The sequence below is a fragment of the Callorhinchus milii genome, unplaced genomic scaffold, assembly GCF_018977255.1.
Source record: "Callorhinchus milii isolate IMCB2004 unplaced genomic scaffold, IMCB_Cmil_1.0 Scaffold12, whole genome shotgun sequence".
NCBI lineage: Eukaryota > Metazoa > Chordata > Chondrichthyes > Chimaeriformes > Callorhinchidae > Callorhinchus > Callorhinchus milii.
In genome coordinates, this window is record NW_024704753.1 from 1,062,848 (window position 1) to 1,185,619 (window position 122,772).

At 48.8% G+C, this 122,772-nt stretch overlaps 1 protein-coding gene across 1 annotated transcript; it reads right to left on the bottom strand.

The window, feature by feature from the left end:
- Nucleotides 1-75,824: 75,824 nt before the first annotated feature.
- Nucleotides 75,825-121,618, bottom strand: nup210 (nucleoporin 210). The gene is made up of 41 exons (XM_007903395.2): nucleotides 121,504-121,618; nucleotides 116,962-116,980; nucleotides 116,135-116,271; nucleotides 112,682-112,813; nucleotides 111,378-111,474; nucleotides 110,657-110,807; nucleotides 110,231-110,363; nucleotides 108,719-108,877; nucleotides 107,812-107,880; nucleotides 105,649-105,755; nucleotides 105,069-105,209; nucleotides 103,786-103,923; nucleotides 101,826-101,981; nucleotides 98,942-99,140; nucleotides 97,458-97,603; nucleotides 97,150-97,371; nucleotides 96,396-96,569; nucleotides 95,626-95,818; nucleotides 95,384-95,490; nucleotides 94,481-94,585; nucleotides 94,260-94,361; nucleotides 93,688-93,816; nucleotides 92,865-92,992; nucleotides 92,482-92,617; nucleotides 91,877-91,939; nucleotides 91,056-91,235; nucleotides 90,532-90,612; nucleotides 90,182-90,313; nucleotides 89,675-89,833; nucleotides 89,396-89,487; nucleotides 85,981-86,155; nucleotides 85,146-85,321; nucleotides 84,651-84,871; nucleotides 83,912-84,048; nucleotides 83,292-83,418; nucleotides 81,061-81,207; nucleotides 80,311-80,561; nucleotides 79,560-79,776; nucleotides 78,932-79,051; nucleotides 78,686-78,760; nucleotides 75,825-77,990 (listed from the first exon to the last, which is right to left on the bottom strand). Exons 1-41 carry the CDS (start codon nucleotides 121,616-121,618, stop codon nucleotides 77,875-77,877), a joined length of 5,664 nt encoding a protein of 1,887 aa, XP_007901586.2. The 3' UTR covers nucleotides 75,825-77,874.
- Nucleotides 121,619-122,772: the final 1,154 nt, after the last annotated feature.

The window sequence follows — 122,772 nt, forward strand, 5'->3', positions numbered from 1 at the left end:
AAGCGATCCATCAATCGTGTGTGTGCGTGTGTGGAGTAAGGAAACTTGCCTAAGGTTTCAGCCTGTCCGGGCAACAAACCCAGGTCCTCTCGCTTGCGAGGCGAGTGAACCACTGTGCTACAGGACGCATTGTTTAGCCACAGTCTAGATCAAAAGTCTGATAAGAATTCTGTTATCCAGGTGGTGCAGAGGTTAGGGGGTGGGGGTGGCATGAAAATCTCTCGCCGCTACACTGGACATCAATCACCCTCCCTGGAAACTTCTCTTCCAGCTGTGACGTTATGGGGTGAGATCTGCCTCGTTTCTTAAACCTATCTGACCTGCTTGTTAACATGATGACATGGACGGTTAGGCAAAACTACAAAACTACAACCCTCCATGATGGGTTAATCCAGGGAATGGGTTAAGTAACATTGTAAGTTTCCTTCTCACTCCCCCTAACCCCCGTCCTGCTCCCCCCATCCCAATCAGCCCCCCACACCCCCACCGACCACTGTTCCCTCCATCTCCCTCACTTCCCAACTCGTATCCCAATGACAACAGCAAATTCCCGTTTATCTGGGGGCCTGTGGTGGGCAATGCGTCACAGAGCTGCATCAGACCCATGTTTATTGTAGTATTTTGTGCACAATGGCAGAGCTGAGCCAAGGCTCATTTCCTAGTGATCTCAGACACTGGGGAACGACAGCCTGGCCTGGGCTTCAGAGAGAGAGAGCGAGAGAGAGTCCTGCACAGCTGCTATCCCTATAAACCATCTCATTGCGAGTCGGTCATTCACATCTAGTCTGACATAATCCGCACCCTGACGTCTCTTTCCCCCCCCACCATCGCGCCCATTCCTATTTGGAAGGTTAATGACCTCCTGCTCAAATCAGGGTCATCAGCTCAATACGCAACGTAAATATTGCTCTAAAACCCCCTCCCTCCCCTGTCAGCAGTGTTTAGGCAGTGTTTAACACAGTGTAGTAATTGACTTTATTATACAATCTCTTTCTTCCTCTAACACCTGAGCTCTCCTGTCTCCCTCCTCCCCCCTCCTCCCGGCCTTTGCTCCGAGCAGCCCCCAGAGACCGCTCTTAAAAGCGTGCCAATCTGCTCCCATAGATAAACTGAGTTTGGGGTTAAAGCAGCTCGCCCTGTGGGAAGGGAAGGAGGGGATGAGTGAGGGGGCGGGGGGGGGGGGGAGTTATCAATCGTTTGCGATACAGCCACCACGTTCGAGACACTGGGCTTGTCGGCAGTGAGTGTGAAGCACGATGACACTGGGGTCTTGATTTGGCTGTCGCCTTTCGCCCACAAAATATACAGTCACTACACTTTACAGTATATCCTGAGAAGCGCTCTGTCACGTCTCAAAGACGTCCGATGCCCTCAGGTTACCGACTCACCGACCAGTGGAAATAATGTCTCCCTCTAATGACTGTCTCGAAACCCCCTCGTAATTTTAAAGACCTTGATCAGGTCACCCCTCGACCTGATCTGTTGCAATGGAAAAAAAGGTCCCAGTACCTCTGGTCTCCGCTCATAGGGCAAAACCCTCCTCCCCGGTATCAATCTCCTCTCTCGCCCTGACGCCCACACAAACATAAACACACGTTATTGTTGGTGCAGAGGACGACTCAGTGACTGAGTGCGAGGCAGACAATGACCCTCAGTTGTCGCATCACTCGGTGTCAATTCCGGACGTCTCCAACCAGAGACCACAACAACAACAACGACAACAGCAACAGCTTGCATTTACACAGCGCCAGCCCCTCGCACAGGGCAGCGTCCCAGAGACAAGGTCATCGCCGATCCCCGCAACGAGTTGTGTTTCAATAGGTACGTCCCCAGGTAAGAGCAAGGCTCCCAAACTGTCACTATCACCATCACCATCAACCCCCGGCACAGCTTCAGGGAATGGGCGACACTGACCATGGCTCTGTGTGTGTGTGTGTGTGTGTGTGTGAGTGTGTCAGTGAGTGCGCTTGCAAGCATGCATGTGTGTGCGTGGGTGTATGTATGCGTGCGTGTGTGTCACCGAGTGTGTGTGACTTGTGTGTGTATGTGTGTGTCAGTGAATCTGTCTGCCTGTGTGTTTGTGTGTGTCTGTGCGAGTGAGTGTGTGTGTGTGAAAGTGTGTGAGCGCGTGTGTGTGTGTATGTACGTGTATGCGAGCGTGTCAGTGAGTGTGTGAGTGTGCTTGCACGCCTGTATGTGTGAGTGTGTGCACCGATGTGAGCTTGTGTGTTGCGCGCAGATGTGAGTGTACAAGTGTGTGTGTGTGTGTGTGTGAGTACACTGATGCTCACCAGACAATGTGAGGCCCTATCCTCACTGTCTCGGGTTCCGGTGTTAGAAAGCCGGGGGTGGAGAATCTCGGTTAGCGGACAGTGACGGTTTCCTCTCTCGCCAGCCAACTCCAACAATTTCAATGACACAATCCGCACGATTTTTCCCTGGAAAAAGCAGGAGCGAAAAGCCCCATCTAGTGGCCACACAGCGAGAGTTCCAACACGTCCTGGGGACAAACCGTGTTAACTCTCCGCTGACGACGTTTGGGGGGAAATTGGGAATGATCCGGCTCGGTGCTCCGACCCACACCGCGGTGCGAAGAGGCTGAGACGTCGGTACAGAAAGAGAAAATCATCCGTTCACTCATATGGCTCTCAGTGGGACATTACTCTCCGTAAACGGGTTTGTAGGGACGCTGCTGTGCTCAACTGGCTGCCAATTTCTCCCACAAAATATACAGTCACTACACTTTACAGTGTATCCCAGTGCTTTGAGACGTCTCGAAGACGTGATGAGGCGCTGTATCAAATACCAGGATTATCATTATTAATATTAATACTCACAGAACACTTCCATAGCCTATCCGAGAAGTTACTGGCGATGCCAGGATTGCCAGCAAGCCGTATGGAGTCTTACCTGACGGAGACGGTGAGGCGGAGGGTGTGAATAAGGAACGCGGCTGATTGCTTGACCTGCTCTGAGGAGGAGAGGTGTGTGTGCCGGGTAGGAAGGTAGACACAGAGAGAGCGAGAGAGAGAGAGAGAGAGGCAGGTAGACTGACCCCACATGAAATATTTAAGGTGCTGGGTCGGTTGTCCAGGTAAATATTTCAGGAGTAATCTGATTCACAAAACACACTCCTGATCAGGTTTCAGCATCAACCTGTGTAACAGCATCTCAGCTCTGCATCGCTGTGGGAGGAGGGATGGGGGTGGGGTGGGAGAGACATGTCGCTTTGAGGGAGTATTTGCTTTAGTAATAATAATAATAATCCTCGCATTTCATACAGCGCATCATCAGCTTGTTGAGACGTCTCAAAGCGCTTCGCAGAATTTACTGTAAGGCGGAAAGGCGGAGTGACCGTGCGTTTTGTGGATTTGTGCGTAACCGGAATCATGTCAAACCTCAATTGGCTGCCGAGCATGGATTTGAGGGCGACTGATTGCGTTTGCATGTGGGCACTCGCACGTGGTTAGCCCAACTCGCAAATGAAACCCCGGTGCAAACCGAGATTCCCAGGGCAGGGGAAAAGGTTATTGAACGAGCGGTTTTAGCTGCTCGCGGCCTTTAATGATTTTCGCCCGTTGCTCGGCTCCCGTCAGGGTTAGTCACCCATTAAAGTCCACTCCCTCTGCGCTTCACAAATCACCCGCCTTATTAATCTTCGAAGAGCTTCGTTCTGTAACTCGATGCATCGGAGAAGCAAAGAGCAGAGAAGTCGCAGCACAATGAGCTGAAGGACGTTTCAGTCAATCGCAATGTCACTGGACATCAAGCCCTCCCCTCACCCCCCCTATCCCCCCAAAAGAACTAGGGGGGAAGGGGGGGGAGTTGGGAAGGGGGAGTGGGGGAAGATGGGGGCAGAGGGGGAGGAGACGGGGGGGAGAGGGAGTGGGGGAAGGGGTGGTAGAGTGGGGGTAGGAGATGTGAGATCAGCATTGGCATTTGAGAGTCAGGGAAGGGGTGGTGGGAGAGGAGATCCCAGCTGAGAAGTGACTTGGGCTCGTTGTTGGGACTGGAGAAGCTTCACCACCGCTGGGCTCAGAAGCTGAGGCAGGAACACGTACAAGAGGAGAAACATTTGAATGAGCTGACGTCAGCGCAGTGTGAGGAAACAGCAGGGGAAGGGGATTGGAGGGGAAGCAGAGACAGTCACAGCGACGTGGTGTGGGCTGTGATTCTGTGACTCCCGATGCTGGGAGCTGGTTTACGGCTGCAGTGGATGGGGTGGGGGTGGGGAGACCGATGCTGTATTTTACACATTTGCCTTGAGTGGAGTCCGCAGCCAGTGCTGGGGGTGGGACGGGGTTTGCTGTTTGTACACGTGCTCCCGAGCATTGATGAGAAGTTGGGGGATTGGGGGTGTTGATGATATAACACCATCACTGTTTGCAGTTACCAGGAGATCAGAAGCACTGGAGTGCGTTTTGACTGACTGGAAGTCTCCCCCCCTCTCTTGGCTGTATTGGAGCATCATTTTGAGACGAGGTGCTTCCAAGTCCCAACGTGGGGCTTGAACCCACAAGCTTCTGACTCAGAGGGGGAGAGAGAGAAAGAGAGAGAGAGAGCGCCACCACTGAGCCAGGCTGACACATCAAAATACAGTATCATTTGGTCGCTCAATCCACCACTGTTTGTGGGGACGCTGCTGGGCGCAATTGGCCGCCGGAATTCACTCACAAAACGCACAGTCACTCCACTTTACAGTGTATCCTGCGAAGCGCTTTGAGACATCTCAAATGCAAGGATTACTATGATAATAATGAAGTCCATTGTGTCTATGCCGTGCCCCTTAGGAGCAATCCTTTCGGTCCCATTTACCTGCCCTTTTCCCACCCCCCGAAACAGTCACAGTCACTACACTCGCCAGCAACGACAGGGCGGTCCTGTGAGACAGTGACACGACGAGGCTCTATGTAAAATGCAGTGTTTCGCCGGCTGCCAATTCAATCATTACAATGGCGCTGTGCGTACAGAGCTTAAAACAAAAGACATCTGCTGCAAACCCTGACACTACTGATCCGGTCAGATGAAAGCAATTTGGATTAGGAACAAGGCTTATCCATATTAAATATATTGTCAAGATAAAGAGCTGCGCACAGACAGCAACAACATGAATAATCACAACCTCACTGATTGCCACTAACAGCAGCGCCTTACAGACACCAACTGCCTAGAACACACGGCAAACGGAAATGATCCCGGTTGTTAACAACAAATTGTTTTAAATATCCACACATTATTCTGCACAGCCGGTTTTGTCTGTTGGCAATTGCTCACAGTTAATTAAAATACAATTCAAGGCAAGATAATTTTTTACCAGATGTGGCTTAACCCAACGTACTTAAAATGGAACATGGAGCATTTTTGTGAAATGGTCTACATTTACTGCTCCCCCCTCTCCCCCACTGGAGCTCTCTACTCTAACCCCATTTCATACTCTTTCCCCATACGCTTCAATATTACCTCCCCATATTTGTTTTCGCCCGGCCGGGTGTCTGACACGCACGGAAAGCCATCACCGTTGCTTCAGAGTCTCCAAACCAAGCTGAGAAGTCCATGCCCCCCACCCACACATGGAAGTTCCAGAGATATTTGTTGGGAGTGGATTGTGGACTCTCTCTCTCCCCCCGGAGGGACGCACTCTCTCAGCCCAGAGAGTATAAGGCGCAGGTTGGCAAGAGCCAAGGCTTGGAGACCCCGGAGTGTGCACTGTTAGGGCTTTGGCTGCAGGGTTAACAGGAGCTGAGTGGGAGGATTCCTTGCCCCCAGCGACTGGTCGGCCCTTCCAGGTCCTGCTGATGAGCCGGGCTGTTATCAGCAGTGCCCTGGAATACTGCAGACCCACCTGGCTCAGCAACTGGACAACTGAGACAACAACAGAGGGTGGGCTCCATTCTGACGTCCTGTTGCCAAACGTGTCACCTTGGAGCCAGTTCAGCTCCAAGAAGACCCGGCCTCCGTTAAACGTTGTTCCAGTGAAAACGATCCCTATTTTCCCCAAGTCTTAAAGGACCAGCCAATTCCACCTCCGAGACCGGAGGCAAAGTGATCAGCGGGGCAGTCAGCCCGCATACATGGAGACAGCGGGGGCTAGAGGAGAGGGGAGAGTGGGAGGGGGGAATGGCACTCATAGTTTTCATAGTGGCTCTGAGACGCTGCCCTGCGTGAGGGGGCGCTGTGTAAATGCAAGTTGCTGTTGTTGTTAGTCACCGGGTTGCCCGAGCTGGTAAATAATTCAGAGAGGGTTTGAGAGAGAACCAGCGGAGGAGAGAGAGAGAGAGAGAGAGAGAGAGAGAGAAAGAGGCCGTTTCCGGGAAAATTATGTCAAGTTAAGATGAGGGCACATCGCATCCCGTGCCCTCTGGCTCCAGAGCAGCGGAGATAGTTGGGAATTTTGATGCGAAACTCATCAAAAAATACCGCAAAATAGTACCGGTCGTAATTATGACAATCCTTGCATTTGAGACAGCGCCTTATCACGGCATTGAGACGTCACGAAGCGCTTCGCAGGACACACTGCCTGGGAACCGAACACAGGTCCTCTCGCTTGCGAGGTGAGTGCACTAACCACTTCGCTACAGGACTCCACAAAATAAGCCCCCAGCCCACGCCCCCCTCACCTGTCCTCTCCCTAAGTGTCGGACGTGACTGTGTCTCAGAGACAACGTGTGTGTTTGGGGGGGGGGTGGGCACTTGCTTCGTCAGAACCATCTGTGTGAGATTCCACGTCAGCAAAGATGGTGCCGAAAATTTGCCTTGTTGACATTCAGTCGGCATGATCGGAAATGCGATCTGTTCCTCCCCAAGACACAGACGGTGTGATCTGCGGGGGGTGGGGAGGGGCGGCGAGTGGGGGGGGGAGCTCAGCGGGTTTCTGAACACAATGTGTGTGTGTGTGGGGGGCGAGGGCATCGCCGCGGTGGAAAAACAGACGTCTTAACACAAAACCAGGTTTAAATCCCTCTTTTCCCTCCGGCCCCCTCCCCCGCCCCCCCCCCACTCCTCCCCCCACTCTCAAATTCCCAAACACACACACATCCTCTCCTCTCTAACGCACGGATGCTTTATCGTCGCATCCACAGACATCGAGCCACGGCTTTCTCTGCTGGAAATTCTCCCAAACAAACCGGGATTATTTCAAAGCCTTCTGGTTTGTCAGCGAAATGTCTCAGAGAGAAACTCGGAAGAAAAATTATTTCCAGAAATCCAAGGGCCCCTCCCTCCCTCCCTCACCCCCCCGCCCGCTCTCCCTGCCTCCCTCCCCCCCCAAAAAAATCTCCGTACCATCAAATCACATGCACTGAAGCAAACCTCGAGACAGAATGGACAAGTGCTCATTACCCCAGTTCCCACAGCCGAGCTAACAACACCTCAAACCGTGGCAATTTCTCTCCCCCCCCCCCCCCCAGCCCCCCCACTCCAACACACGCAAATGCTTAATATCAGCCAGAGGCAAGAACCTTGCACCCCCCCTCCCCCCCCTTTTTGCGGTAAGAGATTTGAGACCATTTTGAACGACTAAACAAGAACGAATGAGTGGGAGGGAGGGAGGAGAAAAACACACACATATACACAAAATACCGTGTCTCCCCCCCAAAAAAAAACACCCCACATGAATTAATAAATTTAAAAAAAGGGGAGAGGGTGGGGTGGGGTGGGGGGTGGGGGGGGAGTGTAAGTGTGCAGAAAGAGATCAGAACTAAGCTTTTAATGTGTGATCACTCTATTTTTTTAACAGGGCAACACCCCCCACCACCTCCAATACACCCCCCCTGAATACACACACCCCAATACACCACCCCCCCAATACACACACCCCAATACACCCCCCCCAATACACCCCCCCTGAATACACACACCCCAATACACCACCCCCCCCAATACACCCCCCCAATACACCACCACCCCAATACCCCACCCCCAATACACCCCCCCTGAATACACACACCCCAATACACCCCCCCTGAATACACACACCCCAATACACCCCCCCTGAATACACACACCCCAATACACCACCCCTCCCCCAATACACACACCCCAATACACCACCCCTCCCCCAATACACCCCCCCCAATACACACACCCCAATACACCCCCCCCCCCCAATACACACCCCCCCAATACACAATGCACACACACACACCAAACATAACCTGTTATGTAAAACAAGGTGTTGAGAGACAGACAGAGAGACAGAGAGGGAGAGAGGAGATAACTACTCACAAATAGCAATGTGGACAGGCCATTTCCCAGCTTGGTGTTGACAGGCGTCTTGAGTAACACAAAACGAGTGAAGGAAGATAGAGGGATAGAGAGAGAGAGAGAGAGAGACTGATAGAGAGATAAAGAGAGAGATGGAGAGAGAGAGGGAAAGAGAGGAGAGACAGAAATATTTTGCAGGATGGATGGATGGATGGATGGATGGACCCAGATTATTTCATTTGCTAATAAAGGGAAAAATAAAAGGGGAGGGAGGGAGGGTAGGAGGCAATAAAAAAAAGGAGAGAGAGGGAGAGAGGGAAGGGGGGGGGGGGAGTGGGAGAGAGAGATTTGCCAAAACAAATGCAATGGGAAAGCACAGTGACAACCTGTGCGGAAAGGGAGAGAGTGTGTGAGAGCGGATCAGAGGCACCGCATCAGCTGATAGAGAGATACAGAGAGAGAGAGGGATAGAGGGATAGAGAGGGATAGAGAGGGGGAGATACAGAGAGAGAGACAGGGAGATACAGAGAGAGAGAGAGAGGGATAGAGAGGGGGAGATACAGACAGAGAGAGAGAGAGAGAGAGAGATACAGAGAGAGAGAGAGAGGGGATAGAGAGAGGGGGATAGAGAGGGGGAGATACAGAGAGAGAGAGAGAGGGATAGAGAGAGGGGGATAGAGAGGGGGAGATACAGAGAGAGAGAGAGAGAGGGATAGAGAGAGAGAGAGATACAGAGAGACGACACAGACAGACAGAGGCACTAACTGTGTCACAGCCAAAGGAAGCGACGCAGTTGCATAAGGAAGAGAGACGCCGCTCACATCGCACCCCCTCCTCCCACTGCCCTCCCCGCCCAACTCCCGGGGGGGGGCTCTGGCCTGGGGGGGGGCTCTGGCCGGGGGGGGGGGGGGGGGGGCTCTGGCCTGGGGGGGGGCTCTGGCCTGGGGGGGGCTCTGGCCTGGGGGGGGGGCTCTGGTCTGGGGGGGGGGTCTGGCTGGGGGGGCTCTGGTCTGGGGGGGGGGCTCTGGCCTGGGGGGGGGGCTCTGGCCGGGGGGGGGGGGGGGGAGGGGGCTCTGGCCTGGGGGGGGGCTCTGGCCTGGGGGGGGGGCTCTGGCCTGGGGGGGGGCTCTGGCCGGGGAGGGGAGGGGCTCTGGCCTGGGGGAGGGGAGGGGCTCTGGCCTGGGGGAGGGGGCTCTGGCCGGGGAGGGGGCTCTGGCCGGGGAGGGGAGGGAGCTCTGGCCGGGGAGGGGAGGGAGCTCTGGCCGGGGAGGGGAGGGAGCTCTGGCCGGGGAGGGGAGGGGGCTCTGGCCGGGGCGGGGAGGGGGCTCTGGCCAGGGAGGGGAGGGGGCTCTGGCCGGGACGGAGAGGGGGCTCTGGCCGGGGCGGAGAGGGGGCTCTGGCCAGGGAGGGGAGGGGCTCTGGCCGGGGCGGAGAGGGGGCTCTGGCCAGGGAGGGGAGGGGGCTCTGGCCGGGGGGGGGGGGGGGCTCTGGCCGGGGAGGGGAGGGGGCTCTGGCCGGGGAGGGGAGGGGCTCTGGCCGGGGCGGAGAGGGGGCTCTGGCCGGGGCGGAGAGGGGGCTCTGGCCGGGGCGGAGAGGGGGCTCTGGCCAGGGAGGGAGGGGCTCTGGCCGGGGAGGGGAGGGGCGGAGAGGGGGCTCTGGCCAGGGAGGGAGGGGCTCTGGCCCGGAGAGGGGGCTCTGGCCGGGAGGGGAGGGGCTCTGGCCAGGGAGGGGAGGGGGCTCAGGCCAGGGGGGGAGGAGGCTCTGGCCGGGGCGGAGAGGGGGCTCTGGCCGGGGGGGGGAGGGGGCTCTGGCCGGGGAGGGGAGGGGGCTCTGGCCGGGGAGGGGAGGGGGCTCTGGCCAGGTGGGGGGAGGGGGCTCAGGCCAGGTGGGGGGAGGGGGCTCAGGCCGGGGGAGGAGGGGGCTCTGGCCGGGGGGGGGGAGGGGGCTCTGGCCGGGGCGGAATCGAATGAATTCGAATGAATGAATCCCTCTCCCCCTCTGCCCACGTATCAATGTGGTGGAGTCCAAAATAATAACACCATCTACACAGGGACTGGTCCATCATCTCCCCCCCTCCCCCCCCCCCCCCCCCACACACACACATACACACATGTCCACATATATACACACACATGTACACACGTACGCACACACACAAACACACACGTACATATATATACACACACATACACACACGTACATATGTATACACACACATATACACAGACACACATACACACATGTACATACATAAACACACATATACACATACATACACAAGTACATACATATATACACACACATATACACGTACATACATATAATCCTTGCATTTGATATAGCGCTTTTCACGTCGGGAGGTGTATGTGTATACACACACATACACACATATACACACACACGCGCGTACATACACACACACACACGCACATACATACACATCCATACATACACACACACACGTTCATACATATAAACGTACATACACACATTACATACACAATCACATGTACATACACACACACACACACACTGTATCCACGGAACGTGTGGGTGAAATCTGCCTCTGAAACATTTAAAAATATATGTTTATAAATTTATGAGAAAATCATCGATATTTGTGCAATCGGTCGTTGTGAAAAGAAAATCTGATCATTTGAAAAAAAATGGATCAAAGCGTCAATTTCCACCCGGAGTTTGTTTATTTATTTATTATTATTGTTATTATTATGAGAATAAATATATAATATTATGATAATAATCTCTGCATTTGACACAGTGTCTTACGGTCAGTTCAGACGTTCCGAAGCGCTTCACAGCGCTGTTTACCGCACAGTGTATCCAACTTTAGTTGGTGTTTATTGATAATAAACCCCTCTGTTTTGTAAATGCGGACACATCTACAATACACGCGCACGCAAACACACGCGCGCATACACGCACGCACAACCATGCACACACGTACACGCGCACACACACACGCACACGTAAACATGCACACACACACACACACACGCACACACACGTAAACATGCAACACACGCGACACACATACACAATACACGCGCACACAGAATACACGTATGCACAAGCACTCGCGCACTTACACAGACTCCGAGGCTGAAGCCTGACAAATGACCGACATTGCACGTGTAGTATCTGACCCGACCAGCACTCCTACACGCGGTGCAGCTCTGTGCCCTTCACCGCAACAACAATATTAATAAGTAATAGTCTGTACACACTTGGCGCAGCGCCCTTCATGTCGGGACGACGTCTCAAAGTGCCTCACGGGATTTACTGTGAAAGTGTAGTGACTGTGTTTGGTTTGTAGTCGAAGCCGGCAACCGATTTGCACGCAACAACAACAACTTGTATTTACATCTGCGCACAGCTGGTGTCCCACAAACGGGTGGAGTGAAGTGACCGACTTACTATGATTTAATTATTTGGAGGGATTATTAGCCCTGGAAAGCAATCCGCCAATCGACCAACAACTGGGTTCCTACTCGCTGCCAAGGAAACACGAGGCCGGGCATCAAACCCGGGTCACCTCGCTCGCTCGCTGGCGAGGCGCGGGCTCCAGCCACTGCGCTCGGGTCACCCCACGGGAACTCCACTCCCCCTCCCCTCTCAACACCAGTTTTGATTCCGTTCTCAAATGGGACACTTTGTAGGAATGACTTCCACGATCCCAGCAACTCTCTGAGTGAAGAAATTACTCCCCCGTTCCCCCCCACCCCGCCCCGCTCCACCCACACCCCGCCCCGCTCCACCCACACCCCGCCCCGCCCCGCCCCACCCACACCCCCACCAAACATTCCTTCACTATCCGCACAGCCCAGTCTGTGGGAGGGATGCGGGATGTGTGTGTGCAGGGAAATCTTCCCCAGTTCGGAGCCAGTCACCTGATCTAATTCCTGCTAATCCATCTGAATGTGACCTGAAGGTGTTATAATAGGGGCAGTAATCACCGACCGCTCAGGGTGTGTGTGTGTGTGAGAGAGAGAGAATGTGTTTGTGTGTGTGGTCCATTAATCCAGCTATAAATCTCAGGGCTAAGGCCTCGGTGTAGCCCTCAGCCGCCTACAGAAGAGACACCAGCCTTGTCAGAGGCAGGAGAGTGTTAGCACATCACACTGACCCACGAAACACCCCCTGCGGAAGCCAAGGTTCCTCCCCTCCCCACCGTGGGGCTAAACAGCTCACAGACTGTACACACAGACTCCCTGCTCGTGACACGGAGTTGTGATATTGAGGAATTTTATTACAATCGCTTTATAACAATAATCCCGACATTTGACCCGGCGATTCACCGCGCCCTCGAGACGTCTCAAAGCGCTTCACGAGACACACTGTAAAGTGGGGTGTCTGTGTGTTTTGTGGGCAAAACAACGGCAGCCAATCGTGCCCAGCGACGTCCCCACAAATGTGGATCACATTACTATTTTTTTTTGGAGGGATTACCCGGAAAGCGATCTGTCAATCGACGAACAACAATAACAACAACTTGCAGGTATATGGCGCCCTGCATGCAGGGTAGCGTCTCAGAGCGACTAACAAGTGGGTTCCTACTTACTGCTCGGCAAACAGAGGCGCGTGGAGTAAGGAAACTTGCTTAACATCCACAAAGAGAACGAGAAAGGCCATGGCTGGAGCAGGTCCAGAGGGCAGATCGATCTTGCTCCCCAGTGGGGCTTCACGAGGTGAGCAACAACTCATAATTAATCACCATAAATCACATTCCAGTCATTCATCAACTGAGATCGAGTTGAACCCGTCACAGTGATCACCGTCCTGTGGGAGAGGAGCTGCAAAGGGCCTTTAACAGCCCGTGTGACAGATAGGTCTGTTTGGGGAAGATGTCAGCTTTCAATCTGCAAACACGGAATAGAAACATGGAGCTTCAGAGGCTCCCTGGTCAGTGAGCCCACACTGATATAATAATAATAATAATATTAATAATCCTTGCATTTGATACAGCGCCTTATCACGTCGTCGGGACGTCTCAAAGCGTTTCACGAAATATACTGTATTGTCTGTGTATTTTGTGGGCGAAACCCGGCAGACAATTGCGCACAGCAGCGTCCCCGCACATAGTTGTGGACTGAGCGTCCCAGAAAGCAATTACTGCCCCCAAACAACTGGGTTCCTACTGACTGTGTGTATCTCCCAGCTGCAACCAGGTGGCAAGTTACCAGCAACCAGAGAGTCCAAACCCAGGCATTTGATCTGCCTTCAACCTGTGCAAATCCCGCATTTACACAGCGGGGCAATGTCTCAAAGCAATTAGCAGTGGAATACACAGTCACTACACTAGATCCCAAGTCCCTGTGGAATGTTCCGAGACACTCTGGTGTCACAGGACGTCAGATCGAATACGAGGATTAATGCGGAGCTACACTGCTTCACAGGAACCAAAGACCTGCTTTTAATTTGAGTCTTTGTACCAGTCATAGACTTGGTCACATTGTACACTTAGCGTCCGACTTACGATGGTTACGGGATGTCATCCGTCACCCTCACCCCGAGGGAACAGAGACCCCCAAATAACGACTGAGCGGTTTCAATTGCTGAAGGGAACTGACGAGCCGATGGCCAGCGGGTCACTCTGCCGCCTGGTGGAGGAAGGTAAAATCCACGGGGGCGTAAAGCTTAAACCTTGAGCTGAACAGATCGGGACTCGGATCCGGAAATACTTCCTCGCGCCGAGGTTTGTGTGATGTGCAATGCACTGCACCTCGACCTCGCAGAGGCAGAATCCATCATGAAGTCCTGTAGCTTGGTGGTTAGAGCGCTCGCCTCGCAAGCGAGAGGACCCGGGTTCAATTCCCGGGCAGGGCGAAGCGTTGAGCAAGTTTCCTTACTCCACACACACGCCTCTGTTTACCTTGCTAACTCGGTTGTTAGTCAATTGTCGGATCGCTTTCCAGGGGTAATAATCTCTCCAAAAAACAATAATAATTTGATTGGCTGTTTTGTCCACAATATACAGTCAATTCACTTTACATTAGATTGTGCGGAGGGAGGGTTTTGAGACGTCTCAAATACGTGATAAGGCGCGATATCAATAATAATAATAATCCTGGCATTTGATACAGCGCCTTACCACGCCTTCGCGACGTCTCAAAGCGCTTCACGGGATACACTGTAAAGTGACTTGACTGTATATTTTGTGGGCGAAACGCGGCAGCCGACTGCGCACAGCGGCGTCCCCACACACAGCCGTGGATTGAGTGACCACGTTTACCATTGTGCCTTTTCTCGAGGGATTATTATCCCCGGAAAAGCGATCCGCCGATCGACAACCAACCGGGTTCCTACTTACTGCTGGAAAACAGAGGCGTGCGGGTGTGGAGTGAGGAAACTATTATTATTATTAATTATTATTATTTTGATGCCATGAAACTAATTGTTTTTATTGGTGAGGGAAGCGCTGCTGCGGGTCCAGCAGGTGGCGCTGATGTCATCTGCATTCAATGTCCCTGAAGGATTGGCAGAGCTGCAGTCCATGTGGCTCTCGGATTATTTTGTATATATATCATTCAGAGCAACCAATAGGGCTGGAGAAACCCTGGATAGGATCAGGCTGGATGGAATAGACACCTGCATCTTCCGCAGCGAAGCTCCCCACCCCCCCACCACCCCCCGCCCCCACCCCGGAACATCTCAGCTCAGGGATTACTTAGGTTTTTTGGGAGCAGCCGAGTGTCTGACGCAGGCGGAAACCCATCACCGTGCTCAAGAGTCTCCAAACCCAACTGAGAATTCCCTGCCCCCCCACCTACACATGGAAATCCCAGAGATAGACTGTTGGGATGGAATGCGCTTTCTCTCTCTCTCTCTCTCTCTCTCTCCCCCCCTGGAGGGATGAACACTGCTTACCTAATTCCGGAGAGTATTAGGCGCAAGTTGGCAAGAGCCAAGGCTTTGGTGGGGGAGCCCAGAGTGTGCGTTGGGGTAACTGCTGGAGTCTAACCAGCTAAAACTGCACGTCACATTGGTATCACTGTCTGGCCAAGCGTTCCTGCTGCTTGTCCAGCCAGGACCACCTTACCTGTTAGGACTTTGGCTTGAAGGGTTAACAGGAGCTGAGTGGGAGGATTCCCTGTCCTCTGGCTTTAAGATGACTTCAAGTCAGAGGGAAAGTCTCGCTCAGAAACCCGGCTGGCTCACGCTGTGCGTGTCCTGATTGCTCTGCTAATCTTCCCATTAGTATTTGTGGCAAAGTCAAATATCAGGTCAGATGCAAAGATCACAAGGTCCTGCAAACAGCTGTGCAGCAAATGGCCGGTTTATCTCTGGGGACAATGAGGCAAACACGTCTTTGCTTTTCCAACGGATTCACATCAACGAGATCTCGGTTTAATAACAATTTAGATTTACACCGCGCCCTTCAGGTGGGGACAGGGTCTCGGAGCTCTCGACAGTCCCATTCACTTCACCGTGTATCCCGCGAAGCGCCTTGAGACGTCTCACAGGACGCGATGAGGCGCTGAGGATTATTATTGTACTGTACAGTGGTGCAACTACAGCACAGCACTCTCTGCAAAAACACGCCCCAGGCTCGGTCGCACGCAGCTCTCGCCTCTCGCCAGGAGAGGGCGGAAGAGCATCCGAGTCTTCGGTGGGGGGGGGGGGTGGGGGGGTGGGGGGGGGGAGCGGTCAGTGGGAAGCACTGTGTGTGCATGGAGACGCAGAGGGACACGATGGGATCAGCGTCAGGCGGACCCCGGCGCGGCCGATCCGATATTAATAATAATAATAATAATCCTGGTATTTGACCCAACGCCTCATCACCTCGTTCAGACGTCTCAAAGCGCTTCACTGTGAAGTGGAGTGACTGTATTTTTTTGCGGGCGATGTGCGGAAGCCCAGTTTGGTGGTGGGTGTCGGGGGGGGGGGGGGGGGGGCTGTCTGTGGGGTAAAGATAGAAATCGGGCGGTTTGTTTCCTTGTGGAAAGGAATGTGACGTCGGGGACTAAACACTGACCGTTCCAGAGCCCGACCCGGGCTGGGATCAGGGGATGTGGAGGGAAATAATAAGACCCCATAACGTCCCCCATCTCTCCCCCACCCCAACACACGCACACACACTCCCTCACCCCCCCCCCACCGCCCAAACTCAAACACGCACACACACACACTCGATGTTCAACCAAACATCGTTCCCCCAAAACAGCCCGTGTGGCTGAGGAGAGTTACGCAGAACACCACGAGGAATGTAATTTTGTTCTGTTCCCAGCGCTGTCCTGCCCCACCCCGGACCCCTGACTCCACTCGCTCGCAACACGGCCTCACACCGCAGCAACACGTGACGACTAAGAGAGAAATTGGACTGAAATGGAGTGGTCAACAGAGCCTTCCTTCCCTCAACCGTCCCCATTTAGTCACAGTCTCTCGGCCGTCTCCACGGTCCACTACGCGGCTTCTGCACAGCCCAGTGAGCGAGGAACACACACACATACATACACACACACACACACACACACACACAACAACAACAACCACAGCACCAACAGCAACCACCACCACCACCACGGCAACACAGCAACCAAAACACACATTACTTTTGTATAGTTGCCTTTCATGTTGGGAGGACGTCTCCCAAAGCGCTTTTGATGAAACAGCAGCTACACACCAACACAAATGAACAACAACAACAACTTGGATGTATACAGCGCCCTCCACGCCGGGCGGCGTCTCAGAGCGCTTCACAGTAACGGATCCCGGGGCTGAACCAGGGCGGGGGGGGGGGGGGGGGGCGGGGGTGTGGGGGTGACCAAAGGTGCGGTCGAAAAGAAAACAGCTACACACCAGCACTACTAAACAACAACAACAGCTACACACCAACACAACAGAACTCCAACCTCAACAATAACACCAACTGAACAACATCCAACTACACACGAACAGTTGCTGCGTTTCGCCCGCAAAATCTACAGCCACCGCACTTCACGGTGTATCCCGTGAAACGCCTTGAGACGCTGTGTCAGAAGGAGGATTCTTCTTATATTATTATTATAATAATTATTATTGTTGAAACCCGCAGTGAGTGTGGAAAGAGATAGAACAGTGGAGGCGGGAATGGCCCTCTGACCGCTCGCACGGATCTCGGCAAGTCCGCGGTCAATCAATAGTTTGTTTCCAGTTTTTTTTCCTCGATTGAATATCTCATATTGGCCCAACAAAACAGTTTGTTTTGCTGGCCGACCCGAGCATTAAGGGTTGGCCACCGCCGAGATTGAGGGATGATTCCCGATGTCCCATCATCATGGCAGCAAAGCTTTACCCCGTAAAGCGATTATTTGTTGAACGTTTTACTCTCTATTTCCACAAACCTCGGGCACTTCCCATCGAACACTTGCCGCAGTCGTTCCACACACTGTCCGGCTTCCTCCCCCCCACCGCCCCCCCCTTTATTGACCGGCCTAGCCGGGCGATAAATTCCAAATTGATGGAGTGTTTAACTTTACTCTGCGTCAAGGCTCAATATCGAAAGTTCCCCAGTGTTGCACTGTCTGCCAACCATTGTCTCTGTCTGTGTCTCTGTCTATTGCTATGACTGTCTCTGTGTCTGTCTCTATGTGTGTCTCTGTGATTGTCTCGCTGTCTCTTTCTCTCCCTCTCTCTGTCTCTCTTTACGAGTCTCTCATTAGCATTCAAACAGATACAGCGGTGAATAAGCCGTTTTATTGAACACTAAAGTACGTGCGAGTATGTGCGTGCGAGTGTGTGTGTGTGAGAGTATGCGTGAGCGTGTGAGAGTGTGAGTGTGTGTGAGTGTGGTTGCGAAATTCACAAGGAATATTTTCAGGAATTTTATTCCCTATAAAACCCGAACCATCTGTCCATGGCTCTGGGACAGAGACGTGTCAAGGGCTACAAAGAGAGACAGAGATAAAGACGGCGGGAGGGAGGGAGAGAGAGAGAGAGAGAGAGAGAAAGGGAAGGAGATGGAGAACGACAGAGTTAAATGGAGGGAAAGAAAGAGACAAAACAGAGGGGAGGAGAGAGATGGAGAGAGACAGAGATGGGAGTGAGAGAGGAAGGAATGATCTCACTGTAAGCCATGTTACTCTCAAAGTGCTTCACAGAATATACTGTGAAGTGTAGTGACCGTACATTGTGTGGGCGAAACGCGGCAGCCAATGGCACACAGCAGTGTCCCACCAACAGTCATGGACTGAGTGACCAAATTATTATTTTTGTTTTGGAGGGAAAAGTGATCCGTCAATCAAGTAACAACCGGGTTCCAACTTACTGCTACGTCAACAGAGGTGTGTGTGTGTGTGGTGTGTGTGTGTGTGTGTTGTGCTGGTGTGTATGTGTGTGCTGGTGTGTGTGTGTGTGTGTGTGCTGGTGTGTATGTGTGTGCTGGTGTGTATGTGTGTGCTGGTGTGTATGTGTGTGCTGGTGTGTATGTGTGTGCTGGTGTGTGTGTGTGTGTGTGCTGGTGTGTGTGTGCGCTTGTGGAGTAAGTAAACTTGCGTAAGGTTTCGCCCGGCCTGTGCCGACCGGGAATCGAACCCGGGTCCTCTCGCTTGCGCGGCGAGGGCTCGGCTCCACAACGGCAAAGCTATCAGCCGCAGAGTTTCTCACAGTAACAGCTGCTGACTGCGCTTTTCCCTGTTCTGTGCGTCTCCCCATCTCACACCTCAGCAATACTGAATGTCAACAGCCATCTGCTCCCACTAAACAGGCATCCAGAGAGCTGCAGTTACACTGGGCGCGGGATAAGGGCAATCACCCGGCAGGGTGGGTAATAGAGAAAAAACGCCCTCCCCGCCCCACCCGTCATCAGCTTCTCGTGGCCGTATTTCTGGCTGAGATGGATTTAAAGCTACTTAGAATTGTCCCCACTAACTGGGGTCTACCTCCCGGGAGCTTTGAATAGACTCTTTAAGTCCTCTTTTAAGAACCACAGCGTTCTACATATAGCCAGGCCACTGAAAATACCAGGTCCAACTAAGTCTTTAATTGCCATGGTCTGTTATGCAGACATAGAGGCAGAGACAGACACACACACACGCACACGCACAGACCTTGCTGGATTAGGGAGATAGGGTACTTCACTCTGAGGAGAGATCCCATCCCAAATCCCAACACAAGGGAAAATGTTTATATGAGATGTTGGCACTGTAAGGAGATGCTCTTCATCATGTTGACCAGCCCCCCCCCAACTTTGTGAATCAAACACCCCACATTACTATTACTGTTTCTGGCTGAGGAAAATGACACACCCGTTGTTTTATTACAAACAGAGAAGGGAGTTTGTCTATGTGTCCTGGTCAACAACTTCACCGACCTTCCCACCCCCACCTCCTCCATGCAGATAAAATTGGTCATTATTCTCACGACTGTGTGTACAAATCAGCTGCTGCGATCACCCACAAAATACAAGTCACTGCACTTTCCAGAGTGTCTCTGGATCACTCTGTAAATTGGCTGCTGCGTATCGCCCACAAACATACGGCCAATTCACTTTACAGCATAATCTGTGAAGCGCTTTGAGGCGTCTATCAGACGTGAAAAGCGCTATATCAAATGCAAGGATTATTATTATTATTATTATTATTATAACACTCTCCCTCTATCCCTCCACCTTGTCCCTTCTCTTTCTAACCTTTTTCCCTCCCCCCACCACCCCCCACACCAAAGAAAAATAATTCTACGATCCTACATTTCGTTCACACAAACCCCAATGGGATCTCGTGGAGAGAGTGAAGTGTTTATGTGAGAGGGAAAGTCAGGCTCATTATTGATCTCAGATACAAATGTAACGCACTGGAGATTCAATTCCCCCTTAACTGCGGGAGGCGATGGAGTGAAGGAAATGACTTGCTATCTTGCTTTGCAATTTTATTTTTTTCCCCATTTAAATGCTCTAATTAAAAGACAAGGAACCCATTTCAGGAACACGGGCGAATTGGCTGCCGTGTTTAAACAGCTGTTTAATGGGCTTAAGGGGAAGGTTTTGCACACAGTGAGCTTACCTTTCCTGCCATTGCCTTGACACTCGGGCCGTTATAACACAGTTTAGCTCCAAATATTTTAATAATAATAATAATAATAACAATCCTTGCATTTGAGATAGCCCCTTATCACGTCGTCTCAAAGAGCTTCACAGGACATACTGCAAACGGGGTTGATCGTGTATTTTGTGGGCGAAACAAAGGACACAAATTTTTGCCTGTGAGTGTGCGAGTGTTCAAGGGTGTGAGTGTGCAAGGGTGCGAGGCTGCGGGTGTGCGAGGCTGCGGGTGTGCGAGGCTGCGAGTGTGTTGGAACCTGGCTTTGCCTTTGCAGCAATAGGAACTGTGCCCTTGAAGGGATAATTAAGATGCTCATTAGAGAGCGCAGCGCTCCTCAAACCCTCCCGGTGACACCGCCACTGCCAACGGGAGCTTCACTTCTATCAGCAAAACACCAGATTGTTTTAACCTTTTCAACTCCAGGCTGCTCTGCTGCCCAGTGTCGTCAACAACAACAACAACAACAGAAATATAGCCACTCAACCCACAGCTGTTTGTGGGGACGCTGCTGGACGCAATTGGCTGCCGGGGTTCGCCCACAAAATACGCAGTCACTACATTTTATAATAATGCCAGGATTATTATTGTTGTTAGGAAATGCTGTTGAATCGTACGTTTGAGATCAGGAGCAACGCTCCCCGGAAAACAGTTCTGCTCCGACTTGGAATAATCTGGATCGTCATCACCAATACTGTCCGTGTCTCCACGGGGCATCACTGTCGAGTGTAGTGACTGTGTCTGTGGGCAGAGGCAGCAAGATTCTGCACACGCATCCATGGGGTGAGACAGCAGGGGAACGGGGTTAGAGTAGAGAGCTCCAGTGGGGGAGAGAGCCCCAGCACAGACACGATGGGGAGAGAGAGAGAGCAGGGAATGGAGAGTAGAGAGCTCAGGAAAAGATGAAATGATGTAAATGTTCCAGGATGGAGGCACATACACCACGGAACGTACCAAACTGAACAATCCAGACGCCTGAACTCTAGTCATTAGCGGAGAATCATATACGAGCAAGCCACCAAAGGGTTAATATTTAAAGGCAAACCATAACTGACCCCAATTGAGGTCCATTACCTTAAAATACTGCCGTGTTTAATCCGCATCAGTAAATGGATCTGAATCGCTTCAATTAATAGATTAATACGATCCTAATCTCAATAAAAGTCCCGTGACATTCAGACAATTCCTTTTCTGGCTTTTAATGATTATACAAACAGGCAGCTGTGGCCAGAGAAAGTCACGGGGTTGGGGACAGCCAAGAGGGGAGATGAGAGCTCCACATGGCGAGCTCACACAGCGGGGTCAAACAGTCCCGATTTCCACTGCACTGTTCGCCAGTGTGGTTTTGTACTGAGCAAATTCCTCCCCCGCCCGTCACACACACACACACACACTCTCTCTCTTCCTCTGCTGGTGCTACGGTTCCATTTCATTTTAAAAGTATATCCTTTTTGTATATATATAGCACCTCGGCACGTTGCCTACAATAATAATAATCCTTGTGTTTGATCTCACGCCTTATCGCATCGTTGAGACATCTCAAAGCGCTTCACGGGATATACCGTAAAGTGTACTAAGCCAATTGCGCACAGCAGCGTCCCGCAAACAGCCGTGGATCGAGCGACCAAATATATATATAATATATCTTTTGAAGAGATTACTACTCCGCTGGAAAGAGATCCGCCAATCGACCAACAACCGCTTCCTCGTGACCGTTGGGTAAACAGCGACCTGTGTGTGCAGTAAGGAAACTTGCCTGAGCTTTCGCCCTGACCTGACCTGACCTGACCTGACCAGCCGGGAATCGAACCGCTTGCCAGGCGAACGCACTGACCACTGAGCTACGGGACTCCAATAACAAGGGAAGAGATTCCACCCTCCAGGAATTTCCATCCCCACCCGCCCCCAACTCCCCCTTAAATTACAGGTAGCCGTGCTCTGCCCTGACCACCCCACACCACACCCCCCTCCCCCCCCACCCGCTTTATTACAGGACATCAATCTCCCTGACCGGTGCAATGTTCGCTCACCAAAGCCATTTATGAAATGAAAAAGGAACAGGAAGAGCTTTGGAAGCAGAAAGCCTCGCTCATTAATCCAACCACTTTCCCCGACAACAACGAACACAGAATAATTAAATCACTTCCTCTCTCTCTCTCTCTCTCTCTCTCTCTCTCGCTCCTTGCCCACCCCTCCCCCCCACACGTCCCAACATATATATATTTAAGTGGCTCTTTACCCCCAAGAGGCGCGAGATTGTCACCGCTGACTGGGCAGGACGCCGGCCGGCCGGTCCGCGCAGGAAGTGACATCAGCAGCGACCTGATGACACAAAAGCAAGACCGCCGGCCATTTTACCATGGAGGCGGAGTCTACGAGCTTTGGACGCAAAACACTGCATCGTAATGGCTATTGGGGGAGCGGGGGAGGTCACTGTATAATATTCGTACTGATATAAGACACACACACACCACATATGTATATAATATATAACTGAACGCCAGGACCGAGGCCAAGTCCGAGACCGAATTACACCCAACGCTGGATATAGACCAGAAGATGTCAACAGCAAATCACACGGTCTCTACACGGTTAGCACGATTCCGCAGCAGAGGACGTCCGCGGTCAGTCCATCTCCTGACGAGGCACGAATCGCAGGGCGCGGTCGGTCTCATCCCGACGGGAATAGCGGGAGACGGACGGGAGAACACAAACCTGGTACTTCTGGAGCTTTCCCCTTCGAACCTGCGTGAGAGACGGTGGGGTGTGTGGGGGGGGGGGGGGGGAGGGGGGAAGAAGAGAGAGAGAGAGAGAGAGGAAGAGTGATTAGCGCGGAAAGCAATCACACAGCGACAGTCACAAAGATTCCAACCACCCGGAATAATAATAATATTAATCATTAATAATATTAATAATTATATTAATATTAAATTAATAAAAATTAATAATTATAATAAGACTAAAAATAATGTGATCTGACAATCGGGTTCCTGTAGAAAGGCTGAGGGTTGAGTTTACACCCCACCCCCCCACCCCCCGGCCCCCCACACACTCCACCGGCAGAATGTAAAGGTGCAGCAAAGAGAGTCATTTCACAGCTCTCCATAACAGCAAAACGTCTTGAGGTGCATTACAGTAATTGCCTCCCGAGTCACATCACAGCTCTCGCTCGACTCGACAGCAAATGCGTCAACACGATTGCACAGAGAGAGAGAGAGAGAGAGGGAGACGTCCCTTCAATTAATCTGGGGGGAATGGCAGCCGGCCAGCTGGGGAAGAAGCCCACACGCTCACACTCTTTCCTAAAACCCTCGCTCGACCCTGAACGAGGCACAGGTGGGACCTCGGGTTTAACGTCTCAGCTGAAGGACAGGGACTCCCACGCAGCACCCACCCCACACCAACAACACAGTGCTGTCCCCCAACCCAGTGTCAGCCCCCACTGTCAGCTCCGAGCCCCGAGGTGGAGCTTGAGCCCACAACCTGCCGACATTCACTGGAGAACTGAGTCACTCCGGCCGTGCTGTTATTCTTACAAGTCATGACACTTGACGGGAGTTAATCTCAGCAAAATAATTGGGACGAAACGATTATTGGAGAGGGTGGGCGGGTGGGATAATAATAATAAGTATAATAATCTTTGCATTTGACATAAAGCCTTATCATTTCGTTGAGACGTCTCAAAGCGCTTCACAGGATACACTGCGTATACAGGGTGACCAAAAACTCCTGGTATCTGCTCTATTATCTACATTGAAAAAAAATCATCGTTTCTTTAAGACGTATCAGACATTGTGATGGTATCACGACTTTTTGGTCACCCTGTGTATATATATTTATAATAATAATAATAATAATAATCCTTGCATTTGATATAGCGCTTTTCACGTCAGGAGGACGTCCCAAAGCGCTTCACAGAACACACTGTAAAGTGAATTGACTGTATATTTGTGGGCGAACGCGGCAGCCAATTGCGCACAACAAGCAGCCGTGGTTTGAGTGACCGTGGTTTTGGAGGGATTATTACCTCCCGGAAAGCGCTCGTCCAATCGACTATTAACCGGTTTCCTAGTTACTGCGAGGCTTAAGCTTACCCCACGGGTTAAGACTGGGTGGAATTTCAGGCCCAACTAAGCTTGACTGCACCGTTCAATTTCCTCTCTGCTCGAGCCCCTAATTTCCTTCTTAAACGCAAACCCGACCCAACCGAACGGCGCGCCATCAAGATGCCACGCGACGGCGAGGCGTGAGCGCAGCCGCGACCCGTGTTCCGTTCCTCGCGGCGGGGGGGGGGGGGGGGGGGGGGGTCGAAAAGTCACAGCGTGGAATGTTTTGCTCGCGGGGGGAGGAACGGAGCGGGTTTTCTGCTGAGTGTCGTTCTGTGCAACCGCTGACTCGGCAGCTATCTCGCCAACACGAAACTGGTTCGCACAAACACAAACACAACACAGGACGTTCTTGGCAAAGATACACGCAGCGGCATTCTGTGACAATCCAGGACTTGGCACTAAATTCATCCGAACACTGTGCTCTCCCCCTCCATCCCACACACTTGCCCTGTTCACTCCCCCTCTTCCCCCCCCCCCCCCCCCCCACCTCTCCCCTCACCCACCTACTCGCTCTACACTCCTTCCTCCCTCCACGCACACAACCTCACACATACTCCCTCACACATACACACACTCCCCCTCGCACACACTCACTCTCTCGTACACACAACCTCACACACGCACACACACACTCCCTCACACACACACACTCCCTCACACACACCCTCACACACACACACACACACACACACACTCCCTCACACACACACACTCCCCCTCTCCCTCACACCAACCTACGTAGTGACACCGAGATTAAAAATCGCCGAGATAGCCAAGTACAACATCTGTACACACCCCGAGGACACGACCCTCCACTCCCCACCAGCCGCTCGCTCTCAACGTCAAACAATCCTCTGACCGGATATTACAAAACAAACCCTCTTAATCTCCATGTCCCGGTGCCTGGGAATTTTGCTGCACGGAAAATATACTTATCAGCGTCAGCTGATAAGAGCCTTTTTGACCCCCTGTGCCCTCCCTCCCGCCTGTCCGCCCGCCTGTGATTTTCTAAAAATGTGGTGCGTGTTTTTTTAAAAAACTTTTTATATTGATATCTGCCAATCCCCCGCCCCTCCCCACCCCAACACACACACACAATCAGTCACTCGCTTACTGTATGTCGCTGTGTGCAAATCAACTGCCCCCGTTTGCCCACAAAATATATACGGTCACTACACTTTGCTGTAAAATGCTGCGAAGCTCTTCCTGAGTCGTTTGGACAATGTAATCAGGTGATGTGCGAAAGGCAAAGATTATGATGACGCTGTTATAGCCCCACACCCCGGCTCGCTCTGCTCCACAAGCCTTAATTCGTTCCACTGCTCAGATGCTCTATTCCCTATTCCCTTCTGATCAATCGTATTGATCGACCGGCCTTCGTGGACTGTATTTACCAACAATGAGACGATTAACCCCCATCAGAGGTCACACTTGCCAGCCCAGGATTGGAGAGAAATTCGGCCGGGGGTCTAGCTTCACTTTATTGACGTAATATTTTACAGGCTCTGGAATCGGGCTAATTGCTGAATTCAGCCTCGACTTTGAAATCATTTTTCTGCGGTTTCTTGAAAGAAATTGTACGGAAAACCTGGTTTCAGGCGTAAAGGCAAGATTAAGAGCGTTCTGGCTATCGTGAAATACTACCTAAATATCACATGTATTACATATACCTGTCAAATATATAACTTATACAAAGCACGATTCTATAAATTATACAGTAAACTCAATATCTCGGCTGTATTTACTTATGTATTTATACATAGGCCTAACTCCTTGTCCTGATATAATAATAATCCTCGCATTTGATATAATGTCTTATCACGTCGTTGAGACACCCCAAAGTGCTTCACAAAATATGCTGTAAAGTGGAGTGACTGTGTATTTTGTGGGCGAAACACGGCAGCCAATTGCGCACAGCAGCGTCCCCACAAACAGCCGTGGACTGAGTGGCCAAATGATCTTTTCGAGGGATTATTACCCCCGGAAAACGTTCCGCCAGTTGACTAACAACCTGGTTCCTACTTACCGCTGGGTAAACAGAGGCGTGTGTGTGGAGTAAGGAAACTTGTCCAAGGTTTCGCCCTGACCTGACCCGCTGGGAAGCAAACTCAGGGATGGCTTGCGAGGGAAGAACGCTATCCACTACGTTATGGGATTCCACACGCCTCTGTGAGGTACAAGCGAGCAGCTCGGGAATCAGCAGCACTGCTCTCATTACCACCCATTGCCCTCACTCTCAGCCAGAGATCGCTGTGCCTGTTGTTGGGATCGCTGTGCCTGTTGTTGGGATCGCTGTGCCTGTTGTTGGGATCGCTGTGCCTGTTGTTGGGATCGCTGTGCCTGTTGTTGGGATCGCTGTGCCTGTTGTTGGGATCGCTGGGCCTGTTTCAGCCGCCTGTTCTCACTACTGCTGGTTGTGTAAAAACAACAACAAATGACCTTTGTTTTGTGTCTTTCACGTTGGGAGGATGTCCCAGGGAGCTGGGGGACACTGCAGTGTTTAAGGTTTCCTGTTCAGAGGATCAGAGCAAACGGAGGGAATGGGATCCCAAATCGATTTTGGAACAGATTTCAACGAATCTGTAATTTATTCACAAAGCCAGAGTCCAATGTGCAACATGTACAACTCTGTGTGCGGGTGTGTGGGTGCGTGTGTGTTTGTGTGGAGGGGTGGGGGGGGGGGGTGTTAGAAGAGATTATTGGTGCCCTTAATTCCGCAATTAACTAATGAAAGTAATTGCAGGTTAAATCACATGGCGAATGATCCAGTTTTGCCCATTGGCTCCCAGGACTTGCATCGTGTTTCACTGTTAATACACGATAGTGTCCAACATGCAGGTTGGGCAAATAGCTCGCAGCCTAACCCTGTTCAAACACATGCATCAATTATGTCACGCTGTCATCCTGTTCTTTTAGCTAATTAAATGATTAGTTGGCTTGTGGGCTAAATAACCCATTATGTACCCTCGGGCTATCAGCTCAACCCATATCTTCGACCCTAACGCCTTCCCCAATCTGCGTAATTAACATGAGGATCAGGAAAGCGGCAATTCTTTACAAGGAAAAGAGGTGGACAACAACAACAACAACAACAACACACTGCATTTGCACTGCGCCTTTCATGTGGGAAGGACATCCCAAGCCGTTGGGCAGTTAAGGGTTTGCACCTCAGCTGGGGGTTAGAATCAAGACAGGTGCAGGGTAGGGGAGGGAATGGACGAAAACACGATCAAAGAGGAAGATCTTGAGATGGGCCTTGAAGGCGAGAGAGGGAGGGGGTGAAGCAGAGTGAAGGCCTGAACGCCAACGATGGCCAATGGACAGTAAACACCGTGGATCTTTAGAGACGTACTCGCCTCTAAATTGTTCAGCTTTAGCAGAAAATTCCTGAGCCTCAGGCAATGTGAGGAAGCTGTGGGGCTCCCCTCAGGCCAGAGGGAGCGAGTGAGGCACATCCCAGCCCCAGGCACTGCTGACTGACATGATCACAAGTACTGGACCAGCACCATCAGCAACCAAGCAGCCACCCAAAGCACATCACCAGCCGGCTCCCTCACATACAGGAAAACTCCTGCAGTGAACTGGAAATTAGTGGCCGAGAGCGAGAGAGAGAGAGAGAGAGAAAGAGACAGAGACAGAAAGACTGAAAGAGAGAATGAGAAAAAAACATAGTACAGCTCTTCTGGGTATTCGCGCAATGATCTCTTGGTTTGGGCAAGTAATACGTAGAGAGCAATGAGTAGTAATTACGTGTGATAAACTGCTTCATGTCAGAACGTCGCAAAACACTTTGCAGACTTTTTACTGTAAATTGTAAATTTAAATTTAAGTGTAAATTGGCCGCTGCATTTCATCCACAAAATACACATCATCAATCCATTTTACAATATATTCTGTGAAGCGCTTTGACAATGTGCTTTATGTTTTAAATGCAAGGATTATTTATTATATATTTTTATTGAGTGTATGGGATGCAGCAGCCGTTCTGCACAGGGCCCCACACACACAGCCCCCCGCACACACACACACACACAGCCCCACACACACAAACCCACCCCTTCACACACATACACAGCCCCGCACACACACACACACACAGCCCCACACACACAAACCCACCCCTTCACACACATACACAGCCCGCACCACACACACACACAGCCTCCCGCACACGCACAGCCCCGCACACGCACAGCCCTGCACATACACACAGCCCCCCGCACACACACAGCCTCCCACACACGCACACAGTCCTCTCCCTTCTCTTTGTGGCCGTCAGTGCAAAAAGAACGAGGCCATAAAGACAGCGAGTTCATTGCCAGCGGCAGAAACAGCTCACATAGAAAATCTTGCGTTCCTAGTGGTGCACCAGGGTGCGGGCGGGTGGGCAGGCGGGGCGGGGTGGGGTGGGGGCGCGGGGAGGACATGGGAGAACCTGCGTCATGGAGAGTTTATGTGTAAGCTACTCCCTGAAATGAGTTCCATAAACATCCCTGAGTTATTGCTGACAGCCGAGCAACGACCCTGGCTTCCGCGACAATCAATCTCTCCTCTGCGTTGCCTTGCGTTTGAGGAGAAGGCGACATTTACAAATGGGGGCGATTGGAGAGTGACAGACAAGCGTAACTCACTCGCTGGTCACAGGCAAGCCAACGAGTCGCAGCACTTGCCAACGGCAGCGACGGAAAGCGGCCACTGAGTCCCGTTTGCTCTCTCAGGCCACGGGATGCGCTCTTCCTTCAGTGTAAACCTCTCTCAGCTGTTGTTGGTGGCGATACAGCCACAGACAGGCCGAGCCCGCCTGCAGCTCAGGTCAGGGAGCCTCAAGGTAAGTCGGTGCAGTCTCTGACAGCTCAGAGAAGCCGCAAAGTACTTATCCTTCAGTCACTCGGTCCATTACAGGACGTCGCTGTGCGCAACTGGCTGCCGCGTTTCGCCCACAAAAATACACAGTCACTAAACTTTACAATATATCCAGTGAAATGCTTTGAGACTCTCAAAGATGTGATGGGAGGAATTCCCTCCTCAATCCCTCCGACTCGGCCTCTCTTTAGCTATTTTTAAAATCCCTCCTGAAGACCTACCCCTAAGGAAATAAGGATTTCCCATTTCTTCTGAAATAACCCAAATGTGATTCCGTAACAACAATATATTGGGGCTGTCAGGCAGCACCAGGTCTCAGAGCTGGTAAGAGGCCCTTGGAGACTGGTTTAGGGACTGGTCTAGTCCTGTTGACACATACGCTCACCATAACAGCTCCCATCTCCCTCCCCTGCCGTCGGCAACTTCCATTTGATGTAAACCCCACAACAGCCAACAAGGCAAAAAGCATCGACTCCGAGGGTCTGACTCCCTGACACACACAGTCTGCTCCCAATTACTAATTATTTTTCTTGGGCTTTGTATGTCTCCGGTGGGGAGGGGGAGGAGGGGGCGGGGGGTCTTATACAGGTTTGCGAGATGGTAAATCTGAATGAGGAACTAAACCCACAGCAATATATTCAGATACGCCAAAGGTGGTTGTGGGGGGGATGTGGGGATGTGTTGTGAAGTGCATGTTTAGGATAGACACCAGGAAGTATTTCTTTACCCAGAGGTGGGAGTCGGGTGTGGTTTTTATCTTGTATCTCACACAGATTAAAGATCGAAGAAAACTCTCAATCTGGTCTTCATTTGGAAACCAATTTTAACAAAAAGGAGCCACAGAAAAACAGCTTCTGAACAAAGGCCGAATATAAGAGTTTTTTTCTCCCTAATTCTGTGCAATCTTACATTTTAAGCGCTCTCAGACGCTCCTCCATGTGAAGGGCGCTATAATAATAATAATAACAATCTCCGCATTTGATACAGCGTTTTTCACGTCTTCGAGACGTCTCAAAGCGACTCACAGAATATACTGTAAAATGAATTGACTGTATATTTGTGGTCAAAACGCACAGCAGCGTCCTACAAACAGTCGTCGATTGAGTGACCAAATTTATCATTAATTCTCGCTTGCGAGGCGAGTGCACTAACCACTGAGCTACAGGGCTCCACGGGACTCTAAAGTGAATTGACCGTGTATTTTGTGGGCAAAACACAAGTTGTGTTTATATCAACAAAACTTTGCTGTTTACGGCTGTTCGGTCTCGCCAGCTTAGACTGGATGGAATTCCCAAACCTCGAACTCCGAAATTAATCAAACTGTGACATTTCCAAAACCAATCGAAGGCTCGTTCCTCCATCCCGGCCGCAGAAGGCACAGGGAGTCTTTTATTAAAGCAGAAAAACCAAGGAGAGATCAAGAGCCTTTTTATGATCAATTTTCTCTCCAGCAAAAATGAAATGAACTTTACGGAATCAGATTTTGCCTCCGCAGTCACTGGGACACGGGGCTGAGGTCATTGCAATTCAATCTCCGCACAACACGGCCCGCTCTCACTTTGGCACTCGTTACTTTCAGATGTAATCTGGGTGCTGGAGACTGATTGTGAAACCGGCTGCCACGGCTTATTCAGGGGAGAGAAGTAAACAGAGAAGCACAGGAACATAGGAACAGGAGGAGGCCATTCAGCCCCTCGAGACTGTTCTGTCAGTCTATCAGACCACGGCCGATCTGTACCTCAACTGCAACTACCCACCTTTACCCCACATTCCTTGATACCCTAACAAACAACTAGTCACCTCAGTCTGGAAAATGTGAAGGGATCCAACCATAATCCTCAGCCTTTCGGGGGAGGGAGAGAGAGATATCCAGATTTCCCACGAGGCCTTTGGGTGAAAAACTGCCTCCTGAGCTTTAAACTCAACAACAACAACACTGCCGTGTGCAATTGGCTGCCGCGTTTCGCCCATAAAATACGCAGTCACTCCACTTTACAGTATATCCTGTGAAGCACTTTGAGATGTCTCAACGATGTGATAAGGTGCTATATCAACAACAACAAGATTACATTTGTATAGCGCCTTTCACGTAGGGAGGACGTCCCAAGGCACTGAGCAAATGTAAGGATTATTATTATTATTAAAACCACTACACTAAATGCAAAAATAACAAACCCTCAACTTAGGACACACCAAACTCAAATATCTTGTCTGAAGCTTGGTTGATGTGTTCTTCAGACAGGAAGCCATCCCTTTCCTGGTCTGGAGAAAATGCCCTACCCCCCCCCCCACCCCCTTGATGAAGGATCTGTGTCTGTGTCTATCAGACATCGACAGATCATAAACATTCCAGTCCTGATGATCCGTTTCCTCTGCACATCAAAAAGGAAGTCAGAAACTCACAGCCTTGGAATGTGGTGCAGGACAGGACCACTGGCTGCTGGTCTGATGCCATCTCTCCCTCCCCCAATCGTCAGGATATATTTCTTTGTTGCCCAGCCAGGGGTGTCTGACACACGGGGAAACCCATCACCGTTGCTTAAGAGTCTCTAAACCCAGCAGACAATTCTATGCATCCCACCTACACATGGAAATCCCAGAGACAGATTGTTGGAATGGAATGCGCTCTCTCTCTCCTTCCCTCCCTCTCCCTGGAGGGATGCACCCTGCTTACCTAATTCCGGAGAGTATTAGGCGCAGGTTGGCAACAGCCAGAGCGTGCGTTTGAAGTAACTGCTGGAGTCTAACACCACATAGCTTGCCATTGAGTCCGTTGTCTGGCAAACTTTCCCGCTGCTTGTCCAGCTAGGACCACCCTACCGTTAGGGCTTTGGCTTGCAGGGTGGATTCCTTGGCCCATGTATCCCTCTCCTTCTGTCCTCTCCCCCTCCCGCCCCCAGGCAAAATATAATAATAATAACGCCTTATCATATCTTTGAGGCGTCTCAAAGCGCTTCCCAGAATATATTGTAAAGTAAACTGACTGTGTAGTTTGTGGGCGAATCGCAGCAGCCAATTGCACACAGCAGTGTCCCACAAACAGCTGTGGATTGATTGACCTCATTATTATTATTGTTTCTGGGGAAGGATTAGATTAATATTCCTATTAAATCCCCAATTCCTGGTTATGATAAGCTTGGGGTTGCAGACAGGTAATCTGAAGATTCATTGGAGAAAAGTGCGTAACTCTCCAACCGTGTGATGTGATAGGTCTCTGACACACACACACACACACACACAAACATACACACGCACAAACATAGACACACACACAAACACAGAGACACACACGACATATACACACACATACATACACACACACACACAGAAACGCGTCACCATGCTCAAGATTCCACAAAGCAAACCGCTCGCTCCACTGAGAGCCCAGCAGATGTCTAGAAACTCGGTGTCCTAGATGCCGAGGCCTCCCCTGGAGCCTGGAGCTTTGCCCTGGACAGAAGGCTTGCTGCAGTTAGCTCACACTCAACCCGTAAACAGAAGCTGTGCTCCGAGATCTTTGGGAACATTGGTTGCAGATTCCCCCAAGTGTCTATCACAAAACCGGTTGGGATGAAGGCAGCTCCTGGGCACCAATCGCTTTCATTCCTCCAAATCTAATATTCCCAGCACAACTTCCAGCCCTTTTCTCAAATGATAATAGTCTCTCTCTCTCTCTCTCGCTCTCTTTCTCACTTACATTGTGGAGTCCTGTAGCTCAGTGGTTAGAGCACTCGCTTTGCAAGTGAGAGATCTGAGTTCATTTCCAGGCAGAGGGCGAAACCTTGGGCAAGTTTCCTTACTCCACACAGAGCCTAATAATAATCCTCCAAAAAACCAAAAACAATAATTAAATTGGTCATTTTCAATCTACGACTGTTTGTGGGACATTGCTGTGCGCAATTGGCTGCCGCGTTCGGCCACAAATATACAGTCAATTCACTTTACAGTGTGTTCTGTGAAGCGCTTTGGGACGTCCTCCTGACGTGAAAAGCGCTATATCAAATGCAAGGATTATTATTTATTATTATTACATTGCAGTCACTGGTGCATACACCCTCCAGACTTTCCAGCATCAGACACTCACCACTAAATCCCAAATCAATCCTGGCCTTTTCCCTCATCTAAAGTACGTGCTGGCGTCACCGGGCCCTGCATCAGACCCAGGAACCCCAGGCCACGTCGAAACAAAAAGAGGAAAAAGAACCAGAGAGGGGGAGACGAGGAGAAATGTTTTTACGCCGAGGGTTCAATGGTAACTTTCAAAAGGGAATTGGATATTTACTTGAAAAGAAAAGAAAATATTTGCAGAGCTATGGGTGTAAGAGTGGGGGAGTGGGACTAGTTGGAGAGCTCTTTCAAAGAACTGGCACAGGACACGATGGTTCAGTAGTATCTGTACCCAACCCCCCCTTCACCCCCCACGCGCCCCTCCCCCCCTGTGAGTGCAATAATTCTCAGGTTTGAAATTAACACTTCAAACGTGTTCGATTTCCTGCAATTACCACGTACTGAAATGTGTGATTGTCTCCATCTCCCTCTGAACCGAGCGCACAAGCTCCGCTGGTGTGACTGCGCAGTCAATAATCTGCACAAAGATGCCTTCCATCGAGGACTTCCAACAAGAAACCGTGATGAGAGCGACTGGTCAACAATCAATGGCCGACAGACAAATTGCATTGTCCTTCAACCTTTAGGGGTTTGTTGGCCAGGACACCGGGAGAGAGAGAGAGAAACTCCTTTCTCTTTTTGAATAGCGCCAATGGATCTTTAATGTCCACCTGAACAGACAGAAGGGGTTTAACGTCACATCCAAAGAGACGGCACCTCTGATAATGCAACACCCTGGCTCAGAGGTGATGGAGAGAGAGCGAGAGAGAGAGAGAGAGCGCGCCACCACTGAGCCGGGCCGAGACACACGAGATGTCTTCCCGTGCAAATGCCTTAAAAACACAAGAGGAACTCAACACCCAGAGAGCTCGACCTAAAGATTGATTCAGAAAGAAATGAGCAGAATACAGAAATTACTGTGGGCACCAGTTTGTGATCTAGGAGGCTTAATCTTTAAGAAAGTGAAATTGAGGAAAGATAGCTTTTAATGGTCTAATTAAAAATAATTCCCTCAAATCTTCGGCTGCCTTAAAGCTGGTGTCTTTAATGTGAGAGAGACAAGTAATACATTGATTTAAGTACAATTCACAGTGGAGCATTTGAGAATAGCAAACAGGAAATTGTACTTTGTAGATAGAATACACACAACCCTAGGGTTATGTAGAACACTTAATCTGTTGCTCAGGCAGACGGTAGAACAGGTTACAGAGAGGGTGAGGGTGGTTCAGGGCATGGGACTTTCCTAGGAAAGGACTGGATGTTTAATAGGAAGGCTGACAGGCCGGGATTCTGGGAGAAAGAGATAAAAAAAGAAAAAAGGTTTGAGGACCTTATTCACCAGAACCGCTCTTACAGTCTCTTTCAGGTTCATTTTGAGTCAACCTCAATGCCGGCGGTGGGTGGGGTGGGTGGTGGGGGGAGAAAGAGAACAGTACATGTCAAGTTGGGGAAAGGTACATAGCGTTGGGGAATTTTTTTCCAATACAAGGTCTTTTTTGTGGGTCTTATCCTTCCTCAGCACGCATCTGCCCAATGATGGTGGCGTCCGTACGTAAGTGATTAGTTGTTAACAGGACCAGTAATAAATCCTTTCCATCAGCTAATTTCATAATAACAACTCCCAGATTCCCTTTACACACGGGTTTCTACACTAAGGTACAATAGACTAAAGCCAATGAATGACACAACAGTTTCTCAAGAAAGATTAGGAGTTGTTTTGCTGAGAATATAAAGTCCCATTATCTGAGAACAATGAGTACAAATACTCCCGGACTGATAATGGGATGGAATTTCAACAGGACTATTCGTCGAGGGCACTACAATAGGCAGGCAATCCAGAGACTTTCAACGCATAAAATATTCAACGCCGCATTTTAAATGCTCCTTTATTCGAAACCCACCACCCCCCCAATTTTGAATCACTTGTCTGTCTGCAGTAGGATTCACTCTGCGCCTGGAGAACCCTCGGTAAATCCATTTTAATTATCAGATCGCTGGAATGTGAATAGCTCCGCTCGTTCATCATTACAGGTGGATACCGGTCACTTTGGAGTACCGGAGCATATTGATTACAACGCTCGCCTCGCAAGCCAGAGGATCCGGGTTCAATTCCCGGGCAGGGCCAAACCTCAGGCGAGTTTCCTGACTCCTAAACGCCTCTCCGTTTACCGAGCAGCAAGTAGGAACCCGGTTGTTAGTCGATTAGCGGAAGGCTTTCCTGCGGTAATAATCCCTTCAAAATAAAAACCACTCAGTCCACGACTGTTTGTGGGGACGCTGCTGTGCGCAATTGGCTGCCGGGTTTCGCCCGCAAAACACACAAGGAACTCACTTTACAGTGTACTCTGTGAAGCGTTTTGAGACGCCTCAACAACAAGGATTATTATTATTATTATTTTGTTGTTTTCTCGCCCGCGGCCCCCCCCCCTCCCCTGTGGCGGGCACAGAGACGAGAGTCGTCGGAAAATAAACCACAGCCTGTCATCGCACCAGGAGCTATTCCCAAATGGATTACGGGACACAGCAACGGCTTCTCGCTGGGACTCAATCGATCGGCTTTAAATTAAAAACAAACCCATTTCAAAATAAAATACAAACTAAACGGTTAGACAAACTCAAACCTGATATACTGCGACTTGTTCACTAAACACGGAGCGAGTGGGTTGGGGGCGAGTGGGGGGGGGTTTGCTTGGGGGCAAGGAGAGAGAGAGAGAGCAGGGAGGTCCCATTTGTGAAATTTACACTCGGAGTTAAATGAAATAAGACGGTGAGCGCAGCGGGAAAGCAGAAATCAATAGCCTTGCTAAGAATGGATTAGATTACCAGGCGCTGTGCACCACAGCTGAGGTGATCTACGATATCGACTGCATTTAAAATGCATTTTTTTGAGGAATTGATAGCAGTAAATTACAGGCAATCAAAACGAACGTCGCAATAAAACAAGCCGCACTTTGTGCAGCACCGCTCCCCGCAGGAGACTGTCTCGGAAGTGGCTTCGGAGGATGCCAGGGTTTGGACGCATCGTGCAAAGTAGAGTCATAATCGTCTGGTTGATTAATGTTAATAATATCCTCGCATTTGATGGCAGCGCCTTATCACGTCTCAAAGCGCTTCACAGAATACATTGCTATCCAAATGTAATGTTGTTGTTACTGTTGATTGTCTGTGTATTTTGTGGGTGAAACCCGGCAGCCAATTGCGCACAGCATCGTCCCACACACAGCCGTGGAATAAGTGACCATTTAACATTTTTTTTAAGGAATTAGTATCCGCCAATCGACTGATAACCGGGTTCCCTCAGGTATTTATCCAATTCCCTTTCAATTCCTCTGTTCCTCCCCCAAAGTCGCCAAATAAATTTCCAAGGTCTAAGTTTTAATGTCTCTGCCTTCGCTCGCAGAACTTCGAATTTGCTCGAATTATGTTTTTGAACGTAAAAGAATTAAGCTGTCTCAGCGCTGGAGGGGATGCTGAACTGAAGCAATTGGGCTGCAAATCATGACAGCTGTTCGAGATGGGAGATGAAAGTGAGTTGCGTTCTCTCTGCTAAAAACAGGAGCGAGTGAGTCTCAGCCTTGGGTTAGGTACAGACGCTTTCGCAATCTGTCATCATAAATACCGCTCTGTGCAAAGGGGAGCAAAACAGCACCGTATCGGTCTCCAGAACTGACGTTACTTCATTACTGTCCTCGTCAGCGCGGAATGGGATATGTGGGAAAAGAACCTCCTGACTGACAGGAAATGTGAATCGTGGCCTTCCTGACACTCATCCTTATCTTCTTGTTCCTGCCGTTTCGTTTCCAGCCATTTTCACGCACACTATCCCCCCAGCTAGGCTTCCCTCCATCACCCCTCTCCCCTCGCCAAACCTCCAACGACAACAACAACTTGCATTTATACAGTGCCTCTCACGAGGGTAAGGTCCCAGAGCACTTGACAGTTACACGGTTACCCCGGACCTTTCGTTCTGTAGGTTGTTTTTGTTTTTGTTCTGAGGGAGGGGGGGAAAAAAATCCATCAGAGAATATCTTTCGTCCACCGAGATTGAAACAACCACTTTGCTCAGCGAAGATTCAAATAAAAACCCCATTAAAATTGGCCCCGAATCCAGAGGTCTCGTTCACTAAAGTCTAAACTATCTAAATGTGCTTTTTCTTTCAACAAAAAATGTATCGCTCTTTAAGGAAAGCTTTTCAAACTTTTGTTCTGATTTGGAATGAAGCGGAGACTTTGACACTAATACGTTGGGTGGATTCTGATCTTGTGTAAGAGATCACATTGCCCAGGTCCGTCACACCATAAGGAACATCTAGTCCTGGGATAAACTGTCCAGCTGACCCAAAGTAAAATAAATGCAGCTCTGTCTTTCAAACCCCCCCACCCCCACCCCATCAAAGTCATTGCCAAATCACTGTTCATTCCCCTCTAAACTCCACTACACACACCACACACACACCGCACACATAAACCCCATGTGAGACTTGAACCCATCAACTATTCATCCTGTGAATGGAACATTATTCAAAGTCAAAAACACAAGTCAGGGAACATTTCAGTGTCAGAGTCACTATTTCATTTGACTTTGGAACAAAAGGCAATGATAATAATAATAATTATTATCATTGCCTTTTATTATTATTATTTATGTTTGGGTCCAGCGCCTCTCACATCAGAAACGTGACCCTAAGTCCTTCACAGGATCTACTGTAGAGTGGAGAGACTGTGTGCCTTGTGGGCGAATGGAAGTCAAGGAGTAACGATCAAATGAATACCAAGCTGGGAACAATCGGTGCCTCGGGCAGAAAGACAACACATCTCCGAGGGAATCAATAGAGGGTCACACAACTACAAGGAAGGTAATGTTTACAATTGGGATGTCAGGCATCGAACCAATAAAGAAATTAACGCTGTGCGTGTGGGACGGTGTAGTTGAAGAGAAACACTCAATCAAGACATTACTCACTTTATCAACAAGTCGCCATTGGGAGAAACGGGGACTTAAAGGTACCAGAGGGAGGTAGGGAGGGAGCGAGGCGATGTTTCTGGGGTGAAAATGCAGGAATACACATGACACGACCACCCCACCATCAGCGGTTAGGCCTACAGCCTCTCTGTCCCCACCCTCTGTAACTCCATCCCACAGTCCCTTCGCCTCTCCCCTTCCCTTGCCTCCTTCGGGGAGCATCTCAAAACCCTCCGCTTTGACCGCGCCTTCGGTCACCCTCCCACCCCCACCCTCCCTGCCCTCCACCCCCTCCTGATCCCAACCAACAGCTCGGGTCCAAATCCCTGACTGTCCAGGAACTCGGGATGTCCCCCCCCCCGACGTGAAAAGCGCTGTGTAAATGTCGTGTGTTGCTGAATGGAGTTAAGACGAGGTTTAATCTGCGCAACACGAACACGTGCACCGGGATTTCACAAGCTCCTCCATCTACCTTGTTCCTTGTTACCCTGAGAAGGGACCAGATACTGACCTCCTGTTTATGGCTATTGAGGGGACGTTGCCTAGAAACAGCGCCCCCCCCACTCTCTTTCTCTCTCCATTGATCCCTTTCATGTTTATTCCACTTGCCATTAGCAGTGAGTGAATGTTAATGGGAGCTTCGCTGTGGTACAACCTGAACCATCGGCGTGGACCGCTCGCAGTGTCCAGTGATGGTTATCAAAACAAGACCTCACTGGGCACGAGCTTCAGCTAAATCTGCGACAAATGGAACCACCCATTCAGGCAGACAGACAGACGGACAGACAGACAGACAGACAGACACACACACACTCGCGCGCACACACAGGCAGTGTTTCAACAAAAAAAGAACACTGATTAATATCAATTCAGAATCTAAGCAATCGTAAACAGGAAATAACCCTCACATTTGATGCAGCGCCTGATCACGTCACCCGACGTCTCAAAGTGCTTCACAGGATACACTGTAAAGTGCAGTGACTGTGTATTTTGTGGGCGAAACGCAGCAGCCAATTTTGAGCCCAGCAGCGTCCCCACAACCAGCCATGAAACGAGCGACCAATTTTATTTGGGGGATAATTTGGCCAGAAATTCCCTTCTCTTTTCGAATAGCGCCATCTCCTCTGCGAGACCCCCCCCCACCGAATTCCTCCCTCCCTCTCTCACCTTGTTCGAGGTCCTTCTGAAGGCCTACCTGTTTGCCCGTGCTCTTTTGGTCACCTTTCCCATTCCCCCTCCCTCGGGTTCCCAGTCAGCCGGCAAGGTTCTAAGTGCTTTGTATTTGAGACGTCCGATGGGCACTGCGTAAATGTAAACCGTGTTGTAATTGTGGGTAAAACGTGTCCCGTTTTAGATGTAACAGAGGATCAAGTCACACTGGGAAGATCGTGCGGGGAGTGGGATTGAAGTGAAGCCAATCAAAGGCATCTTTTGATTGCCTGAGATCTAAGACTGGCAAATCATTATGGTTTTAATTAGCACAGAGGTGCCCAGTGCCTGTGTTTACTCAGTGTTTCATCGCTGGGAGCTTCTGGAGAAGCACTGCATCGCACCAGTGCATTTCAGAGATCTATAAATTAACTCATCTTCAAAGAATTGGGGACCGTGATTAAAAAGATCCTTTCAGCTTATAAACAGAAATGCTTTTCAGTTTAGCAACCGAGCCAGCGAGCAAGCAACTGAGTGACTGACCAAAGCGAGTGAGGGAGAATTTTCCAACCAAAAGAAACACCATAATACAGTAACCCCACACCCCCGGTTTACTGGACTCTGGGTTTCCGGAATACAATCCCTTCTCTCTCTGAGACGGTGCTTTCCACCTGTCGATCCCAACCCTCAGCTCGGGTGCAAATCCTTAACTGTCCAGCGCCTTGGGATGTCCGCCTGACGTGAAAAGCGCCGTGTAAATGCAATTTGTTGTTGTATTTGTTTCAAGGATTCATTCTGTTGGTACACAAGGCACAGTCAGGTCCCAAAGGAATCCCTTGTGCTCCTTGTGTTTGTCTTCTCTCCAGAATCAATACGACTTCCTGGAAACTCGCAGCACACTAAGAGGAGGATTTTAGGAGCTGGCGGTTTGGCGAGGGTAGGGGGGGATGTGGGGGGGAGAGGGTCACGTGCTCAGGTTGGGTGCGTCCTCTTGGTAAAGTGAATTGACTGTATATTTTGTGGGCACAACGCAGCAGCCAATTGCGCACAGCGACGTCCCCACAAACAGTCGTGGGCTGAGTGACAAAAGTATTGTTATTTTTTTTGGAGGGATTATTACCCCCCGGAAAGCCATCCACCAATCGAGTAACAACCGGGTTCCTATTTCCCGCTGGTAAACAGAGGCGTGAGGAGTAAGGAAACTTGACTAAGGTTTCGTCCTGTCCGGGAATCGAACCCGGGTCCTCTCGCTTGCGAGGAGAGTGCGCCAACCACTGAGCTACAGGACACGAGTAAAAGGCAGCCAAACAGCACATCAGCATCATGTTAATTCGACACGGTGGGAGTCCTGCCCCCCCCTCCTCCTCCCACCCCCACACACACACACCTGTCACTGACACAACAGGCACCTTCAGACAGTTGCAGTTCAGGGAGCCAGGAAAATGCAATGCACGTTGCGAGAGGAAATGGAATAATGTTAATCTTCTCGATTGCAGCTCTTTAATCCTTACAATGCAGCTTAATCCCTCGCTGGCGGAGCCATGTAATTGGGGGGGGGGGGGGGGGTGGGTCGGCGGTGGGAGAGAGCAACTTAACATTTCACCGACTGCCAGGCAAAGAGAGCATCCAATTTCGAGCGAGCGATCAGATTAAGCCTCGGCCACCTCTGCTCGCACCTTTCCTCGCGTGCAATTTCCACCTGAAACAAAGGGTCCTCACTCTCTCCATGGGGCGGGGGGGGGGGGGGATGGTGGAAACAGAGCCAGGGGTTGGGGAGAATGGGGGACGGGGGGAATTCTTCACATCACAGCGGACACGCAAACCTCATCTATCAGCTCGAGACACATTTTGTTAGTGTGAAAGATCCGTTTTTGTTTTAATATTAAACCAGGATATTTTTTTTTCTGTTTTACGAAGAACCCCAACTGATTCCATCGAGGGATCCAAACAGAGTCCTGCACTAGAGGAGCTCCAGCTACAGAGCTAATGAACATCTGCACCCACAAGATGGATCTGCTGTCCCCCTCTCTCTGTGAACCGTGCCCTGTACTGAACACCATGAGTTATTCGGCACATTTACTGCAGGAGCTTTTTTTTAATTTAACCATAAAGATTCCCCCGCTCCCCCTTCATGGGAATTCGCTTATAATAATAATAATAATCCTCGCGTTGTTGCTTATTATTGACCCGAGGCCAGGAGGTCGTTTGAAGGAATTAAGAATGGAAATTAAAAGGCGAAGCGAGACTTTGGATGAGCGAGATGGGCCTATTGGGGAACATCACCTTCGCTGTGTGTGGTTTAATGATTTCATTCATAAAATGCCTGGTCAATTCACTTTACAGTGTATCCCCTGAAGCGCTTTGAGACGTCTCAACTAGCTGATACCAAATGCAAGGATTATTATTATTATTTGGCACCTTCAAACCAACAAGGCTGGAAGAGAAGCCGAGGCTTGCGATTAAGACGTGAAAAGCGCCATATCAAACGCAAGGATTATTATTATAATAATAAATAATGACTACATTTGATGCAACAGCTTTCACATCGGGAGGACGGCTCAAAGCCCTTCACAGCGTTTACTGTAAAAGTGTAGTGACTGTGTGTTTTGACTGCCAAATGTGATTTGACAACGTGTGCCCTGCAACGTCCCGCCAGCCCAGAATTTGCTGGCGCTCTAAGGGTTAATGACGAAAGGGAGCGGGTTATTCGATCACTGTAAGGATGCTTTACAAATGCAAAATAAACACAATGTGAATAATTAGTATAATTAAACGCTCTTCTTCCTGACAAAGATCGGTTGCGAGTCTCGGAGCGAGGCTGAGCACAGTGAACGTTTCTGGAATGTTTTTTGGGGGGGAGCGAGCGGGGGAGTGGGGGGGTCTCTAATTCAAGCACCGGACAATAAACTGCTCGTTGTGTTCAGTAACACTCTGCCGCTGATTTATAGCCCCTCCCTCCAGCAATGCACTAAGGTTCTCGGAAAGGAGAGATTATATAAAAAAAGCTATTCCGCCCATTCCGCTCAGCTGGCTCTGGCCTCCCGCTTGTCCCTTATGCCCTCTGTTCCACCATCGGTGGCCGCCCTTCCAGGCACTACGCCCCGAAACTCTGGAACGCTCTCCCTCAATCCCTGAGGGGTGCAAGTTGTTGTTGTTGGTCGAGAGTAAATGCGACTTGATTCACGGTGGGATTTAGTGTGCGATGGGAAGATGGCTGTGAGCATGTTCTTGTCTCATTGCTTCAACCACACCAGCTCTGCTCGAGTCCACAAACAGTCAGTAAAGGACGTTTCCCAATTCTAACTCCATCCATTTGATCCCCAGCCCAAAGCCAGCCATAACCTGAGATTGTCTCGCTGGGAGACACAGCAACACTAGTGTACACTCTCCTCACCCCTGACTTCTGTTTCACCTCAGAAAACTGCTCAATCAACATATTAATATGCATTTTGATTCAGCACCTTATCACGTCATTGAGACGTCTCAAAGCGCTTCCTATGATATACTGTAAAGTGTAGTGACTGTGTATTTTGTGGGTGAAACGCAGCAGCCAATTGCGCACAGCAGCGTCCCACAAACAGTCGTGGATTGAGTGACCAATTTTTAATTTGAGGGATTATTGGCCAGGACATTGGGAGAAAGAAATTCCCTTCTCTTTTTCCAACAGTGTCATGGGGAGCTTTAACAGTCACCTGAACAGGCAGATGGGGGGGACCTTTATTTGACGTCTCATCTGAAGGGCGGAACCTCTGACAATACAACACAGCCCGACCAGCGCCACATTGGAGAGTCAGCTCAGACTGTGGGGTTCCAGGTCCTCACTACCCGGGAGAAAAGGAGGGCTGGAGACGAGAACCTGCACAATAACCCAAGTGACAATAATTAAACCAATTTCCTTTCCTCAGCAATAATGGCGTTCACTCATTAGCCGTCCTTTTGTCCAGGAGGATTTTGAGCGGAAGGCAGTGATTGTAAGGAACGCACCTGTTTCACTCAGACCAACGCATGCTCCTCGGAGGATTAAACTCAGCTGCGTTACGATGGGGGAAGAAGAGAGGAAAGGGGGTGGGGGGAAGGTGTTAAATTTCCAGGAGCGTGAAGGAACTTAATCCATTACGTACAGAGTAACCGTAGACCTGCGGCAAAATGAAACGGCTCCCAATGAATTCATGAGGTCATAAAATGCTTCGCGCAGGTTATACGGAGAGTGAGCGAGCAAGAGAGGGAGAGAGACAGAACATGGAGATTAGGTTACAAATCAATAAACTGCACCTAGCCAGGCCTTATTTCACACAGCTGTCAGAAGCCAGCACTGGATCACAGCACATGACTGATGATCGCTCTTGCTCAGATGTCCTTGTGATGTTACGCCTCTGTGTTCCTGGCAGGTGCTGCCATATTGGTTGACGTGGTTTTGACGAAAGGCGCCTTTGGTTTTCGGCAGCCTGTTCTAACAGCTCGACATCACAGCAGACCCTCCTCAGGGGCGCCCACACTCTCGCTCTCTCAAGTGGCCGAACTCTCCAAATCCGGCTTTGCCCAGACACAGAGTGAGGAGCGACTTCAAGGCTCCACTCACAGAGAGAGAGAGAGGGAGAGAGAGACAAGGCAATAATTACATGGATTCGCTCTTCCAAATTGCATTTCGAGTCGAGGCATTTGGGATAGACAGACAGACAGAGAGAGCGAGAGAGAGAAAGAGAGAGAGAGAAGGGTAAAATAAAGAGAAAGCTAAAAGGAGAAAGAACTTGTATTTTTCACACGCCTTCGACGTCTAACGTCTCAACAACAGCAACAAATGACATCTATATGGTGCCTTTCACGTCGGAAGGACGTCCCAAGGCCCTTCACAATAATTGTCAAGGGTAGCGTCTCTCTCTGTGTTCAAAGGGGGATTGATTTGACTTGTGACACACATGATGAGTTTGGACTTTGTGCTTTTAGGAAGATATTTCTAACATAATACCTGCTGGACACTCAGCGTAACAGCCATCAGCTGTCAAAGAAACTAGAGGAAGAACACTCTCTTGCGATTGTTTGGGGCGGTGGGCGGGGTGGGGAGTTGGAGGTGCGGGAGAGAGAGAAAAAAACGCAGGGCACAGGGGTACGGTGGGGGGAAAGGGAAATGAGTTGTCAAGTAATTTGCTCATTGACTTCATGGCTGGTGCTGCAGGATTCGCTTTACAAAATACAGTCTCTACACCTGACAGCAATTAGCAGTGAAGCACTTTGAACCTCTGCCGCTGTAAAGGAACCTCGACCTGCCTCAAGCATCTCAAATGAGAAGGATTGTTTCACGGAAAATAAACACGCATCGCGACGTGGCTTTGCCGAGCGAACTTAAATGGTAACAAAGCGATCGTTGCAGAATAATAATAGTAATAATAATAATCCTTGCATTTGATATCACGCCTTATCACAGCGATGAGGCGTCTCAAAGTGCTTCACAGATCATACTGTAAAGTGGAGTGACTTGTGTATTGTTTGGGGAGAAATGCGGCAGCCAATTGCACACAGCAACGTCCCCACAAACAGCCGTGGATTGAGTGGCCAATTTATTATTTTTTTTTGAAGACATTACTACTCCCGGAGAGCGATCAATCTGTGCCAGTATCATCCAGTATTCAACACAGAGGAGAAGCAGATTGATTACAATAGGGAGGGAGGGGGCTATGTGTGCGTGTGTGTGTGTGTGTGTGTATGCGGGGTGGGGGGGGGGGAGCAATATAAGACAGGATAACTGGGAGAAAAACTCAAGAGATTTACCGTACTTTAATACATAATGAACTCTACCTGTTCAAGGTGGTTCAGGCTGGCAAAGCAATGAAATGCAGAACATTCCTTCTTCTCTCTCCCCCCTCCTCTCCCCCCCCCCCCCACCCCTCCCCCTCCAAAAAAAGGTCAATGTGAGGATATCGCTTACACATCATTTTATTAAGAAATGTGAGATACGCTCGATCCATTACCAGTGTCCAGGGATTTCAGGTAACAGTCAGCCCAGCCCTCCGCTCCCTTACTGCAGTGTGAGCACACTGAGCCTTGCTGTTTAACACCCCAGCGCTTCCTTCAAGGTTAACGCCAGATTTACACAGCAAAAAGTCATAAAATTGTTCTTTTTCCACTCCCCCCCACTCCCCCCTGGCTCCCCCTCTCCCCCTGGCTCCCCCTGGCTCCCCCACTCCCCCCTGGCTCCCCCTCTCCCCCTGGCTCCCACGTTCCCTCTCCCCCCTGGCTCCCCCGCTCCCCCGTTCCCTCTCCCCCTGGCTCCCCCGCTCCCCCCTGGCTCCCCCGTTCCCTCTCCCCCCTGGTTCCCCCTCTCCCCATAGCTCCCCCACTCCCCCCTGGCTCCCCCATTCCCTCTCCCCCCTGGCTCCCCCCTAGCTCCCCCGCTCCCCCGTTCCCTCTCCCCCCTGGCTCACTGTCAAGACTCAGCCACTGTGAAGCGCTCTGAGACGCTGCCCCGCCTGAAGGGCGCTATATAAGTGCCAGCTGCTGATGTCGTCTCCAGCCCTGGCCCCAAAACACTGAACAACACCCACAATCAGACTGGCGGGTGGAAGGCATTCGGGCGGCGCTGTGAATCTTCCCTCTGCGTCACTCTCGCCCGGACCGTTCACCGATAAACTGATGGAAAGCCTCAACACAGCACTCGGTAATTTAATTTCCATCTCTTAGTTTCTGGAAGAAAAGGACTCGATTCACTGTAATTGGTAAAGATAGTGCAATGGGGCCAGCGGTAAATTAAGTCGTTTTGCCTGACTGGATCCAGTGATTTGCTTCTGCGAGGCTGGTATCATTACATAGCTCGAGGGTAGCACTCCATCAGTCATCTGCACATCTCATCAAGTTCCTCTACATCTTTGAGAGCCACAATAAAGAGCAACTGTACCTAGGCTAATGTGGCCCAATGCACACTTACTCCACACGCATGCCTCTGTTTACGTAGCAGGAAGCAGGAACCTGTTTATTTTTAAATACATAATCGATTCACGGATCGCTTTCCAGGGGTAATAATCCCTCCACAAAAATAATTTGGTCACTTCAATCCACGGCTGTTTGTGGGGACGCTGCTGTGCGCGATTGGCTGCCGCGTTTCGCCCACAAAATACAACAGTCAGTTCACTTTACAGTGTATCCCGTGAAGCGCTTTGAGACGTCTCGAAGACGTGACCAGGCGCTGTATCAAATGCGAGAATTATTATTATTATTATCATTATTTTGTAGCAGCCTCACGGGATCTTTAACACCTGGGCTTCAAACAGGCACAGACAGGACCTCACGATTTAACGGCTCATTCTAATGACGGTGCCTCCAACACTTAGCGCTCCCCCCATTGGAGGGTCAGCTTAAACTGGGAGCTTTTCAACATCGTAAACCCATGAAAAAAGATGTCTGTTTTTCCACAAGTGTCACATCAAACAGTGGCATTAAATCATGAAACAACTTCATATCGAAACTCGTTAATAATGTTTTGACATGTTCTGTAATTTCACTTGAGGTTCATTTTTGCTCAGCAAGTGTAGAACAACTTTAAGAGCTTCTCTCTCTATCTCTCTCTCTCTCTCTCTCGCCCCCGCAACCAGGAACGGAAGAGGATGAAACCCATCTGCCTTCAGGGGCACGACAAATCGTGGTGGTTAGAGCTCGCCCCTCGCTAGCCAGAGGACCTGGGTTCGATTCCCGGGCAGGACAGAACCTTAGTCAAGTTTCCTTACTCCACACACACAGCAAGAAGGAACCCAGTTGGTGGATCGCTTTCCGGAGGGTAATACCCCCTCAAAAAAAAGTCACTCAATCCGCAACCGTTTGTGGGGACGCTGCTGTGCGCTGTTGACTGCCGCGTTTCACCCACAAAATACACAGTCACTACACTTTACAGTATATCATAGGAAGCGCTTTGAGACGCAGGAGGGAATGATTTCACTGCAGCTTTTCCATGTCCCTTCTCCAACCCCAAAAAATTTCAGAAGAAGATCGAAGACTTTGTAATAGAAAAGGTTAAAATGGCGGGAAGTAAATCAAATATCCGTGGTGGGTGTCACGTCAGCAAGATTAGAGGTACTTTTGCTGAATAAACTGACAGTGTGTGGTTAGCGACAGCACAGTGTTCCTCGTGATGTGCTGGGCATGTCTTGACCTGAAGGCTATGGTCTGAGATCACTGCTGCTCTCGAGATCGTGCTCAGAAATCGTAACGGCAAGTAGGGAGGCGACTAAAACAGACACACGCTGTTCACTCTCAACAAGTACCGTTTCAACAGAATGCCTCGAAGCCCCAGGGGCCTGAACATCTCCGGATCACTCGCTCCACAGCTGTTTGTGGGACGCTGCTGTGGGCAAACTGGCATTACTCCATTCCGCTCACAAAATACAATCACTAGTCTTTACAGTATATCCTGTGAAGCGCTTTGAGACGTCGCGATGACGTGAAAAGGCGCTACGCCTAATGGGTCAAATTATTATTATCTCTGGAGTGCGGGGGGGTGGGGGGTGGGGGGGGGAGAGGATGGGAACGCAGTCTGTGCAGAGCACTGGCTGAAAACCATCCTGGAGCAAGGCAGGCGATGTTAGGAATTAATGAGAATCATCAATATTTTAGGGGACAGGCGACGGCTTAGCGAGGCGAGAGAGCAGCACCAGAGAGCTTCCACAAACTCTGCACTAACTCACGTTTAACTTGGGACTTTTAGAGACTTACGAATCATCTCCAGGCAATTCACAAATACCAAGTGACTATTTTGTAGGCGAGTGTGGTGGCCATTTTGCACAAAGCAAGATCCCACAAACAGCCATGGAGTGAATACAATTTTATTTGGGGGCCTGTTAGCCAGGACACCAGGAGAAACTGTTTCCCAATAGCGTCACAGGTTCCACTTGGAACAGTTAAGCGGGACCATGGCTTGAGGTCTCATCCAAAAGCCGGCACCTGTTGACAGCCCAGCTTCCCTGAATACCGAGTCAAAGGCTCAGCCTGGACTGTGAGCTCAAAGTCCCAACACAGGGCTGTAACTCACAACCCTCTGCCCCAGAGGTGACGGAGCTAATGGGCAACCAGTTTGGCTCAATGGGTAGTTATGGGCATTAGTGTCTGTCCCAATAGTGATTTGGTCATTGGAAATGTTCCTCCCGATACCTAGCGATGAAGTAATGTGGCAGAGCTCTGGGGAGGTGAATGGTGAGCCATTAACTGAGGCTCACATATCAGCCGTTCGATGCCTTGCTCATTGACCTCTCCCATTTTTTCCATTTGTCTTTGCTCCGCTGTCCTCCCAGCAGTCAATTTTCCAGTGATAATCAGCGGTCAGGACAATGCTTTATTGAGTGTGCGATGGAGGAAGACTGGCCCTGAATTACAGTCATACAGAGAGGAGCCCGAGAGCAAACCAATCCTTAAATCTACAGTTTCATCTCAAGCTGACGTGCAGGACAATAACAGAGCTCGCTCTGCTACAAACAGCCACCAGCCATTACAATCCATTACAGCTCCCGGGGAACGTGTACAAACAAACAAGCGCCTGGTAAATGTCACGCAATTACGCTCAATTGGCTACCATGACTCGGCCCCAAAACACACAGTCAATTCACTTTACGGTATATCCTGCGAAGCTCTTTGAAACGTCTCAACCTTGGTTTGCTTACTCCACACTGTTGACTAAGCAGTAAATAGGAACCCGCTTGTTAGCCGATTGGCAGTGATGATCCCTCCAAAAAAAAAAAAAATTGTTCACTTCAATCCACGACTGTTTGTGGGGACGCTGCTGTTCGCAGTTGGCTGCCGCGTTTCGCCCACAAGATACACAGTCAATTCGTTTAACAGTATATTCTGTGAAGCGCTTTGAGGCGTCTCAAAGACGCGATAAGGCGCGGTATCAAATGCGAGGATTATTCTTATTATAATTATTATGTAAAGCTGTTTGCTGCTGTCACAGATTCTCATTTAAATAAAGTTCCAAATTTAGCTTTTTTCTTCTTGAAAATTCAAATCAGGTTTTGCTTATATAAATATAAAAATAATAATAATAGACGCCTTTGGGAGATTCAAGAGGAGACATGGAAGGTTAATTACATCGGAAAACTCTTGCAGCCAGAGAGAAGCAGATTAAAAATAGTCAGTGAATCAAATCAGGCAACAACAAAAAAAAGACTAAAACTTCAGTTGAATTGAATGACGGTAAAGAAAAAAATGTGAACTTTAAAATGTAAAGTTTTATGGGGGTGTAAAGAATTTTTATATAAAATCATGACATTAACACGAGATGTTGCGACACAAACTCCCCGGTGACGAAAAGATAGTTCAAAAGGTTCACAGGACTCTGTGTGTCGGTCTATCTGTCCGGGATTAGATTTTAACTCAGTGCTTTGATTTGAAATCAAACCCAGTTTGATTAAGTGAAAACGAAAGACGACACACGTTTAAAGAATAAATGGTCTCGGATCCCAAACGGCTCAAAAGAAAATGCAAGCGATACCCAGAGAAACAATGGGAAGAACTCTATATCCAATCATGTTCAAAGCAAAACGAAATAGAGAGAAACTTTCCTCAGTACCAGTGCGTGGCTCTCCACAAGATATCAGTGGCCTCTCCAGATACCTGACCCAAGCCAACAACAACTTGCACTTTTATCACACCCTCCATGCAGGATAGCGCCTCAGAGCGCTTAACAGTGGCGGAGCCTGAGTCCGAGTCGGGAGGGAGGTGAACGCAAGCACGATCAAAAAGGAAGGTTTTTCACCTGAATCTCTGCTCTCGAGAATCTTACAGGGGTGTTCACAAAGTCCTATTATCCCCCACACCCTCCACCGCCTGCGTTTTATTTCTTGCAATAATTTTTTTTATTTCCTGTTGCAGATGAGTCGAGTGTCAAGGTATCAATGTCTGATCCCAGGAACTCCCTCCTGTAATACCGAAGATGTCACAGAGAACATGGCGACAGATCAATATCTGCCATGAAGATGATGGTGCTCACTGATTCACTGACTCACTCACTGATCCTCTGGACATCTCAATACAGTTAAACACTTGAACTGAATACAATGAAATAACTTCTAAATACAACCATCATCGTTCTTCCACCTGTGTCTTTTGGTCTGAGACACGAGGACACCCATCACCGTTGCTTAAGGGTCTCCAAACCAAGCTGAGAATTCCGTGCATTCCCACCGCCTACACATGGAAATCCCAGAGATAGATTGTTGGAATGGAATACGCTCTCTCTCTCTCTCTCTCTCCCTCTCCCCCCCTTTCCTTGGAGGGACACTTCCTGCTTACCTAATTCCGGAGAGCTCTGCGACACACTGAAACAAATCTGTCTTTATTTTCCTCTCGGATTAAAGCCCGACATGTCAAGGCTTCCTCCAAGGCACTTAAACGTCCCAGCACGGCTTTTAAGGTTTAATGAGCTTCTGGGTATAATATGATCGCTTGCACACATCTGTCATGAGAGGGCACTTACCCTCAACTCAAAAAAAGAACAAAAACAAATCTTATGTGTTCCTTCTCTCCTCATTAGCTGTCAGTCAACTTTGAGCGATAGGCCACGATGCAGGGGTTTGTGTTTAATCAAACCGCCTAACCTTCAGCTGCTTTGCTTTGCACCTTACCAAACAGGCCAGAGAGTAATAATAGTAATAACAATAATAATCCTTGCATGTGATATAGCGCCTTATCACGTCATTGAGACGTCTCAAAGCGCTTCACAGAATGCACAACGACAAAATTATATTTGTGTAGCGCCTTTCACGTGGGGTGGATTTTATGTAAAGTGTAGTGACTATGGCTTTTTGTGGGCGAAACAGCCTGTGCTCAGCTCTCTGCAATCGTAGGAACAGGAGGAGGCCATTCAGCCCCTCGAGCCTGTTCTGCCATTCTATTAGATCAGGGCTGATCTGTACCTCAACTCCAATTACTTGCCTTTGCCCCATATCCCCCTTGATACCCTGACCTGACAAACATCGAGCCACCTCAGTCTGGACAATGTGAATGGATCCAGGCATAATCCACAGCCTCTTGGGGGAGAGAGACAGGGAGTTCCAGATCCCCACTGGCCTGTGGGTGAAAAAATGCTTCCTGATTTCACTCCTAAACGGTCTGACTCTAATTGTAAGATGATGGTCCCCCCTGTTCTGGATTCCCCACCTGAAATGTCTCAGAGCGCTTCACAGAATATAATCAGGACATATTCGGTATTCAACTAACCATCCGAGACTCGTCCAACCACCCGTGGAATACTACAAAGGGTTAAATCCTTCAAAACTTTCCAACAAAACTTTTCCCGAGACAAGTTTCCATTCCCCAGATACAGGAAAATTCCCCTCTTTATGTGAAACAAGATTTTGGTTCATTTGAGTCTTAACATATTCCACAATTTTTTTAAACAAAAATAACATGATTACAGTGTTCAAAAACATTTAGTGCCACAAATATAGTAACTGTAAACATCAAAACAAATTTTGAAATAATATTATTGAATACTTCAAAGCACAGGAAGTGTACAGTGTTGGAACTTGAAACATTAATTCATTTCAGTCAGTTTTGTTTTTCAAACAAACATCTGGAGAAGAAAAGACTCCAATGATTTTAAGTGATGATCTGTAATCATAACAACTCCAAGTCCTGAAATTCCACCCAGTCTCAGCCTGTGAAACCTTTCCAGTCTTAAAACAGCGTAGAACTGGGCAAAGTTCTTCAATTCAGTCTTTGTTTGAAAGAACTGTGGGGAAAAGGACTTCCAAGCAAAGACTGACTGAAAAATCTTCTCCAATTCTCCGCCGTCTTAATAATAACCAAAATAATCCTTGCATTTGATATAACGTCTTATCACGTTGTAGAGACGTCTCATAGCGCTTCACAGAATATACTGTGAAGTATATTTTGTTGGCAAAATACAGGAGCCAATTGCGCACAGCAGCGTCCCACAAACAGTCGTGGATTGAGTGACCAAATTATTATTATTTTATTTTGGGAGGGACTATTATCCCCAAAAAGGCTCCTAATTAATTACACACGTACCCCAGCCTGGAGCCCCTCCAATTCACTCCCTCGCTCATCTTGTTCAAGGTCCAACTCAAGAACATCCTCTTTGACCGGTTTCTGGTCGTTTTTTCCCTTTCCCACCAGCTCCCCCTCTCAGCTCCATCCCCCCTAACTCGGGGGCCAGGCCAGAACAGTATTGTTCAGTGAGTCCCAACGTGAAATGAGTTGAACAGTTGTAAATTTGTATTGTATTGTTCCACCTAATGCTAACAAGAGAGCCTGAGATTTCACACAACAGAATTAAGGGCGGCAGCAGAACAGAGACCAGGCTTTCAAGTGATTCATCTCATTTGATCAGAGTAATGGGAAAATGATCTTGTAATGATCAGTTAATTTACGGGAAGATCGCACGTGATTATAGATCTGTTGAAAGGGAGTTCTGATGAGAGGAGACACACACACACACCCTCATGCTTTCCAACATATAATTGGTTTGTAGACAACCCACATATCATGGAATCTTTCCCACTACGAGAAAAGATTTCACAAATTGAACACAAACAAAAACAACATTCCATTTCCCTGGAAAACACAGCAAGCGCCAGGTCTAACCTACCGCTCCCCTCACCCAGTGAAACAAACCATGGAATGAGAAAGCCCATCCAACTCATCAACACACGCGCGCACACATAGACACGCATGCACATTGGTCAAATTCAGGTTCAAACAAACTTTAAAATAATTTGGTAACTTATTTTCCAAAGAGATCTTCATTTGCGAGAATGAATTACCAACATCATGGTGTGTGCGTGTGGTGTGTGTCTGTCTCTGTCTCCCATCTCTTCCACCCCCGCCCCCCCCCCTCCCACCCCGCTCGCTCAAGAAATACGATCAACAGTAGAAAAGGTTTTGAACTATCGACTGGTAAATAAATGAGGAAAGCAATTTTGTTGCTTTCTTGTTAACTCGGAAATAAAATCAGATTGTGAATAAATTCAGTCTCAATCTTACACACGTTCTACAGGAACCTAAAAATCAGTTCCTATAAAATATATTTATTTTATGAATTATTACATTGACAGCTGTTGGTAAACCTAAAGGGGAAAGAACCAATAACTGGTTTTGCTAATGTGACTTAATATCAGTCACAAAGGGACAAACGATGTGGGGTGTCAGTTGGAACAGTTAAAGGGAGGTTCGAAGATTTGACGGAGTTATTAGAACGTGGAATGTTTTGTCATCAGGCGAGAGAGGCCACAACCTTCAACAACCTTTGGCAAGGAACTGGATAAATATCTGAAGAGAGAAGCAATACAGAAGGCTTGGGAGAGGAGGGCAGAGATTTGGGATTGTAGCCTAGAGTTCCAATGGAGGGGAATCTGGCACACATGTGTGTGGAATGAGCCAAATTGCCTCCTTCTGTCCTACAAGTTCTCGGACTCTGCTGTGTCCTTCCGGCCGGCTACAAGCAGCCTTTTACTTGGAACATACCACATGCCAAGGGTGGCATCCAGCAGGTGCCTGAGGTGCTAAGACCATCACATATTGATTACACAGCAAACATGACACATTAGGATTTAACAGCACACAACTGCACCGAATCCATAACCGAGTGAGCAGCAGCCAGCTGGGTTTATCAGATCAGACACTAATCCTGAACACAGACACATCTCACAATGTCCCTGCAAATCAAGATCCAGCACATATCATGGGCTTCGCTTTTAATGCAGGATCAACAGTGACAAGACCTGATAGGAAATTCTCACTGCAGAGACAGGATAGAATCTCGGAAACCTGGCTCCTATTTTGACAGAATGCCACTTCACTCTGCCTTAGGAAATGGCTTCATTTCACAGAAATGTCTTAGTGAATCATTCACCCCAGTTCATCCACCGGAGTAATCCCCCTCGATTCCCCATTTCCTGTTCCTCCCTCCCTCCCTCCATCGCCCATAAAATACAGTCACACCACTTTACGGTATTAACATACGTTTCTGTACCAGGTGGGTCTGCAGTATTCAAGGGCACAAACAGCCTGGCTCATCAGCAGGACCTGGAAGGGCTGACCAGTCCCTGTGGCAGAGAATCCTCCCACTCAGCTCTTGTTAACCCTACAAGCCAAAGCCCTAATGGGTAGGGAGGTCCTAGCTGGACAAGCAGCAGGAAACCTTGCCAGACAGCGCTCTCGGTGGCAAGCTATGTGTGGTTTTAGCTGGTTGGACTCCAGCAATTTACCCCAACGCACACTCTAGACTCCCTATGCCTTGGGTCCAGCCAACCTGCGCCTAATACTCTCTGGAATAAGGTAAGCAGGATGCATCCCTCCAGGGAGAGGGAGGCCATTCCATCCAACAATCTCTCTGTGGGATTTCCATGTTAAGGTGGGATGCGCGAACATCGCAGTTTGGTTTGGAGACTCTTAAGCAAGGTGATGGGTTCCCGCAAGCCACACACCAGACTGGGCAAACAAATTCCTGCAAAGCATTTTGAGATGGCTTATCAAAGTGATAACACAATAACAACGCAAGGATATTATTATGACTAATAACCTTTTTAATTAATAACGGCTCTAGTGTATAATTTACCCTATCCTTTTACAACCGATTTCTCCCAGCGACAGCTATGCTATTACTGAACTCCCTCAGAGCCGGAGAGAACCTGGATTACAAAGTGTTTATTTTTCCTTCAATGAACTACGCCCATTCCTATGGAAACAAGCAGATCTGTGCATAGACACAGACACTAGAGACAGTGCTCCCGTCTGCACCAAGTCACGAACACACGTTTAAATCAAAGTATTCCACGAAAAAAGGACAGCGAAACAAATGGTTTCTTTAATCCGTTTTGACAAGTCATAAACCCAGTTTAATACAGAATTACCTCATTAGGTAAGCAGGGGACGTCCCTCAGGAAAGAGAGAGAGAGAGCGCATTCCATCCCAACAACCTATCTCTGGGATTTCCATGTGTAGGTGCATGGAATTCTCAGCTTGGTTTGGAGACTCGATAAATCCGGCGATGGGTTTCCGCACGTGTCAGACACCCGGTTGACCAAACAAAATAAATTTTAAAATGACCCCACACAGATCAAGCCTTTCAGAAATAAGTGGCTTGCATATCTGCTGGAAAACCACCTCCTGGCCAGGATGTGGGAAGGACAGAAAACAAACCAATTAACTGTGTAATGGAAGGAGAGGTTAGAGATTAGAGGATTTCCCGAGCATGGAAGTTTAGCTCAAAATCATCAGTTGCCAAAGTTCGGAGGAACCTGTGTTTGTCCAGGACCTTATCACATTGAACCATCTCTAACAGGCCATTGCTATCAAGTGCAGAGAGGGAAAGAGTTTTTTTTAAGCTTAATGCAGCAGCCATTAGCACCAGCAAGATCACACACACCACCATGAGGTGAATGACCTATTGATCTGCAGTCCAGGACAATTGTGGGGAAAAGGAGGAAAGAAACGTTACTCCTTAAATAGCGTCAGGGGATCTTTAACATTCATGTGAACAGTTAGACAGGACCCCAGTTTGACATCTCACCGAAAGGACTACATATCCAAATGGCAATGTTGACACAAAAGTAGTAGTAACTGCACTTGGCAGCACTCACTGTAAAGAGCCTTGGAATAGGAGCCACCAATATAGTAAAATGTACAGATTATTCCTCTCAATCTATTCCACATGGAAATGATGGTCCCCCCGTCTCAATGTCCAGCACAGATACTTCAATAACAACAACAACTTGCATTTATAGAGCACCCCTCTCTCGCAAGGTAGCGTCTCAGAGCGCTCGAACTTTTAATGTCACACGCGGAACTCGCGTCACACTCGAAACATTCAGGTTTGTGTCTCAAGAAAGTAGCCGAAATTCTCTGAGTGGCAAAGCCACTCATTATACACCTCCTCGCCACACAAGATGTGCGCTGGGGAATATAATGCGTGACCAACAACCTGCCATCAAATCACGACGTGCAGTAATTGCGGTGAATCATTCTGTACATTACAATCAGAGCATCTTATCCTGAGAATGTTTTCCACAATCTCAGAGGGTCCAAACACTGGGTAACAGGTCCTGGAACCAGGGCTTCACTGAAGACCTGCTCTCCTCCTCCCGTGTGAATATACGATGCTAAACTGGCTACAGAAATGACACCTGGAACAATACTGTGTTACGCCACGGAAACGAGAGCATAGGGTGCAAAGGGCATGTCTAAGCCAGAGACCAGGGAATATTTCTTTACACAGCTGTTACAGGCCATCAAAGTCAGGAGAAACGATGCATTTAAAGCGCAGAGCAACTGTGTAACGGGAGGGTGTCTGTGTGGAAGAGCAAATGGGCCAAAGGGATTCTTCACCCAAACTCTTTCCAGATCTTGTAGACCTTGCTCTCTAGTGCAGGCCTGAAGTTGGCCGACAGTAACAAACATCTCCCATAGGTGGTTCCATCAGTAACCTGCAAGCTGTGTGGCAAAGCATTTAACTTGAACTTCAACAAACGGATTAACAATTCATCTGAAGGACGACACCTCCAACAATGCAGCTCTCTCTCTGTGTACATCCCCCCCCCCCCAACACCACACCACTGCACGGGGAGCATCAGCCTGGTTTGAGGTTGTGATGTAGGGCTTTGAACCCACAACTTTCAGACCCTGATCCATGGAACTTTATAATATTAATAATAATAATATCAATAATAATAATCCTAGCATTTGACATAGCGACTTATTACTGTAAAGTGAAGTGACTGTGTGTTTTGTGCGCAAAAATATAAAACGTGTGTCCCTGACTGAGTTAATCTCGTGTACACTCAGGAACACGGACACATGAGCTCAAACTCGCTGCATTGTGTTTTTTCCTAATGGTGGTTACCAAATAAAGAGTCCTCCCTCCCCTCCATACATACACACTCACACACACACTCTGCCCCACAAGGGATCTGAACTGTCACTCTAAGGTTTCCCCAACTACCCATCATCACATCACTGCTACGTGGGTCAGCCATTAGCTGATCAGGAAAAGGCCAGTACCCAACACACACACACACACACACACAGAACACCCCCCTTCCCACCCCGCCCCTGAACCCAAACCCACATCAAAAGGCTTCGTAGCACATCACGGACGCCAGAGGAGAAAGAAAGCGATCGAGATAACGGTGCAAGATTGGAAGGAAGGCAGCTTGCAGTGAGCAGCAGACTGCTGGGGTTTTTTTTTTAATCGCTTATTATTGCCGTCAGAATTTCCTTTCGATTTGAATGAAAACCACCACAGCATTAGATTTCACAGATGGAAAGCCGACGTTATTGTAATGCCCAGCCTGCAGTCCTCAACAATCGGTGGGAGCAAAGGGTCCCCTTCCCTTCAAGGAGACAGTATAATTATAATAATCCTGGCATTTGATGCAACGCCTTATCACGTCTTTGAGATGTCTCAAAGCACTTCACAGGATACACTGTGAAGTGTAGTGACTGTGTATTTTGTGGGCGAAACGCGGCAGCCGACTGCGCACAGCAGCGTCCCACAAACAGTCATGGGTTGAGTGACCAAATCATTATTTTTTTTATCTTAAATACCACTGATGGTATTTGCTCTAAAGCGCCTGTGTGGCTGTGGCTGACTGAGCGATGCTCTAGTTCTGTGCTGCTTATACACATTCCATCTGCATTAACCATCCCCACAGTTGGTTAGAGTCCCGGAGCTGCCTGGCAGAGCGAGCATTAAAATGCCAGAACGACATCTGGCCACTGAACCCTCAGTGTGTGTCTGTGTGTGTGCCTCTGTGTGTAGTGTGTGTCTGTGTGCATGGCGGGGAGGGCGGGGAAGGATAAGTTTACATTATAATAGTGTGAGAGAGAAATGTTGCTTTGCGCAGCCCTGGAAGTACAGTGCCAACAAAATACACAGTCACTGCACTTTACAATATATTCTGTGAAGTGCTTTGAGAAATCTCAATGAAGTGATGAGGCGCTGCATCAACTGCAAGGATTATTATTGCATATTATTATTATTGTAGCTTCAATTGAATCACTGGAGTTGGGTGGACGGGAATGGATTTGGAGTCAGTTTGTTGCGAGTTTCTTTTGCAAAGAAAACACACACACACACAAATTCCACGAGCAAAAGCAAATCGATTTCTCTAAACACTGTACAAAGTCGTCTGAAATGCCAAGATAGCAGCAGTAGTGATGTTTAACGGTGATCAAAAATGGTTTCAGATTTTTTTTTAAAAAAGAGACTGCAAAGCCACAATAGGGAAAGGTCTCTCGAACAATCAAATGAGGGATAGAAAGGAAGAGAGAGAGATAACTAATGAGGGAAAGAGAGAGAGGTGTGTGTGTGTGGGGGGGGGAAGAAATACACAGAAAGATGTAATGAGTGAACAACAGAGGAAAATAGAGAGAGAGATAATGAGGGAGAGAGAGGGGGGCAGAGAGAAATAAGAGAGATAATGAGTGTGAGAGAGAGGGGCTGAGAGAAATAGAGGGAGATAATGAGTGAGTGAGAGAAAGAGGGAGGGAAGAGAGAGGAGAGACAGAGACAGAGATGGACACAGAGATAAGAGTTTCCTAAAGATCTGATGTTTGCAATTGCTGTAATTTGCTGATCTTGTCGGCCTGATGTTATTCGCAGTAACTCGAATTAATCTGTTTTTATTTCTCCGCCCCAACATCACACACACAAAAATGGACAGAATCACTCACGTGAAACACAGTACAGTAGTTTACTGCGGTTAGCTACTGAACCTAAAGAAGAGCTCTGTGTGTGTGTGTCTGTGTGTGCGTGTGCATGTGTGCGTGCGTGTGCGCGTGTGCGTGTGCGCGTGATTCTCTGAATGTTCCACGGCTGTTTGTGGGACGCTGCTGTGCGCAATTGGCTGCCGTGCTTCACCCACAAGATATATTGTCAATTCACTTTACCGTCTCAATGACGCGATAAGGCGCTGCATCAAAATGCAAGGCTTATTATTATTAAAATGTTACTGGACAACATGAGACTGAACAACATCTACAATTAAATACTGATTTGAGACCGAGAGTCTGAAGCACCATATTAGAACTGAAAAATCCCCTTCAATCTCGGCCGGATTGTCCTGGGGAGAGCAGCAAATTATGAACGCGTTTATATATACCGGGTATTTAAAAAGTATTTTAAAAACTGCTGGTTATAGTCACAGGAGAACACAGACACATACACACACACACACGGCAGACTATCAGACCTCTTGTTGGGTCAGTCAGTACCCGTTAAACAGAGAAACCCACCACATTATAAACTCCTCAATGNTTTTTTTAACTCCTTCAGTTTACTTACATATAAAGCAACAGTTTCGGGGGCAAAAACAAAACAAAAAACGCAGATAAAACTGTAGCGTCACCTTTTCTCAAACCACTTAATAATATTATTATTATTTATTATTATTATTATTATAATCTCAAAACGCTCAGTCAAACGTGGCGAGAGGGAGGGAGGGAGGGAGGGAGGGAGGGAGCCCACATCCCCTTCCTTGTAACCCAGTCTGTCTCCCGGCCACAAATGAATTAAAATTCACTTAGATTTTTTTTGTTAATGAAGCAACTGGAGATGTGGAGGTGTTAAAATCCTCTAAAACACTCTCTCCCGGGGCGCATTTTGGGTTTTGTTTGTGAGCTGTACAGTAACTTACAGTAACTTGGGTTAAAGACAGTAAATTAGTAAAGACAGAATCTCCCCCCAAACCCAACCGCAACCCACCTATTAAACCCTCACTTACATTACATTAAATTTAAAAAGAATCATTTCAATCCTATATGATGGGCATCAGTCATACAGGTCAACTAAATAGCTTTATATTTAATATATATATATAAAAAACTCCCAGTCCATTAATCCTGCGCCAATTTCCCTTTATACATAAAAAATATATTTTGTAAACAAAATCGGCGCATTATAAGGGATGGATGGGGAGAGGGTGGGAATGGGAGGGAGGGAAAGGGAGAGGGTGGGAAAGGGGTGGGGAGGGGGCGGAAAGGGTGGGAATGCAAGGGAGGCAAGAGGGGAATGGGGAAGAAGGTGGCAATGGGAGGGAGATAAGAGGAAAGAGGGAGGAAACGAGGGAGGGATGGAGAGAGGGTGGGAATGGAAGGGAGGGAAGGGGAAGTGGGAATGGGGGAAGAGATGGGAGAGGTGGCAATGGGGAAAGAGGAATGGGGAAAGAGGGTGGCAAGGGGGGAGAGGGTGGCAATGGGGAAAGAGGGTGGCAATGGGGAAAGAGAGGATGGCAATGGGAGGGAGGGATGGATGGAAGAAGGGAGGGAAGAGAAGCGAGGGTGACATGGAGGGAAGTGAAGCGGGAGGGAGAAAAGGAGGGAGGGTGGCAGAGGGAGAGAGGGTGGCAGAGGGAGAGATGGAAAGGGAGAGGAGGGTGAGATGGAGAGAGGAGGGAAGGGGAGAGGAGGGGGAGATGGGGAGAGAGGGAAGGGGAGAGGAGGGGGAGATGGGGAGAGAGGGAAGGGGAGAGGATGGGGAGAGAGGGAAGGGGAGAGGAGGGGGAGATGGGGAGAGAGGGAGAGGTAGAGAGGGGAGAGATGGGGAGAGAGGGGGAGATGGAGAGGGAGGGGGAGATGGAGAGAGGAGGGGGAGATGGAGAGAGGAGGGGGAGATGGAGAGAAGAGGGGGAGATGGAGAGAGGGAAGGGGGAGAGGAGGGGGAGAGGAGGGAGGGGAGATGGAGAGAGGGGAGGGGGGAGGGGGGGAGATGGAGAGAGAGAGGGAAGGGGGAGAGGGGGGGGGGGGGGGGGGGGGGAGAGGAGGAGGGGGGGGGGGGGGGGGGGAGATGGAGAGAGAGAGGGAAGGGGGAGAGGAGGGGGAGATGGAGAGAGAGAGGGAAGGGGGAGAGGAGGAGGAGATGGAGAGAGAGGGAAGGGGGAGGGGGGGGGAGATGGAGAGAGAGAGGGAAGGGGGAGGAGGGGGGATGGAGAGAGAGGGAAGGGGGAGGGGGGGGGGAGATGGAGAGAGAGAGGGAAGGGGGAGAGGGGGGGGATGGAGAGAGAGGGAAGGGGGAGGGGGGGGGAGATGGAGAGAGAGAGGGAAGGGGGAGAGGAGGGGGGATGGAGAGGGAGAGGGGGAGAGGGTCAGTCAGTCAGCAGTGGGCAATGGCCCTGACTTACCTCTCCCGGTGGAGCTCCTCCTGGATGGCGGTCAGGGCGGCTGGGGGTTGGGGTTGGGGTTGGGGTGGGGTGGGGTTGCGGGTGGGGTGGGGGTGGGGGTCCGGACCCCGGGGGGTGACAGGCGGACAGGTGCCGGTGATATTCCTCCTTGAGGGACGTGTTCTCCCGCCACAGTTCGGCCACTCGCCCCTCGAGCTCCTCCACCCGGAGCCTCTGCCCCTCCAGCAGCGCCTGTTGGGTCTCGATGATTTTGTTCAGCTCCTTCAGGTACTCCACAGCCCGACTGGGGGTGGGGTGGGGGTGGGGGCGGGGGGGGGGGTCTGCCCCGGGGTCTCCATCTCCATCTCCATCTCCCTGTCCCTCTCTGGGTCCATGGCTCCCCACAGCCACAGCCACAGCCAAAGCCACAGCCACAGCCACCATTGGGGTCTCCCCTTCTCCTCTCTCCCTCTCTCTCTCACTGGGTGGATGGTCAACCGTTTGAGACACGAGCGGAGAGCACAGGGTGGGGAGGGGGGGGGGGGGGGGGGGGAGGTGGGGGAGGGGGGGGGTGGGGGGGTGGGGTGGGGGGGGGAGGGGGGGTGGGGGGGTGTGGGGGGGAGTGTGGGGGGAGTGTGGGGAGGGGGGTGTGTGGGGGGGGGGGTTGGGGGGGGGGGGTGTGGGGTGTGGGAGGGGGTGTGTGGGGGAAGGGAGTGTGGGGGGGAGTGTGGGGGGGAGGGTGTGGGGTGGGGTGGGGGGGGGAGGGGGTGGTGGGGTGGGGGAGGGGAGTGTGAGGGTGAGGGGGAGTGTGAGGGTGTGGGGGGGGGTGGGGAGGGGGGTGTGGGGAGTGGGGAGGGGGAGTGTGGGGGGGAGTGTGAGGGTGTGGGGGAGTGTGAGGGTGTGGGGGGAGTGTGGGGGGAGGGGGGCAATAGCCAGTAAAACAACGGGAGAAACTGGGTATCAGAAGCTCCTCTGAGGGTCGGGTCCGAGATACAGACAGAGCGCTCTGTGCCGAGAGGTCTCCGCCATTGTCTGTGTTGCACTGAGTCTCGGAGTCACTGAGAGACCCACAGAGAGAGAGAGAGAGACAGAGACCCACAGAGAGAGAGACAGAGACCCACAGAGAGAGAGAGACAGAGACCCACAGAGAGAGAGAGACAGAGACCCACAGAGAGAGAGACACAGAGACCCACAGAGAGAGAGACACAGAGACCCACAGAGAGAGAGACAGAGACCCACAGAGAGAGAGACAGAGACCCACAGAGAGAGAGACACAGAGACCCACAGAGAGAGAGACACAGAGACCCACAGAGAGACACAGAGACCCACAGAGAGAGAGAGACACAGAGTGACACAGAGACCCAGAGAGAGAGAGAGAGAGACAGAGACCCACAGAGAGAGAGGGAGAGAGAGAGACACAGAGACCCACAGAGAGAGACCCACAGAGAGACACAGAGACCACAGAGAGAGAGACACACACAGAGACCCACAGAGAGAGACACAGAGACACACACAGAGACCCACAGAGAGAGACACAGAGACCCACAGAGACACACACAGAGACCCACAGAGAGAGAGACACACACAGAGACCCACAGAGAGAGACACACACAGAGACCCACAGAGAGAGACAGAGACCCACAGAGAGAGACAGAGACCCACAGTCTGACCTCGGGCTTTGGTTGCAGTGCAGTTCAGTTCAGTCCCGGAGCTGCTGCCCCTCTCCCTCTCTATCCCTCTATCTCTCGCTCTTTCTCTCTCACTCTCCGCCTCACCATTCGCAAAGACTCACTCACTCACTCACCCCCAAGGAAACTGCACTTAAACAGGCAATACCCCCCCCCCCCCACCTCTCTCCTTCCTCTCTCTCTCTCCTTCCTCCCTCTCTCCATCTACACAGTCTCTCCGGTGATGCGCACTCACTGCTCAGGTGCACCAAGTGGGAAAGAGGGATTTTTTTTCTTTTATTTCTTCTTTTTGCGTTTATAGACCGTTTTTCCCTCCAGTTTGTGAGAGCTTTCACTGAGATGTGAGTGAGGAAGCTCGGTGGGGCCCACAGGTCCAACCCAATCGGAATTGGGCTCAGGGCGGTTGGGTTAGTAGGGATCTGGGTTGGGTTCCATGGTCGGGGCGAAACCTTAGTCAACCTTATTCCGCACACACACACACAGCCTGTGTGTATGTGGGGGTAAGTAGGAACCCGGTTGTTAGTCGGTTGGCGGATCACTTTCCGGGGGTAATAATCCCTTCAAAAAAGTCATAATAATAATAATGTGGTCACTCAACCCGCGGCTGTTTGTGGGGACTCTGCCGTGCGCAATCGGCTGCCGGGTTTCGCCCCCAAACTGCACAGTCAGTTCACTTTACGGCGTATCCTGTGAAGTGCTTTGAGACGTCTCGACGACGTGATGAGGCGCCGGGTCAAATGCCAGGATTATTATGACAACAAGTTGCATTTGCACAGTGCCCTTCAGGTCAGGAGGACATCCCGAGGGACTGGACAGTCAAGGGTTTGTACCTGAGCTGGGGGCTGGCTGCAGTCCAGAGGGAAGGAGGTGGGAGGATGACCTAAAGCGCACCAATAATCCACGTTAATCAACAACGTGGATTTTTTTTCAAATTCCTCTTGCACCCCCTCCCCCTCCTTCGAAATGAATTTGCCCACAAAATACACAGTCAATTCGCTTCACAGTCTCTCCCACGAAGCGTTTTTTGAGACGTCTCGAAGACGCTTTAAGGTCCTGTATCAAATGCGAGGATTATTATTGTTATTCGAAGGCGACACAAATCTGTGACTATTAAGAACCCAATCAGAAAAGGCTGAAATACAGCATAAAGAGATTCGGGTTAAAAAGGAGGGTTAATAAAGTCTTCGTCGCTAGAGGCGGGGATTTAAAGACAAGTCAGTGTTGAAGGAGCCACATCCAAGTGGCTAGATGTGTTTTAATGTCATTTATTGTTTGCAAGAAGGCAAACAAACAAACCCCCCCCAACCCACACACTAACAGACACACACTCACACACACTAACAACACACACACTAACAGACACACACTCACACACACCAACAGACACACACTAACAACACACACTAACGCACCGCACTCGGGCTTTAACTGTGGCCAACAGAGAAATCGAATCTGTCATTTCCGACTTGATCTTTATATCCCGGTCAGGAATTCCATTGGAATGGGATAAAAGGAGAAAAAAAGTACAGTTGTTTATTGAACAGCAGAGCGCAAGAGAGAGAGTCAGAGAGAGTCAGAGAGAGAGAGAGAGCAGGAAGTGAATGATGTATTTGTACACTGGTGCTCTGTTAGGGTGACAACAATTACGCCTATAAATCACTGTGTTTATCTGGAGTTGGCTGACTTGCTGGTAATTACCCCCCCCACCCCCCCACACACACATCTCTCCCTCCCTCCCTCAGAGGAAAAAAGCATCAGCCAAAAATAAATAAATAAATGAATAAATTATTGCGGTCACTCACTCCACGGCTGTTGGAAGGGACGCTGCTGTGCGCAATTGGCTGCCGCGTTTCGCCCCAAAATATACAGTCGCTACACTTTACAGTATATTCTGTGAAGCGCTTTGAGACGTCTCGAAGATGCGGTAAGGCGCTAATGTCAAATGCAAAGGATTATTATTATTATTTGTGTTACACCGTTGGTCTAAAATTCACGACACAAAGGATGAGGCCGGATTGACGTTACAATCCCCCAAAACAGTGTCACAAACAATACTTCTCAGGAGACAACCTTCCAGCCAGTCAACCGTCTGAATCTTTGGGTCAATTACACCAAACACAACACGACATTTACACAGTGCTGTTCATGTTGGGACGACGGCCCAAGGCTCTGGGCAGTCAGGGAATTGGACCCAAGCTGGGGATTGGGATCAGGAGGGGTGGAGGGCAGGGAGGGTAGGGGTAGGAGGGTGACCGAGTGTGTGGTCGAAGAGGAGGGTTTTGAGACGGGCCTCAAAGGGGGTAAGGGAGGGAGTGAGGCGAAGGGACTGTGGGATGGCGTTCCAGAGGGTGGTGGCAGAGAGGTTGAAGGCACACACTGCAGTTACTGATCTGGACCTAGTCCCACACATTAAACCATGCCCTGTGTGATATGACGCATAACTGCACCATGGGAGGAGGGCGTTTACATCTGTTCCTATCCATTTAATACGTGTGTGTGTGTGGGGGGGGGGGGGGGGGGGGTGGGGTGGGGGAGGGAGAGAGGAAACCAGTGTCTTGTTTACAATGGGCTTTTACTTCTGTCCAAAGAAAACATCATTAGCGGTGTTAACTTGATGGATCCCTGGCCCCCACCCAAAGGAGTGGCCCTCTCCCTCCCAATTTGCACAGATTTTGGGTGATACCTCCATCCGCTCACAATTAGAGGCGTTTTTGGCAACTGTTAACATTGGGGCGATGCAGTGAACATCTCTGATCAGCTGAGCCATTGTCATTCCAATCCAGATCTTACCCCTTCCTCCCCTCTCCCCCCCCTCCAACAGCACACGAACACACTTACACACACACACACAAAGCGATGATGAAAGGGGGGGGGGAGAGAGAGAATTGAAACAGAGATTTTCACCAGACAGAGAGAAGAAAATAATCACTAAATTCGGATCCGATAAGTTTTCTCCAGAAACAATTGCAAACCAACTGACAATGGCAATTCTCTGCTGTAACTGGAGATGGTTTGTGGCTTTGAGATGGTTCTTTTGCCCAATATACACCAGAACACTGAGGGCAAACTTCCGCGGCTGCTAAAGTCTGGAGGAACTCTCAAAGACACCGTCTGCTTTTCTCTAACTCTCTCGCTCCTTCCACCCCATCTCTTTCCCCCCCCCCCAACCCCCCACCTCTCTCTCTTTCTCCCTCCACCCCATCTCTTTCGCCACTGCCCCCCCACCCACCCCATCGCTCTCTCTCTCCACCCCATCTCTTTCGCCCCCCCCCCCACACCTCCCCCATCACTCTCTCTCCCCCTCACTCCCATCTCTCTCTTCTCACATCTCTCCCTCCCTCTCCCCAATCTCTCCCTCACCACCATCTCTCTCCCCTTCACCCCAACCTCTCTCTTTCCCCCTCCACATCTCTCTCTCTCTCTCTCTCATCCCCCCAATCTCTCTCTCTCTCTCTCCCCCAGTCACAGTAATGGGTTTTGCCTTATGTGCCGGATGCTATATTAGCTCTGGAATGTGCTGTAACAATAGACGGAAGCCAAAATTCCTGTCAGTTCAGCTGAAAGGAAAACCCAGACTATATATTTTTCCCCCCCAAAAAACGACTTAACTGGGCAGAAAATCCAATCAGTGTAAAGGGAAAGATACAGTGTTTGTTGTGAGTAACTCTTAAGTGTTGTTATTGTTAACAACAAAGTGCAATAAACACAGCTGCCTGTCTTTTACTTTCCTTCATTTGATTTTTCCTGATTTCTGGCTTAGGGACCCCTCCCCCCCCCCCCACCCCCCGCCACCCCCAGCCCTGACTCCAAGAGTTACAGATCAGCCACGATCATACAGAATGGCGGAACAGGCTCGAGGGGCTGAATGGCCTCCTCCTGTTCCTATGAATCCATGTCACCGTCTCTGAAACTTGCAACCAAACTCCTCTCACCGAGCCTGTCAGCAGCGAGCCCCAAATTCAACCTCGCCTTAGTCTGCCACACCGTTTTATCTGAAACTTAAAGATGGTAATAATAGTAATAATAACAGCAACAAACAACAATACATTAATTTTATTGCGCCTTTCTCGTTGGGAGGATATCCCAAGGTGCTGGGATATAATAATCTTTGCATTTGATAGAGTGCCTTTTTACGTCGTTGAGACATCTCAAAGCGCTTTATAGAATATACAGTAACGTTAATTGACTATATCTTGTGGACAAAACATGGCAGCCAATCGCGCACAGCAGTGTCCCCAAAATATTTGAGGGATTATTACTCCCTGGAAAGCGATCTGCCAATCGACTAACAACCGACTAACAACTAACGTACCGCTAGGTAAACAGAGGCGTGTGTAGTAAGGAAATTTGCCTAAGGTTTCGCCCCATCCGGGAATCAAACGTAGGTCTTTTCGCATGCTAGGCACTAAGCCACGGGACTCTGTGGTACAGAAAAAGTGGAGAAAAAGGTCTTAAAATTCACCTTACAACTTGGAAGTTAATTTACAGGAAAAAGTTTGATTCAAAGTTTTTTAAAAAAAATAAAGCCTTGTTATGTCTTTCTGGGCTGGTTGGTAATATGTTATTGTGGGTTTAGATGCCAGGATCTATACTTGTGACCATGAACTTTTCTTTCATCCTTGTTTTCTGTAAACAGAGGGAGAGAGAGAGAGAAAAAAAAACACACAGCCTGGATGGATATCTGTTTGAAGGACAAATAAGTTAAAAAAAAAGTCCTATAAACACGGAGCAACAGGTGCCTAGTGAGCGATAACAAATTTCTCTAGTGATTACCACGAACGCAGAACCTCTCAGATTCAGAGGGTTGGGCACATATCTCCAACTGTGGAGAATTCTAACCCAAACAGATTCCTTTAGCAGCCGCACAGAAGCCAAACCAACACACAGGCTATTTCTCTAATTTTGCCAGAATCAATGTTTCACAATAAGCTGAAAATCCACGAGAGCTTCCCCTGACTGCAATCTTTTTAGAGATCCAATAGCCCATAAATAACCAACCGGCTTCCTATGAATTAGACTAAGGAAAAGTCCTCTCATTCCTCTTTCGTCCACAAAACATACAGTGAATTCACTTTACAGTGCATCCTGTGAAGCGCTTTGAGACGTTTCAAAGACGTGATAAGATGGTGATATCAATGCAAGGATTATTATATCATTAAATCACTGTTAACTCAAAATGTTATTAGTCTCCCCCACCCCACCCACCCCCACAGACATGCACACAAGGTATTCTTTTATAAAATAGTAGCGAGGAATCTTTCCATCAGTGTTCAGGCAACCTGAGACACACACACGCACACACGAAGCAGATGAAAGATGGCGTTGCCCTTTTAAGAGGGTGTTTTAACACGTGTGTGCGAGTCTGGCTCCTCAGCGCTGCCATAAAAGAAAAATACAGCATAAAAAAGTTGTTTTCCTGTCTGCCAAAGCCATTGGAAATCCCAGGTTTATGATCCCGCTTTAGATTTCTGGCACCAACTAATCCGTCCCACTCACTCACTCACTCACTAGATGTCTTGATGGAATCCGGAGCAGATTTCCCTTGAGAGTGCCTGAAGTTCCCGCTCTCAATTTTCCCCCCTTTCCAAACAAACGACAACAACTTGCATTTAATACCGGGCCCTTTCACATTGGACAATGTGTCAGCGCCCTTCACACAGACTGGCTCGGACATCAATAATAATAATAATAATAATCCTTGCATTTGACACAGCGCCTTATCACATCGTTGAGACGTCTCAAAGCGCTTCACAGAATACACTGTAAGGTGGAGTGACTGTGTGTTTTATGGGGAAGTATTTTTTTGTCAAGCGAGGGAGACAAAGGAGGTGATCATAGGTACGGTCAAAGAGGTAGATTTTCAGGTGGCATTTCAGGTGGGGAGGGAGGTTTTTTTTTGGTGAGACATAGGATGGGACATAGGATACTTTTTGACAAACATTGTCATTAGTATTAACTGTGAGTCAATATGCAATCAGCCGATTGCACCAGAGCAGAACCTTTCTCATGTGAATTGGCCTCGTTCTGTCAGCCCCTATTCCTCGCCCACTCCGTACCCCTTTCCCCCGAATCACCAGCAGTTATTATCTAAGTGCATGTCACACAGCAAACCATCGCTATTACCACTGAGCGATACCCCCCCCGGAGCCCAATAATGGAAATAACTGACAAGACAGAGAGGAACAAGGATTACACAACCATCCATCACACCCCAGTCAGGCGCATTGTTCAAATCAATGAAACCTAATCATTTTTCTGCAGCAATGCATTTCTTTAGCATCAGAGTTCCCGTCGCTGGCTTTCATGGGAAGTTTGTGTCTGTATTGGGCCTCGCTCCCCCACTGGAGCTCTCTACTCTAACCCCATTCCCTGCTCTCTCTCTCTCTCCCTCTCCCCATCGTGTCTGTGCTGGGGCTCGCTCCCCCACTGGAGCTCTCCACTCTAACCCCATTCCCTGCTCTCTCTCTCCCCATCGTGTCTGTGCTGGGGCTCGCTCCCCCACTGGAGCTCTCCACTCTAACCCCATTCCCTGCTCTCTCTCTCCCCATCATGTCCAATGGAAGCGGAATCACAAACACAGCAAGTGATTACCTTCAATGCAAAGTGATATTGCCTCCAATGAATCCATTCTCCCTAGAACAGCTCAATATAATTTTGATGGTATTTTGTAAAAGTGTGAATGCACAGCTAATGTCAGGATATGAATGATTCATTGCACCTCACTGAGATTGCTTACCTTCCACAACCACCGAAATGACAACAGCAGATAAACTGAACAAAGCGGTTGAGATGGATTCCATGGTGGTAACAAGCAGGCGGCCTCATTCTCATTTCAATGCCATCAGTTGGTTGGGCTCAGAGCTGTTTGGATATTGTGCTTTACTTTGTTTAACATGCGCATTGGTGGGTCGTTTATAATGCTGGCACTAAATAAGAACTCATATGAGGATCATTGATCAGAATTATCACAAGCAGCATGTTTTTGTAAGTTCCTCCACACATCGGTTGGGCTGAGGAAAGAGGTCCACAGTCTGAAAATCCTCCTGCACTTTACCATTTTCAGGCCATTGTGTCTTCAGATTCAACAACTGGCATTTACACAGCGCCCCCTCACACAGGGCAGCGACCCAGAGCCCTGGGGGGAGAGAGAGGGGTGACCGTAGGCACGGTCGAAGAGGAAGGTCTTCAGGCTCGATCTGAAGATGGGGAAAGAAGGGGCGAGGTCGAGGGATAGAGGAAGAGAATTCCAGGGTTTCGGGGTCTAGTGGCTGAAAGTGCGGCCACCAAAGTTGGAAAGGAGGGCACGCGGGACAAGCAGGTGGCCAGAGGCAGCAGGGTGGGGAGGAAGCAGGTTGGAGAGGTAGGAAGGTGCCAGAGATTGTGGAGAATTGGGGAAATTCTTAAAATCGGGATTTAATTTGGAAGCCGATTTTCCACAGTTCTTAGAAGGGGAAAGTCGTTATCACACTGAGCCGTGATCCTTGCTTCACCAGATGTCCACAAGCACTCGCTCCAATTCTAGCTAATAACACCCGATAGTGCCCTCAGGAGCAAGGAAACCTGGCTGCCTCCACCATCACTAACCCAGGCCGCTTCCATTAACCCCGAGGGCACTGAGGCCAACTGTAGTCACAAGTTGTTTTATATCAGTCAACTCAACACCATCCATGGATTTCAGTCTGCAATCTTCCATTGTGGCCCAATGTGTCCCTCCAGGGAGGGAGAAAGAGAGAGAGAGAGAGAGAGAGAGAGAGAGCGCATTCCATTCCAACAATCTATCTCTGGGATTTCCATGTGTAGGTGGGAGGCGGGGAATTCTCAGTTGGGTTTGGAGACTCTTGAGCAAGTGATGGGTTTCCGCAGGTGTTAGACACCCGGCCGGGCAAAAAGAAATGTGGTCCCAATGTGGCACCAGGTGATGTCTTTTGCACATTAGACCACAAGGGGGACCTAAGATGTGTTTTCCATAGCAACTCGCATTACATTCAATGGTTAACATATAATCCCAACCAGCACCGACTCCAAATGCCTTGCACTTTGTAAACAGGAGAATATCCAGTCATGTGGGAGACGTTTAAACCAGTGGCAGATGTCACACCTTGGCTGGGACCCAAAACAATTCTTAGAACTCAATTTAGGAACTCTTGGCTCCAATAACGTTTTTGTTGCAAATTGTAGCAGGAATGAGGAATCTTTTGTGAATTAGANTTTTTTCACCTTGTGATAAATACCCAATTAAAGCTCTCGCGGTGACTTTATTTTGATTGCCTCGGAGATGGTTGAGATTCCACTGTGAAGCCCAGTGAAGAAGATTGGTGTGATACAACTAGAGAAATTGACAGCGCTGGAGGAGACGGACCATTCATCCAATTGTGTGGATGCTGTCTCTCTGGAAAAGCTCTCTGTCTAGCCCTGATCTCACGCCCTTTCAACAACAACAACAACAACTTGTATTTACACAACCCGGTCCCCCCCCTACCCCACTCAGGGTAGGATCCCAGAGCTCTTGACAATGGGGGCACAACACTGAGCCAGGGGTAGTGGGAAGATGACTGTAGGCACTGTCGAAGAGGAAGGTGTTCCACACGATCATATTTCACCTTTTCTGACATTTTGCCCACAAAACATACACTCAAACAACTTTAGTGTGTATCCTATGAAGCACTTTGAGACATCTCAACGTGATAAGGAGCTGTATCAAATGCAAGGCTTATTATTACTTTTCATCTAATTCCTTTTGAAGAAAGATAATTATTGATTCTGCTTCGAGCGCGGTTCCAGATAAAGCATTTCACATCCAACAATAACAACTATATGTTATAAAACAAAAGTCTTTCTCCTAACTGCTCCTTTGGCTATTTTCTTATATCTACAACTATGACAAACAACAAGAAAATTACATGTGTACAGCGCCTTTCACGTTGGGAGGATGTCCCAAGGCACTGGACAATCAGTGTCTCGAACCCGAGCTGGGGGTTGGGATCGTGGAGGGTGGAGGGCAGGGGGGTAGGGGGAAGGAGGGTGATCTACACCTCAAAGCTAGATTGAGCCCTGGGGTCAGAGTAACAGCAGACTTTAGAGAGATGATAAACAGAGGGTTTGGCACACGCACATGTGTAGAGTTGAGAGAGGGATCAGAGGCATGTGGGAAGGTTAATAAAGTGTGTCTGTCGCACTTTCTAAACCTCAAGACAAACAGCAGCAAAGTTGTAATAAACCCAATCTGACGGTTATCCCAACGTTTGGTCAATAATCTCTCTATTCTATTCCACATTGCATTTCGTTATAAATCCAGAAAAAAAGCATTTCTTTTAGCATCAGGAACGTTTCATTTATAAAAAAAACATTTTTCAATAACTTCCTCACCCCCCCCACCCCACCCCACCCGGTGTGTGACACCCCTCCCCATGTCACAGTTGAGATCAGACAAACACCAGTCTTATTCCCATCTCTGCCTGTGCAACTCGCCCACGCAGTGTGTACTGAGGAGGTAAAATGCGGATGTTGGGAGTCCTGGCTGTTAGGCTGCAATTAACACTGTACGTCACAGCGAGTGACTGGATCGATTCACCTCCGGCACTGACCACTCCAGGCTTCCGAACACTAACTGTGAGGCTTTAGCACCAACCAGCCACATCCTGGCCCGGCTGCTTCCAGAGGATGATTGTGTGCACAATACCCACGACACCCGACAACAATAACAATTTGCATTTATATAGCGCCCCCTAACACAGGGCAGCGCCTCAGAGCGCTTAAAGAGCAATGTCACAGACGTGGATTACACGTGCCCAAGAGCGTGCCATGTCCATCATTTTACTGTGTCCTATTCAGAATCAGTGAGAAACTGGGAGGCAAGTGGGGGTCTTGTGTGTGTAACATCTCCTTCCCACCCACTCCCCACCTCCCTCTGGCTCAGCATCAGGCTCTGCCACTGTTAAGCGCTCCAAGACGCTGCCCTATGTGAGGGGCGCTGTATAAATGCAAATGCAAGTTGTTGTAACACACAGCTAAGAGAGCTTCCTAATCAAGGAAACAAATGGGGGATTTTTCCGAAGAACAGGAAGAGAACGTCACTCCGGAAGAGGATTGTGTGGGAGTGGAACTCTGGTTTTAATTGAGGAATGTCGCTAGAAATCGTTACACTTAGGACCTCAGTACTTACTGCCTCAATCGGGCAAGCCTGAACTCCGGCTTGACATGAGCCAGATGAACTGAGGAGCAACAATAGGATCAGCTCAGCTTTGAGCATAAGAGAGCGGGGGTCAGGTCATTGGTTATATTCCAATGGAGTGCGGTGTGTGTGTGTGTGTGTGTGGGGGTGGGGGGGGCAGGTATTAGAACTGATTAATTTCTTTTGAAAACGGAACAATCAATTAGGAACGTCCTCTGGCAATCACACTGGTTGATCCAATTCTGAAGATATCCCCACGTGGAGAATGAGTAAAGCACTTTTAGCGTCTGGGTTTGGCAGTTTATCGCAGGCGAGAGATTTGGGAGGTATTACTCAGCCTCACATTACTTCCAACCCAGTTCGTAACCCAAATCCTTTTGTCAATAGAAGCCAGGAAGAACATTGTTGTTCTTTGATCGCCTCCTCACAGCAGGTTGATGAGATGAGTGATCTCCACCCACGAAACACAGTCACCACAATCCCTAGTGAATCCTGTGAAGCGCTTTCAGTCATCCTATTGCCATGCAGGGCATTGTGTCAAACACAAGGATTATTGTTAATATTACTGTTTTGACACAAGCTACCCTTGTATCAACAGAAGCAAACAATATACCAACACCAACACAACATTTGATAACTTTTCCTGTGAAGCAGATTAGCTGAGAGGGATGATTGATGTGGAGATGTCTTGGAGTCAGATAAATGTTATTGAGCGAGTCAAGTCAAACCGAGGTCTTTTGACTTGATGCCTTTGTCCTGGAGGTGGATAGGAACTTGATGGTTTAACATTATATTTGTATTTAGAGAGCACATTTTTAAATCTATAAAAAGATTTTGATACAGCTAGAGAACACTGTTTGGCAAAGGCTTTGCCTCTGTACTTTACAGTCGAGATTCAAAGCGCTTTGTTTGTTTCTTTACAGGAGGACAAAAGAGAAAATTTCCCTGCAGTTACGTTCTTACGCAAAGCGATATAGAAAACCACGGCTATCTGAAAGTGGAAGCGGGTTTTCCAGGGCCACAGGGAATGCTGAAGGGTATAGGGAGAGAGCAGGGAATAGTGTTACAGTGGAGAACTCGAGTGGGGGAGTGAGCACCAACACAGACACAATGGGGAGGAATGGGAATAGGATTATATAGTGATTCTGAAGTCAGGAGTTTCCAACCGCTTCGAGATGGAGCGTGGGGTGTGGATGTGTGTGTGTGTGGGGGTGGGGGGGGGGGTGGGGTGGGTGATGGTGTCAGGGTGAGGGATATGAAGTGGTTGCCCAAGGAGGCAGGGAGGTGGGGGGCGAGTGTGGACCCACACAGAGAAAAGCTCTGTAACATCTCCAGGGCCCTATTGACTAGGAGAGAAGCCTGTGAGCTTCTCACACTGAGCTGACAGCTGAGCCCCTCACCGTGGGGTAGGAAGTTTCCTTGGCTGAAGCCTGTGGGCTGATGGCAGACAGACAGGGTATTTCTGTCATAGCGAGAGGGAGGGAGGGAGGGAGAGATGGCTGGTATGGCAGCCCCTGTTAGGGGTGGGCATTGGGCAGTCTGACACTGCTCTGTTCCCGGAGAGCTTTGCCAAGCACCTGGCTCGCTACTCTCCGTCTGACAGCTGTCAGCACACACAGCCCGGGGCAGGAGCAGTCACTATCCTTTCTCTGCTCCGAGTTCAAGAGGAGAAACAACATGGAAGCTCAAGGCTGTCACATTTAGACGTCTTTATCTCTGAGAGCAGAATGATGTAAAGTAGGTGGTGGGGTCGGGGGAGGAAACGAATTGATATTTACACAGGGAAACAATCCATCCTGTTTTTTTTCCTAAGGACTAATGAGGAGGTTATATAATAATCGTAATAATATTAAACACTGCATTGATATAACGCCTCATCACATCATTGAGACGTCTCAAACTGCTTTGTCTTGTGTATTTTGTGGGCAAAACGTGCAGCCAGTTTTTGCACAGCGATGTCCCACAAACAGTCATGGAGTCAGTGCCATTTATTTGGGAACTTGTTGGCCAGGACACCGGGGGGTGTGGGGGGGAGAGAGAAACTCCCTTCTTTTTCCGAATTGTGCCATGGGATCTTTAACGTCCACCTGAATAGGAAAACGCGGCACCAGTTTAACCTCTCATCCATAGGATAGCTCCTCCGACAATGCAACCCCCCCCCCCACCGCCGCCGGGACTGCATCAGAGCCTCAGCTTAGACTGTGTGATTCCAGGTCTTGACGTGGGGGCTTGAACCCACAATCTTCTTACTCCCTTTCACTTTGGGAGGGTGCCTCAAAGCGCTTCATGGGGTGTTATACTGTAGATATTTTCATATTGGAGATGTTTGCTGAGTGGGAAGGAGGGAGTGGGGGTGGGGGGGGGGTGGGGAGTGAATGCTTCTCAAATCTCACCGCACAATTAACTCTAACAATGTTTCACCCATTCAGGACGCAGGAGCCAAGCGTTAAAGAACGTCTTTGGTTGATATTTATTATCAGACCAAAGCAGCTCAGTCAATCAATCAATCAGTCAGTCAGTCAACTCAGAGAACGCTCAATACAGAACATCTTCATAAAAAAAAGCTCAGTGGTTTCAAATACTTCATTCGTTGCCGATAAATTTGCAGCGGTTCATAAAGCAGGTCACATCCAGGTAACTTCAGCGGGGGAGAAAGTAATCACATTCCAAATAACAGGTTAACTGAATGATCCTCTAGCATTTGAGACCGATCAAGTAAGTTTAGCGAATCAGACAGGTTGAATAATCTTCACATCTGCACAGGCTGTCAGAGCTACCACTGTGAGGCTTTCAGCTCTGTTTCGCTACCGTAACTGAGGTATTATGTCAAAAACAAATCAGTCTTCAGTTTTTCCAAATTCTCAATAAAATAAAGCACGACTGGACTGATCAGATCTCATATTATTGTTATTTATAATAAAATCTGACACAGTGCCTTTCACACCAGGAGGACGTCTCAAAGTGCTTCACGGGGTGCATTGTAAAGTGGAATAACTATTTTGTTGGTGAAACGCAGCAGCCAATTTGCACCCAGCCATTGGATCAAATGAATGTCCAGTTTTTGTTATTTGGGGGATTGTTGGTTAGGACACCGGGAGAGAGAGAGAAGGAGAGAGAGAAACTCGCTTCTCTTTTCGAGAATAGCGCTGCGGGATCTTTAACGTCCACCTAAACAGGCAGACGGGAGCTCGGTTTAACGTCTCATCTGAAGGACGGCACCTTTGACAATGCAGCACTGCACTGGAGCGTCAAACTAGACTGCGAGTTGAAAGTCCCTGACGTGAGGCTTGAACCCACAACCTTCCAACTCAGAGGCGAGAGTGCTACCGACTGAGCCAGGCTGACACAGGACATATAGGGTGAATCAAAAGTCCTTATACGTAGGTCTATACGAGATGTTTAAACTGCACGGCATGTAGTCATTTACACACATCAACTCGGTCACAAAAACTTTCACGAATGCGATGAAAGACATCTATAATAGCTGCACACACTAAGAAATAATAAAAAAATAATTAATTAAAAAGTCTACGAATAAGGACTTCTGTTTCACCCTGTATATGACTGCGTCCGTTGCAACTTTTAAGTCAAAATGAAAAACACTATTGATCGATCGATCAGTCCAGTCGATTTGTTCCTGATATCTTGAGAAGAGAAGAAATAAAAGGTTATTAATCACATAAAATCAAGTAACTTGTTAAAAAAAAAAGCAAGGCTCAATCTCGAACATCAAACGGAATTTTTTTTTTTTTTTTGAGCGAGTCAGTCAATGTGGGGGTTCTCTTTGGTGGGAAGCGAAGCTACGCGAAGCTTGGAATAAAAACCATAGGCAAAGAAATAAAAAAAAGCTTATATAGCAAAAACCTTCATGGACGGGCGGGGCAGGAGGGGGAAAAAACACACACACATGTTTTGAGGCAAATTCACACACAAAGGGATTCATAAATTAACAGGCATCAAAAACATGATTTTAAAACATAAAGCCAATAAAGAAAATTAAAACAATTTAACCTCACAACACATTGGGAGGGGGATGGAAGGGGAAATGGTGAGGTGGGGGTGGGGGGTCTGGACCTCAGGATTCCTGAAAGAGTTTGTAAATAGCGACATCTTTGTTGGAACTCTGCTCGGGTCTCCATTTCGATACCTGAGATCGACACCTCAGCCGAGCTCCAGAATCTCCCCATTACAACCCCCTCTCCCACCCCCTCTTTTTCCCCCCAATTTGGTCAATCATGCAACTTAGACCCTCTTATTTCTCTGCTCCTCACCGGCCTCTCCCCCGCACACCCCCCCTCTCTGAGTCACCTCGGCTGCAATGCGGACAGTAGTTTGGACGGATTCGTAGCAGACGCTTCCACCCGCGGGTTCTCGGACATTCACTGTGATTGCAAACGGTTCCTTCCAATCTCATACGCTCTAGAAAAGGCACTAAAAAAAAAAAAAATTCACAAACATCTGGCACGACTGCTCCTTCACTGGGGTTTCCCTTCACATCAACTTGGTGACAAACGGCCATTGGAGGGATAGGCTGTGCTCCAGAGGTGACTGGGGCTGGTTTTCCTGCTGGAGGGAAGGCTTGGGCTGAAGTGAGTGGGTGATAGGCTGAAACCTACAAGGCAAAGGGAAAACTTTTAGTAGCACAACAACAAAACACTTGTATAACAACAACAACGTCGACTTGCATTTGTAGAGCACCCTTCACATAAGGCAGTGTCTCAGAATGCTTAACAGTGGAGCCCGACACCAAGTTGGGGGGGAGAGGAGGATTATAGTGCCTTTCACGTTGGGAGGATGTCCCCAGGCGCTGGACAGTCAGGGATTGGGACCCAAGCTGGGGGTTGGGATGGGGAGAAGTGGATGGTAGGGGTAGGAAGGTGGCTGCAGATGCGGTGGAAGAGGAAAGTCTTGAGACGGGCCATGAAGGAGGCGAGGGAGTGGGCGAGGCGTGGGGCTCTGGGATGGAGTTCCAAAGGGTGGGCGCAGAGAAGCTGAAGGCCTGTCCAACCGATGGCGGGGAACAAAACAACAACAAGTTACATTTACAAAGCGCTGTTTTGCCTAGGACAGCGTCTCCCAGGGGCCGGGATAATGCCCGAAACCTAGGCTACCTGAAACGGGTAAAGAACCGAACAGGCGGCCTGCAAACTGCCCCCATTAAAAAACAGAAAAGCTTTCACACGAGGCTCGAACCGTTGATGTCGTTGGGCGCAGCAGCAATGCTAAGATATCCAGCGCCCACCACGTCATGTAACCCAGGGAGTCGCTGGGAGCTTGAGATCCCGAATATTAGCCCAAGAATCATACCTCCAGGAGGCGGGGTCTTGGGGATGAACGCCGGATGCTGAACTGGGTCCCGAGGCGATAAGAAGGCGTGATAGGCTAGAGAGACAAACGGTGACGATCATTCAAACACCGACAGCAACCACAGCAGAAATCACAGAAAACTTTCCTTAAGAGTCACCCCAGCAAAGCGTCGGTGGATGGAGAAGGAGTGTGGGGGGGAAACACAGAGAGGACACCCCCCACCCCCTACAAACACATGAGACTCACCGATGATCATGATGGCAGCTCCGGCAAGTATTGCAAAGAGGGTGAAGAACATGGCTTGATAGGAGTTAATGAACTGCTGGAACACACCAACACCCTCCCAGTGCGTCGCTGTGAAGTGAGCTGTGAAAAGGCAAGATCGACAAGTCAGTATCACACGTCTCCCACCCAATTAGCACCCACTGCGGGTTTAAAATAAACCAGGGAAGTGGGGATGGGGGGCAGGGTGGGGAAGAGGTTCAATCGCTTCCTACAATAGAGCAAGTCCCTGTCTCTCCCACCCCCCACCACACCCACCCCCCCAAACCAATCCACTCACTCCACCTCCTGAGTGCTCGCCAATTGACTACTGAGCCCGTCTACGAACGAGACTTGTTGTGAAGCGGTTTGAGCCGTTGATGCTGTAGGCGCTGTATTGTCAAACAGCGAGGATCAGTATTCCTCAATCCACGACTCTGTGTGAGGTCGCTGCTGTGTGCAACTGGCTGCCGCGTTTCATACAGTCACTACGCCACTTTACAGTGTATCCTGTGAAGCACTTTGAGACGTCTCAACAATGTGATAAGGCGCAGAATCAAATGTAAGCATTATTATTACTCAAGGAGCAGTTTATAAAATGCTGAATTGGTACCTTGTCCCTCGAGGCTTTTATCAGTGATGTGCAAGACCCTGACTGGCACCGAGATTGACTGGTCAGTCAGTGAGTTGGAGACGGTGAAAAAAGTTGACGCCGTCCCTTGGCTCATCAGCCTGGCGTCAGCAAGTGTCACCGTGTACTTCACAAAACTCTGAGCCCCGTAAAACCTCTCCTTCTCCTGAACAATGATCGCTGGGGATCCCGACTTAACCTGTATTGGTGGTGGTGGTGGGGGGGAAGAGAGAAAGAGCACAGGTTGTATTTTATTGCTGTGTGTCTAACAACATGTGGAATATTAAATCATAGAAATGACAGTGTCCTAACCCAACAAGCCTAGGCTGACCCTCCAGTGCAATTCTGTGTGTGCGTGCCTGCGTGCGTATTTGTGCGGGTGGGTGGGTGGGGGGGGGGGGGGAGAAGGGGGAGGAGAAAAGGGATAACTAAAATTGTCAGAGGCATTGTGGTTTGGATGAGATGTTAAACCGAGGACCTGTCTGTGTCTGGCCAGATGGACATTAAAGATCCCACGGGGCTATTCGAAAAGAGAAGGGAATTTTTACACACAGTGTCCTGGCGAACAATCAATCCTCGAAATAAAATGAGTTGACTCACTTGTGGCTGTTTGTAGGACATCGCTGTGCACAAATTGGCTGCCACATTTGTCTACAAACACAGTCACTTCACTCCGCAGTCAAATCCAGTGAAGCGCCTTGCGATTTCTGACCCCAGCCGATTCACGCCTTACCTCCAGGTTCCTGAGAATGTCGGAATTGCCGAACACGGTGATCTCGGTGGCCCCGTACAGGTTGCTCAAAAGGATCTCGGATTGATCCGTGTAAAAGCCGGGAAGGAACGGAACCTCAGCCGCTATCTGCTCTCCAGAGAAATGTACTCCCACGACAGCAGCCTCCACATGGAGCGAGGTTTTAGCTGTGCTCAATAGTTTAAGCTGGTGATCAGTCAGTTCCTTCATGGCAATGGTACAGGTATAATGTCCTGGCGAGGGAGGAAAGCCACACTTATTAGAGTCGAGTTACTTATTTTGCTTCAATGGCTATGATGCAATTAGGTATAAATCATTGTCAAAGAAAAGGAGAGGAAAATGGACTAAATTAAATCTCACTCCAATAGGCTGTCAAAGGGTTTTCATTAAACAGCGCGAGATGATTGGATTCCTTTCAGAAAATCTCCTGCCTGGACTGCGTTCGATGCTTTCATGCAACACAGGATGCCTTGCGAGGCTGGTTCAGGTGAGGAAGCCCCTTCGGCTCATCTGATCTCTTCCTTCCAGAAACAACCGCCTTTCCACCACGGTAGGCTACTTATAATGCCTCCCAGTGTCCCCGGCGTCTGCTGTCTTCCTTTATCCTCTACCCATCCACTCTTCCTCTATCCCTCTGCTTTTCCTGGTTTCAGTCCCGAAATTGCTCTTTGCAACTCTAACCCCGTGTCCTCCCTCTCTGCGGATGTGGAAAGTGGGTAAGGAACGCTGTACCTGGGTTTGTGTTGAACCCTGTTTGGACGCTGAACAGGTTTTGAGCCGACATTTCGATGGCGCCGTTGGTGAAGCGGAGGTTACAGGTGATGCTGGACTCGGGGTGAAGCTCACGGATGGCATCGGCGTGTGAGGCTGTGCAGTCTCCTGAACCCACAAGAGGAAATGGAAGGCAAGTAATAATAATAATCCTTGCAGTTGATCTAGCGCCTTATCAGGTCTTTGTGACATCTCAAAGCGCTTCACAGGATATACTGTAAAGTGTGTATTTTGTGGGTGAAATAAAGGCACCATCCAATGGAGGAGCAAAAGACTTTTACACACCACAGTCTCCGTCTGATTCACATACTTGTTTTTAAAAAAAATCACTATATTGCTATTCAATTATTTATTGCTCTTAAATTCAAACGAGCTGTCCAACCCTCAAAAGCGATGAGACAAAATTAGCTTGTAATTCGGATTCCTCAATTGGCAAAGGGAAACTAACGTAAAAGCCAAGGGGAATGGGGTTAGAATAGAGAGCTCCAGTGGGGGAGCGAGCACCAGCACTGACACGATGGGGTCATGTCTCCTTCAGGCCTGCAAACTATCTGAGATCTTCCATGGAAAGCTGAGGGGGATTTGCTGGTAGTTTGCTGTGACGGGCAGTAAAGGATTACAGAAAGTGCTCGTGTCAGTACCGGGATCCCTGTGAAAACGCTGAAGGAGACTGAAAACTCTTGGCTGCCTCTTTGCCTTCACTGATAATGTAGGATCAGCGAGAACGTTGCCAAGGTTGGGAGCCAAGAAATTACCTGCATCAGCACAGCTAACATATCAAAGCGGTCAACAGTGAAGAGGGGAACGGAAAGGCTCTCGCAGAGCTCTGCGTTTCACAAGGGAATTGTTTTTCCCTGTCCAAAATAAAAAAAAATTGGTACTTTAAAAATTTAAAATTTGATAAAATTTTTCACCCACAAAATACGGTCAATCCACTTTACAGCGGATTCTTTGAAACGTCTCAATGACATGACAAGAAAAGGCGCTAAATCAGCAGCAACAACAACTTGCATTTGCATAGCGCCCTTCGCGCCTCGGAGCGCTCATACCGAATCCACGGATCAAACGCACTCTTACACAGAGCCAAAATGTTGGCAAAAAAAAAGCAAATGAAGTTTGCGCTGTGATTTACGCAAATTAAGTAAATATAAGTGTCTCCTCCTGAACGCCCGTGTTTACAGTTACACCGTATTACACCCTGCAAGTGCTCAGCTCTCACCGAGACCATCTCGCTGCTATATATAGGGGTATTAGTGTTGAATGCCAATTGCGTGTTAAACGCCTTGTTAACAGGCTGACATTGAGTAGATGTGCACCAACACACGGTTTGTTATTAATTAACACGTGAAACGGCTGCTTTATTGACCCATTTAACAAAAAATAATCCTTACAACAAATACCGAACGACTGTATATTATTGCGCTCCACCACTGGGCACAGGAGGAGGCCATTCAGCCCCTCCAGCATGTTCGGCCATTCCATAAGATCATGGCTGATCTGTACCTCAACTCCAATTACTTGCCCTTTGCCCCATATCCCGTAACCCTGACTAACAAACACCTATGCACCTCAGTCTGGACAATGTGAATGGATCCAGCCATAATCCACAGCCTTTTGGGGGGGAGAGAGAGAGAGAATTCCAGATCCCCACTGGCCTTTGGGTGAAAAAATGCTTCCTGATGTCACTCCTAAATGGTCTGATTTTAAGATGACGCCCCCCCCCCCGTTATGGTTTCCCCACCACCTCCCACCCACCCACCAACCAAAGGAAATATCTACCCTATTAATCCTCCCTTTATCATTTTCAACACCTCAATCAGATCACTCCTCAACCTTCTTAACTCAAGGGAATAACAATCCAAGGTTATGAAACCTGTCATCACAGTAGTTTACCCTGACGGCAGCATGGCTGGTGGGGGGGTGGGGGGGGGAAGGAGAGAGGGGTGTGGCGGGGAGTGAGTAAAGATATGTTTCAACAAATGAGTAAAGACATGTCTCACTGGTCCTCGGCGAACGTCAGATGTGCTTTGCTGCAACTCTTCCAAGCGTTCACTTCATCTCAGCTTTGTGTTCAGAGACGGCGTTAGATACAATTAATCACGTGTGGAGCCCGCTGCCAGGACAGGCAGACAGCCTTCCGACTCTCCAGACCCCAGTAGCTCTTTCCCACCGAGACAAGAGAGAAAGATTACCTTTTAAATTGCTGTTGCTCTCTCCAGTGGTGACGGACACCCTGAAGCTCCCGGCCCCAGATTGGCTGCTCATGTGGGCCCCGCTGATAACTTGTACCACGGTCTGTCCAGCCCCCAGGACCACCAACTGCAAAGAAACGGGGTGGGGGAGTCATAAGATCAGACTTGCCCAAAGAGCTTGTGCGTTTATAATAATAATAATCCTTGCATTTAATACAGCGCCTTATCACGTCATTGAGACATCTCAAAGGGCTTCACAGGATATACTGTAACGTGGATTGACTTTGTATTTTGTGGGTGAAACGCGTCAGCCAATTGCGCACAGCAGCGTCCTATAAACAGCCGTGGACTGAGTGACCACTAGCCACTAAACTGCAGTGTCACAATGCAAGGGACGGTTAAACAGGTGGCAAAGTGCCATGTCGGGCCTAAGGTGACTCCCCAATGCAGCACTGGATGGGTTTGCATGGTGGGAGGTGCCGTCCTTCGGATCTCCCCGTCTGCCTGTTCAAGTGGACGTTAAAGATCCCGCGGCGCTATTCGAAAAGAGAAGGGAGTTTCTCCCTCTCTCTCTCTCGGTGTCCTAAACAAAAATCCCCCGAATAAAATTGGTCACTCACCTCCTTGTAGGTTTTCAGATATCCAGGGACCTCGTAATACACAGTGACGGACCCGGAATCCCTGGCCACAGCTGCCCCGGTTTTCGGATCAATCTGAAGGATGTTGATGGAGGAGGAGGTCCAGAATCCCAAATGACCTGCAGGAACAGAGCCAGAGTCCAGGCTTTATCATCTGTACAAACTGCCACACACAGGAGCTCATTCCACCCAATTTATCACTGTCCAACAAGCCCATCTATCTTCATCCCAATTTCTTGCTCTTTTCCAGCATTCTATAACACTCCTCCTGCCCCCACACGGACCTGTCTAATTCCTTCTTTAAATGTCCCTGGCAAATCATTCTGATAAATCGTTTTTTTGTGGGAGTGAAGATCTTCCTAACCTCCCCTTTCATGCTCTTAGTCAACATCTCGCCTCTGTTTACCCAGCAGTAAATAGGAACCCGGTTGTTAATCGATTGGTGGGTCACTTTTCCAGGGGCAATAATCCCTTCCAAATAAATCAATAATAATTTGGTCACTCAATGCACAGCTGTTTGTGGGGACGCTGCTGTGCACAATTGGCTGCCATGTTTCGCCCACAGAATACACAGTGAATTCACTTTACAGTATATTCTGTGAAGCACTTTGAGGCATCTCAATGATGCGATGAGGCCCTGTATCAAGTATAAGGATTATTTTCATATTATTAAATATTCTGACTCTCTGCACAGGTGCCGGCTCTCAATCCTGACGCCTACCCTCATGATTGACGAGGTTGCTGCTGAAGCAGAGGACGTCTCCCACCACGATGCTCTCCACGGACCCCGGAGAGATGGCGTGTTGGACCGGCAAGGAGATGTAATCGGCAAAGCCTGTGTGCTCAGTGTCCCAGACTCCCAGCAAAGTCAGCCCCACGTTCACCGTCCTGATCACAAAGGTGTTGTTCACCGCTCCTTTCCCGATCTGGAGAAGGTCGTCCCTTTCACACAGTAAAGAAGGCGGCATTTTAGTTGCAACCGTCTTGATCACGGTGTGCTTGCGTGTGTGTGCGTGAGACGCATGTGGAGACTCATTACGTGTGTAAGCATATCAAAGCCAGACCTAGTGCCAAGTTCCATGCGTGCTGCTACAGGCTGGCAAAGGCCAAGGCTTGGGGGGAGCCCACAGATGACTAAGGATCACAAGTTAAGAGATGGAACCTATTGCCTGGTTTCCCCTTTTAGACTGAGTCAAACCTCGAGAGGGCAGGTTACCTGTTAGTCGCAAAGTTCACGACTGAATTGTGAGCGTGGAAGGTGTCTCCCGTGTGGTCGTGGAAATGAACCGTCAAAGTCAAGGTCATTCCCACGGGAATAGCAGGCTGGAGCTCCTTGTTGATGGTGTGGATGGCTGGGTTGGTGCTCATTCTCATGTAGGAGACAGGCGTCACCTGGGAACAGGAAACAAAATCGAAGCAAGAACGGTCAGTGATGGAGAGAAATAATAATCATCAATTTAAAAAAAAAATAGAAACGGGGTCACTCACCACACGACTGTATGTGGGGCTGCTGTGTGCAATTGGCTGCCGCGTTTCACCCACAAAATATACAGTTAATTTGCTTTACAGTAGATTCTGTGAAGCACTTTGAGACGTGATTACTATTATTATCCAATTCCACATAATAATGTAGCTAAACATATTCACTGGGAAACTTGTAAACACTTTGTTATTGATGAAAAGAAGAACTGGTGTGAACATCATCACTCAGCAAAAGGGACATTGAAAAATAACTTCACAATAATCTGGGATTTACAGAGGATAAAGAGGAACCAGAGATGAACAAATGACCAAAATGAGCCAAGCTGAGAACTACCCTAGAGCGTCTGCAGAAGTAACTGTTGGCTTCACTGTAAGTCACAACAATAATAATCCTTGCATTTGATATTGCGCCTTATCACGTCTTCGAGACGTCTCAAAGAGCTTCACAAGATACACTATGAAACAAATTGATTGTATATTTTGTGGGTGAATCGAGGCAGCCAACAGCACACAGCAGCGCCCCACAAACAGCGGTGGATTAAGTGACCAAATTATTATCGAGTCCTTACCTTGACAGCCACGGTGATGGTCTGATTCACGCCAAATTGCTCCTCGGAGTTGATCTCGATGGTAGAGATTCCGGTGATGGAGCCGGACGTCAGCACTCCGTGTTCATCCACTTGCACCACGGGAGGTTTGTCTGAAGAGTCCTGGACTCGGTAACTGAGCGAAGCCACACCATCCCTGTGGAACAGGTCAAGTCCTTGCGGTTAGCCGGTGACTGGCACATTGCCTATTGCTCAATGGCGAGAACAGAATTCCACCAGGATTTGGAAGCAGCGAGTCCAGAAAACCCTCGTTCAGACTCTGACCATCTGCCGGGAGCTTCATCCGGACACAAACCGAGATCGGTGATTCCGAGATGCTTCAGGCTGCAGCCACCAATGGCCATTTAAGAGATCCCTTTGCCCCAAATGGTTCAGGGTGGAATTATTGGGGTTCACAATGAATTATTCCACCCACAACTCGGGTAGTCACCAACCAGCCCATCGTGTAGGCTTGGGCAGTGATGCTGTCGGAGACACCCAGGCAAACACACCACCACATTTTGAGACAGACGCAACTCAACTCTGTCCACTCCCCACTCTCCGCACGAACCACTCGGCCCATCAAGCACAATAATTACCACAATAATCAACCACAAGAAGGTCTTTGATCAGGAAAAGTTTTTTTTTGTTTAAAAGAATTGAGAGAGAGAGGGAGATTTTATTGCATTTATCAAATTGCTGCGATGAGTAAAGATACTTACACAGTATCATTGGACTAATTCTAATTGGATGCGATTCAAATCCATGCAATTTCTCAGCTCAGAGGCCTCTGTACTCTGGCCTGGATGTGGTTTATTGTGGCCACGACACCAGGAAGTGGGCAGGAAGTCATTAGGCAGACTCGCTCCAGCTGCCCTCCAATTAGCCAGTTCGATACACATCCTGAGCGTTCACTTTAATTGGACAGGGATTGACCGTGCTGTGCAGAACACCACACAATGTGGGAAAAGCTGAAGGTCTCGGAGAAATGTTTCCATTCTCACGGAAACATCATTAAGCAAGAACGTCACCGACTCATCAAACAGAAAACTCAAGGACAATTATTCACGCGCAAATTATTATTTTCTTTTGTAAGATCTAAGTTGAGGCAGATTCTCTCCCTCCCCGGAATGCAGTTGGACTTGAGGTTTGGACCCGCTGTGGATTGGTTCCCATGCCCACAAAATAGTTTTGTTCAATAAAATGTACAGTCAATCCATTTTGCAGTGTATCCTGTGAAGCGCTTTGAGCTGTCTCAATGACGTGACAAGGCTCTGCATTGAATGTAAGGCTTATTATTACTATACCCTCCTCTGCACCATGACTTGTACATCACCCTTCTTGCACGTTAGGCTGCTGTAAAGCGACAGGGTGGGTCACTGCACAAAGAGAGGTGTAGGAGAGGGGAATGAGGGTTCTGACTGACTGAGAGGTGTTTAAGGCGAAGGTTTTGTTGGCAGGGAGCAGGGCCAAAGAATTTTGGGAGGGGATTCCGGAGGGCATGGGCTAGGTGGCTGAAAACCTTGGGCACTAACGTTGGGATGAAAGAGGGCGAAAAGAAAAAGAGACAGAGAAAATGCTCTCTCTCACTCAAGAAAGCCTCTTAAATAACAATAATAAAAAAAACGCTATTAAAGGTGCACAGTGCCAATCTGAGCAGCTCAAAACGTCAAAGCTCTGCTCGCCCCGGTCAGGCTCCGGTGCTCGCTCTGCCCTGCTCCGTGGCACTGGCTGAAGGCGTCCATTCATCTCCCTTCAAGCCCCAGACTGACTCTCTGCAGCTTTACACAGCGGCTAGCAGGCTGTCGATCTCAGACACAGACTAAAAGGCTCCAATTACCCGAAGGTCTGGCTGTACAGACAGCCTGAAGGGAGAGATCACAAGTGCTGCTGTGGGGAGGTGCAGGACCAGGCAGATGGAATGGGCCACATGGCATTTAACCCTTTGGAGTGCCACGACATTGGGCCTCGACCTGCCGCCCCCTCCCCCCACTCTGAACCCGGTAAGATACAATACGTAACGCTTGCATCTGATCTAGCGCCATATCACACAGTTGAGACGTTTCAAAGCGCTTCGCAGATCGACTGTGTACTTGTGGGCGAAACGCGGCAGCCAATTGCGCACAGCAGCCGTCCCACCAACAGTCGTGGGTTGAGTGTCGACATTTTCTTCTAACCCCGTAGATTTGAGCACGTTGCTCACTGAAATTCTAGACTCCCAATACACAAGCTGATCCAATCAGCAGTTACCTCCCAACCCACACACACAATGGCACTCCGAGGGTTAAGATATGTCTAGTTTAGCAAATGTCATGTTACATTTAATTGGATAAAATACATTTCCCCCCCACACGCTTCCCAAATTATCGAGCAGCACAATTCCACAAAAACCACTGGCCGTAGTTATGTCAAACTCAATTGCTCCCCGACACTAATTCCATTCCTGCACATTTATAACACTCTCATTGCCAAAGCAATCGGTCTCGCAAGAGCTAATTCTGCTCCGACCAAAGTGGGAAAGTGGAATAAGTTAGACAAGCCGGCCAAATCACCCCTGACACGCATACACATTAGACCACTGGTTTGCTCCACATCACTAATTGTTGCTCCTTCAAGCGCGTACGGTTTATGTGTCCATCGTCGCTACTTGACTTTTGAATTATTCTAAAATCACAGGTCGTTTTTATTTTGGGTTTTGGCCACTTGTCACGCTGATAAAAAAAGTCTCGCAGGCGAGCGGTTTGATCCGAGTGGTTAGAATTATCAGAGCAAAATAAGCATCTATTCTCCCTATAGTATTATAATACAATATTATAATATTAAGTACTCCCTGTTATATTACACTACAAAATAATGAGCATTTTCCCCCACTCCACACCATCTGTTTTCAGAGGACATAACCTTAACGTTTGTGGCTCTGTGAAGCGTTTTGAGATGATTATTATTAAAGTGGGTTTAGGACCTAGAAGAGAAAGAATTTCTTCTCGAGGGGAGTGATGAGAAGCTGGAAGTCACAGGTTCAGAGAGTCAGCGAAGCGGAACAGGTCGAGGGAATTTAGGAGCGAGAGATGAACGGACACTTGTTTTGGGGCAATTGGAGTAGTAGGTTAGGGAGAAAAGATTACAAGATTGTCATACACACACGCCTCATGTTATGTTATTTTTTTGGGAACAGCACAAATTAGATATCAAGCAGGGAAGCTTGCTCTCACCATCCCCCCACCCCTCCCCAATAGAAGGGACAGAGAAGAACCCAAGCCAAGATCACTTGAGATCAATCAGTCAGGTGGATACAAACCCACTTTACTTTAAAAAGCACCAGATTCATTGCCGGGGAAGGGTAGATAGACTTCACAGAGAAGGTAGGACGGCACTGCCAGCTGCTCTAAACACTTACCGGTTGGTTTGAAGTTTGAGGAAGGAATTTGGTGACATTAACAGCTGCTCGACCTCAGTACTCGGACTCAACAAGTGGAGTTTCTCAAACACCTGTGAAAGGACAGTGCGTAGATTTCTTTTAGGAAAATCTCGGGATTACAGCATATAGTTTGGGAACATGACATGTGGTGCACCCGACTGTCTGGATGGTGGAAGGCAAACTAGATGGACCTTTTGTCTAGCAATTGCATGAAGGGTGCTGCGTAAATACAAGTTGTCGTGTGGGGAAAAAAGGTACCTCAATCTGGATCTCGTCCGACAACTCTTGGGCCTGGTTTTCGAACGAGCCTGCTGCAGGATCGACCGCTCTCACCACCACCCTCAGCCCCGTTCTCCCCTTGGTTTTGCTGAACACGTTCATTGCAAAGTTGTTGGCGTCCAGGAGCTGAAAAGATGCCTAGAAAACGAGAAGAAAATGTCAAAAGAGCAAGCGAGGAAAAACATAACCCATCAGTTCCCACCCAACAATTCTCCATTCGCACGTTTTGTGAGGACAAACAGATATAAAACCATCTTAGTAAAGGTCCGTCTCAAGACCTACTCCTTTGACTGTACGTTTGATCATCTTCCAAGAAGGAATCAGATTGCTATTTGCTGCAGAAGTTGATTGAGAGATAGTGTCGGAGCTTTATTTAATTTGGGAACGGTCAGGTGGATTGCAATTGGCCGTTCCCATTACTCTTCAGACACCGCAATAAAGCGAGCAAGAACTTCACCCTAAAGCCCAACAGCTGACCGTACGTGCCTCTGAATGCCGTGTGCTGAAGTCAATGATGTCTCTCTTGGTGACTGTCCAGTGAAAAGTCAGGCCGGGCACTGCGTCGCCGAAGGAGAATGGCATCTGGCTGCCTGTCGTTCCCATTACGTAGACCGGCATCTGGGAACCAAGAGCAATCAATCAGAACCACCAACAACGAGGTGCCAGAGGCACCAACTCAACACCGGCAGACGTTCAGACATGTTCACCGTATCCCACAGCGGGCTTGCGAGCTGGCGGTCGACACGTCGCCAAAGAAAACGCAGGGCTTTATTGTAATTGAATCGAAGTTGCACGCTGGGAAGGCTCGATCAGCGAGATCTAAATGGGAACATTACCTGGGTGCCCGTCTTCATCCTGGTGATGGGGGCTCGGATCCTCACGGACTTCAGCTGGAAAACTTCCACCTCCACTTCGTCCTGATAACAACAACTTGCATTTACGCAGCGTCCCTCACTCGGGTTAGTGTCCCAGAGCGCCTGTCAGTGGCGGAGCACGACACCGAGCCTGGGGGGGGGGGGGGGGGGGGAGGGGACTTAGGCGCGGTCGAAGCGGAAGCTCTTCGGGCACGACCCGAAAATGGGGAAGGAATGTACAAGGCGGAGGGACAGAGGGAGAGCGCTCCACAGTTTCAGGGTGTAGTGGCCTGAAAGTACGGCCACTTATATAGAGAGCAAACACACAGTGAGAGTATTGCCAGGCAGTTTCCTCCGTAACCTCTCAACAGTAACAAATTACACTTGTATAGCACCTCTTCGAGTTGGAAAGACACGTCCCAGGGCGCTGGGCAATCGGGGGTTTAGGACTGTGATATCAAGAGATCACTGTGCGGTTTTGGACTCGGAGGTTGGCCGTCACTTACCTGGGAGATCACCACCACTTTGCCACTTTCGGCATCGATGGCCTGGACCACACCAGTCACTCGCCCATTGCCAACCGCCAGGGCCTTCACATGCCCGATGTTACTGACCTTGGCAAGGCTCAGGTCACTGATGGAGAACATGATGTTGGACTGAGGCTGAGGGCCTCCCTCAGCAGTGATCTGCAACAAGACGTGACCCATTTCACATCAGTGGTGTCCTGTAGCGTAGTGGTTAGCGCACTCGTGGTTTGACCGACCAATTGCGCACAGCAGGGTCCCACAAACAGTCGTGGATTGAGTGACCACTCAATTTTTTGGGTGGAGGGATTATTACCCCCGGAAAGCGATCTGCCAATCGACTAAAAACCGGGTTCCTACTGACTGCTGATAAACAGGTGTGTGTGTGTGTGTGTGTAGAGTAAGGAAACCTGCCTAAGGTTTCACCCTGTCCGGGAATCGAACCTGGGCCTTCTCGCTCGCCAGGCCAGCGCTCTAACGACTACACTACAGGACGCCACACAAGACAATGTAAATTGTGTGGTATTGTAATGTAAAAAATGGGAATTGTATTGTATTTTCGCCGCATTCGTTCCCCAGCCCCCCCTCCACCCCCCACGACACCGCCCGCCTCCAAACCTAGGTTAACAGAAGGGAAGAACAGAGCAGGAGCTCATCTGCAGGAGACGTCCAGAATTAAAGTCAAGGTATCGAGAGGGGAGGACAGGCTGAGCTGTGCAGAGATACTCCTCAGTGGGAGAGAGAGAGAGAGAGAGACGCTATAAATATTAAAATCATCGAAATTCCTGACTTTACAAACGCACCTGCATCATAGCTCCCACCATCAGGGTTAGCTTCCTTGGGATCAGTCTGAAGGGACGAAATACCTACGGAAGCAGAGGGAGAGAAAAATAAGGCACAGTATTAAAGATTCAATTTCAGATTAAGGTCCCCTGAATTGTCTCGGCCGGACACCTTCCCCGTCATTAACAGTCGCGCAGGCTACTTCACGCCACTGCCCAAATTTCTTTACACAGAAGCACGGGGTTGGAATTCCACCGAGTCCTCGCTTGCGAGACTTTGTGTGTTAAACATCGAACACTATAATAATACTTAGATTTGATACAGCGCCTTATCACGTCGTTGAGACGTCTCAAAGCGCTTCGCAGGATACACTGTGTGTTTGGGGGGGAAACATGGCAATCAATTGGGCCCAGCGACGTCCCCACAAACAGTCGTGGAGTGAGTGAACAATTTTATTTGGGAGATTGTTGGCCAGGACAGACATCCTCAGCTCTGCATTGGAGCATCAGTTAGACAACAACAACAACAAATGACATTAGTATAGTGCCTTTCACGTGAGTTCAAGGTTATTTGGGGGATTGTGGAGCAGGATATCGTAGGATCGCGAAGGATATTGCAGGATCACCTCGATTTGCTGCGGTGCTGAGCTGAGCTTTTTGCCGTGTTTATTGGTGACGGTGGCGGTCAGGCTGGTCTGCCCGATGGCCGCTCCCTGCACAGAGAAGCTGGCCGTGTAACCGTCCAGGGCATCGTCCAGCGGCCTGAAACAGACACAAGGCGATTCAGAGAGAAGCAACCCAGGCCGACAGCAGGAGAGCAACAGCAAAGAATTAATAACCAAAGTTATTAACCAAACCAACCAATGGAGCCCAGTGCCAATAATTTGGCGTCTGTGTGTGCGTGTGCATGTGTGGTGCGTGTGGAGGATGGCGGGAGGCTGGCGGTTGGCGAATGAAGAGTTTCTGAGCGTCATTCCTTTCTGTGCAGAAACACAAAGCGCATACTCACTCCAGGGAAAGTAGCTGAGAGGCTGCTTTCACTTTTAAGGTCATGAAGGGGAAGTATTTGGAGAGGAACGGAGTCTTGGATTGATCCAGAACCCGCACGTAGGCTGTCACCGTTTTACCAATCTCCACCTGAGCAACACAGAGTGAAGGTCACGTTTCCAGCAGAGAAATCAAAACTAAAGTAAACACTCTACTCTCCGAGTGAGATCTGAGATCAGGCAGCTGGGTACAATCATCCAACAGTTAACAGGCAGATAAGGGAACTCACTGCTCAGCGCCTCAAATTCCCCGTTTAATTTGGCCCTTTTTTTTAATTAAAAAAAAGCAGTTTTGGTGAGCGGGAACAAACAAAGCAAACACTACGAAACCAAGTAAGAAGCTGCAACACCATCACAACGACAAGGTGTATTTTTTAATTGGGTCAGGATAACATCTCACAGCGCTCGAGACAGACACAGAGTTCCCCGAGGTCAATGAGAAAGTGTCTGAAGGCACAGCACTCTCAATGGCCAAGCTGTGTGGTGTTAGCTGGTTAGACTCCAGCAGTTACCCCAACGCACACTCTGGGCTCCCCCCACCCCAAGCCTTGGCTCTTGCCAACCTGCGCCTAATACTTTCAGGAATTGGGGAGAGAAGAGTGCATTCTATTCCAGCAATCTATCTCTGGGATTTGGAGGTGTTGGTGGGATGGGATGTGTGGAATTCTCAGTTGAGTGTGGAGACTCTTAAGCAACGGTAACGGGTTTCCACGTGTGTCAAAACACTCCGTTGACCCTCAAAAACAAGCATCTCGGATGGACGTTTGGGGGGGGAATGTCACTCACCTTGTCCACCACGCGTATGTACAGCTCCAGGATGTCAGACACGTGGACCTCCGCCTTGGCCGGTCCCAGAAACGCCAGACACAAATCATGGATCATCACCGTCAGAAGTCCTGGGTGGATGGGCCGCACCTGTAGACATCCCCAGCACATTGCACATTACAGAGGGCACCTCACAGGAAGAGAACCTCTTGAGTGCTCAGTGACCCCCTAACATCACTTGTCGTTAAAGTAAAATACAGTGATTGCAAGAGATTTCCCTTTGTGTCGTTTGCTTGGGTCAGAAGACATTTCCCTTTGTGGCTACAGCACCTTGGGACGTCCTCCCAACGTGAAAGGCGGTGTACAGATGTAATTTTGTATTGTATTGCTCTCAGAATCCCCACCCAACCAACTTCCCATGGCAGCAATCAGTCCCCATACAGCTGACGTGGATCGAGTCGGACTGAGTTCCCGAGTGATGGACTTGTGGACCCTCCATCAAGGAATCCCTTAGGGAATGGTCAGGCCAATAGTCCCTTCCTCCTCCACCCCCCTCTCCCCCACCAATGTAAGTGACTGACCGATCGACTGACCTGAGCAACGCTCTGGGCTTCCTTGTAAGTGATGCTCACCAGATCGCTCACGCTGGTGTTGATGAGAAAGTAACCGGAGCCTTCCTGCAGGGAGAGCTCGGCCTGTGACCGACAACAAACCAACCGTCAAAAAAAAAGGGTTCAAGCATTTGAGTTGGATGACGGTTTGGATTGACAATGGAATGTGCTTCCACGCAAAGAAGCCAAGAAGCTTTGTTTACCTTCACGTTGGGATGGTTGTAAATGGTGATGTTATTGGGGTGGACTTTAACATCCTCCACAAGCAACAATTCGATGGTAGTCGACACAGGGAACAAGGGATCGTACTGCGGGGAAAGAAATATCTAGGGTTGAGGCTCCCCTTTGATTTATCCGACAACCCGAAGCACAGCTGAACAGAGCAGAACACGGCACACCGGGCGCTTAACAAAGACAGCGCTGGTCAACAACAATATTTACAGCGCCTTGGGACGTCCTCCTGACGTGAAAGGCGCTTTATAAATGGAATCTTGTTGTTGTTGTTGTTGTTGTTACACAGCGCCCCTCACGTAGGGTAGCGTCGCAGAGCGCTTGACAGTGGCGGAGCACGATGCCGGGCCAGGGGGCCTCACTGCGCCATGTCAACAGCAGGAGGAATTCAGAGCTGTTGGAGAGAGCCGGGTCTTTGGGGGTTTATATGGAAGTGGGAGAGGAGGTACAAGACTGAAATTCAAGAGTTTTTTTCGGAAGAGATTTCAAGAGGTTGAAGGCTCAGCCTCCAGTGGCTGAGGGAAAGAGCGAGCGCGCATTTTTGAGGCATTGCATCACGTCAAAGAGTGTCTCCAAACTCTTCACAGTCATTGCTGTCAAGCTGCAGTGAGCAACGTGAAGCACAGGGGTCAGAAACAGAGCGGTGGGCTGGGAACACAGCGCTGGAGTAGACTGCAGAGACGGAGAGCGAGCAAGAGAGAAAGAGCGAGAGAGAGAGAAAGAAAGAAAGAGGGCAGAGAGAATTTAAAGGGAGGATGGTGAAATCCATCCACTGAGAGACAAGGAGGCGACACATTAAAAGGGAATAGCACCCGGTGAATCAGCCCAAGATGTGCTCTCCGCAGAGACTCTCTATAAAAAGTTGTGTCGCCTACTTTAGCTTTAACTTTCGCTGCTTTGAGGTGCTCCTGCTGATAGCTGATCACAGTCGCCGTGATAGAAGTGGTCCCTGATTCACGATGGACCAGAACGGTTTGGAGACCTTTTGGAAAGACAGAGAGTAAAAGAAAAAAAAAAAGAATCACAAGCGATTCCAGATCACGACACCAACTAAAAACAACTCAACAAGGCCAAGGTGCAGGTTCCAAATGAACTCCTTTGTAACGTCTGTCAGTACCATGCTGCTTCTTCTGTCCTTTCCCGTCGTTCTTGAAGACCATCTGGATGGGCGTGCTCTCCTCCACGCTGGCCAGCGAGACTCTAGTGGATTCCCAAACCAGGTCGAGGGAAGAGAAGTTGTCAAACTTTCGGCCCAGCTGGTCGTACGCAGCTAGTTCGATGACTGGGTTACGGTAGTTCGACACAGGAACCTTGGGAGGCAGACAGTGTCACAACAATAACTTAACAATAATAATCTTTGCATTTGATGGAGCGCCTCATCACGTCTTCGAGATGTCTCAAAGCGCTTCACGGGGTGTACCGGAAAGTGGAGCGACTGTGTGTTTTGTGGGTGAAACGCGGCAGCCAATTGTGCCCAGCGACTTCCCCACAAATATCAAGAATATTAAAATGTCTCAAAAGTACTTGTCACGGAATTGGTGCTAAGTGTAGTGACTGTGCATTCGCAAGCAAGCATGGTAACCATTATACAAATGACAGCTGCAAGATTGTGTGTGTGTGTGTGTGTGTGTGTGGGGGGCGGGGGGGGGGGAATGAGAGGGAAAATCTGAGAACTGTCCTCAATTCCACACGATGCTACATTACTAAATCAACAGACATTTGGTATTCCAGCACCGTGGTTGTGTGTTCATTGCCAGCGCCTGAGCTCGTCACCAGCACCGTCGCCCGGGGAGACGGGGAAGTTTGCTGAACTTGCAGCGAACCAAAAGGCCAGCAACAGAACGATGCTGGGATTTCTCAGATCGCGATGAGGTTACAGAGACTCACCACTTGCTTGTTTTGTTGGTGTAAGGGGCAGGAGAGATCCAGCTGGGGAACCAGATACACAGCGGCCAGAGTTAGCCGGGATGGAGGGGTGCAGATAAATTTGACGACTGCGGTTTCCACCGCAGGGAAGGGGTTCTTGAGGCTGTGCTGGTTGCTCACAGTCAAAGCCAAAACCTGAAGGGAGAATGGGAGAAAAACATCAAATAAAAATATAGTTAAAATTAAAAGCAGTCCGTTCCACCCCCTCCAGACCCCTATAATGATAATCCTAATAACTATGATAATAATCCCCCCACCCTCCCTGCCCTCCTGATCCCAACCCTCAGCTCGGGTTCGAATCGCTGGCTGTCCAGCGCCTTGGGACGTCCTCCCGACGTGAATGGCGCTGTGTAAATGTGATTTGTTGTCGTCGTTGTTACTGCATTTGATAGATAACGCCTTATCACGTCGTTGAGGTGTCTCAAAGCGCTTCACAGGATATATTGTACAGTGTAGTGGCTGTGTATTTTGTGGACGAAATGCTTCAGCCAATTGTGCACACAAACAGTCGTGGATTGAGCAACTAAATTTATTCATCTGGAAGTATTATTTCCCGCGAAAAGCGATCCACTGTTCAACTAACAAGCGGGTTCCTACTTCTAGGTAAACAGAGGAGTGAGGAAATTGCCTAAGGTTTCGCCCTGCCCTCCACCACCGCCCCCCCTCACACCAGCCTCCCCACAGACACGAGGTGTTCAAAGGACCGGCTTCTCACCTGCTCTCCCAGGGCCGTGCAGGTGGCTCTCACCAGGTGCTGCGGCTGGTTCCTGAGTGTCGGAGATCCCACCACGTCCAGAACGATGCTCTCTTTGTTTTCTGCCGTGAGCTCGGTGAAGAACTTGGAAGGCTCCAGAACCCACGGCCGGGGCCCGCCCTCAAACAGCATGTCCTTGGACGATCCCAAAGTCACCAGGGCGACAGAGACCGGATCCACAGCCTGAGATAAAGAGCAGTTTGCTTGTGAGGCGAGCCCGCTGATCACTGCGCTACGGGACTGAAGCTGCTTCAGTAGAAGGTACTTACGATAAGAGGCAGATAAGCCGCGATGGTGATGCTGGCGGTGAGATAGATATGGCCGTGGTTGTAGCTCACCATCAGCGTGGTGTAACCCTGGACCTCCGCTTGCACTCTTACCCCACTGCAGTGCTCGGATCCCGGTTTCAGTCTCCCTGTTAACGAAAGAGTTAAAATAATAGCAATCATATTCCTTGCATTTGATACAACGCCTTATCACGCGGCTGAGACATCTCAAAGCGCTTGACAGAATCACATTGTAAAGTGGAGTGACTGTGCATTTTGTGGATGAAAAGCGGCAGCCAATTGCGCACAGCAGCGTCCCACAAACAGCCGTGGATTGAGTGACCAATTGTTGTTTTTCTTTTTAAATGGGAGGTTTTAGCATTTAATCAACATTCACACAACCTGAACGCATTTGCCATGTTGTGAGTTGTGTAAAAAAAAAATGCTCCATCTATTATCCTCATTACCAGGTTATCAATCTCTAGTAGAATTAGGAGAGGGTGGAATAGGAGAAGACCCCGTTAGGTCCACCATTGACTACACTCAATCCATTCCACCTACCAAATATACAGTGATGACACCATTTGAATACAATACACCATTTGAAATGCCTTGAGATATCCTCTTGACATGAAAGGATTAGGAGAATTTAATCCTCTTCAATTTCTGCACCAGATCCATTCAATCTCCTGCACAGTTTCTCCCCATCCTCCCTCCCTACGCCCAATGTAATAACATCTCCAATAGCTCTGCAATCCCATTGATTCATCCCTGACCAGGTGCTTTATTTAGCCTGACATTTGCATTGTCCCAGCAGCCCGACTCTTCGAAAATATCCAATTCATCTCCCCTTTCATTAACACAGATGAATCAGGCAAATAACAAAACGTAGCATTTCACTATCCCTCAGCCAAGCTAATCAGCAGCGTCACACCGAGGGTTGTGAGATTTCTGGCATGAAGAACATCATGTATCTCCTTGTCGACGTGCATTTAGTATCTGCAGCTTAATGACGAGGGGCTTGGCTGGTGCTTTGCCTATCATTAATTTCCCCCTTCCCCAACTGATTAAGCAATCCTCAGGGCAAGACGCTGGGTTGCAAATCACCACCGATACAGTGCAAAGAAAGAGCTTGTATTTTACAGCGCTTTACCCTGTCAAAGCCTCTCGCAGTGCTTTACAGTTATCACTGTCAAGTGTAGTGACTGCTTAACGCAGCGGACAAGTTGCCCGCGGCACTGTCCCACAAACACCTCGCATTCGTACAGGGTCCCTCGCGCAGGTCAGTGTCCTGGAGCACTCGACTGAGGCACTTGCTTGAGAATGCGTCATCCGAAGGACAGCGTCCCCGACAATGCAGTGCTGCTCACCCCCAGGCAGTCACCGTGGGGAAGGCTGTCAGCCCCCACCGTGAGCTCAGAGTCCCCATCAACCTACGAACGTCCCTGAGTTTACTTTGATGAGAAAAAGGTTAAGGACGTGATTACCCGCCACTGTTTTGAAGACTCCGCGGTTTTCAACCTCCACCACAAGGTCAAAGTGCGAGCAGTCGGTCAGGGTCACGGTCTCCTTCGTCTCCACGTTCATCAGCCCGTAGATCCTCAGTGGCAGATCCAGGGTCTGCCCGACCCGAGCCTCTACCTGACAAGGTGTGAACTCCATCTGGGTCGGCTCGATCACGTACACCTGCACAGAAAGGAAACAGGGGCTGGGTTTCATCATCATCAACAACAACAACAATGCCACTTGCATTTGATATAGCACTTTGTCACATCATTAAACAGAGGTGTGTGGAGGAAGGAAAATTGCCTACGGTTTTGCTCTGCTCGGGAATCAAACCCACGGCCTCTTGGGCAACAACAACTTGCACTTACATGGCACCCTGCATGCAGATTAGCTTCTTGGAGCGCTTAACAAGCACGGAGGACAGATGGAACGATTTGACTAATTCAGAGGGCTTTGAAGGCAGGGAGAGAAGGAGTGAAGTGAGAGGAGTTCCCAGAGAGTTGGGGTGTAACAAATGACATTTACACAGCGCCTTGCTCATTAGGAGGATGGCCCGAGGTGCTGGACAGTCAAGGATTTGCAACCTGAGCTGGGAGGTAGGATCAGGAGGCATGGAGGGTGGGGGGTAGGAGAGCAGAGAGGGTGGGGGGGTAGGAGAGCAGGGAGGGTGGGGGTAGGAGGGACTCAGCTGCTGATGGTGGGACACAGGGAGTGAGGAACGAGCAGGAGGTTGGAGTCAGAAGAGCAGAGTGCATAGCAGAGGGCCAACAAAAACATGTCAGGACTCTCAATGTTGCTGTTTACTTCCACCTTTCAACTCCTTCATCCTGTAAATTACTGGGAAGCAGCCACAGTGCAGCTGACCTTGCACAGACAGCTCTGCTCTGGAGTGAGTGAGGCTTTACAAGCAATTTGATTGCACTGTCAGTATAAAATGTGCACTAGCTTTCATCTTGTTGACTTACATACAGAGGAGGATGGTTAAGCTTCAAGGGAGCAGAACAGAACTGACGTCGGATTTTAACTAATTAAAAATGTGTAGATACACTTGGTTCATTGTCATTAACAGCCATGGAAAATGTGCTGGGGAACATAATTGTAGCGTTTGAAAAAGAGTAATGAAAGGTTTAGGGAAAGAGCAGGGGAATGGGGTTAGAGTAGAGAGCTCCAGTGGGGGAGCGAGCCCCAGCACAGACACGATAGGGAGAGAGAGCAGAGAATGGGGTTAGAGTAGAGAGCTCCAGTGGGGGAGCGAGCCCCAGCACAGACACGATGGGGAGGGAGAGAGAGAGAGCAGGGAATGGGGTTAGAGTAGAGAGCTCCAGCACAGACACGATGGGGAGGGAGAGAGAGAGAGCAGGGAATGGGAGTAGATCAGAAAGCAGCAGAAACAGATGCAGTGAGAATTGATGAATTCGGAGGAGCTCGAAACACAAGCATTTTAGTCAGCGATGTGTGTATGAGGCGCTGTCAGACTACTGGTTAAACCGGAGCACTGGGAATTAGTTACCAGCGGAATGGAAATTCAGTATTGCTCGCTCCAGTGTCAGCTTCACCAAATTATTGTCAGTCAATCTTCCAATTCTGATAGAGAAGCCTAGCACTCTAATGGCAATAAAATGCAGGGTTTATACACCGTGTTTTGCCTCAAAATAATCCCGCATGATATATAAGCTGAAAATCCTAATTTAGGCAAATTGTGCTCGCCTCAATAGTCTCAGAGCAGTCAATACCATCGTTTCTCAAAGCTACTTTCTCGCTTAAAATCAGCTGTTCTCTGAACTTTGTTAAAGAAAGGTGCCCACAGCTTTACCACAAGGCAAGTTTACAGCAAGTGTTTCATCTCTCAAAGTGCCTGAAACAGATGAAAGGAATCGATGAGCAATAAGGAACTGTGGTGGGGGAAACAAGCCGAGAGTTTGAGAGCGATGTTGCAAAGCCAACACATTTTTAAGAGGGTTTATGAAGGGTGAAGGGATTTTGAGATTATAGCCAAGCATTCTTGGCAAAAAAGAAATATTGACGGCCATTCTTGAATCTGCCAAATGAAATGAATCATCCACTAACATTCTTGACTACCTGTCAATCGAACACTGAAATTCACACACCAACAACACACCGCGAGTTGCTGGTGAATACCCGAAGGACATCTCCTCTATGGTTTAGAGATCATACATTAATTCGCACCAAATATTTTCCTTTTTGAGCTGTGGTTTTAGGCTCTTTTTTCCTCCCCCAAAGCAAAAAAAAAAAGAAAGCAGCTGCCAAAAGCCTCAGGGGCAAATTACCCGACCATATGGAGCCCGATCATAAACCACGCACAACTCAATCAGACTTTCTCTGGTTACTAAACCTCCAAGAGACACTTGACAGGAAATGCTGCCTTCAAGGCAGGATCCTGGTCTGCTGTTGCTTCACTTCTATTTTTTATATAAATTTAAAAAACACCAAATGTTCTGACGGCAGCTCATTTTCATAATAATAATCCTTGCATTTGCTATAGCGCCTTATCACGTCTTCGAGACGTCTCAGAGCGCTTCACAGAATGTACCGTAAAGTGAATTGACTGCACATTTTGCCAACCTGTGCCTAATATTCTCCAGAATTAGGAGGATGCAGCCCTCTAAGGAGAGAGAGAGAGAGAGAGAGAGAGAGAGGGCGCATCCCATTCCAACAATCTATCTCTGGGTTCTCCACGTGTAGGTGGGAGGTGTGGAATTCTCTGTTGGGTTTGGAGACACTTAAGCAATGGTGATGGGTTTCCCCGTGTGTCAGACACCCCCGGCTGGGCAACTCCCCCACCCCCCAAAGCTCTCAAACGTAGGTGACACGTGACTGTGAGAGGACTGTAAGTCGGTCACTCACCTTCATCTGGCCGTAGTGCAGTGGATTCTGAACATCGTGGGCCTGGATCACGCTCAACCCAATGTCGCTTCCGGTCGTCATGATTCCTTTCACCGTCACCGTGGCGACGGCCAGGGTGGACGAGGACCAGGTGAAATTCCCGCTCCCACCGGTGGCCTGCACAACACAGCTGAGGCTCATCATCATCATTAACATCATCATCATCAATATCATCACCATCGTCAATATCAACATCAACAACATCATTAACATGATGATGATGATACGGCGGAGCCTGACCCTGAATCGGGGGGAGGGGGAGGGGGGGGAGGAAGGAGGGAGGAGGTTACCGTACACCCGGTTGAAGAGGAAGATCTTCAGTCACGACCAAAAAGTGGGGAGGAAGGGGGCGAGGTTGAGGGATTGAGGGAGAGTTCCAAACCTGTGACGCTTAGTGGCTGGAAGTGCGGCTGCTGATGGTGAAGCGGAGGGGACGAGCAGGAGGCCAGAGCCAGATGAGTGGGGGCAGTGGGCAGTGGAGTGGGAGGCAAAATAAATCAGAAAGGTAGGGAGGTGCCAGGGCGTGAAGGGATGATTTGTAGACGAGTGAGAAGATCTGGAAATCGATCTGTTCTGTGAAAGGGAGCCAGTGGAGCCTGGCGAGGACCGGGGTGATGGGGCTACGGCATTTAATGTGGGTGAGAATATGGGTGGCGGAGTTCTGAATCAGTTGCAGTTTGTGGGTAGTGAAGCTGGGGAGACTGGCGAGGGAGGAGGGCATTGGAACAGTCATTGGATTAAAGCATCCAATTTGTCTGGCAGCAAAAGGCAGCCAGCTCGAACAAGCCGTAACAATTACATTAAGGAGTAATCTCACTAATGTACTTAGAGAGACACGGAATACACTGAAACAAGCAGCTAGAGTAAAAAAAAAACAATGGCTAATTCATTTGTGTTCCGCAAAGCAAGAAAGCGCTTTAATTAAATTCAGTTCATGCCGCGTTAGACAAGAGGGAGCTGAATGTCAACTGGAAACATCCTTTAGAACAGCGGCGTGGTCAACCTGTGGGCTTGCGGTCCGGAAGTGGCCCACGGTGCCATCAAGAAGACCCCCCCCCCCCTCTCTCGCACCCCCCCACCCTCACCACTCCCGAACATTCGCAGGAGTATAGTTGAGTCCGTGTTCAATCGGCAGTGTTTTTTTTTCTTGATTTATGGCAGTAAATCAAGAAAACATATTTTGTTGGCAAATTATTTTCCCCGAAACACGGGAGTTTTTTCATTTTCAGGGGCACTGGCGTTCAGGCTGAGGCAGCACTATATCAGAGCCACGAGATCGAGACTCCGAGGCTCCTGGTTAAATGGCACCGTTTTCAGCGAACGAGAGCCATGAATCTTCCCCCAGTGCCGCAGTTAGTTTCTCTCTCTCTCTCTCTCTCGCGCGAGTTCTCGCATCGATCAAACAAATAAATCTCCGGCTTCGCAACAGACAAGCTGAGACCCGAAGCCCTCATTTATCAAAGGAAGAGGGCTGATGGTCTGCACATAAGTAACTCACACTAAACCAAACCATCCCATCCCAGCTGGGTGGGGAGCACGCTGCGTGGGGGGGGGGGTCATCAGAAAGCATTTCTAAAATGAGATTTTTTTTTAAGGGGAATCTTTTTGATTTTTTTTGATTGTTGCGTGTAAACTCCTGACTGGTTCACGTCATTACTGAGAACCTCGTCCATTTTGTTGGTTCAACGACCCCATCTTTTCCGCGTGACCCCGAGGACCTGCGTGGGTCTATTTGTTCCGCCTGCGAAATGTTTCCCGGCGTGGACGGACGGCGGGCGATGTCCTCGGTTCCACGGACAGAACAACGGCAGCGCGGGCAGGTTACATTTTGTACGGTCAGTGCCTTTCCATCGGAAGGACTTCCCAAGGCACGCGATCGAGAGACGATTCGCCAAATAAGAGAAAAGTCAATAGACCTCACCTTGATGGCGTACTGATATGCTCCTGCCATCTGTTGCCACGGGAACGACAGGATGCGTGGGGTCAGCTCGATCGGATTGTAAAGTTCGACTTCCTGTTGGTTCTGCACAGGGATGGGCAGAGTAAAGACGGCTCCGCTCTGAAAGGCAAACAGACGATGTAGCCGTGGCGAGGGGTGTGCGCGTGTGTGTCTGTGCGTGTGTGTCCATGTGCGTGTGCCTGTGCGTGGGGTGTTCTGCGTATCTGTGTGCGTGTGATTAAAGAAAGAAACCTTAACCTCTCCTTTTATGTTCTCTTTTTATATATATATATATATAAAAATATCGGTGACGTCAGACAAGTTGTTTTTGGTAATGATCTTCAAATCGATGCCCTCTAGTTATGGTCTCATCAACCAGTGGGGTAATAGTTCATCATTTACAAAGGCTTTCCTCAGACTTAAATGATTCATCTTAAAAACTCAACAAAAAAAAATCAACCCGTGCAGGATTTGAACAGTTGGGCAGGATTTGCACGTCATTACTTCAATCGCACTTTCTGATATGAAGATAGGAACCCTGCTTTTAATTGCAAGTTACAGAATAATTGGTCACCGGTTTGTCATAGGTTTAATAACCGTTAGTTATACAACTAAACCACTGTTTATACGCAGGGTGGGTCGCTGCACACGATTACCATCACGAAAATAGCTACACGTCCGATAGATCGCTCAAAAGATGGTAATTTACTTTTTCAGTAAAAGCCACATTAACCTTTAAAAGGACTTGTGTTCTTATAGCCCCTCACCACAGTGATGCCTATAATAAATAATCCCTGCATTCGATATAGTGCCTTATCATGACATTGGGACGTTTCAAAGCGCTTCATAGAATATATTGTAAGGTCAATTGACTGTATATTTTGTGGGCGAAACGTGGCAGCCAATTGTGCACAGCAGCGTCCCCACAAACAGTCGTGGATTGAGTGACCAAATCTTTTTCGATTATTACCTCCGGAAAGTGATCTGCCAAATGACTAACAACTGGGTTCCTACGTATTGCCAGGTAAACAGAGGCGCGCAGAGTGAGGAAACCTGCCTAAGCTTTCACCCTGCCCGGGAATCGAACCTGGGTCCTCTCGCTTGCGAGGCGAATGCTCTAACCACTACGCCCCAGGACTTTAAGAGACTATAATCAGAACAACTTGCATTTACATCCCACCCTTGGTGCGTGATTGCGTCTGGGAGCGCTGCACAAAACAATCGCCGTCGCGTGCAGAGCCGTAAAAATCAAAGCTTCGACTGACCTGAGAAACCACGTTGGCTAAGGTGGCGTCGATCACAGTTTGTCCCTTCTTCAGAGCCCGGACCCGATGGTACGAGCCGTTCAGTGAAGACTCCAGGATCTCAAAGTACTCCCTCGGGATCTCAGTGCTGATTCGGATATCCTATAATAATAATAATCCTTGCAATTTATACAGCGTCTTGTCATGTCAAAGCACTACACTGCGGGACTCCACAATCCTGCGTTACATCTGAACGAAGTGGCTTTTCCGATTCTCGTTTCGCGGATACATCACGAGGCACAAAGGCAGAGAATCCCACTGATGTTCCGGGGAGGGGAGTGACACCAGCCAAACCTGATGGGCAAACCTGTGACAACCGAGCGATTCAGGTGGGACGTTCAGTCTCCGCTTGCACCTTTCTGAACACGTCAGCACCAGCGCTGTGCAGCCCAGAAGCCCATAGGTCTGATTTTTGGACTAGCTTGGGTTAGCGGATGTTCTGGGGACGGGGGGAGGGAGTGGGGGGGTGGTTTTATTCTTCTCGTTCCCCCCCGGGATAGGGGGAAAAGCCACGGTCCCAAAATGGAAGAAAGATACTCACATCGGACAGATAAAGTTTGTTGCTTTCTTTATCGTACACTTCAATGGTGACGCTGTACACCTTGCCAGTCTCCAACACCCATCTGTCTCCAGGATGAATTGTGAAACCTATGGAAGAAGGCACATGAACAGTTTTCAAACCGGCCAATCTTCTCTGAAATTTATTTTCCACTTCAACAAGAAGGGGGAAGGTTTTACGTCAGTCCATTATTGCATTTTTTGACTGAACAACTGAGTAAAGAAGGATGAACAGCCGTGGCCACAAGAGATACAACAAAACAACTTGCATTTATATAGACACACAAGGTCCAACCACCTCAGGTCAGGAAATATATAGGCAGCTTTGCGAAGTAATAATAACAATAATAATCCTTGCAGTTGACACTGCGTCTTATCATGTTTTCGTGAGGATATACAGGAGGGAAGATAATGCCTTCAAAGAATGAGTAAGATCACACAGTTTAGAGATGATGTAACATTGCTGGGGGGTTGGAATCAAGAGGGTTGGAGGGTAGAGGGAGTTACGGGTGTGTGAGGTGGGCTGAAGTCATGGTCAAAGAGGAAAGTCCTGAGACGGGCCTTCAAGGAGGCGAGGGAGGGGGCGAGGCAGAGAGATTCGGGGATGGAGTTCCGGAGGCGGAGGTGGAGGGAATGTCAGATTTTCAGACCAAAGTGCAACAGATTTTTTTTGCATGGAGCCAGTTGGTAGGAATAGATTTAGTAACTAGTGTTTGACAGTATGTGCCATCCATTAATAGAAAAGGTCAGGGCGTGGATGAAGAGGAGCGAGAGTGCTGGAACAAACAAGACAAATTACACCCTAACGCTTGCAGCTCATAAACACCATCCTGTCCCCCACCCACCACCGCACTCTTACACCGTTGAAGCAATTTAAGAAATGTCAATGAGTTACCAACACGTTACATTTGATGATAGTACACCACAACTGCGAACAACAAATGACATTTACACAGCGCTTTTCACATTGGGAGGACATCCCAAGGAGCTGGGCAGTCAGGGATTTGAACCCGAGCTAGGATTGGGATCAGGAGGGCTGGAGGGCACGGGTAAGAGGATGACCTCAGGCACGATCGAAGAGGAGGGTTTTGAGACACGTCTTGAAGGAGGCAAGGGAGAGAGCGAGGCGAAGGGACTGTGGGATGGAGATCCAAAGGGTGGGGGCAGAGAGGCTGAAGGCCCGTCCACCAAACATTGTAGCTTGATTAGTCAAAATAAAGTTTGGAAGCAACACTACACGCTTGTAATCAAATTAACCCAGTGTAGGTGGCAAGCTTCACCCCCCTGGTTCAGAGGGCACCTGGGCACATTTCATCTAACCATAGTTTTGGACTTTAAAGTCACGGGGCTCTGGTCTGGGCAAGGATTCTTGCCATACTGTGTGGGGAAACTGCGGGGAGAGGTTTTAACTGGTTGTGATGAAGCGTTCGAAAGCCGAACAATACAATCATGGACTGATCTGTGTTATAGCTCCCTGAAGATACCTCAAAGCCAATCACGCAGGCCAAACCTATTTTACTGAGAAATTCACAACACTCTGTTTTGGGTAAATGCAAATCTCAAGATAAGGGAAACCAGCGGCGTGAACTGATGGCAAATACTCGTTGAGCAGCAACGCTAAAGGACACGGAAGGTGAAACAGAGATCTCGTCTTGAGGCTGAAACTAAGAGCGGTCTTTAGAGTGAAAAGGCTGGCAACACGGCAAAATCCATCATTTCCCAGGCATGCCGTCTGCTTCCCATTAGGGCTCCCGATGTCCAAATTAATTTTAAAAAGATTTTCAAAGGGAAGCGAGGAAGGCTGATCAGCTCTCTAATTCTGAGAGTGACCTGCGAGATGCATCGATCAGACAGACAAAATAAAAGACTTGTCAGGTAGACCAGCTGTTGATAAATACAACAAGGAAAAATGTACAGGGCAAAAAAAGAGCCGAACTTCCAGGAATTTGATCCAGAGAAAGCAAACCCAAGCTCATGAGTGATGTTGGTCTTTTGAAATAGTATAACAAACCTCAGGAAAGCTGCATTGCAATCCCACACGCATTTAAAATAGCCATTCAACAGTACCTTTACACAGCACACTCGCTTTACAACGAAGGTGTCAAACGCAATGTAACTCACTAGTTCGACGGCAAACAGCACTAACCTAGGTAACGTGGCTCAACCACATAAACTGTGCAGTTCGGTAACCGGGATACACCCTGCATTCGGAGGTCTAGAAAAGTTTTATTAAGGCTAAACACGTTTAAAAAGAAAATTAAGATCCAAGAGCTCAAATGTCGTTCGATGTCGGAATTTGTACCATTTTTGAACATGTGAAAAGCATGAACTAATCAATGTTGAGCATTAGAAAATATATGAACGCAGACAGCTTCTAGCCTCTAGCGTTTCTATCCAATCCCCAAATAATAATTCCACGCACAACCGTGTAGTTCAATATTGAAAGGCGCACTTTATCCATGAGCTGGTTTGACATTTGCAGAAAGGGTGCGGGTGACACTTTGCCAACGGAGACAGTGAGGATGTTTCCAGTGTGGCCACAACTGATACACAACAAGCAAAGAGGGAGTTTAATAACAATACATCAATCCTATTGCAAACGAATACATTTCCCAGGTTGATGTTGCTGGAAATTGGGCGCTTCCTACTTGGGGCGACATTAACCAACGTGTTGCCAATTCCCACATCCAGAGTTAAGAGTTAATTATGATTCCAAGCCCACAAAATAAACTTAACAAGTGTTGCGATTGCTCCTAAAACAAACTTTTGACTTTCAGCACGTTGGTTACCTCTAGACTTGGCTTTGCTCTCAAGCAGCCTCCTCCTTTCCAGCCTCACTTTTTATCACGGTTGTTGAGCGAGGTTAGGCCTTCTCCCCCCATTAACAGACCGAGCGCATTCCACTTGGGAACAAAGGTTGTCCCTTGGATTGGGAAACGCCCCACCACCCCCACCCCACCGAACCCTTCCAGGCCCCAAATTATCACAGGACAATGTGGACCTGAACCCGGTTGTAGATATCATCATGATTTTGCAAACCAGCAAAAGGATACTCTTGTGTGTGAGCACCAGGTTGGTTTGCCCTTGCTGCAGTGCGGTTACTGTGGACGTTCCTGTGTTGAGCTTGCCCACTGGTTGATTTACATCTCCCCCTGGGCTCACTACGCTGTTTTGCAGTTCTAATTCATACTGATCCGAAGGCATCGCTACTCCTGGAGAGAAAAGAACAGGGAAACAGTTTTGGTGCTTAAAAAAGGGGAGGGCGGAAAACACAAAGATTTTCGAAGCACAAAACAAACGTTATCAATTTTTAAAGACTACTACTACTAATAATAATCCTTGCATTTGATACAGTGCCTTATCAAGTCGTTGAGACATCTCCAAACCGCCACAGAATATATTGTAAACTGAATTGACTGTGTATTTTGTCGGCGAAATGCGGCAGCCAATTGCGCACAAACAGACGTGGATTTTTTTCTGATGGGATTATTACTCCCCAGAAAGCGTTCTGCCAATTGACTAACAACCAGGTTCCTACGAACTGCTACGTAAACAGAGGCTTGTGTGTGGAGTTAGGAAACTCACCTAACATTTCGCCCCACTCGGAAATCGTAGCCACGAGGCGTGTAACCACGACACTACGGGACACTCTACCAATTTTACAATGGCACCAATTTTTTTTTTTTTTTAAATCACTACAATGCATGAAGAATACACATGTTTAAAAATATACCGTTGAGAGGAATTGTCGTGAAAACAAATCGCCCGTACAGATCAGTTACAATGATGAATAGCTTCCGAAAGAATAGAGCGGTGGGTGCCCACAGTGCTCGTTTGAGCCTTTACGAGTCTGGCTAACACGCGATGTAATAAAACAGCAATTTGTTTTTACTCTCTAGGGGAGTGTTAGGTGCCAGAATTTTGCCAGCATAGAGTTCCGTCCTTCAGGCAAGACGTTAAACTGAGCTCCCAGTCTGCCTGCTCGGGTGGACTTTAAAGATCCCGTGGCGCTATTCGAAAAGAAAAGGGACTTTCTCTCCGCCGGTGTCCTGGCCAACAATCCCCCCCCCAAAAATTGGTCACTCAATCTCCAAATGTTTGTGGGGACGCTGCTCTGCTCAATTGGCTGCCACGTTTCACCCACGAAATACACAGTTAATCCACTTTACAGTGTATCCTGTGAAGCGCTTTGGGACGTCTCAACTACATGATAAGGCGCTGTATCGAATGCAAAGATTAACCACGTGAAGGTGATGCCGCAGACTTGTGGTGGCGAGTGTTGGGGAGCGAGTTCCAGGGTTCTGTCACCGCGATGTGGAAGTTGAGGCATGGTAACTCGGGAGTCAGGAGAGTGCGCGACTTGGGAGAATTACGATAACACACAGGGAAGCACTAGGCAAACCCTACAATTGATTGTTGGTGAAAATGGATCAGTTTATCTCTGTCAAAGTTACAGGTTATTCCAATGCTGTACGTGCAAAACTGTTCCTTCAGTGTTTTGTCACTGAGCGTCATCCATGAGAACAATAGGAACAGGAGGAGGACAAAATCTACCAGAGACAAACCTGTAATCTTCCCTTGTTTTATCTTCTGCACCTGGTAGCGGATGGAGGTGCCCACCATCAGGTAGATGTCATGGGCGGGATTCAGCATAATGTTCTCCAGAATGAGCAGCTGCACCTCCGCAGCGGGAACGTTCTTGCGCAATGGATTGAGAGATTAAAAACACGGTAAATATCCACTGATGAGAGTTTTACAGAGAGGTGAAATGCCCTTTCTATCCCTTACAATCTGCCAACCGCACATTTTTGTGAAGAAAGCGAAGAAGTCCCACTCCTCACCACTATTGGATGCCCCCTGCTGGTAAACATGCAAGGTTATTGAGGAGGTAAGGACAGGATAGGCATCAGTGCTGACATTCATGCCCCCTCTCTTCTGGGGGAAAAAAAAAGAACCCTCATTAATTTCCACAACACCTCGACAGCATTTACCTTGTAAATCGGCTCTTGGATTCGGCCCCTGAGTTTTGAGTTCCCTGTTTTCATTCCCGACACCAGGATGGTATCGCCCTGCTTGCCGTGTTTCTCCATCTCTGATATGTATGCCGGGGGCGTGTAGGTGGATTCGGAAAACTTCAGTAACCTGTAACACAACATGTTGTTGTTGACCTCCCTGTTCATCCCGCATTCCCTCCGCTCCACCATTGATGGCCGCGCTTTTAGCCACTACACCCTGAATCTTTGGAACTCTCTCTCGCAATCCCTCCTCCACCTTGCCCCGTCCTGCCCCTCTTTTAGATCACAACTGAAGACCGTCCTCTTCGACCGAGCTCATGGTCCCCTCCTCCGTTCCCCCCCAGCTTGGAGTCAGGTTCCGAGACGCAGCCCCATTCCTCTAACATTAATTCGATGGAGCCAGCCCGACCTTTGGACACAAAAATGGCAACTTGAAAATGGTTCTTTACAAAGTTTCATTGAATTGAGATGATCTGGGGATCACATCACATGAAATGTAAATGTGGAGGGAGATTGAAAGCACGGTCGAAGAGAAGGGTCTTGAAAGATGGGTCTTGAAGGAGGCCGGGGAAGGGGCTGCGGGATGGAGTTCCAGAGGGTGGGGGGCAGAGTGGCAGGGGAAATGAAGTAAATGCTTGCAGAGGAGGAAGGGGTTTGACTCGATGTCCCGTTCTGTGAAGCCCAGCCAGTGGCCTACCTGAGGGCATTGTGAGAGTCGGAGTAGCCCACCGTTGGCGAGTCCTTCACCAGGTTCCATTCGAAGCCCAATCCAGCCAGTGTGCTGAAGGTGTTACCTGTGGAAGATCAGGACATTGAGAGAGCCAGAGCGAGAGCTTGTTGTTTGCAGCGACGAGACTGATCCTCATTCTTAAACAAATCCTCATCCACGATAATCTTGCACGGGGCGCCACCCCTCCCCCATACAAGTCAGTGAGCGGCCACAGCAACTCAGTGTAATCATCTATCCCAAAGGCGAAGGGACACGATGATCTCAAAGAGTTTCGATCGCCTTTCATTTCTGGCCATGCAATAAAGCCAATCATTTTTTTTTAAAAAAGGGGAGGAAGCATCAAAATGGGGGTGCGAGCGAGACAGAGGTTAACAATTTCACAATATTAAGCATGCAGTAAGAGAGAGGGAAAACTCTGTAGTTCCTGCTGAAGTGCAAAACCAACACAAACTCATTGACTCCCCTCCTGGGCCAAACAGGATGAATCTAATAGCCACACTGCCTGCACAGTTGTCAATCAATCGGTTTCTCCCAACACTAGCTGACCTACTCCTGTACTCGCTCAAAGTAAATTTTATCCACTTTAAAAGGATTTGATTTCTTTTATATGAAAGAAAGCCGTCTCATTTCCAGTCTTCAGCGACAGGTTCTTCAAATAGGCTCAGTGTAATCACACCACCACTTGATGGGAGTGTGCATTGTGCAGCAGATCAAACATAAATTGCACTTTTCCCGAAACTCGCTCCTATTGGGGAAACCCTAACAAGCACCATCACAAAAATAACATTTAACAAGTCCATCTTCAGTCCTGACCAAATGTGCCAAGGGATCACAAGATGATTTTGTTGAAACAAAAGTCACGGCAGTTTTAAATGAAAACAACTCTCACGAGACATAAGAAAGCTGGCTTTGGGATTTGCACAGGGCTTCCATAAGTATTAGAAGACCAAGGTCCATACAGCTCGTCTTCCACCATCCTGGCAGTCGCTTGACATGTCGTGTCCCAAACTGTACACTGTATCCCCCAGATATGATTTTCTAACAGAAATGGATCTCATTTATTCTTGAAAGAAACAATACTTTCTACTTCCACCGTCTGTCTGTCTCCCCAGGGAACCTGTTCCAAACATTTACTGCTTGGTCACTGAAGTAGTGTTTGAGTACATTTGTTCTGAAGTCCCCCCCCAGCCCTTCAATCGCAGGTCGTGCCCTCTGGTTCTACTGTTCAGCACAAGATAAAACAGCATTATCCACATCGACCACAAACCTACCTTCTGCGTCCAATGCTCTGACCCTCAATTTCAATGGAGAATCTTCCAAATAAAGTTCCCGTGTCGTGGACACGATCTGAATCTCGCTAATCAGGTCGACGATCGCATCGCACCGGAGCACTCGCCCAATTGCTACGGACAAGGAGACAAATGCACAGTCACTACACTTGTCAGCAATTAGCAGGGAAGTGCTTTGAGAGCTTTTGAGATTGGTAGGCGATGTGTTAAATGCAAAGGATTATTTATTTGACAGAAAGAGAGATACAGGCAAATGTTTTCCCAGAGCGGTTAATCAAAAACACAGGCACTTTGCAAACTACAAGATCCGGCCTAAAAAAGGAAATCAATTGAAATTCTGAGGAATATACTAAACCCCTGTTATGTAGAGAAGTGCTTAAATCAGGAAAAAAAAAACAACGAAAGCTAATCGATTCTGCGTAAATGTCCCCCGTTGTAAAGCCTATCGATGGTCATAGAGCTCAATCGATGGCTGCAGCTAATTTCTCTCACACAAAGGGAGACCGAGAAATATGCAAACCTCCCACATGTGCATTCAGTTGATCATCACGCATTGTAGTCAATATTAACAACAACAAATTACACTTGGATACCGCCTTGCACGTCAGGAGGACGCCCCAAGGTGCTGACATCCCAATAAGTGTAGAATGAAACACCTTCCCACGAGAATCTCTGGATGTCTCCATCTCTAAGTCTAACAACCCTGAAAATCCTTTTCGTTGACAGGAAGTGGTCTGGGTTGAAACCCTTTGTAGAGGGAACACCTGTAATGACAGTCAGCAACTCGCAACCGCCAATCATCTACTTAAAAAGTCTCCCACCTTTGCTATTTGCCTACAAAAATACACAGTCACTACACTTCATAGTGTGGTAAAATCTCACAGTAAAATCCTGCACGGTGCTTCGAGACGTCTTTCCAACACGAAAGGCGCGACATCAAACTTGAGGATTGTTTTTTATCCTCTTTCGCTCACTTTATTTTGAAAGAGCAAAACTTGGGTGATTATCCTTTAAGCTTGATCACAGCAGAGTAACCAGTCTGCAGGGAAATTTGGCAAACCATCCAGTACCTTATATACCTCTCACATGTGTCAGAAATGTCTTTAAGGCCATCCGGTGCTCAGTAAAGCCTGGCAGGTTCTCAGCTACTTTGTCAGGAGAGAGAATTTTCCACAAATAGAGAGATTTCGAAGAGTGTAGAGACGTCTCAAAACGCTTCACAGACTACACTGTAAAGTGAATTGACTGTATAATTTGTGGGTGAAACACGGCAGCCAATTGCACAGCAATGTCCCACAAACATTCATGGATTGAGTAACCACTTTTTTTAAAAAAAGGGATTATTATCCTGGAAAGCAATCCGCCAATTGACTAACAGCCGGCTTCCTACTGACTGCTAGGTAAACAGAGGCGTGTGGAGTAAGGAAACTTGCGCAAGGTTTCGCCCTGCCGGGAATCGAACACGGCTCCTCTCGCTTTCTCTAATCACTATGCTAAGAGATTCCGCTATATGGGAATAAGGGGGCTCACAGATAAGCAGTAGAGATTTGGGGCATCTACTGTATGCAACACATTACATTAACACAGATAAATGGATTCCACCCCCTTCAGGTTGAGACAAAAGGACAAATGACTCAGCTGCTTAGAGAAATAGATCTGAAGATTGCAAGTCGCAATGACATCTTACACAAAGGAGAGCAACGCTCTTCCTATGCAAATAATTTCCTATCTGTATGTGGAGTTCAGTGACTGAGAGGCTGATGAATGAATGAGAGCAATTCAGAATTAGAAGGTATTAACAGGTACAGCTACGGCGCAGAATTCCCAACACTGTCAGTAATTCAAAAGCGTAAATTATAATTTACAAGCATCAAAGCAAGCCTCATCGCTAAGTACCAGCATCGGGTATTACTAAGTTCTCAAATCATTTATATTCAGGTTGCACATTACTGCTCTGTTGTTCCACACAGAGATATGATGCAGATTCATACCCACAGTTCCTAATCACTACACTCTCAGTTCCTAATTTCAAGTGTGTCATGAAGGGCAAGTGTTTCAACCCTGTGAAAAAACTCAACCCTTTGGAACTCCATCCCACAGTCCCTGCGCCTCCCTGCCTCCCTCGCTCCCTCCCTTGCCTCCATCAAGGTCCGTCTCAAGACCCTCCTACCCCTAACCCTAACCCTCGCTGCCCTCCACCCCTCCTGATCCCAACCCCCAGCTCAGATCCTAATCCCTGACTGTTCAGCGCCTTGGGCCGTCCTCTCGATGTGAAAGGTGCTACACAACTGTAATTTGGTGGTGGTGGTGGTGGTGTTGTTGACGATTCAAAAACTGTGGCACATAGACAGAGGGCAAGTCACCTTGGATGTCTCCAGAACAGTCTTAAAGACTGTTCAAACAGCAGAGCTCACAGAGAGATATGCAATCAATGTGACCCGCCCACATTGTTCCAGAGGAAGAAGTGATAAGTGGAAAAATCCAAATATTTTTGTGTATTATTTACTGCACAGACTGAAAGCAGCTACAAAAGTTTAAACTGCACCAAAAACAACTTTAAATAGATCTTTGATTACAAACAGGAATCCCAGTTGTATGTATAATTTAGAATGAATGCTTACAGTACAGAAGCAGCATTTGACCCATCGTGTCTGTGCTGGGGCTCACTCCCCCACTGGAGCTCTCTACTCTAACCCCATTCCCTGCCCTCTCTCTCCCCATGGTGTCTGTGTTGGGGCTCACTCCCCCACTGGAGCTCTCTACTCTAACCCCATTCCCTGCTCTCTCTCCCCATCGTGTCTGTGCTGGGCTCACTCCCCCACCGGAGCTCTCTACTCTAACCCCATTCCCTGCTCTCTCTCCCCATCGTGTCTGTGCTGGGGCTCACTCCCCCACTGGAGCTCTCTACTCTCGTGTCTGTGCTGGTGTTCACTCCCCCACTGGAGCTCTCTACTCTCAACCCATTCCCTGCTCTTCTCCCACACTCTTTTTTTCCCCAATTCCTCTTCAAATACTGTTTCACACTAAGCTTCAAAGCCATTCGAATGTTAATAAATCCTATATTCCTTCAGCTCCCCTCTCGACTATCTTCCCGCTCCTCGCTCCCTCCCTTCCCTCCCCTCACCCTGACCATTTCCCCCCTCCTCTCTCCCTCCCTTCCCTCCCCTCACCCTGACCATTCCCCCCCAATGCTCGGGTCATGACCCAACTGTGCAGCGCCTTGGGATGTCCTCCTGACGTGAAAGGCGCTTTATAAATGGAATCTTGTTGTTGTTGTCCTGTTGTTGTATATTCCAACACCCTCTTTGTAAAATAAAAATCCAACCTCCCTCTGAGCACCTTCTGGTGGCAATCCTGAATTTACACTGTTTGATCAGTAAAGCAGGCACGATGGATAGAAACGAGTTTTGTCTCGTTTCACTCAGAAAGACACACCTATTTCTTCGGCAAATATAATACTGGTGAGGCGGGTTGGCTGGGTTGATCGGGCCAAGACGACAGCTCTTTGTGAACATTGTCGGTCGTCTGGGTTTACGGGCTCAATGCTGGCCACCTCCGGTCTCGTCGACCACCTAAAAGAAACATCCAACAATTAAACCTTGAACACAATTCATCTCAATCAGGAACTAAATCCCTACCGCAGGCCAGCACGCACGCTCAGCTGGGGGTCAGTTGGTAGCACTCTAACCTCTGTCGGAAGATTTAAATAAAGATAATAACAATAATCCTTGCATTTGATATAGCGCCCTATCCTGTCTTCGAGACGTCTCAAACAGCTTCACCGTAAAGCGAATTGACTGTATTGACTTTTGTGGGCGAAACGCAGTAGCCAATTGCACACAGCAAGCCTCTTTGCAAGCGAGAGACCTGAGTTCAATTCCAGGCAGAGGGCGAAACCTCGGGCAAGTTTCCTTACTCCACACAGAGCCTAATAATAATCCCTCCAAAAAAACAATAATAAATTGGTCATTTTCAATCTACGACACTTTGTGGGACATTGCTGTGCGCAATTGGCTGCCGCGTTCGCCCACAAATATACAGTCAATTCACTTTACAGTGTGTTCTGTGAAGCGCTTTGGGACGTCCTCCTGACGTGAAAAGCGCTATATCAAATGCAAGGATTATTATTATTATTATTGGTTAAAGATACAGTCTGGCCGCACCACCCACACTGATTAGTGGAATTGTTATGCAAACTGGATACAGATGAAAGGAGAGATTTAATGATGTTTCAAAACAACTTTGCAGAAGAAACAGCTCACCTCATGACACGGTGCATATCTAACATACAGAAGACGGCACTCATCAGATACTGTACGGAGCAACCACTTAGCAGGATTATCAGGCAACGCTGAATTTATCAAGATTTTGATTCTTTAGAGAAAGCCCTACGTGAGCTTGAAAGAGCCGCAAAACTGAGGGGTTCTTTTTTAACGACTTCAGTTTTGAAACTCAAAAATATTCAAGAACCGCGACTTCGTTGCAGTTACGTAATAAAATAATCCCGACATTGGATCCAACACCTTATCACGTCTTCGAGACATCTCAAAGCGCTTCACAGAATATACTGTATAAAGTGAATTGAAATGTTACCAATGTTTAAAGAGTATTAACAATAATAATCCCTGCATTTGATACAGTGCCGTATCACGTCGTTGAGACGTCTCCAAACCGCCACAGAACGTGTTGTAAACTGAATTGACTGTATATTTTGAGGGCGAAACTCAGCAGCTAATTGCGCCCAGCAGCGTCCCCACAAACAGTCGTGGATTGAAGTGACCAATTTATTATTATTATTTTTCTAAAGGAATGATTACCCCCATTCAAAAACTATTCAATGCTGCAGGAATGGGCCGCAATACAAAAGGTTTTGCGAAATCCCTGAACAAATATGATAATGGTTTGTCATTTTTACAGCGTTATGGTTATCCAAGCCCCAAGACAGCTCCAGCTAACACCAAACCCCAACCCTAAGCTGGAAATGACAGAGTTGTGAACCACTGAGCAGAACTCCAGCCTTAACCATGGTGCCGTGCCAAATCTCAACTTACAGTCATTATAGCATAGAGTTCAACAGCCATTTGCTCAACTTTGTACCACGACAAACAGAGAACACGTAACAAGGATAGATCATCAATGCAGTTTCCCCTCCAATTAGAGTGTATAATATGCTCCGCTTGTGGACTGAGGCTCAGCCTTACCTTATTTACTGCTCTAATAATGATATTCATAATAATCCTTGCATTTGATGGAGCGCTTTATCATGTCATTGAGATAACATAACATGTAGGAGCAGGAGGAGGCCATTCGGCCCTTCGAGCCTGCCCCGCCATTCAATCATGGCTGATCTTCTAATCTAACTCCAGCTAATGACCTGACGCTGCCTTATCCCCATATCCCTTAATCCCTTTTGCAATAATAAGAGATGTCTCAAAAGGCTTCACAGGACATACTGTACTGTAAAAACTGTTTTTTTGTGTGTGGACTAAATGCAGTAACTCGGTACGCACAGCTGTGTCTGACAAACAGCCATGGAGTGAAATGAGTGACCAATTTTATTTGGGGTGTTTTTTGTCCAGGACACCAGGAAAGAGAGAGAGAGAAACTCCTTTCTCTATTCGAATAGCGCCGCGGGATCTTTAACGTCCACCTGAAAAGGCAGACGGGTCCTCGGTTTAACGTCTCATCCGAAGGACGGCACCTCTGACACCCTCCGCCCCCAGCACTACCCCGGAGTGTCAGCTTAGACTGCGTGGTTCCAAAATGTTCCACAAAACTTGCTCCCGGCAATTTAGCGAAGCTCCATTCCACCAAGACTCCTAACTTGTATTATTCTACTCAAAAGATGGTTTGCGTTTCAAGCCCCCCACCCCCCGCAAGTCAGGAGCCATCACATTTCTGGGAGTGTTCGATCACTTTTATACGCAAAGGATAATGAGCATAAAATGTGTACTTAGAAGAAATAAACAGTGCCTCATAAGCCTTAGCATAATTCTTTGAGGAAAAAACAAATTACTGAAAAGGTTTGCCCAGAGGACACAACTTACTTGGCTTGTTCGAATGTTTTATCCATTTAGCCAGTTCTTTGATAAAAATCAAGTCTGTGCTAACTTTTTTCCCCTGACCATTTGCTTCGCGCGTAAACTCAGTGGAGACCCATTTTTTTCTTCATTCTTGCTTAAAGTCCATTAATTCTGCTCTGCACCCCTATCTCCGTGCTCGGTCCAGTTAACTAGTAATACTAATATTTATTCACACACACACACACAGAATATACTGTAAAGTGAATTGACTGTATATGTTCCACTCTGCCCGGGAATTGAACCCGGGTCCTCTTGCTGGCCAGGCGAGCGCTCTAACCAATCCGCTACAGGATTCATACACTTCCTTTCTGCGTTCACTTTCCAAATTCTTTGTTGGGACCGAGTTTTGATTTTAATTTCTTTTTGGGGGGAATTGCGGTCATAAAGATGGGCATTGTGCCCAGTCAGGGTTTCCTGCTAAACAGCGGCCAGGATCGAAATGTTAAGCTGCTGAACTGAGCCAAAGCTCTGACCGCTAAGGAGTCACAGGCACTAATTTTAGTGGAGTCCTGTAGCACGTTGGTTATGGCACTCGCCTCACAAGTGAGAGGGACCCGGGTTCGGTTCCCGGGTGGGATGAAACCTTAGGCGAGTTTGCTTACGCCATGTGCCTCTGCTTATCTCGCAGTAATCCCTTCAAAAACAAACAAATACAATTATTATAATGTGGTCACTCAATCCACGGCTGTTTGCGGGGACGCCGTCGTGCGCAATTAGCCGCCGCGTTTCACCCATAACACATACAGTCGCTCCACTTTACGGTATATCCTGTGAAGCGCTTTGAGACGTCCCAATGACTTGATAAGGCGCTGTATCGCATGCAAGGATGATTATATTATATATTATAATATAATATAATAGATTATATATAGGAGTCCTGTAGCTCAGTGGTTAGAGCACTCGCTTTGCAAGTGAGAGACCTGAGTTCAATTCCAGGCAGAGGGCGAAACCTTGGGCAAGTTTCCTTACTCCACACAGAGCCTAATAATAATCCTCCAAAACCAAAAACAATAATAAATTGGTCATTTTCAATCCACGACTGTTTGTGGGACATTGCTGTGCGCAATTGGCTGCCGCGTTCGCCCACAAATATACAGTCAATTCACTTTACAGTGTGTTCTGTGAAGCGCTTTGGGACGTCCTCCCGACGTGAAAAGCTCTATATCAAATGCAAGGATTATTATTATTATTATTATATTAGTGTCAGAATCCGTCCTATTTTGATGCATTTTCTGTAATCAAACCACATTTCTGAAGGAAAATCGTAGTAATGTACACAACCCTCTCTCTCTCTCTCTCTCTCCCCCCACCCCACCCCCAATTGACAGCTGCGAGTTTCTATCCTTACAGATGATGAAAAGCTGCTCTTGTCTTGTTTCAGGACGTGACAGACACAAACGGACACTAAAAAAGCAGCTGTTTGAATTTGAATTTCATCTCGTCTTAAAATTTACTCCGAGTGGCCACGCCGTTTGTTTATTGTGTATTGTGCGCGCTTTTTTCAAAAAAAAACCCAGAAAATAAAGGCAGAGGCGTGAAATGTGGCCCTTAAACGGAAAATATATACCGTAATACACAGGTACATTTTGGGGGGAAAATATTTCAATTAACATAAAATGATTTGGTGGTGTGCTCGGGTTATTATTATAATAAGGCGACCCTAAATATTTGACTTGCTTTCTTATTGAAACTGCAATGTTTTACGCAGTGTGAGCTGAATGCTACGGATACTAAATGGGTTCAAATGGCCTGTTTCTGCGCTGTAACGTAAGAACATAGCAATCATTTACATCTGATGCACAGCAATGTTAATCCTCGCATTACAGCCAATGGCCCACAGCAGCGTCCCCACAAACAGCCGTTATTGTTATACCATAATTTATATCATATTTAATTTTGTATTAATTTATATTGTTGCAATGCAGTTTAAACTCCACACCTAACATCGGGATACATTGTGTTTGGAAGTACAATCCCAGGGCCTCGTGTTTGCGTACGTCGTGGTTGAGAGAGTGACATAGTTACAGTCACACACAGGAGCTGCTCGTCGCTCCCTCTCGGGAGCCACACATTTCGACACAAGATTGCTTCGATATATCTGTCTTTAAATCGAATTACCCGAAGTCCTTCGAACTGGCAGCGACTTGTCCAGTTCCCTTTTTTTATCTATTGATGATCTTTGCATTAGAGGGCACGTTTGCAGGTCTATTGGGGAGAGCGCGGGGGGTGGTTGGGGGGGAGAGGGGGAGTGGGGTTGATTTGGAAGCTCTTTTCAAAGAGCCGGCACAGGCACGATGGGCCGAATGGCCTCCTTCTGCGCGGTATAATTCTGTGATTGGATGCAGCACCTTATCGCGTCGTCGATAATCTGGAGTCGAGGTACAGAGCAGTCACGACCTACTAGAATGGAGGAACGGGCTCGAGGGGCTGAATGGCCTTCTCCTGTTCCTCTGAGAACCACTGTGAATGACTGACTGCGTGTGGGGGACGCTGCTGTGCGCACTTGGCCGTCCACAAAATACACGGTCCGTCCAGGTGGCGGTGTCTCCTGTGAAGCGCTTTGAGACGTCTCGATGACGCGATCGGGCGCTGTATCAAATGCGAGGATTATTATTATTATATTATATTACATTAAATCCAATGGGTCTAACGGCCCACTGCGGTGGGGGAGATCCCGGAGGTTCTGCTCCTCGGTCTCACTGTTGGTAGAATATCACTGACCCCCGTGGAAGCGGCTGTGCAGCCGCTCTCCACCATGTGCCGCGTGAGGGGCAGCCACAGGGCTGAGGGCAGCCACCCCGGGCTTGGAGGGGTTAATGAGAGGCCTGGAGCGCATGCTTGCAGAGAGAAGGGGGGAGAGAGAGAGAGTGGGGGAGAGAGAGAGGGGGAGGAGGGAGAGGGGGGAGAGAGAGAGTGGGGGGGGGAGAGAGAGGGGGGAGAGAGGGAGAGGGGGGAGAGAGAGTAGGGGGGGAGAGAGAGGGGGGGAGAGAGAGAGTGGGGGGAGAGAGAGAGGGGGGAGAGAGGGAGAGGGGGAGAGAGAGAGAGGGGGGGAGAGAGAGAGGGGGGGGAGAGAGAGGGGGGGAGAGAGGGAGAGGGGGGAGAGAGAGGGGGGGAGAGAGAGGGGGGGAGAGAGAGAGAGGGGGGGAGAGAGAAGGGGGGGGAGGGGAGAGGGGGGAGAGAGGGAGAGAGGGGGGAAGAGGGTGGGAGGAGAGAGAGAGGGGGGAGAGAGAGAGGGGGAGTTGGGGGGGAAAGTAGAGATGCGGTGCGTTTTTATACATAAATGAGCGTTTGAGTCGCTGCTGTTGGTGGGGGAGCGGTCCCTTTAAGGGGAAGTGGGGGCACCGCGGGGTCTCAGCGCCCGTTGTGTTCGGTCGGTCCGGTCGGGTCAGACCGTGTGGGCAGCGCCGCCGCCGCCGCCGCCTCCTCGTCTCCTTTAAGAAGAGCCGAACCCCTTCCCCGCCCCCGGGGGGAGCGCTGAGAGTCGATGTTTTATTTATTTTTTTTATTTTTATTTATTTTATATTATATTTAGACCCGAACAACATTTCCGTGAGGTCCGCCTTCAGGTCCTCCGCTAATTCGAGTTTCCCCGCGTTTCCCCCATCGCCTCCATGTCACAGCCCCACATCTCAAGCGGCTTTTAGAGGGGGAGAGAGGGGGGAGAGAGAGGGAGAGTGGGGGGGGAGGAGAGAGAGGGGGAGGGAGGGAGGGGAGAGAGAGAGAGGGGGGGAAAGGGGAGGGGGAGAGAGAGAGAGAGGGGGGGAGAGAGAGAGAGGGGGAGGGAGAGAGAAGAGAGAAGAGGGGGAGAGAGAGAGGGGGAGAGAGAGTGAGATAGGGGTGGAGGGAGGAGAGAGAGTAGAGAGGAGGGGGAGGAGAGAGAGGGGAGAGGAAGAGAGGGGAAAGGAGAGGGGGGAGGAGAGAGGGGGGGAGAGGGGGAGAAGAGGGGGAGAGGGGAGGGGGCAGAGGGGGGGATGGGGCAGCTCTGGGTTA

What these genes read in the sequence shown, in the direction of transcription:
- nup210 (XM_007903395.2), bottom strand. Translation starts at nt 121,618, where the DNA reads ATGCGCTCCAGGCCTCTCATTAACCCCTCCAAGCCCGGGGTGGCTGCC. An exon ending in TCCAAGAGCCGATTTACAAG is followed by an intron (nt 110,364 to 110,656) that starts GTAAATGCTGTC and finishes CCATTGCGCAAG; the next exon opens with AACGTTCCCGCTGCGGAGGT. An exon ending in ATCTGAAAACCTACAAGGAG is followed by an intron (nt 83,419 to 83,911) that starts GTGAGTGACCAA and finishes GTTTCTTTGCAG; the next exon opens with TTGGTGGTCCTGGGGGCTGG.